Below are 121,896 nucleotides of genomic sequence, written 5' to 3'. Positions count from 1 at the left end.
GTCTAAATTGGGGGAATTGGAGAATTTGGAACCAAGGATCCTCCCCAACTTCTAGAAAAATGTTGAAAGACTTTGTCTTGGAGTGGGACCTAGACCCAGGCTGTGCGGGGTTTTCCAACTCTTTAGGAGAGGTACTTGTGGAGTGTAAAAGCCCCAATTCTGGAGTCAAATAGGCATGGTTTGAATCGTGATTCTGCACAAACTAGTTCTGTGATCTTCATTGAGTTACTTAAAATCTGTGGGCCAGTATCTTCTTTGTGTGCAAACCGTGATTGTGATGATATATGAATGTTTTATGTGAATATAAAGCTACTAGCAGCGTCTGATGTGCAGCAGTGCTCATAAGCAGTAGGTACCTTTTTTTTTTTTTTTTTAAGCAGAATTTCTGGGCTGATCTCAAGTTGCTTGAAAATCAGGCTGATAACGTTATGGAGGAAACAAGGGAGTAGGAGGACCCAGGCGCCCCCGTGTGCTGAGTGTGTTAACTGCAAGGACAGTGCCTCTATTCCAAACTCTGAGCCTAGTGAGGGTACGTGCTCAGTAAGTGCAGCTCTTCCTCACACTAGCTCTGTGGCCTTGGGCAAGTTCCCTCCATGATGATGGGACAAGACCGTTTGGACTAGGTAATCTCTGGGACCCCCTCATGGTCTCCAAAAGTGTCAGGCACCCAATCTAGGCAGCCTTTTCCCTAGTGGGTGGGGTTCAGTTTTCTTCCCGTTTCATTCGACTCTCCCAGAACAGTTATTGGAAATCTTACAGATACTAACATCCCCAAATCCTTAGCAACTGCTGTCCTGTAACCCCATTGTACTCTTATAGACTCCAGCCCCATACCCTCCTGTAAGGAATGGACTACCAGGGATTCCTCAGCCCTGTCCTTGTGTGGACAGCTAGATTTTAAGCTGCATTTGTGCCCCTGATTTCTCCAGGACCTTGACAGCTGCCCTGGGACTGTTCGACTGCTCGACTTTCATGGCTAAACAGGACTTAGTTGCCCCGTTAAGTTCTAGGCCACCCTAACTGGAGCTGACCTAGTCAGTTTGATCAACACAGACTGGTAGCACGGGACTAAACCAGAGCCCAAGAGCAGGAGTCTTCACCTGGGGATACGGAGGAGTTTTCAGAGTCCCAGTGGTGTGCAACATCTCAGGCTATGTGCACCTTTCTGGGACAGTGGGCACAGTCTTTGTTACATTTTTAAAGCGGTCTTGTGATCCCAAAAGTTAAAAAGCCATTGCCCCACATGACAGGAATGACTTACTCCAAGCATTCTCTGTACAGGATCCTGCAGGAAGCCTGGGAATTGTGTTCCAGTCCCATAACCCGCAGTCCCGCTCAAATCTCAGCACAGCTGGGCAGTGAGGGGAGACACCAAGGTCGTTGGGTGGATGTAGGAAAACACACCAGAACTAAAACATGCTGTCCCCTTCAGTGTGGCAGCCACAGAAGACCTGAAAATGTTTCCCATCACTTCTGCTTCCTTCGCTGGGACTAGCTTTCAGAGCCTACAGCGCATTCTTCAATAGCTCTTCACTGGTGGCAACTGTCTATACTTTGAAGGGGCATTTAGAATTAAGAACAGTGACAAAAAAATTGGTCAGGTGATGTCATTGTTTGGGATTCCAAACTAAATGTGGTTAAGAAGCCTAGGCCGATAGGAGCAGGTTCAGGACAGCGTCTACAGGGAGTCCCAGCATGCCTGAATATTGGAACGTGGTTTCCTAGGTGGCTACTTGGAGACACAGTGCTCATTTGGATGTGTAGCTTCCAAACCATTTTGAAGCCTCATTGCTCGGGTCACAATAAAGGTACTGTTTTCCACTCGGAGAACATCAATCTGGAGTCTCCGGGAGGAACATTTGGGGGCCCCAAGGTTTCATTTTTACCAACAAGAATGCATAAGACCCAGTGAGACCAGAGCCACTTTCTTCCAACTCATGATTTCAGAGCTGCTGGTGCAACGTCGGGGATGCCAGACCCAATTCAATGTGACCCTAATGAGGTAGAATGCTACATCTACATGGTTTACATCTAATTGTAATTCATTTCATATGAGCACATCCGTTTTCAAGAAGAGGCAGCACAAATGACTACAGCCATTGAAAGAGGAGCTTCCTAGTGTTTATTAGTATTGACTAACTAGAATGAATGTCTTGAAATCAGATTCACTGATTAGGAGTTGGTAACTGCCCAGTGATTAGTAAAAACCTCTTATAAACCCAGTCGGGGAGGGGGGGGGGGGCGGTCACGTGTTTATTTCTCGGGTGAAGCAGGGCCACCACACTGGAGGACTGAAGGCAATCACGAGAACAGGGGTGTGTGTGTGTGTGTGTGTGTGTGTTTCCTTCCCTCGAGAGGAAAACCTCCCTGCATAGGGGAACCTCCTGGGCCCAAGAGCGCCGGGTGCCTCGCAGGCTTTGTCTGATTCCTCTGTTCTTGGTCACCTTTCTACAAAACCACAGTCTCCCAGGCTTCAGTCAGAAGAGTGAACTAGCAATGCACAAACTCCAAGAAACCTGGACTTTGAAAGACTAGGTCTATTTTAATGTCACCTTCACTTGGGTTATTTCGTTCTCCTTGTTAGTGAACAGTCAGTCTTTTTGCAAATGCCCCTGCCACAGGCACGGGAGGGGAGACAAGAGTCACCCTAGACCCAGAGTGGTACAGAACAGCAGCACTCCCAGGAGGCTACGGGTCAGAAGCCAAAGCAAGGGTCCAGGGGCAGGGAGACCTGGAGGTCCTTACTTCCCAGGCTAAGCCTTGAAGCTTGAAGGCTGGTCCTTGGTCACGGGATGATGGCATTTTTGTGTTCTAGCTTCAAGCAGGGCAAGGATACAATCTGAAGAGTAGAGTTCCATGTCATAAAATGACTTAAATAAACAAAAACCAACCACTTCCACTCCAAAAGCAGCTTTCCAAATGGCTGCTTCTCATGCACTCAGTATCCTAGTCAGTATGTCACGTTCCAGGGACTCAGGGCTAGGGGTGGGGTCATCCAAACCCCTCCCCCCCTCAGCTCCATTTAGTGAATGTTCAGTCAATATAAACTTAACTTGCACGGCTGTCAACCTTAAGCCAAACATAATCACAGCTAAATCTGCTACTACTCACCCCCTAAAGGCATTCAAAAGTCAAATATGCAGGAGTAAGGCTCTCCAACTGTCACAATGACTTGATCTGTGCTTCAAAAGGTTTTCTCCTGGCCAGAGGTGAGACTAAGGGGATGTGAGGGATTTATCTGGACACATGCTCCCTGGCTGCGTCACACACCATATTAGGCCCCTCATTTATTCTAAAGATGCCAGGATTGCTAGCCGTCCCCCCTCCCTGCATCCCCCCACCCCTGTACCCTTCCCCCCAGCCACTTCCCAACCATCTGGGAACTGCGTCCTTTAGAATATCAAAATCGACCTCCTCTGAGGATACATTTCATCTGGGAAAGCAACCAAGTCTGGTGAGCTCGGAGGCTGAGACAAGCTGGATAGCCCCTCAGGAGTGGAGCCGTCATGACTATATAAGGTCTTCTGGTATTGTATATGACTTGGTTCTGGAAGCCATTCCTAAAGGGAAGTGGCAGAACGTTTTCAGCAAGGACTTCATCGCAAGGCCAACATAAATCCTGGGGGGGTTTATTTTTGGTTTTGAAGCTCTTTTTTCCTCGTAGTTGCTAGAGTTCTCCCTCTGGATGGTCCCTACATTCCATAGGTCTGGCTGTTCCTGAGCCTATTTAAAAGCTTTTCTGATTTGACATAACATGGTGGTTAAGAGTGTTGTGTTTGTTGTTTTTTTTCTAAGCTGCTCAAAAATAACAGGGGTGCTGTGAAAAGTCAATGCCCACGAGTTGCCCAGTGGGTTGGCATAAGCCAACTGCGAGGCAGGAAGCCACCGGAGACAGTACTGAGTCGGGGTGGATTTTTTGGTCTGGGTCCCTTCCACCACCCCCTTTCCCACCTCCTCACTTTTAAGATGAAGCAATTCAGCAATTCTGGAGCCTAAGAAGGCGAGGACAAATGGATAAAGGAGACATTTCTCTCCTCTCCCATTGGTGTGGAGCACCACTTGCCCCTCGAAGGGCTTGTCTGAATGGCACCATAAAGGAGAAGTGGAAGATGGAAGGGCACCTCAGGGTGACCCTCGGCACACACCTAACTCAGGTGGCTGGAGCGATCACTGCCCCTAAGCTTTGCCTCATGTTCCGGCCCTGTGATCCCTGAGGGGAGCTCTAAAAACGGCCACTGGGCATCAGCTGACGGACCACAGGAACCTTAGTTAACTGACAGTTGGCCCAACCCTCTCTCAGGAAACCAAAGCCTAGAGATGAGCTGTCAAGGTCACGGACTAGTCAGTGGCAGGGCCAGGATGAGTGTTCCTTTCAGCAGTGACCGCACATACAGAGGACCTGGCCAACTGCAGACAGAGGAGGAAGGAAATGATTTTAGGTGCCGCCTGTGAGCGGATCGACGAAGGGGCCGCTGTGACTCAAGATTGCCTTGCAAAGGGCATCATAAAACCTCCCAGGAAAGACATCTGAGGGAGGAGGAGGAGGGAAAGAGGAGTACAGATAAATTTATTAGTTAAATACTGATTTTACAGCCATTTCACCTTAAGACAATGTTAACGCGTTTGTGGGTTGGGGAAAGTATATGAGGGCGGCCTTCAGGAAAGAAAGCAATGTAAATGATGATTAAAGCAGAATCTTGGTTTAGAGATATTCTCTGCTACAGCCTGTAGGATTTGGGGGTGGGGGTGGGGGGCTGGGTGTTCAGGGTAGGACGCAGTAAGGCCACTGTCTGTGACAGCTCTGTGGATAAGGAGGACACGGAGGGAGGAGTCTGTGAGCTCCGGCATCACAGGCAGAAACAGCAACGTGGAGCTAAGAAAAAGGCCGATTCCAGTCCAGCACCGGAGAGCCCTCAAGGCCCAATTCAGTGTCTTCTCTTAGCCGCCGTCCTCTTTCTTTTCATGAGTTTTGTTGTGTTTGCTTTGAATTTATGTTCAAAATCGCTAGCTTTTCACCTCTTGGACAACAGATTTCTGCTGGAGAAGGATGCCAGGTGGGCACCCTGCACCCCTTGGGTGGACTCGCTGCCTGGCCCAGAGGCCCAGCTCCGCAGAACAGAAGTGGCGTCAGCAAGATCCAAGTGCAAGCGAGTCAGAATCCATGGAAAACCCTGCTCCCGATTCAGTGGATTCAGTGCCGGCCCAGCCCAGGGTGTCCAGACAGCCTCTCCAGAGGGAATTCAAGTCTTAGGTAAGTGTCGGTCAAACTCGCTTTAGCAGCAGAACCTTTTTTGTTCTCACTCAGAACTCCCTGTGCATGATGGGGCGGAGGAAGGATTTTGGGGGGCAGACTTGGGGGGCTGCTGTTCGGCTAAACTGCTGAGCTCTTGTTTTGCTGAGGGAGAGACACGGCCAAGCTGAAGGCAGGCTGAGTCGCACGGGGCAGTGGAAGGGATGTTTCTTTTCAGACGCCTTGGGGTGAAGAGGAGGAGCGAAGGGATGAGGCCCTGAGCCGGGAAAGGAACGTGGGGGAGGCGACATGGCCAAGTTGAGATTTTGCGAAGCCATACTGCATGGTGGGTGAGGCAGCCTCTCCTCCGTCTCCCCACAGAGCACCCAGTAACACGGGCGGTGCCCACCGTTCCTGGAGTCAGGATTCAGCACTGAGGGGTGCAGGGGGGTGCTGAGCCCGAAGGGGAGTGTTGGGCACGGGCAGGAGCTGCCTGGAGGGGCCTGTCACATTGAAAGGCTCAGGCTGGAGCAGGGTCCCAGCACCTGCCCCTCTCCCCACCCTCAGATCCCGGTGCCGGGATCACCAGAGGAAAACCACCGTCTCAGGCCACAGTGATGGAAGGGTAGAGAAGGACAGCTCATCTCTTGTCAGGGTGGAGTGGGCCAGAGAACGAGGAAGAAGTCTCCAGCTCCATGGAAGGGACTTGAGTGTGCTCCTCGTGCAGGGTGGGTGTGTCTGGATCAGAGTCTGGGCTCGTCCCAGCCCCTCATCTTGAAGAGGCATCTGATGAAATCCTACACCCACTCCCCTAACCAAATCATTGACTTCAAGTTTCTTCCCAGTTGTTCCGGAGTCATTCCCAGACAGAGCAGGGTGGCTGCTGGGAGCCGGTCCTCGCCTCTGTGGTTCTCTAAGTCCCAAGTCTGTGCAGGAATCTGAGGAGGGAGGGAGGAGACATTATGCAGTGATTATGTCCCCGTGACTGTCGGCCAAGGCCAGGCTGTTCCAAGGGTCCTGCTTGGAGCTGGCCTGCGGTGACTGGCTGACAGAAGCTGCGTAGCCCTGTGGGGAGAGCTTCAGGGACGAGAGGACCGGGTGGATGGAGGGCCCGTGGCCGGACATGGCGCTGACCGAGAACGTCTGCAAAGCAAAAAGGGCAAGGTGAGGTCAGCGGGGTCACTCCTGAGGGCCCAGGAGGGGGAGCCCCATTAGGTGATGTGCCCAGGCTGGCTCCCACGCCTAGGAGAGGTACCAGAGGAGCGGCCAACAGACAAGGGCAGGACCCGGGACCCAGCAACACTTCCGTTTCCTCCACCCTGTGCTGTGGGTGCAGAGGGTCTGTGTGATTCATCAGCTGCCCCTGTAGGTTGTGACTACTCTGGTTTCTCTGAAGGCTCTGATAGTTACCCGAGACATTTGCTGCAACCTCATCACCATCAGCGCCCCACTTTCAAACAGTAGCCGTCTTCCCATCTTCCCAGAAGGGGCTCCTGGCTCTGCTGGTTCTACAGAGCCAGCGGTTCTTCACCCCGACAGCAAAGAGCTAGTTAGACATGGCCTCCCACAAGTATGGGCGGGGAAGAGGTCAGAGTTAATAGGAGACTGTGACCAGGAACATCCGGATCCCAAATGAGGGGAGCCACAGAGGGAAGGGGGTTCAGGAGCAGGGATGCCATCATTTCCAAAAGAAGAGAATGAGGGGACTGCTGGTCCATCTTCTGGGCACACGAGAAAGATGGCCCTGCAGTTGGCCCTCATGAAAATGACATCCTGCCTGTGACCTCCTCACCACCCCCAACCCACCCACCTGGCCCTCCGCAGCTCCACACCTCTGCCCCGGCCCGGAGGGGCTTCCTCCTTCCCTTCCTCCTCCTAACATCTACGCATCCTTCAAGGCCAAGGTCAAATCACCCCTCCCTGAGGAGACAGAGGAGCTGCCAAACATTTGTCTCTCACAGGTGTGTCCAGATCATTGTGGCTTGATGGGATGTGCCGGCAGCCCCTAGCCTCAAGTGGGGCCCTGAGGGCAGCGGGCAGCGGGCAGCGGACAAGTCCCTCGGTCACGTGCTCCAGACCCCAGTGTCGGCCTGGCCACCTGGTACTCTGGAACCTACTTCCCCATGGGCAGTCCTGTTCCCCACCCAGGAGCGCACCTGGGACATGGAGCTGCTGTGGCCGTAATGGGACCCCAGCCCTGGCTCTGTCTTGATGGGGCGCATCTCTTCGCTGCTGCTGGTGGTCGCGGTGCTGGAGTTGCTGGAAACGCTGCTGGTGGGAGGGAGGCTCTCGCTGCCCGAGGGACCTGGAACAAGGCAGAGTCAGGACACCCGAGCAGAGCAGAAGCAAGGACAAAGGGGTGGCCGTCCTTTGAGACAGCCGGGGTAGGTCCATGCTAATGGCTTATTTATATTTGCTGGGGCGAGAAGCAGGGGTCCTTCATGGGTGGAGGCATCGGTTCCCAAAATGAGATTTTCAAGAGAACTTTTTTTTGAAATGACAGGGGCATCATCCCTTATTCCAACGCCCTTGAAGCCACAGGTGTTTCAGGATTCCACACTTTTTTTATTTTTATTTTTAAAAGGGCATATACTGTACATTAGGGGACAACTCCAGTGAGGTCTGGGATAACACCCACATTGAAATGCATGAATAGTTAGTTCTACAGCAAAACATGGGAATAGTCACAAGTGGGGCAAATAAAAGATACACAGCCTGTGTCTGTTCAGATTGGGTTTTGCTGCCAAATCTAGCCCCCTGGACTTGGAATTTCAGAAAGGGGATTGTCCACCTGAACCAAAAACCTGCTCTCTGGGGTGGGGCGGGGTTACTTATGAACAGTGCGGAACCAGGAGAAAGGAAGGGGACCACGGGGGAGAGACACTGGAAGGTCTAATGAGACGTGGCTGCCGGAGGGGTGAGCACTGCTCAATCTGGGAAAGGACAACTGTGGTTGTGTTCTCGGGAGTGGAAAGGGGAGATTATCTGACTCTGCAGGGCCAACTTCCCATTAGCTCAGCTGGTTTATTTTGCTGGGACTATGGCATTCCCAGTGAGATCTTTCCTTTGGTAGCAGCACTGGGAGGAAGGGCTCTGGGAGGGAACAGAAGTAGTCCTCAGCCTTCATCTAGAAATTGAGAGGGCAGGGTGGTGCCTTACACAGCATTTGGACCCTGATGTGTAAAAACGGGTCTAACTACCCATCCTCCGCTGTGTGATTCTGGTTACGCCGCTGCCCTCTCTGAGCCTCAGCTTCTTGTTCATAAAATGGAGATACCAAGTGGGACCTCATGGGGGTCTTTAAAGATCAACAAGAGAGTATTTGTGAAGAAACTTTCTAAAGTACAAAGTACTACGTGATGTTAATTATACACTGGCTGACAAACCAGTCCGTCGTGACCATGACTAGATCCCAAAGATGGGGGGACCGGGGAATGTTCCCTTGTCCTTCAGGCCCTCGACCAGTCCAGCTGGCCCACTGCGGCCTCTGCGCCTGGCACTGATCAGGCCACAGCTTGACTGGAGCCTGCTTCCAAAGCTCCAATATGTCCCAGGGTGACGTTACTTTTCTACTGGGTTCCTCACTGTGTCCTGAGAAGCTAGGGATGGATGATGCCAACGTTACACCTCGACTCCCCGGGCCGGCTCACCTGACCAAGCACACATTCCCACACACGCCCAGGACTTCAGACTTACTCATGTAATTACATGCGGCTCTTTCCTCACCTGCTGGTGTCTTCGACTTATTAAGGTTCTTGGGCTTCCGTTTTCTGGTTTGAATCCCCTCTTTCCGCATCGCAAGAGGCCTGGGAACCTGCGATTACAAGTCGATAGATGTGGCTTTCCATTTGTACATGATCAGCTACAATATTTCAATAGACACACTATGGGAAGACAACATCTAAGCAACTCCTCTGTAAACCCTGGCGCTGAGACTAAGGAAATCAGCCCCTGGAACTTCTGCCAAGAGAGAAATCAATTCTATTCTTTTAAAAAATGTATTGAGCACCTTTATGACATCCTGGGTATTATACTAGACCCTGAAGAAACAGACACTGGAGGGCACAGATCCTTCCCTCCAGAGGTTCACGTTTAGTGGGAAGGACAGACAACTAGAAAATAACCAGACTCATCGGTGATGGGGGAGAACTCTGTCCTGGGTTGGGGTGGGGAGGGAATGGCACAGGAGCACAGCAAGGAAGGCTTCCCGGAAGAGGTGACGTCTGAGTTGTCAGAGACTGTGGAGCAGACTGGGGCAGGTGTTTCGGGCAGCAGGCACAGTGGGTGCAAAGGCCTTTCATTTATCAGCCCCGTCAGGACACCGTGAGAGCGAAAGGGCGGTGCTCTTCTCAGTGAGGATGCCAAGGAAACAGGCATACACGGGGACAGTCCCAGGGAGTGAAGATGTAAAGACACTGCCTACAGCAGCTCCTCACTGCATTGAATCTGACCGCAGCCAACGGCGTTGTTTCCATGGAAGCAAGAGATTATGCTGGAGAGACGGACCTGTGACCAGGTGCTGAGATAAACTGTCCGCGGACAATACTTTTATCGCATCTGACTTCTCATAAACATGCAGTGACTGGCAGGTGTCACTCACAGAGGCCTACACCAGTGCCTGGGGAGCAAGCCTGCATCTTTCTAATGTTTTTCAATACTGTGCCTTCCCCACATCTGGTTTCTTTTAGGCCCGGCCCACAACAGCCTAGTCCCTGGTCTACGCTTGTCTCCCATATGGGATTAATAAAGGCCACACCTGCAAACACTGAAAGAAAAGCAATCACCACTTCAGAGATGTCAACACGGAACCGTTAAGAGAAGTGCACCAGCGTCCATGAACTTGAACTTGCCTTCTAGTCAACTGAGGGTCCGACGAGCTAGCACTCCCAACTTTGGGGGAAGTGTACTCAGGCCCTGGTAAAGCCCTTCCCAACTTCAGAGGAATCTTGCCCTCTTCTTTATCCCCACCCACCTCAGTACTTATTTTTTTTAATTGTGGTAAAATACAGGTAATGTCCCTGACCAATTTTCTCAGTGGTTAGAGAGCATCAGCCCGAAAACTGAAGGGTTGCAGGTTCCATTCCTGGTCAAGGGCATGTGCCTCAGTCACGGGTTTGACCCCTGGCCCTGGTTGGGGCACGTGCAGGAGGCAACCAGTCGATGTGTCTCTTTCACTCTTTCACATCGATGTCTCTCTCTCTCTCTCTCCCTCCCTCCCTCCCTCCCTTTTTCTCTCTGTCTCTCTCTCTATCCCTTCCACTCTCTCTAAAAATCAATGGAAGAAAAAATATCCTCAGGTGAGGATTAAAAAAAACAACAACAAATACACATAACATAAAATTTACCATCTTAACCATTTTTTTTTTATTGATTTCAGAGAGGAAGGGAGAGGGGGAGAGAGAGAGAAACATCAAAGATGACAGAGAGATTGGCTGCCTCCTACAGGCCCCACACTGGGGATCCAGCCCACAACCTGGGCATGTGCCCTGACGGGGAATTGAACCGTGAACTCCTGGTTCATAGGTTGATGCTCATCCACTGAGCCATACTGGTCGGGTACCATCTTAACCATTTTTAAGTATACAAGTCAGTGGTGCTAATAAGCACAGTCACAATGTTGTGCAACCATCACCACCATCATCTCCAGAACTCTTTCATCTTGCAAAACTGAAACTCTGTCCCCATTAAATAACTCCCCATTTCCCCTCTACCCTTGCCCCTGGCAACCACCATTCTACTTCCTGCCTCTGAATTTGACCTTTTGTGACTGACTTATTTCACTCAGCATAATGACTTCAAGGTTAATCCATGTTGTAGCATGTGTCAGAATTTTCTTCCTTTTAAAGGCTGAATAATATTCTATTGTATGTACATACCACATTTTGTTTATCCACCCACCTACCAATGGACATATGGGTTGCTTCCATCTTTGGGCTATTGTGAATAATGCTACCATGAACATGAGTATACATTGCTTTCAATTCTTTTTGGATATATACCCAGAGGTGGTGGTGGTCTGGCAGTTGGCACAGGAGAGGCCCACCCGGCGGGAAGCGGACTGCAATACATTGTGACTGTGCTTATGGTAATTGTACTTTTAATTTTTTAATACCCGCATAATATTCCTCTATAAGTCCCCCCCCCCCGCAATTGGAGAACAATTGTTTCTTAACCATCTTCCTCCTGGAGCTTTTTCTCCATTTTTACTATTACAGTGATTCAACAAACATCCTTGTATACACTCCTTGAAGAATACACAAGTGTATTATCTTATGAATGTTCTTAACTATATTTTAGCCACTTTTTGCTCATTAAGATGAAAACACGCATGAGATTAAGTTCATAACACCCCTCCCAGCCCACTACCATCAATCCTGTCCCCATGAGGCAACTGGAGAAATAGCCTATGTTCCTTACATTTTTAAAAATTCTCAAACTTGTATGCACTTATGCATATCTATACATGTATGTATGTGTGTACTCATCCATCTGTGTGTATGTCTAATGTATCTTCACCTCCATAGTATAGGGTCATACTATATATATATTTCTTTGCAATGTGTTTTTTCATTACTCTAGGTCAATACACATTCTTTTTTAATTTCTGTGCAAATTAGGATGTGCCATAATTTACTCAACCATTTCTTTATGAGGCTTGAAGATTTTATCTAGTTTTTGCCAATACAAACACTGCAGCAATAAATACTTCAAACATCATTACGTATTGATTCTTTTATTGTTTTATAGGCTAGTTTCTCAAAAGTAGAGCTGCTACATCAAAAGGTATGTGTGTTTTTAACCTTAGTTTAAGTACTGCCAGGTTAATTTCCTGAAAGAATATCTGTAATAACTGACATACAAATCAGCAATATACAGTATGAGAGTATTAGTTTTCCCAAATCCACACCACAGCTATATTATCACGCATTTTAATTTTTGCCAAACACATGGGCAACACAGGGAACCTCAAGGTTGTGTTAATTGACATTTCCCTGATTTTTAAAAATATATATTTTATTGACTTTTTTACAGAGAGGAAGGGAGAGGGATAGAGAGTTAGAAACATCGATCAGCTGCCTCCTGCACACTCCCTACTGGGGATGTGTCCGCAACCAAGGTACATGCCCTTGACCGGAATCGAACCTGGGACCCTTCAGTCTGCAGGCCGACGCTCTATCCACTGAACCAAACCGGTCAGGGCGCATTTCCCTGATTTTTAGTGAGGTCCAGCCTCTCTGCACATGTTCAGTGGCTAACCTGAGCGGCTTCTGTGAATTATATGTTTACTTCTTTTGCCCATTTGGGGGAAGATGGATTGTTATTTTCTTTAATATATTTTATTGATTTTTTACAGAGAGGAAGAGAGAGGGATAGAGAGTTAGAAACATCGATGAGAGAGAAACATCGATCAGCTGCCTCTTGCACACCCCCCACTGGGGATGTGCCCGCAACCAAGGTACGTGCCCTTGACCGGAATCAAACCTGGGACCTTTCAGTCCGCAGGCCGACGCTCTATCCACTGAGCCAAACCGGTTTCGGCTGGATTGTTATTTTCTTATTATTCTGTAGGATCTCTTTTTTTGTTTGTTTTGCTTGTGTTGTTTTAGTTTAACTTATATTTGAACAACTAAAAGTGACAAAGGGGGTACACAGTGAAAAAAGGGTCCCTCCAACTCTCCTATTACTTCTCATAGAGCAACCCATGCTACATGCTACCAGTTTCTTATGTATTCTTCCAGGTGTTCTCTGTGTAAATAAGCAGCGACATATAAATTACGTTCTTTCTCTTTCTTCATAAAAATGGTGCCATACTGTGTACAACATTCTACACTGACTTTTTAATAGCACTGTATAATGGAAGATAGTTGCAAATCAGAACATGAAGAGCTTTGTAAAGCTCCCTGTATTCTGGAAATATGAACCCTTTTTCTGATATGTGTATTGGTTTTTACTTTCCTGAGGTATCTTTTTTCTGTACACTAATATTAAATGTTCTAGAATCAAATATACCTGTCTTTTATCTTATGCCTTAAGAGTTCTGAAAACTTGTCTAACAAGTTCTCCTCTCACCCACAAGGTTATACAAATATCATCACCTACATTTTCTTCTAGTATTTTTATTGCCTCTATTTAAAGATATTTTACATTTCATATCTTTAATTCACCCAAGCTTATTTTTGGTTTTGGTAGGAGGTGGAGGTCAAGCTTTGCTTGTGTTTCCCAGATTTTATCAATACAATTATTCTTAAACTATCATTTATCCATTGAATTGTTACCTTCATTTTTTCATGCTAACCATATATAGAGACTACTCTGAGTCTCCTCATCTGTAAATGGGAATTAGACTTATATAATGTTAAAGATGAAGTGAGTGGCAATGTTTCTGCTATGGTATGAAATTCTGTGTCTCCCCAAAATTCATGTTAGAAACCCATCCCCGGAGGGTATGGTGTCAGGAGCTGAGGCCTTTGGGAGTTGATTAGGTCATGGGGGTGGAGCCCTCAAGAATGGGATTAATAGCCTCATAAAAGAGACTCCAGAGAGCTCCCTCATGCCCTGCGTGTGAGGAAAAGTCTGTGACCTAGAAGAGGACCCTCACTCCACTGTGCTGGTACCCTGATCTCCAACTCCCAGCCTCCACACTGAGAGAAATAAATTTCTATTTAGAAGTCCCCCGGTCTGTGGTATTCTGTTGGAACAGCCTGAACAGACTAATGTAGTCTGTATGGTTCCTTCCATATCTAAATATCTCTGTTAAGAAGGAAAACATAAATTATAGCCTGAAGGGAGAAAGGCACGTGAGGACTGAGTGATGGGTATGAAAGAGCATGGATGCTGGTCTAGGTGGTGGTCCTGCATGGGGGGTGGGACTACTTACGCCGTGGAGCTTCATGTACAGGCCGCAGGCGTTGCACACGGGCTCGCCCTCCGCGTTGCGGCGCCACAGCGTGGTGGTGGTGGTCTGGCAGTTGGCACAGGAGAGGCCCACTCGGCGGGAAGCGGACTGCAATACACGAGACAAACCCTTCAAGTCCAAGTAAAAGGCAGGCGCTGCTGCTTCTGCCTCAGGGAGGGAGTGCTGCAGGGCTGGGCCTCCCTATGCGGGTGGCGGGAGCAGGTGATCATAATCCTGTGTGAGCCTCTCAGGCCAGCCAGAGCGCCAGGGCCTCCCTTCACCCGAGCCGAGCCGCTCCTGGGGCGGGCGGGGTGGGGAAACTTCTTGCCCTGGGAGAAGAGTGAATGCTAGTCCTGAATGTGGCTTAGTGACGTTATTAGTCATTCATTGTAGATGGAAAGTCCAATGAGCACTGGGCACTGGAGGCAGAAAAGTAGAATGAATATGGTTTTCAAGTGATGGGTGAGGATTTATTGTGTCCAAGTGTCATCAGAGACTGGATGGGCCGTGGGACCTCAAGAAAGGGAAACATCAGGGTTGATCTCCTCTGTTCTTCCCTCCCTAATATGGCTGCCTACGACCAGGCCAGCAGGGGGGTTAGTGAGGGATGACCAAACAACTGAACAAGCAGGCTGCGTGGGGCGACCAGGCCGGCAGGGGGGTTAGTGAGGGACGACCAAATGACTGAACAAGCAGGTTGAATGGGGTGACCAGGCTGGCGGGGGAAGGGGGGGGGCCATGAGGGGCGACCAGGCCAGCAGGGGGGCGCAGTTAGGGGCGACTAGGCCGGCAGGGCGGGGCAGTTGGGGGTGACCAGGCCAGCAGGGGGGGCAGTTAGCGGCTACCAGGCCAGCAGAGGGGGACAGTAAGAGGCGACCAGGCCGGCGAGGGGGGTGCAGTTGGGGGTGACCAGGCCGGCAGGGGGGCAGTTGGGGGCGATTAGGCTGGCGGGGGGTGGGGGGGCAGTGAGGGGTGACTAGGTTGGCGGGGGGGCAGTTGTGGGCAACCAGGCAAGTAGGGGGGGGCAGTTGGGGGCGACCAGGCCGGCAGGCAGGTGAGCAGTTAGGAGCCAGTGGGCCAGGATTGTGAGAGGGATGTCTGACTGCTGGTTTAGGAATTGGCAGTCGGACATATCCCAAGGGGTCCCAGATTGGAGAGGGTGCAGGCTGGGCTGAGGGGACCCCCTCCCCATGCACAAGTTTAGTGCACCAGGCCTCTAGTAGTAAGAAAAGTCCACAAAACAAAGAACCAAAACTCAATTCAAACTTTTTCTCAGCCACAGGTCCAGTACACACTGTTTAACCTCTCTGGGATTTGGGTTGATCAATTGAAAAATGGGTAAGTAACAATGACTAAAGGAAGAGTTGACCTTCCTCATGGGGTTGATGGGAGCACAGGAGATGAACAAGAGAACACTGGACTGGGAACCAGGAAGTCTGGACTCATTCATATGTGACCCCAGGCAAGCCACTAGCTTTTCTGAGCCTCACTTTTCACTTCTGCATAATTAAGGGCTTGAATTAGATGTTGTAATCAAGATTAATAAATAGAAACTTCATTTAAATGCAAGTTGGGAGGGGCTGTCAGGGGAGTCTGATGTGGTACACTCATTATTACTCCAAACAAGAGACATATCTTCCATCTTCAACAGGAAGATGTTTTTCTACTCTACTATTCCAGCAGGTAGAAGGAGGGTCTTCTCCTTCCCCCACAACACTTACAGCTCAGCCAATGAAAAGCCACTATACTTCTAACTCCCAGTTTCCTCCAATGGACCCTTTGTTTACAACAGCTCCTCCTTCCTCTATGTAAGAATGCTCCCCTCCTTTGTCACCTGGACTTGGCATGGTTCACCAGTGGACCACATGCCCTGAATTACAAATCCTTGTTGTTGCAGAATAAACCCATTTTGCCAGATAAATATCTGGCTCTTTGCTCAAGGTCAAGTCTGGAAAACCTTGTAGCTCAAGCTAACTTAACTCTAAAGGTGTGAGAAATTACTCTGTAGCCTCCACCCACCGACCCAACCCCTCAAACTATACCTTCTTCTAAAGATGACTTGAAATCCAAAATTCAAAACCAGGAAATGTCCCACCAATGTAGGAGCCTTGAAGCCAGGTGCTGAGAAGAGCAAAATGTGCCCCACCCCGGCCCCAGGCTGTTGGACTTCTGTGGTCCGGGTATTTGCTTACCAGTCGGCGCTGGGGCTTGATGAGGGGCCGGTTGATGCCGTTCATCTTGTGGTAAAGGCCACAGGCGTTGCAGAGGTAGTGCCCTGTCCCATCCCGCCTCCAGAGTGGGGTAGACATGGCCCCACAGTTGACACACTCTCTGCCTTCCGAGAAGTCATCAAACATATCTACTGGGTGGGAAATAACACAGAGGATTAATTATTTGTTTATTCATATTAACCTCCTGTCAGAAAACCTAGAGACCAAAGAAATAATGCCCTTTCCTTGCAGGGAGTGCAGGATGGATAGCTTTGGGGCCTCACTTTGACCTTAACCCCTGGGGATCTATCTGCTCAAGGGACTGTCATGGGAAGTGGACATGTTTACTCTCGGACATCCCAGACACAGCAGGGCTCTCCCCAGTCAGGAGACAGGAAGAAAGTCTGGCAGCAACCACCAGCAGCCTGATTTTAGTCCCTCATCTCTTCTTCTGAGCCTGTAACCCTCAGGTTTTTATCTAATACTCAGGTCCACTCTGATCTTCTGTCTCTCCCTTTTTTCCTTTCAAAATTAAGATTCCTTTGAATAAAAATTATAAATATTTACTTCAGTAAAATTAGAAAACACTGAAATGTGTAAAGAAATATAAATTACACATAATCCCATAACGCGAAGATCACCAGTGTTATTAGCATTTTGTTCTATTATAGCCTTTGGAATACTTTATATATACTGACATACATTTTTGCCTGGTTGAGGTCAAGCTATATAATTTTGAGCCTGTCTTTTCACTTAATGCCAAAGCCTTTCCCACATTAGAAAATCTTCATAAAGCTCATCATAAGTGCAGTATAAGATCCCATCCTTTAATTACCATCATTGACCTTTATTTAATCATTACCCAGCTTTTCACTTTTATTTTGTAAACATGGCTCATTTTGTACACAAATGTTAGCATTTCTGGTTATTTCTTAGGATACTCCCCTAGAAGTAGAATTAATGAACCAAAAGGGACTACATTTTCTGAAAGTTTTTAAAATTTCCAAACTGCCCTGCCCCCCCCCCCAAAAAGCTGTAATTCATTTCCTCATTTCAATATACCTGTATGATATTCTGAATCACAATTGGACATATTTTCTTGCTTATTGTTACATAAAATAAAGGTACCTGTGATAGCAATGGTAACAGACTTGATCACACTTCTGCGGGAAAGTTGCCGTCATCTGTCAGTCCCCTGCCCTCCCCCAGCCCCATTTCCTTTACCTTCCACGTCTGTACAATTGTACAGTTGGTAAATTCCACTCATGTCCATGTCAGTTGCCCTGGTGAAATCGGCTGGGCCACTTTTGTTATCCCCTACGATCTATACAAAGCCTGGCTCAGAACTTCCAGAAGTCTCTCTGACTCCGCAAACATGGCTTCTTATTTTGAAAGATGTTTATATCTTTTCCAAATGTTCTCTGTCCCTAAATATAGCTACCGTGGTGTCCAGATTGTCCTTGTCCTACTATCAGGGGCAAGAGTGGATTCTTCTCTAGTAAGGGGGGAGGGGGGCGATATTTGGAGGGGAGGGTTTTTAAGAACTCTCTCTCCATCAGGACCCAGCCCTGGGGTGTAAGGCTGCACCTTCTGCTATTTCTGTGACCCCATGATACCTTCTCTAAGGAAACAGTGGGCTGAAGAAGAGGATGGCCCTCCCCTCAATTCTGGGTACACAAACAGTCATTCGCACCTGCAAACAAGTAGCTGTATGTCTACACCGAGTCAACAATGTGCAGGTGTGAGGGGCTGTTTGCTCAGGCCAGGGAGCTGAGCACACACTGGTCACAAGAGAGGCTATTTTTGTACCTGGGTCACACTGAGAACCCTGCAGCAAGGTCACCTGCCTGCACAGCCGCACATGAAAAGGAGACTCCAGTCCACAGCTTGCTTCCCAAGCCTGGGGGAGGCGTGGAGCGAGGAGCAACCTGCCACCACCCTCACCACCATCAAGGCCACCTCCACCTTCGCTTCCAGGCGGGCTGTACCTGCCCTTGCCTGGGGCTGTTAGCCCTGCTCCCTCAGCCCAGGCCTTCCCTGAGGGAACTGGAAAGGCCAGGAGAGTTCACAGAAGGGCCTTAGAAGACAGAGGGACCCTTGCAATGTCATCATTTTGTTGAGTGTTTGCAGTAAACGCTAGATGGCACTACAGCCTCAAAGTTGAACCAAGACACTGCCTTCCTGTATAAAATCAGGCTTGGGAAGGGAGGACCAGTCTCACCAGTCCCAACCTAGGACAGCCCTCTTATTCTTTTTATATTATTATGAAAAAATTTAAACATATTCAAAAGTGAACAGAATATAAACATAAACTCTTTTTAAAAAATTATGTTTTTATTGATTTCAGAGAGGAAGGGAGAGGGATAGAGAGATAGAAACATCAATCGGCTGTCTTGTGCACTCCCACCCACCGGGGATTGAGTATATGCCCTGACCAGGAATTGAACTGGCGACTCCTTGGTTCATAAGTCGATGCTCAATCACTGAGCCACACACCGGCTGGGCAAAATGAACTCTATTTAATCATTATTCAGCTCCCAACAATTGGTGCCCACTTTTGTCTCATATACCTCCCCCCATTTCCCCTGTCCTGTAGAACTGGAGAAAATCCCACACATTCTACCATTTCATTCACAAATACTTCAGTATGGAGTTCTCAAGGGTGATGATCATCTTCTTTTTAAAGATAAACAATCTGGCTTCTTTCCTGTGTTCCGGAGACAAAAATCGAGTAATCCGCTCCTCTTTCTTTCCCCTTCACACTTTCTGTTTTATAGTTGGGGCAGACTCCTCGAAGAGGCCGCCAACAACCGTCTGCTGGTTCCTGGCCTTTTGCTGCTTTGAGAAGCCAAGACAAAGGTTTGCCTTAGGAACGCCTCCAAGCTTGCCTCCCAGAATGGGTTACACAGCCAAGCAACTATCTCACTGGCCAGGGAAAGGCACTGGAGGCTGGTAAATACGTACAACGATTTACTGAGCACCTGCTATTTAAGCACTTGTACAGATGTCATAGGGGCTAAGGGGGAGTCTCACTCTCAGAATGCTAATGACCTAACTTGGGAAATTGAGCCAGAACACCAATTTCGAGTAACAGCGTTACTCAACTCATTTTCAGAACATACCTTAACCAAGCTGGGGCTTTGGGTGGCAGAAACTTCTTGTCTAGAGTGGAAAGTGCCGAAGTCTGACTCAGACTGAGAGGTCGGGGGTCACACCAGCAGCCAAAGGAAAGAACTGAATGGGAGGGCAAGGCCATCCTTCCTAAAGGCACTCCCCTCACCCCCCCACCCCCGTCAGACACATGTCTTCCCCACAACCCCCTACATCTTCAAATCTGCACAAGTGTCCATATTTTGTACCAGAAAATTGCCATCCAACTTACCCAATGAGCAGTTATATCATTTTAAGTGATTATTATAAAGATCATGTGACAATAGAGGAAAATGCTTATCCGACACATTAAATTAAAAAATGCAGAACATAAAATGCCATGTAAGGAACTTTTGTTAGGCTACTGAGATTGTATAAACTTATCTTTACAACAACAACAAAAACACCATTCTGTAATGTCATAATTGCCTGTTTGATAAAAAAATAAATAAAAATGAAACAAAAATAATTTTGATCAGATTGCCTCAAGCAACTCCCAGTCCACTATGGAGGAACTATTTTATTCTCTTACATTTGACACATATCTCTCCTGCACCCCCACCCCTTGGACCAGTGGTCGGCAAACTGGGATAGGGGCTTAATCACAAGGAACAACAACAGCCTGTAATTATTGGAATCGAGAGTCTAGGTCAGTGGTTGGCAAACTCATTAGTCAACAGAGCAGCAAACTTCGGCTCGCGAGCTGCATGTGGCTCGTGAGCCGCAGTTTGCCGACCACTGCCTTGGACTGAAGAACGGAGAGAAAGAAGTTCAAACCTTGCTGCTTAGCACCCACTCTGGGGGAAACGGGAGGGGACAGGCTGTGAGCCCCAAACCAGCACTGTCTGGAGGTGTGTACCCTGGTAACAACTACCTCTTATTCCTTCATTAGAAATGGGTAGGGTGGAACTTCCTGAGGGCAGTGGGCAGCAGCCTGAAGCCAATTTATAAGCCTGATTTCTAAGGCAGAAGGGCACAGCTATGGCCTTGACTTAGGAAAGCCCCACCCACCGGGTGCTGGGCACCATGGGAATTAGCCCTGCCACTTAGAAGGCAGGGGGAAGCCAGCTCTGGGAAGTGGGTCAGCATCACCCCACATCCAGAGGAAAGACTTGTAATAATAATTGTGAAGTACTTTGCAAATAAAAGGAAAAACTCACAACAATGGCTGTAAAGTGCTTTGCAAACACCAAATGAGATAACAATGATGGATTATTGTTAGGGTTGGAGGGGTTGAGAGGGAGCGGGGAAGACCAGGGACAAACTTGGGTGTGCTGCCTTATGGGGGGAGAGAGGGGACAAGCAAAAGAGCTAGATGAGGGGATCTGGCTTTTTCTCAAACCACTGGGGCCATGCTCAGAACTCTAGTGCTCTCACGCTCGTCCAAGTTTGAGACTGCAGGCAGGGAATGAACTGGCAGCAAGGTAGACAGCATATATGTAAGAGGTCTCACAGCTGCTGCTCATGGGAAATATTAATTCATGATTATTTCAGCAAACAAAAGCACAAAAAGAATTGAGCCCTAACCCCAAGAATGGGACTCTTAATGCCTCACTTCCATCCATGCCCCATTAAAGCAGATTTTTTTCAAAGAGGGAAACAAACTCAGCCTGATTTCTTAGGCCAGTGGTCAGCAAACTGCGGCTCGTGAGCCACATGCGGCTCTTTCCCCCTGGAGTGTGGCTCTTCCACAAAATACCACGTGCGGGTGCGCACGTACAGTGCAATTGAAACTTCGTGGCCCATGTGCAGAAGTCGGTTTTCGGCTCTCAAAAGAAATTTCAGTCGTTGTACTGTTGATATTTGGCTCTGTTGACTAATGAGTTTGCCGACCACTGTCTTAGGCATCCAATTTAGAATGAATCTTCCGGGGAATTAAGGCAAACCACTCTCACACAAGTGCCTGAAAGAAAAATGTGGGCCTGGAGGTAGAAGGATCCCACCCCTGACTTCCCTACAGAGAACTGACGCAATCAAGGCAAGGACTCCGACCTCTCCCCTGACCTGCCCCATCCATCTTGGGGAACCACCCACAGGCAGGGTAAGCCAGTAGGGCTGGAAGAAGGAAAGGTCAGGAAGAAGAGGGGGGGAAGTAGGAGGAAGACGAGAGAGAAATCAGAGGCCAGGGCCAGGGTTGGCAATAACCCACTGGGCACTGCCCGAAGGCTGGACTTGTCTCCCGACTGCTGGAGAGAAAGCTCAGGCTGAGATGCTGCCGTGTGTGCGCCTGCCCGCTGGGCCGGTGCCACAGAGCCTGGCTCTGCTCCGTGGCAGAGGTCCCCTCAAGCCCTCCCTCTTTTGAGGGGCTTCCTCTTGCTACCGGGAAAAGCTGGGTCTTGAGTCAGAGCCCATGGTGGAGCAACCTTCCTCTGTTCACCCTCAGAGGCTGGGGGTATCTGGTCTTAGGCCATCTACTGTTTCTGGGTGTGGGGCACTGAAGCCCAAACGTGTCTGCTCCGCTTGCCCCTGCGGAAGTGCTGGACATAGATATATATATTAGACAACCTTGGGGCAAAATCCCTGCCCAGCCCAGCGGGCGTGGCTCAGTGGTTGAGTGTCAACCTATGAACCAGGAGGTCACGGTTCGAGATATATATATTTAAATCCCTGCCCAGAGTTGTTTTGGTCTAGATGGGGATACACACCTCAAAACAAATAATTATATTCAATGTGACAAATTGCAATGGCGCCTGGGCTGTATCACTAGCCCCGCCCCAGCTGTCCTGGATCACTGTGCAATCTAGTTGGGGAGGCGAGATACCTAAACACAATGGAAAGTACCCATACCCAGGGCAGCTAGCTATTCAATGCTACAAAATAGAGGCCAGAGAGGATCCAAAGCCTGGGCAATGAGAGGGGAGGGGCCTGCTCAGAGACCTCCCCAGGAGCCAAAGGGGCTTCAGGAACAAAGTCTCTAGCCCCACCCAGATGTCCCTTGCTGAACCCTAGCTCCGAGTCCCATCCAAAGTTCACCAGAGATTGTGCATGGATTTCCTGACAGGCCCAGCTCTGTCCCCGGGGCTGGCGCCTGGGGCTGGGGCATGGAGAGCAAACAAATCCTGAGGTTTTTCTGGCAGCTCCGGAGCCTTTGGTCTTCTGGGCTTTGTCAGGCTTGGCCTGTGACAGGAGGCTGCCGAGGGGAGGGCAGACACAGCTCAAGCAGCGTCCAGGCTGGCGGGGATCAGAGCACCTATTTTGGAAGCTCCCACAGCCGCTGAACAGAAGCGGTTCTTGCCACAGGCTGGGCCAGGGCTGCCCTGTGGAGTTTGGGGCCTCTGTGTCTCAGCGCTAAAGAACACAATGCTGGCGGTTCATAGAGATTATCCCGTACAAGTCTGACTGCGTTGTCATGAGATGCAGAACATTTTTACAATTTTACAAACAAAACACAGAGAATAGTCTATATGAAATTTTTAGCACACTACATTTCTTTTTTTAAAATATATTTTTATTGGAGAGAGCGACAGAAACATCAATGACGAGAGAGACTCACTGATAGGCTGCCTCCTACATGTCCTCCACTGGGGACTGAGCCCACACCCTGTCCATGTGCCCTGACAGGGAATTGAACCGTGACTTCCTGGTTATAGGTCAACCACTCATCCATGCGGACTAGGCATAGCACACTACATTTCTTAATAGCCACTGGAAAATATGACACACACACACCACCACCACCACCACCTCCCCCTCCCCCCGCCCCCCCACAACACACACACTGATGCTGATCTAAGAGCCTGGGTTAGGACTTAAGGTAAGAGTTAAAGAATGTGACATTCAGGTTTTAAAAAAAAAAAAATCACAAAGAAGCAAGGACATTCTGAAAGGAAGAGAAAAAGCACCAAAAAACAGGGAGGGAGGGAGAGAAAAGAGGGACTACTCAATGACTGAATTGTCATAATTTCTATATTTAAAACTTTCCCTTGCGCTGGTATTTTGTCCTCGGTGTTTCTGCGAGCACTGTTTTGCCCAGCTGTCTCCTTGTCCTCTGTGGGCTTTCTCCCCGCCTCCCATCCACCACTGATCAGTGAAAGAGCTGCCTGGACCTCGGGAGGAGCTGGACAGGCTGCTGCGTCCAGAAGACACCTGTCCTGCTGCCCCCACCCTCCCAAACCTGGCCTCGCCAGCTTCCTCTTTTCTGCCACTCCTTGGTGCTGAGAAGGATGCCACACAACTCATCATCCAGAATGGGACACTTCTGAGGAAAAGGGGTTTATTACTAGCTAGAGGCCTGGTGCATGAATTCGTGCATGGGTGGGGTCTGGCCAGCCTGCCCTGATAGGGCGGATAGGGCTGGGCCTGCGGGAGGAGGGGACATGGGAGGTTGGCCAGCCGGCCCTGCCCCTGATAAAGGGTGGGGCAATAAGGGGTGGGGCCAGCCAGGGGGATGGGCTGTGGGCAGTTGGCCAGTGGTCCGCCCCCTGGTCAAACTCCTCGAGGGGACAGTTTGCATATTAGCCTTTTATTATGTAGGATTATTCTGGGACAAAAGGCTTAAAATACGGATGTGTGGCCACTCTCAGCAGCACTCAGGGTGTGAGGCCCACATCCCTGACATGCTTACTCCCTCTGTGTTTCCCTGCACACTGCTTTCTCCCCAACATCAACATCTGACTAAGAAGTGGGCTGAGTCACCACCTCCCAGACAAGGTGCATGCAGAATGCAAGGAAAGAGGTGCATGAAATGACTCTAAATGCCCATGCTTAGTTGGCCACTGACATCTCACAACCTCCTGGTTCAGCCTTAGCCTCTGCTTTAGTCATGGGATTCCTGGCTGAGCATCAGCAATTGAAAATGTTTGCCATTTCCTAGACTCTGGGTACTAAGTTTAAACTGTGCCCTCCTGTTCATTGGACCCTACTTTGTTCAGTGACTATGACCATCCGTTATCCCCTAATCACTGCTCCCCCAGGACTGGCTTATCTCAATTAAGACTTTAAGGCTCTTGGAGGGCAGGAAGCAAAATTGGAAGTGATGCCCTGGCCGGTGTTGCACAATGGTTAGAGAGTAGGCCAGCACACCAAAGGGTCTTGGGTTCGATTCTGGGTCAAGGGCACGAACTTGGGTTGCAGGTTTTATCCCAGACCCCAGAGGCAACCAATCAATATGTCTCTCACATCGATGTTTCTCTCCCCTCACACACACACCTTCCACTCACTCCAAAAATCAATGGAAAAATATCCTTGGGTGAGGATTAGCAAAACAACACAACCCTGGAAGTGATGTTTGGATGGTTCCATGAACATTCAGTGGAAGAAACCAAGGTTCAGAGAAGGAGAATGACTCAACCTACGCTTCTAGATAGTGATTTTCAATCTTTTTCATCTCGTGGCACACATAAACTAATTACTAAAATTTTGTGGCACACCAAAAAAAATATTTTTTGCCAATCTGACTGAAAAAAAGGTATAATTGTGACTCAGGTATTGCATGTTTTAAAATTTTTTCGGTACACCAGTTGAAAATCGCTATTTTAGAACATTCTGTAACCTGATCCTCACCACGCTTCTCTCAGGCTGGGCCACTCCTACAGTAGTCAGCACACACCAGAAACCCATGCCCATTGACCAATCAGATTTCAACAAAAGCCAGAGCCCTAAAGTGTCTAATGAAGCATCAATAATGCCAGCAGGATGGTGTACACCTAAGGCCTCTGCTCCCGGCACATTTGACTGCCTGGCCAATGAGATGCCATGTTCCCGGACACACATAATAATTCTTTTGAGAGAATTATTTACGCAGGCCCAGCGGTTTTCATATATACATAATGTGTGTGTATATAATTATATGTAACAGATGGATGGGTGGATACGGAAAAGTACTCCCTGATGCATTAAAAACCAGCCCACTCTTGCTAGTGATAAAACTGCCCTAATTATTCATGGGAATACATCAAAAGGATACACCCTCCCCCCCAAAAGAGGAAGACAGAAATGTTTATTTTTAAGATATTCATGGAAAAATACTGGAAACAATCCAAATATCTACTGATAGGGAATAAGAAAACTCAGTTGTAATAAAAAAATATATGAACATTTGTTTTTTTAAATGACAACTACAGGGACTATGTTAAGATTTTCTCTTCCTGTAACATGGTTTAAATTCATTAAAGAAGCAGTCAATGAAGTAGCATTTCTATATCTGGGGAAGAGTGCTGAAGGCAGAGGGTACAGCATTGCAAAGGCTCTGAGCTTCAGGGAAATGAACAGTTAATAATAACATCATGCAACATGGAAGAAGCCAGTCAGAAAAGATCACTGGATGTCTTTTGTCCAGAATGGGCAAATCCCTGGAGACAGAAAATCGATTTGTGGTTGCAAGGGGTGAAGGGAGAGGGAAATTGGAATGATTGTAAATGGGTACGAGATTCTTTTGGGAGTGGTAAAAGAAATTCTTCTAAAATTATGAGCTGGCCTGGCTGGCATGGCTCAGTGGTTGAATGTCGACCTATGAACCAGGAGGTCACAGTTCGATTCCTGGTCAAAGCACATGCCCGGGCTCTATCCCCAGTGTGGGGCATGCAGTAGGCAGCCAATCAACGATTCTCTCTCATCATTGATGTTTCTCTCTCTCTCTCTCTCTCTCTCTCTCTCTCCCCCCCCCTCTCTCTCTCCCCCTCTCTCTCCCTCTCTCTCTCTGAAATCAACAAAAATATATTTAAAAAATAAAATAGTGAGCTGGATACACAACTCTGGAATATACTAAAATCCACTAATTATACACACTTTACATGAGTGAACTTTATAGAATATAAATTACATATTAATGATGCTGTTACAAAACAACTAACAATAAATTAAGTTAAATTTTAAAAAGCATCTCTGCTTAGGAGTTGGAAGATTGGAGATATCTACTTTATTTCTTCAACTTCCTGGGATCCCCTCATTCCAAAACAAGCAACGTGCCTTCGCCACCTTGGACCCAGGTACCTCCCCTTCCACAGGAGTAGCCCTCGCTGGTTCAAGTGTCCTAGATAGCACTGACTACTCTTGCCATCCCACAGAAAGAAAGAGAAAGACCAGCAATATAGGATGTACATGATGAGCCAATCAAAAGCCACCTGTCAATCACAAAGTCCAGTGCTAGTCCTGGCTCCTCCAAGTCACGGGTGAGTCACGGTCCCTCTCCAGGCATCCTGCCAGCCTGACTCAGTCATCTCCGTGTGCCCTGGGAGTGGGGAATGTGGGGAAACAAGTGTTCTGGGCATTAATGGAGAGTGTGACATGGTATATCTGGGAGGGCCATGTGGCAATATCTTAACAAAAGTATATATAAATGCACGTGCCATTTGATCTAGAAATTCTGCTTCCTGGAATTTATCCTACAATGAATGCACTGGCACTTGTGTAAAATGATTGTTCATGTACAAGGATATTCACTGCCGTTATTTTTTGTGTGCCAAAGCAGAAGCCTGGAAAAACAACTTACATGTTTATCAATATGGAACTGGTGACCTCAATTAGAGTACACTATGTAGTCATAAAGAATGAAGATCTTCTATACACTAATAAAAAATTCTTTCCAAAATATGCTGTGAAATATTAGGAGCAAGGTACAGAACAGTATACCTGATGGTCTCCACAAAAAGAAGGGGAGAAGAGTCTATACACAGATTTGTTTGCATATGTTAAATATCTCTGGGAGGATAGAAAGGAAACTGATAATATTGATTGCTTCCAGGGAGACATGTGGTGACTCAGGGATGCTTTCACTGTAAGCGCTTGTGAACATCCTGATTACTCAACTATGCTAATTTATTACCTATTTTTGAGAAGTATATTTTTAATTGATTTCAGAGAGGAAGGAAGAGAGAGAGAGAGAGAAAAAAAAAACATCATCGATGAGAGAGAACCATTGATCAGCTACTCCTGTATGCCCCCCACTGGGGATTGAGCCCATAACCCGGGCATGTGCCCTGACCGGGAATCGAACCAGGACCTCCTAGTTCACAGGTTGACACTCAACCACTGAGCCTCACCAGCCAGGCAAGAAATAAATGTTCTATGTTAAATAAAGCAAATAAATATACATGAACTATCATTGCCACTGTTTCATATACAGTGGCATACACTGTTTCATATTATTTTAATTTACAGCAGGCTCCCTTTAGGACAGGTGCCATTTTCTGATTTCCCAAAGAGCATCTTATCTCCAACATTTTCTAAGCAGATTTTTAGCCTCACCCACCCACTGTCATCTCTCATAGTGCCCTAGTTCCTGTCCTGTCCCCAGGAGCCCCCAGCCCAGCCTTCACAGGCAGACTCCGTTCCCAGTGATTCTGGCATGGCTTCCAGTGCTCAGTTCTACACATGCACACGGCCTATTCAGACCTTGTTCCTTTTACTAATTAGGAAAACCGAGAGGGAGCTTTGGGCAGGCCCGCCCTCTATCAGCGCCAGTACAGGAGACTTAAACCAGGCCAGTCTGCACCCCCCTCTCCAGCTTGTTACAAGCTGGCAGGATGGAAAGGAAATTCTGAACAAATTGCCAGACCAGCTCCCTCAGGGACCAGGACAATGGGTCTGGAGGGAAAAGGCCTTTCCTTCCAGCCCGGCAGCCGTCAAGAGGAAACAACTTCCCTTTCACCTCCTGGAATGGCAGCAGCCAGCCAGCCAGCAGGGGAGATTTATGGAGATATAATGTGACCTCTTTATTGCCCTGAATGCTAAGGAGGCATTTCAGGGGAGATTTACGCCTTTTAGAAGGGGAGGGGAGCAAGGGTGTAGAAAAACACAAGCACTAAGCACGAGACTGTTTTCCCCTCTGAGGGTTTCTTGGGGATTACTTAATCAAATCAAGGTTAAGCTCAATCGCCAGCACTTTACATCTTCCCCTGCTAATCCACAGTTACCCTGCAAGCTTTTTGCACAAAATGTGGAGTCTAAGGAGAGCTGGGAGGGCTCTGTTTAGCTTTGAGTTCAGTTAACACAAAACAAAGCAAAAAGTAAAGATGAAGACTATATAAGGAGGGGCCAGGAGGCTTTGCCCCTCCTAGCAATGGACCTGGGCAGTTCACATTTGACTTGTCGATGCTCAGCATCTTCTTTGTAAAATGAGGGTGTCCGACCAGATGATCTAGGTCCTTCCTAGTTTGAAAATGACCCCCAGATTAATATCAGATCAAATGTATAAATTACCCTGCACCAATGTTTTTTTCTGAATCCTTTCTTCAAAGGAAATCTTATTTGAGGAAGCCTGACATACAAAGACAGAGAAGTGAAGCTGATTGGGTGAAAAGATAACCCAGGCCCTTTCCAAATCCCCTGGACATTATGTCCACATAGTGGTGTCCTTGAGCAAGGTCCTCCAACCGCTAGAGGGTGCAGGAGCGCAAATACAGGAATGTTACTTAGGACTCTACCAATACTATGAATGTGGCTCATTCACTGTTTCAATATCAAAGACTACATTTACCAGATTAAAGGCTGGGATTAATAAGATCCAATTCCAGAACTAATGAGGTGGAAATGTTCGCCAATGTTAATTTTACCTCTCTTGCTGTGGTCTCTACAAATCAAAAGTGAAGTATTTGAAGAATAAGATGATTTTGGAATCATCCAACTTGGCACTATACTGTAACTCTTCTCATTCACGTATCTAAAAAAGTTTCCCCCTAATTATGTTTAAACTGTGTAATTCATAATTGCTATAAATATTCAAACAGTACAGAAGGATATCAGATTTAAAAATTACTATTATCCCATGCCCTTAAGGAAAAAGTGACTAACAAGTTTTCTATTTTTCTAGACATTTCCTACTTTATTATAATTTTTATTTTTAGAAATTATAAAAAAGTATTAAGAGCAACAGAACAATCCCTTTTATTCCCTGTCATCATCTCTTATGCAGCTACTATTCTAAATTTGGTGTACAATCTTCCAATCCATTTTCCTACCTTTAGATACCTCTGAACACCATATGATTTTTGTGCTTTTAAAATTTACTTTAATGCCATCATACTATACATCACATTTACAAATTTACTTTTAAACTATGAAATGGTTCAGTAACTGAGAAAAAAAAAAGAATATAAAAACACTCTTGCCTGGCTGGCATGCCTCAGTGTTTGAGCATCGACCTATGAACCAGGAGGTCATGGTTCGATTCCCGGTCAGGGCATATGCCTGGCTTTCGGGCTCGATCCCCAGTGTGGGGCATGCAGGAAGCAGCCAATGAATGACACTTTCTCATCATTGATGTTTCTATCTCTCCCTCTCCTTTCCTCTCTGAAATCAATTTTCAAAAATAAAAACACTCTTGCACCCACCACCTAGTTTTGCCAGATCTGCATTTTGCTATATTTGCTTCAGATATTTCTAAAGAAATGAAAAATTACAGAAACAACTGATTCTTCTGTGTATCTTGTCATCCCACTCTCCTCCTTCCCTCTATCCTGAATGTGATGTTTGATTCAAATGTTTTTCCTCTTGCAATATGTGTATATTTTTTTCAAAAACAATACATATTTTTTGCACATTTTAAACTTCATAGAAATAACTATGTATGCTATATGTATGCTCTTTCAAGTTCTATTTTTTGAGCTTTAATTATGCTCGTACACGTGGAGCTACTTTGAGTTGCTTTATAGTTTTCTATTATATTGACATATATTTAATTTATTTCCTCATTGATGTATATTCAGGTTGTTTTTAATTTTTGCTATAATAAATGCTGCAACAGGCATCCTTGTACATATCTGTCTATACACATGAGAAAAGTTTTTCTAGGACACGTTATACATTATAGACGTGTTAAAAAATATATTCATAAAACAAATGTTTGGTTTTGGCGCTGTTTAGCAATGCCTCTGTCAGTTTTTGCTAGGTTACACTATAACAAACAATCCCCAAATCTCAGTGCCTTGCTATATTAAAGAGTTATTTTCTGCTCTTCATATTACACATCAGTTGCAAGTTGGTTGAAGTTGTTACATGTATGTGCTTCACTCTGGGACCCAGGTTGAAGGCGCCACCTCTATCTGAGTCATACCAGCCTCGTAGCAGGACATCAGAGAGTGATGTCAGACCACATTATGGCTCTGAAAGCCTGTGCTTGGCAGTTGCACAAGTGACTTCTACTCTCATGTCATTGATCAAAGCAAGTCTTACAGGCAAGCCCATGTTATCAGGTGAGGAGTAGAATCCTCCCCAGAGGAGGGGAAGAACAGTGCCATCTACCTTGAACACAACTGGGATCAGACCCTCTTCACTGCTTGGTTTCTTCATGGAAGCACATTTATTTGGACATTTTCCAGTATCTGTACAGATCTACCTCACTGTTTTAAGAAGATTTATTAGTTTTACAAGGTAAAGGTACATAACGTTTACATTCTTTTTTTTCTTTTTCTTTTCTTTTTTTCTGATTGCCGTCCATTCCCAGCTGCCAGCTCAGGGCGTATTTATTTATTTAAATGTATTTTTATTGATGTAAGAGAGAAAAGGGGAGAGAGAGAGAGAGAGAAACATCAATGATGAGAGAGAATCATTGATTGGCTGCCTCACTGGGGATTGAGCCTGCAACGCAGGTATGTGCCCTGATGGGAATCGAACTCGGGACCTTTTCGTCCGTAGGCCGAGGCTTCATCCACTGAGCCAAACCCACTAAGGCAGTGGTCGGCAAACTCATTAGTCAACAGAGCCAAATATCAACAGTACAATTGAAATTTCTTTTGAGAGCCAATTTTTTAAAACTTAAACTTATTCTAACGCCACTTCTTCAAAATAGACTCGCCCAGGCCGTGGTCTTTTGTGGAAGAGCCACACTTAAAGGGGCCAAAGAGCCGCAAGTGGCTTGCGAGCCGAAGTTTGCCGACCATGGGACTAGGGCAACATTTACATTCTATTCCATGATTCCCACAGTTGTATAGCTGCACTTTGATATTTGAAAGGATCCAATGCTCAAGTCTTCTTTCTAAAAATTACCTTGGCTATTTTTGCACAGTAACTCTTCCATGTAAATATTACTAGAGGCCCAGTAATATGTGGATTTACTCTCCTCTTACTAATAAGCTTTTGCATGGTTTCTCTATTTTCATTATGATCAATTGTGGAAAAATCCCCTTCTTCACAATACATGCATGGGTGGGGTTCGGCTGGATTAGGCCGGGCCGGCTGGGGAGAGGAGCCATGGGCGGTTGGCCAGCCAGCCCTGCCCCCTGGTCGAACTCTCAGTTGAGGGGACAATTTGCATATTTTATTATCGGATCATCAGCTTGACAAGTTGTATTTAAGAAATCCTTCTGGGATGTTTTCTGGGACTGCACTAAATTTATAGATCTGTTTGGGGTTATTTGGAAGAAAAGATACCGCTAAATTTTCCAATCTAAGAACACGGTCTTTTCCCATTTATTCATGTCTTCTTTTATGTCCTTCATTAACGTTTTATAGCTTTCTCCATAGAGATCAGACATATTTGTTTACCAAAGTTAACCATTCTTTCACCTGCAAATAATGAAACATTGCTTCTTCCTTTCTAATCTCATTTATTTTATTACCAGGAAATTTACACCTGGCTGGAGATCTGACAGGTATAGGTCAGCTCTCAAAAGTTTTCCCTTCAATATGGTCTGAATTTCTATTACATTTCACAGTATTTCTGTAATTGGGGTATGATTTGTTTCCCACTTCCACTGATGATGAAAATTTTACCTTATAATGGGGGTCCTTCTCATCCGACTTGGTGTTCAGGAAGGAAGGCGAAAAAACCTACCTTTGCTATGCTATCTCTCACAGGAAGCCTCCACCCCTTCTTCACAATACATACATCCCCTCAAAACCTATCGCCTATTCTTTCTCGTCCTATCACTAGCCTGCCCAGACTACCCTAAATTTTCCATGGGTTTATTAGACAATTAATCTCATCGGTCTTGAATTACCTATTTTATCCTTGTCTTTTAGTATCATTTAGATCTTTGGGTGTTATTTCATCCTTTTCTCCCAAACCATATTTTCGTCTGAAGCCAAATTTTAAGCACAAACGAGATCAGGGTATATTTTATACCTTGTTTATGGGGTTAGTTTTACTTTCTTTCTCTTCTTTTCATTCTAGCCTCAGAACTCTGTAGCCAAGCAGATATTTACAAATTATACACACACAGAAGTGGAGCTACTGGGGACCACAGAGAGCCCAGCTCTCAGCCTCTTCCTCCCCCCAAAGCACCACAGCGGAACCCAGGGCCCCTGGAGCATATTTGATGGCAAAGGTCTCATAGTTCCATCCATCCTTTTACACACAGTACATCCTTTCCCGTCTTAGGAAAAGTTTGAGCTGCTACAGCAATCTGATAGGACAAATTCAGGCAGAATTAGTACTACCAACTCTCAATTTAATAGGGCTCATCACAGCTTTGGGGAGGAAAACAATGTGGTGTCAGGATGGAGGATTTTTGCAGTTTACTTTCTTCTTACCAATAAGCTTTTGCATGGTTTCTCTATTTTCATTACTATCAATTGTGGAAAAATCCACATAACATGAAATTACCATTTAACCATTTTTATGTGTACAATTCAGTAGTGTTAAGTATATTCATATTGTTGTGCAATCCACCCCAGAATTCTTTTCATCTTGTTAAACTGAAACTCTGTACCCTCCTCCCCAAACCCCTGGCAACCACCATTCTACTTCCTGCCTATGAATTTGACTGCTCTAGGTACCTCAGAGAAGTGGAATCCTACAGAAATTGTCTCTTTGTGTCTGGCTTATGTCACTTAGCATGATGTCCTCAGGGTTCATCCATGTTGTACATGTGTCAGAATTTCCTCCTTTTTAAGGCTGAATAAATATTCCACTGTATATATTAAACCACATTCTGTTTATCCATTCATCTTTCTGTGGACACTTGGGTTGTGTATGTAAATGTACCCCCTACATAGAAGGAAATATAGACATTAAATAAGATATTGGGTCGATGTCCCTAAATGTAGATTAACATTGTAAAAGAAGGTGAATTTTAACTAATACAAAGCCTTTTGGCTACTGTGGTGCTCTCTTTTTCATCAACAATGTATTCATCTTTACAAAAAAATAAAAAAGCAGGAACAAATGCGAGGCTGTGCACTGAACAGCAAAATCAATCAATCAGACCTTGACCACTATGGCTCCCATTTGCTGACTGGGCTGGGGAGACTGCACAGGGCAGGGTCCTCATTAGACTCGATCTCCTAGAAAGAGGCTCAGAGGTGACGGTAGCTGCAGAAAAGCCAGCACAAAGGGGAAATCACTGGCAGCAAGACTCTGAGGGAAAGAAGAAGCCCCAGTAGCCCAGCTCGCACAGAGCTGTTTATGCACATGTGTGGTGGCCTCAGCCTCCATAGTTCCCTGAAACGGGAGGGTGTGTGCCATCAGTGCAGCTGGCATTAGGGAATGGGAAGGGCACCTACCCAGGGGGTTAGGCTGACCTGAGTCCTGCCAGCCTCAGCCCCCTGTGGCCCTGAGCACCCTGTAACCTCAGTTTCTTCATCTTCCAATGGATATTGCAACTCCTGCGCGCAGGACAGTGGTTGGAATCAATAAAACATTTCAGAGGAGAGTGTTTGCTGGGCTTTGATGCCACCACCAATTGTCACAACTTTCTTCTGAACTGCTCACCAGCTAGGCGGGCTGGATGTGGCTGTGGGTGGGGTCCCAGGCTTCATGCTCTTGGCTGCCTGTACTACCTCTGCCCAATACTGTCCTCAGAACCTACTGAGGGGCCAGGCAAAGGCCCCTGCTCCTGAAGGTAACAGCACAAGTACTCATCCCTCGCTTGTTCCTGTTTTTCAGCTGGTCAGAGCTGGAAGGGCACACAGATACCACAGGTGTCTGCTGCCAATTTATTCATTTTTATAAAGGAATCGGAAGCCTGGGAAAGCTCCTGTGGACCATGCAGTTTCCATCAACACTCCTTAAAAGACAGCCCGATCGCTTCCTCTGGGACAGACACCAAGTCCACATCACTCCTGAAGTAGAGAGAGAGGCACAAAGAAACCTGGATCCTGGTTGTATCCCATAAAACCACTCAGAGAGGAATGCACAGGGAGGTGCATAGACTGGGTTAGTGTAAAAGCCAACAACTAATAAACAACTCCTCCATTTCTTCACACCCATCTCCAAATCCACTGAGAATCCAGCAGCCACCATGGGTTAGATGCATTTCCTGGTAGAAATCCACAAGGCAGTTGATTTGCCCCCTGCTTTTCAATAAACACAATTTAGCACCATGATAATGCTAACCACAGCAATGTGTGATTCAGACCCTAGGAAAGACGGGACTCTACTGAAGCCATTCAAGGGGAAAGGGGGTCTCACTTGTTCTCAGAGTCCCAGAGGCAGACCTGCCAGGGCTTCCTCCACAGCTGCCCCACACAATCCTTCCTTTCTGAATGCCACCAAGTGGTTTCTTCATTTTTTCCTTTTGTTCAGATCTCGCTGGAGGTAGACAACTGGTTCCAACTGCCCTAGGAGGATTTTTAAACATTCTAAAGCTATGACAAATGTCACTTCTTAGGTACCTACAACCCTAATTAGCCTCTGCTTATGTAAATGTGCCCCCCGCCCCCCATGTAGAAGGAATTATAAACATTAAGTTGGATATGGGATCTATGTTTCTAAATGTAGGTTAATACTAAGAAAGAAGGTGAATTCTAACTAATAAAAAAATAAAACCACACCCTCCTTTCACTCAACTTGGCAGCCTCCTGTGCAACCTAACCCTTTATTAGTGGAACTGAAAAGATTCCATTTGAAATAATATATTCTTTAATGGTAATAGCCAAGGTGAACATTTATAAATAGGTGTCTAATGGCTAACATTGAAAGGTGTTTACTGCATGTCAAGAACTATGCTTCATGAACATCATTTCCTATTACTCGAAACAACCCTATGAAGTAGCTGCTATTCAATTTTATGAACGTGAAAGCTGGGGAACATTGTAAGGGGACGAGCTGGAATTTGAATTCAGGTGTCTGACTTCAACCCGCTCCCTTAATTACAAGACTCTCCTGCTTCTCTTTTATCAGCTGCCAAATAGTAAAATGTTGGAGGTCCCAACAAGGAATATAAGCAAAAGTTCTGAAAATGATGGAAAAAAGTCTGGCTAATGGGCTCTGCCTTCACCATGTCAACTGGTTAGATGGTCCATTTGGCCAGCTCTCCCCTCCCCAGCATCCGTCCTCTTCGTCCTTCTCTCCCCCACTGCCCCTTCTGCTTTGTCCTGGGAAAAGGGTCCCCTTTATTAATGCCATTCCTGGGGATGTGTTTACACAGGGCAGGAAACTTAATATCAACATTCCCTGAAGGAGAGTGTCCTGTCACTTCTGTGAAGCACTTCAGGCCGGCAGAGTCCAGCCTCCCAAATCAACAGGCACTTACGCCCTTTAAACAGAATCTGATGGGAGAGTTTGTTTCTACAGAGAATCTTTGAGTTCCTGAGCCCGTTTGTTATGATGAGTTGAGAGGTGGTTGCGGTTGTGCATGCCCCAAACTCCCTCTGGTGCCTCAAGAGGCTCTCTAAGAAGGATCTCAGGGAATCTCTGCAAGGTGGGAAGGAGGGAAAACAGTGGACTTAGGCACTCAACGGGTGGGAAAGGACAAACCTGATGAGTGAATTCTGCAAGTCTCTATAAACTGGCAGAGGATGACTGCAATGGATCTGGCTCCAGGTTCATTACACTGATAGGATGTGAAAACTTTGGGGCCTTAGAATCCCAAGGGGCACACACCATCAGAGCCCAGCAGAACAGCACAGGATCAAGGAATAAGTCCAGGTGGCTTTTACAAGGTAAAACACGAGGGCACCCAATTACCCATTTTCTCAGCTTCCTTGCTTGGCTCCTCATATCCAGCATCTGTTACCCTGCCCTGCACCACTCTCCCCCCCACTTTCATCAGAGGCAGCTCTCAGAGCTCCCTGCCCCACGTCACTCTCTACCCTGGAGGCTCTGTCCTGTTTTCAAGTGATGGCTTCAAACAGAGTGGTGAGCCTCCTGGACATCTCACTTGCATGTCCCTCCTCCATGCTTCAGACCCACCATATCCAAAATGTTGGTCCCACCTCTAAGTGCCCTGTTTCTTTGTTGTTACCTTTGAGAATACCATTGGAGTTTTCTATGCTCCTTTCTCTTCTCCTGGCCTTCTAGGCTCTAGCTGCCTCTGCATGATTCTTACAACTCCTCAACCTCCTCACTACCCACCCCTGCACCAGAGCCCTACTAGGTCCCCTCTCTCTGTAAACCTGATCTTGGGTGGAGACTTGCCTAAACCTGACCTCTGCCTCTCAGGTCAGTCTCAACAGTGCCAGACTGCAGTATGAATATGGAGCCAAAGGGGTTGTACATCTTAGGGTGAATTCCAGACTTCACCTTTTCTGAAAATGAACATTTATTTTGTATTTAGCAGGCAATCGTATCACAGACCCCAAAATGAATGAGGTATACTTCTTTTTGCATATATATATATATATATATATATATATATATATTCTGAAATATGTATGAAATGAGGAAGTGAGAGGAAGAGAGAGAGAGAAACTTCAATGATGAGAGAGAATCATTGATCTGTTGCCTCCTGCATGCCCCCTACTGGGGATCGAGCCCACAACCTGGGCATGTGTCCTTATGGTGGACACTCAACTACTGAGCCACACTGGCCGGGCAATGAGGTATAATTCTTGCCCTGGAAACACTTCCAGTCTAGTGGAACTATAATCCAACTACAAGGATAGCACCATAAGTTACAGTGGAAACACTGGCCATGTCTGATTCTTGGGAATTCTGCCTGGAGCCCTGTCAGAGGCTGCAGATGCCCACAGAGAGATCCCCATGAGAGATCCCACCCAGCTTTCATGTAATTCACAACAAGAGCCAACTCCGCTCCCTCTCTGCCATCAAGAGGCAGTGTGATCTGTTTTCTCTGATTCTTCCTTGTTTGCTTCTAGTTATCCCAAAGTCAGGTGAGTCAGAACAGGAGACAAAAGTTGTCTGTGTATAAAGCATTATGGAATTATTAGGGTAGAGAGAAAAAATCAGGTACCAGATGGATTGCCAAGGTGCTGAGCCATGATGGCTAACATTGTGCAGCACTTCCAGTTGCCAGAGCTCCAGCATCCCGGCTGTTCACCACCATGATGACGGAGAGAAAGTCTCTCTAGTCAACAGCTAGACTCAGATCTAATTACCCTGGCCGTCCCATCAGAGAGCAAGACTCACCAAGCCTAAGTGGTAAAACGCAAGGGACTCCAGAAATGCAGTAGAAGGTGCTCCCCTCTCCATAGAAAGAAGTCAAATAAGAGCCTCCCAGTTCCTGCACGGTTCCTCCCTAGAAGTGCCACTTATTTCCCAGGCTGTCCAGCAATCAGTGGCTGCCAGGCAGAAGGGGAAAGTGATTAATCAGATTCCCCAGCCCTTGGACAATGGGGGAGGCTTAAAAGGAAATGTGGGGTGAGAAATTCTACTCAACAATTGACTCAACTTTCTATTCAAAAGTTCCTCCAGACTTTTTCAATCTAGCAAATTAAGGTGGGTGGTGGTGGTGGTAGGGTACGAATTCCTGATGGGAAAGTGGAATCCCACAGAAGTGAAGAAATGTTATTGGCCCGGTCCACATGACTGGTCAGTGATATGAGGCATCAAATCCGGGATTCCTGCCTTGATCCAGTGTCTCATTTGCTACCAACTGTTCCCCCTTTTCCTCATCTCTACCCCTACAAGGAAATTATCAACTAAGCAGGAGGGCCACACAGTCTAAGGAGAGATTCTCCATGACAACACGGAAGAAGAGCTTAGAATCCAAAAGAAATGATGTAAACTCGAATGCCAGCTCTGGGTGGGCAACTTCAGAATGACCCGCTCCCCAGGCCATGGAAATGGGGGGATGAGAGTGCATGGAAGTTGTCTTACATGTAACTTCCCACAGCTCTTTCTCTTCACACTGTGGCTGTAGGGGCTCAATAGAAAGATAATGACCACTAATGACCACTGTCTTCTCCCACGCCCTTCCTTGGCCAGTTTGGCCTGGTGATTTCCTCTTGACTTTTCTTCCATGTCCTCTGCCATCACTCACTCATTGTCCAGGCTAAAGAATGCTGCTGACAGCCTCTCTCTGAGTCACCTGCCGTCTGTCTCCATGCCAGCCATATCTCCTCTCTCTCTCTCCCTATCTCCATCCCTCTCTCCCTCTCTCCCTCTCTCTCTCTCTCTCTCACACACACACAGTGTATATGTATATGTATATGTATATGTATATGTATATGTATATGTATATGTATATGTATATGTATATTCCCAATCTACTGATTCAATCACGTTTGCCCTTTATGCATAAAGTCCCCAAACACCTCAGCCTGATTTTCAAGGCCCTTCATATCTGGTCCCAACTGTGTCAACCTTGCCAGTCCCTCCAGGGGAACCAAGCTGCTGGAATGCTGGGAAAAGGCCCGACATAGGTGGCCATCTGGGGTGGAGCACTTCATGGAGAGGTGAGAAGTAGAGAGAGTCCACTGTGAGCAACCCTGCATGTGTACCAGGAGTTCAAAGCTAAGAGCTAGAAACACTGGTGGTAAATCCAAAGTCAAAGGCAAGGAATGACTAAAATAAATAAAACTGGTTCCAATAATCGACTGTTAGTGAAAGTGCTGATATTGTTTTTGATGAGACTATAAATGCTATGGCATAAAGTGAGTGAGGAATTATGTGGTGTTGTTGAGAATGGATTTTTGGTGTGGATGAAAGATTTATAGATGTAAAGAAGCATAAAAGATATAAAATGGAGAAACTGCCATTGAAAATAGTATTGTAGTTTCTCAGAACCTCACAGAATTACCATACAATCCAGCAATTCCACTTCTGGGTAAATACCCAAAAGAATGAAAGCAGAGAAAAGAATTCAACAGAGATTTGTACACCCACGAGAAACAACATGTGGACAGAAAAAGAGGTTGTACAGGAAGTAATGTCACAGGATGATCTGTCATAAACTGGGCAGGTCATAGTGGGTAGTCATGCTCCAGGCATACAACTTCTTTAGTAAAAGGTTTATTTTTGCCTTAAGCAAGTTCTGTCCATTGTGTCTGTGCATCTAGGCTAACACATCTTTGAAACACCTCCTTTTGGACACCTCAAAAGGGAAGCCAACCTGAAGAGAGCAAGCACTGAGTCTTATTAACCATCCTGTAATTCAATTCCTGCCTTGCTTCCTCCCACCTTCATGTAATCTGCCTATGTTCCCTCCCTAATTCCAAATGCATAAAATAAACTGCCAAATATCATTTTGGGAGGCATTTTTTTTTCTTCTCAGATTCTTGAGATCTTGCTTCTAGGCACATCCTCTGTTTGACTCAAGTTTTTATAAAAATGTTCTACGGGTTTTAATGTTCTTACCTCAACAAGCATTATTCACAATAACTAAAAGGCAGAAGCACCCCAGATGAATAGACAGACAAAATGTGGTAGATACATACAATGGGATATTTTCAGCCTTTAAAAGGAAGAAAATCTGGACGGAGGGTACAACATGTATGAATCTGGAGAATATTAGGCTAAGTGAAATAATCCAGACACAAGAGGACAAATTTATTATTTAAAAAAAATATATATATTTATTGATTTCAGAGAGGAAGGAAGGAGAGATAGACACATCAATGGTGAGAGAGAATCATTGCTCAGCTGCCTCTTGCCTGCCCCCTACTGGGGAATCAAGCCCAAAACAGGGGCATGTGCCCTGACTGAGAATCAAACCGTGACCTCCTGGTTCATAGGTTGATGCTCAGCCACTGAGCCATGCCAGCTGGGCAGGACAACGCCTTCATGATTCCACTTATATGGGATATTCAGAGTAGTCAAACTCATAGAGATAGAGGGAGAAGGGTGTTTTTCAGAGGCTGGGGAAGCGGGGATAGAAACAGAGTCTCTGTTTGGGAAGATGAAAAAGTTCTGGATATGGATGGCAGTGATGGTTGCGCAACAATGCGGACACTTAAAACCACTGAACTGTACACTTAAAAATGGTTAAAATGGTCAATTTTATGTTGTGTATATTTTATCAGGTGGTTTTTTTTTAAATTCATAATGGGAAGTAAAACCCTTTTAGACCTAAATTTGAATTGAAAGTATTGGTATCAACACATGATAAATCCTACCTTATCTTTGGGTGGGGTGGGGAAGTACTTCCTCGCCTCTATACTGAATGACTAACCCAATATCTAAAAGCTCACTAGCAGAGCGAGCTCTAAGAGTGGTGTCCAAATACTATTCCTCATAAAAAGGAGCCAGGGCTTCTGGCAAAGTGGCCAAATCCAGGTCTTGGAGGAGAAAATGCGTAAGAGCCAGGAACATTGTGTAGTATGGAAAGCAGGAAAAGGTCAAACTAAGATTTTGTAAAAAATAAAAATAAAAATAATTCAGGAACCAATTTGAACAAACTCCCACTGGCAAAGGTGAAACAATCTGAGCATCAATTAGCATAATAACTACATGGATTAAGAGACAAAAAAATTCATTTCATTGGTAATTTTTGAAGGATGCTAAGGGAAGTTATTATTTTAAATGCTGAAAAGTAAAGCAAAAGAAGTAAGCATTTCTCCTGCTTTTCATTACAAACTGTATCTCAGAGTTACCAAATATATATTATAAATATTATATATATTATATACATTATATATTATATATATTATATATATGCTATTGATTTTACAGTAAGGAAGGGAGAGGGATAGAGAGTTAGAAACATCAGAGAGAAACATTGACTAGCTGCCTCCTGCACGCCCCCTACTGGGGATTGAGCCCCACAACCAAGGTACATGCCTTTGACAGGAATTGAACCCAGGACCCGGTGCTCTATCCACTGAACAAAACAGGTTAGGGAAAATATTTCATAAACTAAGGTGTGTTTTTTTTTATTGTTATAGATGTATTCCAGATAATAAATGAGAAAGGAATGAGAGCATTAGAATGTCACCATTTGTAACCCCCTAATGAAATAATGGATCTAGACAGTGATCATCAAAGGCTGCTGAATGTGATCAGGTCTATTATTCCAGTCACAGATTTATGAGATTAAGGGACAGAGAAACATTAAATGTCACAAAGAAAACAATCAACAAAATCCAGGCTATAGGAAACTCTACAGGAAAAACCTAGTATCTTTAACAAATATAAAGAAAGAAAAAGAAGAAAGAATGAAAGGGAAACCAATAGCTTAAAAGAAACTTAAGAGGCAACATATAGACCTTATTTATTATTTACATCCTGATTTGAACAAACGTTAAAGAAAACTAGACAAATGGGAAATTTGAACACTGACTGTATATTTAATGATATTAATGAGTGATAGCTAATTTGTATCAGAGTGATACTTGCACTGGGGCTATATTTGTAATACATGCCCTTATATCTTTTAGAGATACTAGTATAAATATTTATAGATAAAACAGTAAGTTGTCTGGAATGCCCTTCAGAATACCATCATTTGGTGGGGGTGGGGGGGGGGCGGGAATGTAGATGAAATACAGCTGGTAATGAGTTGATATTTGTTTAAAGCTGAGGGATGAAGAGTTACTCTCTACATCTGCATATATTTGAAATTTAACATATTTAAAATTTGTTTAAAAGGCAAGAATTGGACTTAAAATCTTCATCTTCACCTCTATACCTCTTGGTGCTCTGGCTAATCCATCCTAAGGTGTCTAGTAGTGCTTACCTGCATAAACAGTACTTTCCCCAGTAATTATCAATGTTCTATTCAAGGCCACTCCCATCACTTACCTCACTATGATCACAAAAGAAGGTGGGATGCCCTAACCGGTTTGGCTCAGTGGATAGAGCGTCGGCCTGTGGACTGAAGGGTCCCAGGTTCGATTCCAGTCAAGGGCATGTACTTTTATTGATTTTTTACAGAGAGGAAGGGAGAGGGCTAGAGTTAGAAAAATTAAAGGTGGGATTACAAGAGGGTGGGACCAAGCCTCTGAGATCAGATTAGCCACGCCCCTCTTCCTTCCCAGGACAGGGAAGGTAGGATCTGGTTTGGGAACTAGGATCAACCTCAATTTTTGCCCCTTCTTCCCATCTCAGCATGGACACAAACCACACACTGCGCGGGTCCTACTGCTGAAGCACATACACTTGAACTCCTCCAAACATCCTTGTAGCATGCCACTTTCTTTCCATCAGAGCTCTTTCCCTAATTGGGGACGAGTGCAGAAATGCAGAGGAAAGGCGGTCATGGCCTTGCAAGAGTGAGGCAAGAACAAAACAAAATGGAAGGCCACTACTTTTTGCCTGTCTACACTCTAACCAAAGTCATATCCGGAATGCTACTCCAGTCCTGCCATCCCACTGTTCTCCTGTCATGTCTTCTCTCCCGGAGGCCAAGTCCAAAGTCTTTGGATGCCTCTGCTTCCTTTCCAGCCTGATGCCCTCCCACCCTACACCGTGGACTAGCCAGACTCGAGACATCCTCACCCAGGAACATCCTCCCCTCCATGCAGCAAACTCCTGATCATCATTTAGGACTCAACACAGGAATCCCTTCCTCCAGGAAACCTGGTCTGAACTTCCGGTTCCCAGGCCAGTTTAAGAATCCTAGGGGCTCCCGTGGAACCCAGATTGACCCTGTTACAGCTCTCCATACACTGAGACTGCACATTCACTTTTATCCCCCCACCAGACAGCGAGCTGCTGGCATGCAGAGACCATCTTATTCATTTCTGATCTCCGAAGTCTAACAAGTGCCCTGCTCACAGGAAGCAGGCAGAACTACTAGTATTTGCTGGCTGGTTGTTGGATGGAGCAAATGCGTCTGGTACTGGTGTGTGTAACAGAGCTCTACCCTCTGTGGAGCTCTACTGCCTCCCAGGAGCTCAGACACGGAATGGGTTTAGTTATAACCAAAAAGCAAAGGAACAATAAACTGAGACCAACTCTGAGGTCACTTAACCCATGGCTTCCTAAAGTTATTTTTACATTTCAGTAGCTACGAATTCATGCAGGGCGGGGAGGGAGGGACGGGACTGTGGGAGATTGGCCTGCAGGCCTGGATCGGGCTATCGGGGGCCAGTGGGGAGGGGCTGTGGGAGCTCACTGACCACCAGGGGGCAGCTCCTGCGTTGAGCATCTGCCCCCTGGTGGTCAGTGCGCATCATAGCAACCGGTTGTTTGGTGGTTCATTCATTTGGTCCTAATGGTGGCTTAGGTTTTTATATATATAGATCAGGCGTCCTCAAACTACGGCCCGTGGGCCACATGTGGGTGTTTTAGCCATTTTGTTTTTTACTTCAAAATAAGATATGTGCAGTGTGCATAGGAATTTGTTCGTAGTTTTTTTTTAAACTATAGTCTGGCCGTTTCGTTTTTTTACTTCAAAATAAGATATGTGCAGTGTGCATAGGAATTTGTTCATAGTTTTTTTTAAACTATAGTCTAGCCCTCCAACGGTCTGAGGGACAGTGAACTGGCCCCCTGTTTAAAAAGTTTGAGGACCCCTGATATAGATTATAAAAAAAAATAGCCTTAGCTGATTTGGCTCAGTGGACAGAGTGTCGGCCTGCAGACTGAAGGGTCCCAGGTTCGATTCCAGTCAAAGGCACATGCCAGGGTTGCAGGTTCGATCCCCAGTGAGGGACGTGCAGGAGGCAGCAAATCAATGATTCTCTCTCCTCATTGATGTTTCTATCTCTTTCTCCCTCCTCCTTCCTTTCTGAAATCAATAAAAATATATTAAAAACAAACAAAAAAATTAAAAAGAAAACTGGGCCATCAAACCCAAAATTTCAGATACTGTCGCTTAAAATGAGGCAGGTTGCCTTGGAAACCTGCTTTACACAGACTGCATGAATTTGAGTTTGATGCAAGCTCATAAAGGTTATGTGTTACTATGGTAGCTTTGGTATGGGGAAGGATAGCCCACATCAGCTATTATCATGGGGATGCCATAAGACCCTGGATTTTTAATCTCCCAAAGGGCCCTGGAGCAGCCCTTTTTAGCATTTCTGCTCCTAGCTGGTTTCTTAACCTTATAAATGCAGACACTCAAGCTAAGAGAGGCATATAAGTGGTCCAGAGTCATCCAGCACGAAAATGAGAGCACAGGACATGATTCTCGGGGCCTTTGGTGCCAGACCCTTGTGGTTTCACCTCAATGATCTCCTCTAAAAAATGGATTGGGAGCCACTGCTCACATTTCCCAGCAAAGCAGAGCTTCACAAATCACTTCAAGGGGGCAACTGTTGAGAACTTACAAATATGCTCAAGCTTTAAACTGGCTCTATATAATATACTGTAATATTTAAAAAAAAAACATGTTTTCACACATAACTCTCCCATTTGATTGGCTATTTATTATTGGCAGTTCTTTCAATCAATTCCCATTTTTTGCTCTATTTAAGGCAGGGGTGGGGAAATCTTTTTTCTGCCAAGGGCCATTTGCGTATTTATAACATCATTCGAGGGCTATACAAAATTATCAACTTAAAAATTAGCCTGGCCCTCACAGGCACTGGGGCAGTGGGGGCTTGCCTGGGGTGGGAATGGCTGGGGGTGAGAGGGTGGGGGGGGTCAATTGGGGAAAAAGAAGACATATGTAAAACTTTAGACAATAATAAATAAATACCTCAAAAAAAAAATTAGCCTGGCCCTAGCTGGTTTGGCTCAGTGGATAGAGCGTTGACCTGCAGACTGAAGGGTCCCTGGTTTGATTCTGGTTGCAGGCTCAGTCCCTAGTAGGGGGCGTGCAGGAGGCAGCCGATCAATGATTCTCTCTCATCATTGATGTTCCTCTCTCTCCCTTCTTCTCTGAAATCAATAAAAAAATATTTTTAAAAAGTTAACCTCCTATATTTAGTTAAACATTTAATTAACTTACCCCTAATGCGTTGGCAGGGCCAGACCAAATGATTTCTCAGGCCTTATACAGCCCGTAGGCTGGCCGTTCCCATCCCTGATTTAAGGGATCATCTTCAGGAGCCAGACTTGGTCACTAATCTTATTAAAACTTTCTTCAATGATGAAATAACTAAACAGTAACTTTTATGGTTGTTTAAACATATATGTATACACATGCCTGCATATGTATGGTAACTAAAAAGTCAAAAGATTAATGCTTAACAGTGGTTATCTTTGGATGGTAAGATTATCAAATATTTGTGCATTGGTTTATATGAGTTTTTCATTTTTCCATATTAAACATAGATCGAGTTTAATAAAAGAAGAATTAATTTTTTCTGATACCATTGGAAAAATATGTTTCTTACTGAAGGCATCTTTGACCTGGAAAACATTTTCTTTTTTCAAATAAGTAGTTTTTTCCTATTAAGTGTGCACTCTGTGAGAAACACATTCCTTCTTTAGGGTCAAGTTAAGTTCTCTCCATATGCCAGGGAAAGGTTTTATTTGTTGTTTGTTTTCCCCACCTACTCAATTTTGAGGGTAACCTGTATTATTGCCTCTCTTTACCTGGTTTGATTTATGGTCTTGGAAGTCAGGTTATTCTTTGCTAGGTCAAAGAAAAAAGAAAAAAAAAAAGGTTTCCCCACCTAATACCTGATAAAATATCTGAAAAGGTCATTGCAGACCTTGACAGAAACACATACAATTTCAAGCCAATCTGATAAAACAGCAACTAGAAAACTTTTATCAGAAGAAAATGTAACTTGCCATTTCCCAGCTCAATTGACTGAACTTTTTTATCTGAAATGACAGACATCATAAGATAGGAAAAGCTGCAGATAAGAAGCCAATCTGTGTTGTCTTGAATCAGATCCGATTGTCTGCCCCCGGTTCAAACTCCCACACCTGCTTGAATGGGTCAATGAGCGTCTCTTGGCCTGGTCCCGGAGGGGTTTGGAAACATCGCGAAAGGGGTGAACTTTGAGACTTCAGCGTTTATTCTGTGATTATAATTAACCTGCTCACCAGTTGCTGTCAATCGATTCTGAATGGAGGTGATAAAGTTTGACTGGATTGCTAGAAGTAGAAACGAAGATTGGAACCGGGAAGGAAAAAAGGAAGATTAAGAAAATAATTTTAAGGACTGAATTCAATTTTAAGAAGCCAAGCTGGGTCCTGTGATTGGTTTACTAATCCTCAAAAACTTCCCACCAAATTCTGGTAGTGACTCCTTGATTTACTGTCCTCCAAAATAAAGTATATCTGTGATGATTCGACACAGAGCGAAAGACAGCCTGGCATTCCACACCTGCAGAGGCCTCTCAATGACTTTAAACATATGGAATGACTTACCTGCCTGGATTATATTCCTCCTTTGGGGAAAAAAGAAGATATTTAAAGAAATGAAGTCAATTTGGGAGATTCTGCAAAATGCTGAAGGCCAGAAAAGCAAATTCCCTTCGTTCAGATAAGAGGCTTGAATATCCCAGTTCAATTCTGATTACAAAGCAGTAATAGATAAAACCATAGGCCCCCTGCCAGAAACGAGAAAGCGTCCGCCGATGGCTTCTGTGTTCAGCTCAGAGCAATGCCACGTGGGTTCTTCAGGTTGGGGTTTTATTCCCTTTCTTGATCCATGCCCCTACTCCCACCTTCATTAAAAACATAATTACTGTGCCCCCCCCCCCACTTTCTCTGTTCCTCCCACAAACACATTTGAATCTACAGAAAAGATGGCTTTCATTTTCGTTCAGGAAAGGGATTTGAGAGCCATATGGTTTTGCTCTTATGTAGCCAATACTCGCCCCCCTCGCCCCCGTCTCCCCTCAGTGAGAACCCTCTAGTGTGGAGGGTTTGAATTCTGGGAAATCTCTCTGTAATTCTCGGCACACCAGAATCAGGAGGCTGAAAAGGAAGTTTGTGCAAGGCAGGGATTCCTAACATTGCAAGTTCTGCAGTATCAGAATGAGATGGACAGTCACTCGGGAAGACATTGAACTGGAGAGACATTGGGGGAAGCAGGAAAACACAGAAGAGAAACTACATTGGGGAGAGGGTAGCCAAGTAATAGAAAAGCCTAAGGTTTGAGTCCTTCCACCAACACGCACCGTCTGTTTCTGCAGGGGTAAGTGCTAATGTAATGAAAAGTGTAGTAAATGGGGGAAAACACGGTCCTGGAAGTTGGATTTATGTGGGTTCCAAACCAGAGCTGCCGTGTTTTACCAGTGGGAGCCGGGGCAGATTACTTAATCTTTCTTCGCATCAGTTTCCTACCCAGCAAAATGGAAATAATATCTACCTCTCAGAAAGGACTTAAAAGTCCTTGACAACTTCCTCATTGACCCTTAATAAAGGATCCAACTTCCTATATAGAAATTGCACATATATAATGCACACGATATAGGCCATTATCCCTAAAAAGTTATTAGCTAGCCCGGCCGGTGTGGCTCAGTGTTGTGTGTTGCCTATGAACCAGGAGGTCACGGTTGATTCCTGGTAAAGGCATATGCCCAGTTGTGGGCTTGATCCCCAGTGTGGGGCATGCAGGAGGCAGCCAATCAATGATTCTCATCATTGATGTTTCTATCTCTCTCTCCCTCCCCCTTCCTCTCAGAAGTCAATAACAAAATTTATTTTAAAAAAGTTATTAGTTTCCAAACATTAATGTACCCAGCCTTGCACTTTTATTTCATACAACTTAAAGCAGACCAGCCTGCTCATATTCTCTTTCCTACCTTCTTTCTTTAGAAGGAGACAAGGGAGTAGCTCTATAGGTAGCCAATAAAATGTTTAAATAATTCTTCATGGAGTGAGTTACATGAGGTCAATACAACAGAGACACTCATTCCCAAACCATGAGAGAGCATTATTACCCCTTATTTAGAATCTGCAGGCCAAAAAGGCACCAGCAGACAAACACTTTTAGATGTCAAAAAGTCCCCTTCAAGTTCTTGAAGCAGCAGCAGCATCCCGGGTCTTCAAGAATTGCCCTCTTCTGGAGCAAAGCAATGATAAAACCAGTGATCCTGCCTCTTTCTTATGCGGACAAAAGCAGCAACATTTGCAACTCGCTTCAGCTCTAAATTGCATACAACTCAATTGTCTTAAAAGAACAGGCTGAAAGGAATTGGCTAAAAGATTTACCTTGCCCTGGAAAATGGTAATGTGTTTTCTAATACAATCCCATCACTGCCCTAGGTTAGTAGTTTGGGGAAATCTAGCCTCGATATAACCCGAGGGAGGGAGAAGTGCTCACACCTGTGAATGTGCCCATGAGGGGAGCCATGTCAGTGTGGGGGCGGGGCAATCAACAATTGCTGCCTAAGATCTGCTACCCCATAGATATTGAGAGTAGGAAAAGGGTTTTTGTCCCTTCAGTAAAGCAATCTGTTGGATAGCAAAAATCAAAAGCCAAATTCAATAAACATTTGTTTTGAAGTACTTTTCCTATGCATCCATAAACTAAATATAGAACCCCGTTAAAAAAAAATGGGGAGAGACTTTCAGGAAGCTAATTCATAACTACTGTATGTCCCTTTAAAAACTTAATTGGTTTGACCCTAGTCAGTTTGGCTCAGTGGATAGAGCCTCAGCCTGCAGACCAAAGGGTCCCGGGTTCGATTCTGATCAAAGGCATGTACCTCAGTTGCAGGCTCCTCCTGGCCAGGGCCCTGGTTGCCTGCTTGCAGAAAGCAACCAATCGATGTGTTTCTCTCACATGGATATTTCTCTCTGTCTTACCCTCTTTCTTCCACTCTTTCTAAAAAAATCAATGGAAAAATATCCTCTGGTGAGGATCTAGATAGATAGATAGATAGATAGATAGATAGATAGATAGACAGACAGAAGAGTGTGGTCTTTATTTTTATTTATTTATTTTTAATATTTTTATTGATTTCAGAGAGGAAGGGAGAGGGAGAGAGAGATAGAAACATCAATGATGAGAGGGAATCATTGATCAGCTGCCCCCTGCACGCCCCCTACTGGGGATCGAGCCGGTAACGCGGGCATGTGCCCTTGACCAGAATTGAACCAGGTTCAATCCACTCTATTCACTGAGCCAAACCAGGTGGGGTGAGGTGATCTTTAAAAACAAAAACTTTATTGGTTTAACTTTTTAAATTGGTAATATACTCACATGGTTCAAAATTGAAAAGGTTGCATTTGCACATTCATGTTCACAGCAGCATTATTCACAAGTCAAGAGGTGGAAACAACTCAAGTGTCCAAGATGGATGAATGAATGCACAAAATACATACAATGGACTATTATTTGGTGTTCAAAAGGAAGGAAACTCTGACATGCTAAAACAGAGATGAACATTGAGGACAGTATGCTCAGGGAAATAAGCCAGTCACAAAAGGACAAATAGTGTACAATTCCACTTATATGAGATACTTAGACTAGTGAAATTCATAGCGACAGAAAGTAGACTGCTGGTTGCCAATTCCTAAGAGACTGGGAAATGAGCAGATGTTTAATGGGCACAGTTTCGGTTTTGCAAGAGGAAAAACTTCTGAAAATCTGTTTCACAACAATGTGAATATACTTAATTAACACTGCTGACCTACACGAAATGCTTAAGGGGGTAAAATAAAATAAAACTTAACTTTAACCTCCCTGTATTCTAAATGTATTTTCTTGTTATTTAAGGAATTAAAAATGAAGCACAAAGTTACTACTAAAAATGGTTAAGAAGTTTTAAAAATTCAAAAAGTTCCAAGGTATAGATGGTGAAAATTAATTTCCACCCTTATGCTTCACCGGCCTTGCTATCCCCACCCCTCCACCCCCACCCTGAGCAATCAAGGTTACAAATTCCTTGTGCATACTATTTCCAGAGATAAATTAGATCTTTTCAAAGACATATAACCTTTTCTTTTTTTGTTGTGTTTTACACAAATATCGCGCCACACACACATCCTGCACTTATAATGTACAGAGGATTCCGTACGTGAACATAATGAACTTCTGAATGTTCATGCTTTCATGATATCCTACTGTTTGCCTGTGCCATATGTATACAAACAGCCCCTTAATGCACACGTAGGTTATTTCCAATTTTTTTTTTTTTTACAACAACGAGTGCTGCAACTAATATGTACCAGTTTATTTCTAGAATAAATTCCTAGAAGTTGAATTTCTGGGTCAATAGTAACCTACTTTGTAATTTGTTGGCTATCACCAAGGGCTCTCATAATGGTTGGACCAATTTACACTCCCACCCACAGGTATCCGAGTTCCTGTTTCCTCGCACCTCAGCATATGTTTGTTTTCTTAGGGAATTTAAGTTAAAAAAAAAAAATGGGGAGGGATACAGAAGAAAGTGTTATCGAAAACTGTCTCCTGTGCATGCATCATTCCACCCGAGTGCTTAGAAAGTGCCTAGCAAATGTGGCCTGACCTTTTGATGAGACACAATTGGGCAGGTGACAGGTCCCCACACACCTTTCCCATTTAATTGGTTCTCAGCTGAGCCCCACAGACCAGCCCAAGGCTGACTGACCTGCTCAGGGTGGTAACCGGAAAGTTAAACAACTTTGGTTTTCTCAAAGACTGGCAAATCATTCTCTAGCCAAACACATTACTTTTAAGAGTGGGAAAAAAAAAAAAAGTTGATCTTATACAGTTTCTTATATAAATGAACCGGCTCTGAAAGCAACTGGCCTCATTGATAAGCAGTCCCCAAAAGATCAAGAGAACACCTCAGAATTTTTTCTCCGACCTACACCATAAACTCAGAATACAGTGAATGAGGCAAAGCTTTTAAAGAAATCATCTGGGTAACACAGAGTCATATACATGCATTTCGCTGTGTTGTTAATTTTTTTTAACCTACCCCTTTAAATGATTCAAAAATTTTGAGACCCTTTGAAAATATTATAACTGATTGTTTCTCCATGACACAAAAGAAGTGTCATTCTATAATGAAATATATTTTAATAGTGTTTCCAGTAACGGCTACCAAAATGCCATTTCCTTCAAGGCATATTTACATATAATTTCCATTGTTCCTTTTTCAGCCTTAAGTATTTATAAGCATTAATTGGTACAAAAACCAACTGTGTTGTAATGTACATGCAACAAAATACTCCTGTTTTAATAGTACCTTTCCACCAGTTTTGACAAATTGCTCTACCTGTGTAACCACTGTGATTGGTTTCTTTAAAAGAAGACAGATACATTACCCTGCTATAGCTATTTCACATGAACACAAACACAGACCTGCAACCATACAATGCAAGAATTCCTGGCACAGCTCCACTGGCCAATGGCAACGCAGTCTCTCCTTAAGCACGTTCAGTGCGCAGGGGTTTATTATGAAGACAAACCATGTCCCCTATGCCATTTCAACAACTACAATCAAGTGTGAGAAAGTGTTCTCAAACTTAATACCGGCTCACCTGGAGCAGCACAGGTTAGAAGGCCACAGACGTTTGCCTTTTAGATATCTGTGTACACAGTCACTCTCACCCTCACTTATCCACCCCGTGACTTCTGCAATCTCAACAGTTCCAGTGGTTTCCCAAAGTTTCCAGAACCTTCTCCCACACTGCTCACTCTTTTCTGAGGCTCCCCAGTTGGCCTCCTAAGTGGCCATTGTGTGCAGTTTGACCTGGGCAGGGGACTGAGGCAATTGCCTCCTAGATCTCTTCTCAAATATTTGCTAAGTGCCCAGCATGTGCCAGGCACTTAAATATGAGTAAGACTCTGTACCTGCCCTCACTAAGATCACATAATTCCATTAATGCAGCCTAATTAACGATTTCAACTGTTGTTTTAGGGTCAAGGCTCATATTGAACTTGGAATGAATTAAGTTCATATACACTGCAGTCAAGGTAGAACAATTCCTTCCAACCTAAGTGCAGGGCTTTACAGAGGCCCCTATTAGCTTTTATTACTTTGATTTTTGCCTTATTAAAAATCCAACATAACTATTCTGGCAAGATATTGTTAATACTAAGGTGATTAATATTATAGAAAAATAAAGATGTGTTCTTATTTCTCCTCATTAAAATTATGAACAGTTTTGGAGTGAAGGGTGAGTTAGTCTGTGTGGTTTTATCTATGGTGATAAATACCAAGCTATGTTGTATCATTCATGGTACTACAGTGTGATAGCAAATGGGCATAACTTTTTTTCTTTTTATTCTTCTTTTTTTTTTTTAATCCTCACCCAAGGATATTTTTCCATTGTTTTGTTTTTTTTAGAGAGGGTGGAAGTAGAGGGAGGGAGAGAGGGAAGGGAAAAAAACCACATCGATGTGAGAGAGACATATGATTGTTTGCCTCCTGCACTTGCCCAACTGGGGCCAGGGATAGAACCTGCAACCCAGGTACGTGCCCTTGACCGGAATGAAATCGGTGACCCTTCAGTGTGCGGGTCAACACTCTAACCACTCAGACACACCGGCCAGGGCTTCTTTTTTCTTTTCAAATTGCGGGTACTTTTCCTGGCAAACTCCTACTCAACCTTCAAGGCCAAATGGAGATGGCACCACTTAGGTGAAGGCTTCCAGATTCCTAGACAAAGGGAAGAACAACCTCTTTCTTCTCTCCTTTGCTCTGAGCTCATTACTGTAGCATTTACCCATTTTCATGTCTGTTTAGGGTGACCAACCATCCTCATTTATTAGGGACTGTCCTAGTTTTAACATTAAAATTCCCAAGTCCTAGAAAACCCCTCAGTCCTGAGCAAATCAGGAAAATTGGTCATGCTACATGAGAGTGTGAGACTGTTTAATGAAATAGCCATCGTTTATGAGGGGCCAAGTACTTCACAAACATTACCTCATTTTTCTTATTTAAGAGAACAATAAAAGTAGTTACATTATCCTTTTCTAAAGAAAAAGAGAGGAGACAGAGAGAGGTAAGTAACTTGCCCAACCCAGATCCAGGGACACCTGAAATTGAATCTAGGTTTGCCTGAGTCACACCGCCACACTATATGGCCATCTTAGGGCCTGGTAGCAACTCTACACAGCAAACTCTCAGCAAACACTGTGGAATCAGTACTTCCTGATCATCATTCTTCTATCAGTCACTGCCAGCTAATGTGCCAGGATTGGTTCTTGAGAAAGCTACCAGGCCTTTTCAGTAGGACCCATGTGATAAGAGGAACATATAAAAACCCATTTAGCCCTGACCGGTTTAGCTCAGTGGATAGAGTGTTGGCCTGTGGACCGAAGTGTCCCAGGTTCGATTTCGGTCAAGGGCATGTACCTTGGTTGCGGGCACATCCCCAGTAGCCGGTGTGCAGGAGGCAGCTGATCAATGTTTCTCTCTCATCGATGTTTCTAACTCTCTATCCCTCTCCCTTCCTCTCTGTAAAAAATCAATAAAATGTATTTTTTTTTAAAAAAAAACAACACCATTTACCCATGCCCTAGCTGGTTTGGCTCAGTGGATAGAGCGTCAGCCATGGACTGAAGGGTCCTGGGTTCAATTCTGATCAAGGGCACATGCCCAGGTTGCAGGCTCCACTCCTGGTGGGGGGAGGGAGGGGGGCGTGCAGGAGGCAGCCTATCAATGATTCTCTCTCATATTGATGTTTCTATCTCTCTCCCTTTCCCTTCCTCTCTGAAATCAATATATATATATATATATATATATATATATATATATATATATATATATATATTTTTTTTTTTTTTTTTTTTAAAACACCCATTTACCCTAACTTGCTTATATCTAAGTGCCACCTGAAGATGTGAATGCCAACAAATTCAACCTGCCTCGTGTTCCCTCACAACGATAACACGGAATCCTTCATGACTGGCCCATTTAAAACACTTGGCTATGTGCAGAAGAGACAATCCAGCTGTTAGACCAGACCCAAGGGCTGTCTTCAGGTGGGACTTCCTGAGCTACTGGGACAGAGCAGAGTGCTGGGAAGACAGCCGCACTTCTTGGCAAGAGCGCACTCCTTGGAGGTCAGCTTGCCATCCATTGACACTGGAATTTGGGAAACATTACTTCTCCAGCACCCTCCTGCATGGTACGGGTTGCATTTTAGGATCTAAATACTCACTGCCTGCACTCACACCGTTTTTGTTTTGTTTTCTACATGGTTGCAGTTGTAATTCTGATGACCAGAAAGTACCCTCCATTTTTGGCTTTTGACCTTCTCTTTTTTCCCCTAACCAAACACCAAGTTCTCGCTCCAGGATTATAAGGGTTAGGAATCAACTTCCCCACCCCACCTCCAAGTTAAACGAAGTGGAACTATGGGACCCCTTTTATTTGTTTATTTTTATTTAGCTGAGAAAGAGAGAAGCATTGGTTTGTTGTTCCACTTATTTATGCATTCATTCATTGATTCTTGTAGGTGCCCTAACTGGGGATGGAACCGACAACCTTGGCATTTCAGGACGATGCCCTAACCAACCGAGCCACCCAGCCAGGGACCTCTTCTAAAACAGAGGTTCTAGAGAGAAAGCACGAGTTCTAAGAATGCAGGGCGAAGTGCCCCACCCCACCCACCACACAACCACCGCAGCGGGGCCATTGTATGGAGATGTGGGGCGCTATCTCTCTCCGGTCCTCCCAAAGGCTCCGGAGGTCCCCCTCCTCCCCTGGGGTGTGCCGTCTGGCTCCCCCGCGAGGGGGAGGGGGAAACTAGGAGCCACAGACCCAGCTCCGGCGCCACTTCCACGGTTAATCAGTTTACCTGAGATGTGTATTTGGCTGGATTCCCCCTGGGGACCTCCCCTGGCCACCCAGGGTCAGAGAATCATTTAAAAGCTCTTCAAAGCACGGGTCCTTCCCCGAGCCAGCCCAAGACTGGAAACCTGGGAGGGACAGGCTTTACTCTTCAAAGTGAGGACAAATGTGAAAGGATTTAGCACTTAGTAGGTAGTCAATAAATGTTAACTTTGTTTCTCCAGTCTGGGCTTCCCCTCCCCCACAAGAGCCAACGCCACCCACACCCTATCGAGGCCCAGCGGTCGTTTGCATTTTTAACTAGAAGCTGCCACTTCCCTTCCCCAACCGGCCCAAAGCGCCCCCGAGACCCTTTCCCCGATTTCGTTCTGTTCGTCTATACATCAGGGCAGGGGGGCGCGCGTCTGGCGTCTTTCCCAGGTGTGACACTCAAATGAAATATTAAGTTGTGCCCGTCACGGTTATTCGTTCTAACCGCAGCCCGTGGATCCTGAGGCTGTCTCTGTTCAAGGCGGGTATGACTGAAGAAACCTCTCTGAGTTTCCCTTGTTCCCGGACACTGACCAGCCTGCCTTTCAGATGCACCCCTGGGCACATCTGTCCCGGCAATGCGACAGGACGCTCTGGCCCCGGGGCCCCCACAAGAAGCCGGCCCCGGTTCCACCCATCCTCACCGCTCCGGCCCCGCCTTTGTTCCGGGTGTGAAAGCCCCGGCAGGAGAGTCATCTGCCACCCGAGGGATCCTCCAACTGGGCCGCCAAATGGCCCAGAAGATCTTGGCTGCCAAGCCCGACGCAATCAGTTCCCTGCGGAGGGCCGAGCGAGGGCCGGGAGGAGACGGGGCAGAAACCCAGCGACCGCCCGCGCGGTCCTCCGGGGGGGCTCCCGGCGGCTCCTCTCCCGGAGCCCGTCCGCCTCCCGCGGGCACAGGGACGGGCGCTGCCCGGGCGCACGGCGGCCAGCCAGACCCGACGGCTGCGCTGCTCGGGGGACTCCTTCAGACTCTGACACCTGCAGTCTTCTCTCAGGGCAAGCCTGCCCTCGCTTCACAGAATTGGGGTTCCTTGGGACTGAGACCTTCACCCCCACCATCGCCCCACGCCACCAGCTTCTAACTTTCGGGTTTGCTCTGCTTAGAAATTCACGCGTAATACCCACCCCCACGCCCCCTCCCCACCCCGCCACCCTGTGAACATTAAATGTCCCAAACTGGGCCCCGGGCCCCACCTGGCTCCGGTATTCGCGCTCAGTACTCACCAAGATTGGGGTGTCGAGCGGCGGGGTTGGCGCGGCCGGGCAGGCTGTGCAGGACCGGGCTGTCGAAGGGACCCGCGGAGGCGGCGGCGGCCGCGGCCCAGGACGCCCCCACGTCGGCCATGTAGGCGGGGTACGGGCTGGAGTAGGAGCCCGCGAAGCCGGCGCGTCCGTACTGCTCGCGGCCGGCCAGGCCCGCGCCCGCCGCCCCGCCGCCGGTGCTGTAGGCGGCGGCCTCCCGGGCCGCGGCGGCGGCGGCGGCGGCGGCCAGGGACCCGGTGGTGCCCGGGAAGGAGAAGCGCGGCGACACGGGCGGCGGGGTGTAGGCGGCTCCCTCGGCTCCCGCCTGGCTCCAAACGGGGCTGCCCTGCTGGGTCCCCGGCCCCGCGCCCGACGGGGCCGCACCCGTGCTGCCGCCGGAGGTGGCTCCGGCCGCGGCGCCCCCGCCGCCGCCCTGGAGGTAGGACAGGCCGAGCACGGAGGAGGGCACCCGCGGCGTGGGCACGTAGACGGGCGAGGACGCGGCGCCCGCGCTGTGCATGAAGGCCCCGGGGCCGCCCGCCTCGTACGCCCCAGGAGGGGGGCCGTGGTTGGCGGCCATGGCCAGGCTCTGGTACATCCTCCCTGCGAGCGAGCTCTCGGCTTCTGCGTCCTCTCACTCGCGGGTCGAGGAGCAAGGAGCGGAAAGAAAAATAATAATCACAAAAAAATAATAATAATAATGTACAGGTGAGGGTGGGACTGTCACAAAAAAATGAAGATCGAAAACCAAATGCTTCTTAAAATCCTTCAAAAATATATACGCATTAAATCCATCATTGAGCAAAAAAGGCTTGTTTAACTCGAGAAAACCCCAAATTAAATGTTTGGTTCTTCCCGGAGATGGTGGAGGAGGGGCCGAATCCGCCCCAGGGCCCGGAGGTGAGGAGCGCCTAGGGGTGGCAGATGCCAGGCAGGGGGTCTGGGCTGGGGTGTGGGGGACGGGCCTTCGGGTCACGCCAGAGCCGTCGCTGCTCAGTCTTCAGGTCGCCGCGGCCTGGGGCGCAGGGCTCAGGCTGGGTCCGTTCCTCCTCACCGCAGGCGCTGTCCTAGAGGAAAGACGAAGGGGAGAGGCGTTCATCCTGAGCGTCCAGGGCCCACTCTCCCCAGGCTTAGCTGCTTCCCCCACACTGCAAACGCAGTCGCCACGCTTGGGCCCAGCTTTGGAAGCCACGCGGTTCCAAGGAAGCCGCAGCCTTTGTTTTTCGGAGGCCATGGGGGATCTGACCGAGTCCTGGGGAGGGGTCCCTTGGAAACGTGGGCTTCCCGGTTGTTGGACATGGAATTATTGGGTTGTGATCTAGGCCAACTTTTTTGTATTGATTGTCCGGAAGGATTTTATTTTACCCTATTTTTAACCATATCATTGTCCCGATACATATTTTATATATCTAAGAGTTGGAGGTTTCCCTGGAGTGCCTGGGACCCAGGGAATTTCACTTATCTTCTCTGTCCCCCTACCTATTCCTACGTTCACCTGGCCACGAAAGAACTTTACGTTGCCCACGCAAGACGAAGACAAGCTTTATTAAAACCCAGCAACCTGAGACATTTTTGTTTGTGATTTTCGACTAGAGGTAGGATCTAATTTCAATAAACGACCAGTGTCTGTCACATCTCAGTGAAAAGGATTGTGAAATCTCACACTATATACCACGTAGACATCAAATCAGACAGGATATATGTTTCTTGCCAAGAGTTACATATTTTAGAGATATTGCAGATTGGATACATAAATTGTCACTTTACAGAACTAATCACTGGACCATTCCAATTTCATTGAATGGATTTTTCGTGTCATTGGTCCACCCATGTCTGGAATCAGAACACCAAAGAGCAGCAAAGAACAGTCCATAGGACTTGATTATATTCTTACATCCTGTGTTTTGATTTTATCAGGCACTTTTTCTGATAACATCAGAGCTCCTCGTTCTGAAGCACCTGTTCTGTTTAGGTCCCTTTCTCCACAACTCCACTAAGTAAAAGTGTCTCTCCTCATTTTACAAAAGAGGGAACTGAAGCCTCGGAAAGTTTTGAAACCTGTGGAAGATCAAAGTACAGGGAACGGGGGTGGGGGAAGGGGATCTGTAGGGCTCCAGTGGTTTGAGGCTCTCCACTACACTCCTTTTCTCCTTAAGAGGAGGCAGCTACCTCTAACAGTGGTTTCTTCTTCATTGCAATAGTAAACTTACAAAGATATTAACTGAACTATCTACTAAATCTAGGCTTTACCACTGACTGAATGAATGACTTCAAACACGTTACTTAACTTCTTTCTCAGAGCCTCCGTTTCTTCATTTGCAAAACTGCAAATATTTAAGGTATCTGTCTTTAGAGTCATGGTAAGAATTAAAAATCAATAGATGTAAAGCCACTTATACCAGGTCTATTAAAAAACTGTTACAACAAGCACAAGAAAGTTCTACATAATTGTTGGCTATTATTATTACCACAGATTTCTAATGTACCATAAGAAAGTGCCTCAGATCTAATGATAAAGATAAATGGTTATCTTTATTATTATGAAAAATTTTGAAGGTGAAATCTTCTAAGTGCTTTTAACCATTTTTTGCAACATCACGAATAATATTAATGAAAATAGCACTGTATTATATAGTCACTTATTGACTCCTAAATATTTGCTTTCTAAACTGTACAATAAATTATTGGTTTGGTGGACATTTATTTATAATAAGAAGTTTGGTTAGAGAGCGGATACAAAAATTTTGACCTGAGATCACCAATTTTCCCCTTTGAAAATGAAGGCAAAAAAAACCAACAACCTCAAAACCTAATACCTCATAGAAATTTCTGGGTTTGAGTAAGTAAATATATAGGTTTATCTTAATAAAATGCCCACTATTTAATTTTTAGGTCGAGTAGCTGACCTGTTTCATTATATTTTCTGTAATACTCCATTTCTGCAGTTCTGAAACATAACATCGTGAGTTTTTTCTCACATAACTGCAGGAAAGGAAGGTTTACAATTTTTGTGGTCCAACTTTCAATAGATGCTAATTTACAAGTTTTAAAGTGTAAACGCTAAAAATGCCATAAATCTGACATTTTTCTTCCATTCTCTGTCTTTTTATATGGCCCATGCATTGCCTCAGAGTTGGATTACTGGACAATAGAAAGTGGAGACAATAACTCTCTATAGCTTCCTGAAAAAAACCACACACAATAAATGAACTATTTCCTTAAAACGACTCCTGCTTTTTTCAGTAATTGAGCCCTGGTCCAGGCATCCGTCCAGCCCGCGGAGGGAGCCTCGGGAGCCCCTGAGAATAGCAGAGATCTGGCCTCGCGGTGGGGGCCAGGCCTATGTCCCAGTTTTCCCTCTACTTCTGATCACTCATCCCAGTTCACCCCAAATTCACAGGCCAGACCGGAAATGCGATCTACCTGGGCGAGAGTAACCCACAGCCCTTCTCCGATCTATTTCTGAGAGCTGGAGGGATCCGGAGAGCCAGAATGTTCGCGTCCATTTACAGGTCACTCCTGCTCTTTGGGCTCAGCTCGCACCTTCGCTCTGGGCCTGCTGCGCTGAAAACTGTCACACGCGAACGCATTCAGAAGTGTGGGGGCATCACCTCGTCCCCCTCAATAAAACCTTCCCGTCTTCAACAGCCCAAAACCTGCTCCTGGCTGCCAATTCCTTCCCTGAGAAACGCAGGAAAGACTTCCCCTGGCGCTTCCCCAACCTGCCCCGCAGCGGCCGCCTTGCTGCCCGATTCTCCCCAGGCCTTGGGGTCCCTCACCACCCTATTCTCCCAATTGAGAGGTCCTTCATTCCCTCAACGCGGCGGCAGTTCACCCCTGGGGCAACCTCCTCTCCCCTGGGTGACCCTGCACCCCCCACGCCTGCCCAAAGCCCAGAGACAGAAGGTCCTGGATCCTCTCAGCAAACCGTGGCCAGCAGGACATCACTGCTCTCCGCCCAGGTCCGGGCCCTCCGCTAGTGTCACCCAGAAACGCTGTGGGTGCGTAGGGTTGGTTGCTTTGTGGGGGCGTTTAGCTCCCGGTCGGAAAGGCGAGGACGCTGGTCAGAAGGGCACAGAAAGTCTGGGCGTTCAGCAGTCGTTTTTCGACTTCAGAGCGCCTCCCCGGGGCCTCTGTCTCCCACAGCCACTGCGCGTCCCGGGAGCGCCAACCCTGGTCGGAGCCCCTCGGCGTTCAAGCTGCCTTGTGCCTGCCCCGGGGTCAGTGGGTCAGGGTGATTTCTCACGGCCATCACCACCACCCGGGCCCTGGCCTGCGAGGTGCAAACCAGGGCTGGAGAAACTGCACGCGGGAGCGGGATTAAAGCCGCTCAAGTTCATACCAAAAGAACCCAAAAGCAGCTTCAAAGCGCTCTCTCTCTGCTTCCCCCCCCCCCCCCCCAAATCTTACTTTGTTTTAAAGAAGCTGCTAAACCAAAGGCAGAGCAGGCTTTGGCTAATTTGGGGGAGAAGAGTGACCAACATCTCCTTTCCACCTACTAATTACCTCTCTGTTCCCAGGCACACCGACGCGGGGAGCTCGGAGTGTCGCGATCGGCGCGAAAGGGCAAGACCAGGAACGAAAAAGGCCGTACCTGCGGGGGCTGGAGCTTCCCGGAGGGCTGCGAGCGATCTCCCGGGCCCAGAAGCTCTGGCCGCGGCGGTTCTCGCAGCCACAGTGCCGGCAGCCTCCGAGTCCCTAGCTCGCCGCCTGGGTCCCCTCGCCCCTGCGCTCCGGCGTGCCGCTGCTGACTGGCCTGTGGGAGTCACGTGCAAGGGCGGGGGGCGGGGGTGAGGCAAGCCTGCAGTACCTCCCCTGGGCGTCCGGCTGCAGGGCTGTTCTAAAAACTCCCCCAGCAGGCAAAGTCCAGGCGCAGAGATCTCCTTGCCAAAGTGCTGCCGCCAGGGCGCGTGGCTGCACCCACCGCCCTGGGGGAGGTCGTTTGGGTTTGCAATTTTGCCCAGGGTTAGCATTATTAATGAACCCCTCTCGCCCCCTCCCCCGCCCTGCCTCCGGGTGACCCGGATCCGTCTTGGCCCTGTACTCTGGGCCCTAGACTCGGTGGGCAAGGGGCGGGACTGACAGAAGGGGAAGGTGACCCCCAAGCGGGTATAGGGCACTGGGTCACCAGGAGTGCCCAGCCGGCTATAGGTCTCCAGGGGGTAGTGGATGGTGGGGAATCGGCCAGGCCCGGGATTCTGGATAGTTGTTAGAAACACCAAACCTGGGATTGGCCCCTCAGATCTGAGTTCGGAGACGGGAAGCCTCCATTCCCCCTGCTCAGCAGCTTCCCAGGTTGCAAGGCGCTGGCTCCAGCCCTCGATTTTATGTATTTATGCAAAATGTGCACCCCAGCCTGGCGAAGCTTCCCATCTCCTGCGGACTCCCCTTTCAGATCTTTCTGTTTTCAGAGCAGCCTGCGGCGCCGCTACACTAATCCCAAGGACGTGGCGGGGGCGAGGGGGGGGGGGGGGCGGGCTGGGGAGCTCCACAGTCCAGCAGGACTTCTCAGCCGAGAGGGCTCTCCCTACAGCCTCAGCCTCCTCCCTCAAGCGGGGGAGGGGAAGGTGGCTGGCCCAGGTTCGGAGTCAGCGTCGGTGCCTGGAGGCCCTAGCGCAGCGGGGCTGTGAGCGGAGAGTCCCTCAGACAGGTCTAAAGGTTAATAGAGCAATCACAGGGCCCTATTACTGCTTAAAAATAACCCATCGATTACCGCAGCCTTCAGCTCCAGATAACAGCCGGCCGGTGGCTCTCACGCTTTCTGTTAAACCCGCCTCCCCCCCTGCCCTGGCCGCGTTTCTCTGCCTAGCGCAGACTTCTCATACCAGATTAGAGGGGTCGTGAGGGGGTCGGGATGCCACCCTGCGTGAAACCTGTGCGGCTCCGAAGGAAGGGTAGGAGTGACACCCGCTTCCGCAGTTGGTGATCGGATTGCCTGCCCGCGCGAGAGTAACCCCAGCGCTGAGGAAGAGGCTAGGACACGGGGGCTGATTGAAGGAAACCCCCAAAGGAATCGTAGCCAACTCATGGGGATTCTTAGGAAAATCCCAGAGGAAGGACTGAGCGCGGCTGCGCAGGGAATTCTCTTTCCTGAGCTCAAGGTGCGGAGGTCCAGAGGGGCCTGAGAGCAAGCTCCCTCTTGCTGGGGCTCCGGGCGGAGCGGCAGAAGGTCTGCGCGCCCGGGGACGCACGCACCGACGCCCACCGCAGCCCAAGCCGCTGCCCGGGAAGCTAAGGGCGGCGGGCTTGGGGTCCCTTCTCCAGCTCCCCCAACTCCTCGCCAGCGCCTCTGCAAAATCTGGCGCTGCAGATCCCAGGCCTGAGGGGATCTTGGGGAAAGGCAGATTCGCCAGGACACTCAGACCTGCACACTTTCAGACGCAGCGGAGGAGAAGGTACTCGCTCCCTGCGCTGTTTGAAAAGGGCCCCTTCATCCTCGTCGGGCGAGCGAGAGAGGCTCGAAGCCAAAGCCCTGCGTCTGGGGCCTACAAAGGCTTTCTGGAGAGTTGAAACTCTGTCCTTGGAAGAGCGGGTAGCTGCCCCGGCCCCTCTCTCTTCTCCGTGGAGATGTGTGGCTCCGGTGATGCCCAAGGTCTCAGAGCTGCGACTCTCAGAGGGCGAAAGGGGCTGACCCTGGGAACTAGGCAGTGAATTTTTCTTTCTTTCTTTTTTTTTTTTTTTTTTAGCCACAAGCCAGGAGCTTGGGGCAGAGCATCTGTAGGAGCGGCCATCTGAGCGTCCTCACCTAAGCCAAGGACAAAGGCCGCTGCCAGGAGATCTTCCAGTAGTGCTGCGTGGACCAAGGACCTAGAGCGCGGGTGCTGAGCTTGGCATTAGCTGCGGAGAGCCTCCCTTCACTCTCCCCCTCCCCCTCCAGCCGCTCGGAATTTCAGTCTCCTCCTCTGTACAGTGATGGGGGCAATACCAGGCCCTCCTCTACGTGGCCTGGCTGTGAGAATCCTGAAGAACGGAGCTTGCTTTTCCTAAGCTAGTGCTTGTGAGGAACCCCGTATTCACAGCACGCACCCCTACTCCTGGCCAGGCCCTTGACAGGGCTTTCCCCACACCTCCCGCTGGCGCTCTCCCGGTGGGCTGCAGCCTGGGGGCCTTGAAAGATTCGTTGGTTCGAGGAAGGCGCCCTTAGACAGAGAAAGTTCTATCTGTTTCCTGTGGGGGTTTTCGCTGGTTCCAGCGCCCCGATTTTCTCCCCAAAGGGCTCAGCTCAAGGACAGTCCAGAGGGTGTTTGGCGAGCAGCCGGCTCTTGGGGGTGTTTCATTTTCCCTCGCTCCCTCCCGCCTTCCTCCATGGTCTCCTCCCTCCCTTGGGGAGGCAGGAGTCTCCTTGGCCGCCGCGCGTTGCCAGGAGCGGGGAGCATTTCAAGGCCTCGCTGGCCCGCCGGCCTGAAGGAGGTTTATCGGTAGGTTCCCAGGCTTCTCCCTTGTTCAGGAGGCCGCTGGGAGGGGGAGGGGATGCTCTGAGGTCCCAAGTCTTAGGCTATTTTTAAGGAGGATGTTCCTCGGCTGCTGGGCTGGGATGTGGCCCAACCCCGCTCACGTTCTTTCTGCTTTTCTTTCCCATGGCCCACCGGGAAATTTTAATATTGTCAAAATCTTGGACCTCCTTTTACTAAGGGCCTGGGTCTAGTGAAGAGGCAAGTCGTGAGATTTTTAGGCAAATAAGAATTACTTAGATGTACTGTAAGCTTTAAAAAAAAATTCTCTCCAGGACACAAGAATAAGTTGTGTTTCCTTATTCCGTTAAGGCCCTCGGGACTTGAGCCAGTCCACAGCCTCGGAGAGGCGCAGTTGCAGGCTGGACATGGTGTACAGAGGAATCTGTACCCTAATTTCCTGGAGGGGGGATTAATAAACATGGAATTTACAGGGACACCAGCGAGGGTGTCCCTCACAGTATTCCCCAGATTTCCTGATGGGACCTGGGCGGCGTGCTTTAAGTGCCACGTCAGGTGCCACAGCCTCAAGTTCCGGCTGGTGAGGTCGTTGGGCACCCTGCGGAAATCAGCCTTGGCTCCCCCCCCTACCCGAAAACCAACGTTGCCTTAAAAACACGGCCCCCAGAGTGTCATAATCGGGAACAAGAAGCCCAGGCCGAGCACCACAGAGGGGGCTACAGAAGTCACCTCCCTTCCTGTGTAACGAATTCCTTCGGAGATGTAGATGCTTCTTAGCGGGCTCGTGCGCAAGGACTCAAGTTCAGACAAGCCAAGTGACCCGCGTTGAACGTATGCGCGCTCCTGTCTCCGACCCTACGAACTTCGAATCCTCGAACCACGCAGGGGCACCACTGGCCCCATTCCTCCTCCCTCTGCGACACCCTCGCGCGCGTGGCCCGCCCTGCGCTCCGTTCAACTCCCCCCAGGCGGAGCAGAGAGAGCCGAAGTGCGGAGCGAGGCCCGCCCGGCTGGTGGAAAAACAGAGAACGAAATGAGCTGCCGCGGACACCGGGGATTCTTTGTGGGGGCGGGGAGGCTTAGAGACCCTCGCCTCTTCCTCTTCGCCCCGGGAACCTAGCTCAGCATCCCTAGAAGCGCCCACCAGCCCTCCCCGTCCCGGCCGGCTATCAGGAGGAGAGAAGGCAGCAACGCTTTTTTAATTGTCTAGCTTTTAAAAAACGCTAATCTGCGTTGCAAAGTGAAGCCAGGCTCTTACTCACAGACCTCCGCAAATGCTTCCCGCTGTTTCCGGCCCGGAGGACCAGAGTTTTTGGCACGGCACACCTCTTCATATTTATAGTCACTTCCAGATTACAGAACACGCTCAGATTCCATTTTCTCGAGGAAACAACAACATCGCTAGAGGGAGAGAGAGGAGGTGTTACCGTCCTCATACAAACGGAACTCCAACTCGGAGCCCCAGAGAGGGTAAGACTCTTGCCCAGGTGACAACGCTGGGGCGCTTGACAATACGTCTGGAATCTAGATTCCTGAGTCTTAGTTCTTTTTTCCATTCTATTTAATATCGAGTTTCTATAATGAAACACTTTTTAAATCCTCGTTTGCCTTTCAGATATTCCTAAAGTTTCTTTAAGGAGTACGCCTGGCATTTAAACATTAAAATCAATTTAAAAATAAAACAGGTTGTTCTCATAATCTATGAGCTCGTGGGAAAGAAAAGCAAAAAGGAGTTTCCACATTTTCATTAAGTTCGGGAAGGATGCCAGAGGCTTTTAAATGGGGCGGGCAAGCCAAGCGCCTCAGGTTCCCAGGTTCCGAGGCACCAGAGGCCAGAACAGAAACCTAGTCCCGCACCCGCAAGTCCGGGAATTCAGAGCGTCCCTGGCCCCTGGCCCTGCTGCCCCGCTGACTGCAGCTCATATGCCCCTCTTACTCCTCCCAGCTTGGCTCCCTCTCCCTCTCCTCATCCAAGGGCCTCGAACAAACAGCAACCGGCAGCTTCCAGCACCCACTGCCCACTGTCCATCTGGGGCATACACTCCGGGGACTGAAGCTGCCAACTCGGGAATCATCTTAGTGGTGTGGGCCCCAATTATCTCACTTGGGGGTTCTCCCTTCCACATCGTCCCCCGGTTGCAATGCTAAAGGTGTCTAGTCCTGAGAACGAGCATGATAAATGTTCTTGGAATATATAAAATGTTAATTTGCACCCGAGCTAGTTTTGCCCACTGGATAGAGCATCAGCCTATGGAGTGAAGGGTCCTGGGTTCGATTTCGGTCAAGGGCATGTACCTCGGTTGCAGGCTCCCTGCCCTGGTCCGGGTCATGCAGGAGGCAACCAATCGATGTGTCTCTCTCACATTAGTGTTTCTCTCTGTCTCTCCCTCTCCCTTCCACTCTCTCTAAAAATCAATGGAAAAAAATATCCCATTTAAAATGTTAATTTGCTTTATTCATAGGCCTTAAGTTCTTTGGCTGGTTATACACATTTATCTGTGGTTGGTTATACACATCTCCTCCCCCACACCCTCCCCTCCCCAGAAGGTAAGCTCTATGAGGTCAGCCACCAAGCTGGCACATAGTAGATGCTCAATAAATGTATGCTGAGTGGTTGACATGTTCAGTGAATAGCATCTGTCAGGGTTGGAGAGAGTTGGAGAATGGAACATCCCCTCAACAGGAAATCTGTTCCCGGGTGCACAGTAGATGCCTAGCATCACCACCATTTCTCAAAGTAGGATGCTGGGGCCCAGGACAGATACGAGAAAGTGTCCTAGTCTGTGTCAGTTCAGCCACTTGGCCAGCTTGCAAATCTCCCATGGTTTCCTTTTGGCTGTCCCTAAGGAAAACCATGGAGCCCTGGGCTCTGGGGTCTATAGGAAGAAGGATATTTTCTCCACTGCTTTTCAGAGAGAGTGAAAGGGAGAGGGGAGGAGGAGAGAGAAACATGGATTTGAGGGAGACACCTGAATTGGATGCCTCCTGCAGGTGTCCCCACCAGGGGACAGAGCAAACCCGAAACCCAGGCATGTGCCCTTCAGTGAGCAGTCCGATGCTCTAACCACTGAACATCATCATCCAGGGCCCAGTGTGCAGGGTTTTGGAAATCATGTTCAGTGAATCCGGCTTGGCACCCAGGCAGTGGCAATCAGCGAGGGAGGCCGAAGGGCTCCTTGGGGACAAAGATGGACAAAAGCCGCCCGGTGCACAGTCTCCCCTGGCATGGAGGGCCCAGACCCATAAATCCTGAAAAGATGGAGAGACCCAGTCAGACATCAGGACCCAAAACACTAAGGGGATGGCAACAGAAAGAGACAGAAAGGAGATAAAAGGGAAGAGACCGAGGAAGACAGGCAGAGAGGAGGCCAGAGAAAATACCTGGGAGCAACGGAGAGTGAGACAGACCTGAGACTACCAGAGAGGGACAGGACTCACTCATTTGCTTATTCATTCATCCTATATTTATTGAACACGTACGCTGAGATTCAGCAAGGAGGAAAAAGAGAAAAGGCTGCCGCGGGCAGCTTATATTCTATAAGAGGAAGATGAATGGGAAAGAATTCAAATACATAGTGGTAAATGGTGGAGTGTTATAGAAAACAAAAACAAAAACAAAAAAACATCAGGCATGGACAGGCAGAGCGGGCAGAGAGGAACCTCAGGCCCAGAGAGAGAAGACGGGATAGGAGTCAAGAGACCCGGAGTCGGAAATAGAGAATCTAGACCCCGAGAGAGCGGAGAGCAAGCGAGAGAAATGGGAAGTACAGGGCCTGGGCCCGATGGGAGTAGAGGGCACCGGACAAGGGCGTGGTCAGCCCGGAGTCGAGGGCTCCCCCGCCGGGCTCCGGGGGAGGGCAGGGATCGCGGTGGGGACACTGGCAGTTGGAGCTCTGCCAGTCTCCGGACTCCACGTGCATATTGTGTATGGGGGGAGGGGGGCCTTGTGGGGCCACCAGAGACGTGGCGTTCCCAGCGCCTACTCGGCCGCTTCCGCACCCGCCGCCACCCCCCCCCCCCCTCCCCGGCCTCGGCACCCTGCCCCTGGCCGCGGAGCCGAGGTGACCTGGCGTTGGAGAAGCCGCCCAGGCAGGCGCCGAGACTTGACGCAGCCAAGTGGGAGACAGGAAAATGTCACGGAAGCGCGAAGCCCAAGTGCGAAAACAGCGTCTCTCGCTGAAAGCCTCGCCCGCAGGGAGGGCGGGGGACTGGGGGGAGCAGCGGAAAGACAAGGACTACGGGCGGGAGGAGGCTGCTGGAGGCGGCGGGAGCTGCGGCCCTTCAAGGCAGTGAGCGCCCACTCCAGACGGGCCTGGGCTTCCCAGGAATGGACAGTAACATCGCCTCACATGCCCCCCCTCCCCACCCCAGATACAGCAGGGGCCCTAGAGAGTGGACTGCCTTTTCCCTAACACCCATCGTGCTTGAAGGTAGTTATTGTTTGGAAATAATTAGTTCTTGCAACAGTAGAGGGAGGAGGAAGGAGGCACGATGCTCCCCATGGCTAAGCCTACCTATTGGAGTGAATAAAAAGACTGGAAGATCCCTGGCATTACATTTCTTTTGAGCTCTTTTCAACTTTTAAAAAATATGTTTTTTATTGATTTCAGAGAGGAAGGGAGAGGGAGAGAGATAGAAACATCAATGATGAGAGAGAATCATTGATCGGCTGCCTCCTGCACGCCCCATACTGGGGATCGCCTGCAACCCAGGCATGTGCCCTGACCGGGAATCAAACAGTGACCTCCTGGTTCACAGGTCCACGACCACTCAGCCGGGCCTCTATTCAACTTTTCTCCTCAATCACCGTGTATGCGTGTGTTTGGTTGAAAGACGATGGCATGCTACCTTTAAAATCTGCTTTCTTCCGCAGCCCCAGTCCCTCTTCAGCTAAATGCTAATGAACAGCAAATTGTCAAAGGGCAAGAACTGCAGGAGAAAAGCTCAGAAGCAAAGGATCTGAGGAGATGGAATAATCAGCACCTAGATGACGGGGAGCTGGCAGGATTTCCCTTATGGCGGTGCAGAGCTAGCCCCAGGGGTGTGGGCTAACCTTGTTCTGTCCTTCCTCCCCCATCTCCTACCCCCTCAGCTCAGGGGCTGGCCTTTCCCCCGTGAGAGGCAGAATCTCCCCTCACCCACGAAGTCTCTGCAGTGCCCAGTTCCAGTAGCCCAGAGTGGGCTCTCGAGGGAGGGGTGGAGAGCTCAGAGAAAAGAGTATAAGACAACGCCTTATCAGTGAAGAGTGATCATTTTTTCAATCACCAAGTGAGAAATGTGTCTGCTCCACTTCAAAAGCCCTGAATTCTCATCTCTCTCCCCCCTTTTTTCTCCTCTCTCTCTCTCTCTCTCTCTCTCTCTCTCTCTCTCTCTCTTCCACATAGGATTTTTTCTCAGGTTATCTTTAAAATCTGCAGTTTTATTCATAATGGCCCCAAACTGCGAACCACACATATGATCCTCAACAGGAAAATGGAAAACGATATGAGGTACATCCATACAGGGGAACACTAATCAGGAACGAAAAAGAAAGAACTACAAATACACCCAACAACATGAATGAATCTCAAATATACTACGCTGCCTGCAAGAGGCCAGACTCAAAATTCTAAAGGAACCAGGTATATGACATTCTCATGTAGGGACAGAAAACAGATCAGTGGTTGCTGGTGCAAAGGGTTAGGGACAAGGCAACTGAACAGAGGGAGGAGGAAATTTTGTGCAATATTGGAACTATTCCATGTCTTGCTTGTGGTGGTGGTCACACCATTTGTGTATTTGTCAAAACTCATAGAACTGTACACTAAAAAGGGTGAATTTACTGTATGTAAATTTCACCTCCATAAATCAGACTTCTGAAAAAGCAGGGGTGAAAGAAAGTATGGCTGGGGCAAGATAAGAGCCTCAGTCAGTTCTCTTCCTTTCTCTCTCTCTCTCTACACACACACACACACACACACACACACACACGTGCCCATCCCCAGTCTTTAGGGAGACTCCACATCCCTGGTACATGTTTGACTCCCACCTAAAATACTTCAGAAGAATGATTTATCTACAAAAGAAATCTTTGCATCACTTTAAAAAGGATCCAGCTCAGCCAGCGTGGCTCAGTGGTTGAACATCGACCTATGAACCAGAAGGTCATGGCTTTTGATCCCTGGCCAGGGCACATGCCCAGGCTGCAGGCTTGATCCCCAGTGTGGGACTTGCAGGAGGCAGCTGATCAATGATTCTCTCTCATCATTGATGTTTCTATCCCTCTCTCCCTCTCCCTCTCTGAAATCAATAAAAAATATTAAAAAAAACAAATAATAAATAAAAAGGATCCAGTTTCCAAGACTGGTCTTCTACATGGTCTGCAGGAATGGTTGCAGCAGACAACCCTGGATATAGCTCAGTGTAAATTTGATACACACACATTCATATTTCACAGTGGGCTGTAGGTAGGGAACGTGGCATCTGAGGGAGGATTTTTCTGTTTCTCCTCCTGAGAGTCCTGAAGCCAGGCAGCAGGCTCTAGGGATTGCTAAGTCACTTTCTTTATTTTTTAAAATATTTTTATTGATTTCAGAGAGGAAGGAAGAGGGAGAGAGAGATAGAAACATCAATGATGAGAGAGAATCACTGCCTCCTACATGCCCCACACTGGGGAGGGAGCCACACAACCCCGGGCATGTGCCCTGACCTGGAATCAAACCATGACCTTCTGGTTCATAGGTCGATGTTCAACCACTGAGCCATGCGGGCCAGCCAGCCAGGCATTGCTAAGTCACTTTCAACAATGCTGCCACTCACTAAGCAATCTGCTGGAGGAGGATGGAGAATGGGAGACCCAGCTGGCCAGAACCCAGTCAGTCAGGGGAGACTGGGTTTTGTCTAGCTGGTCCCATGAGGCAAGAGTAAGCCAATGGCTGACTCTGAAGGAATGAGTTTGCCCCTGAGAGTAGGATTGTATATCTGAATGGACTAAGGAAGTGGTCGGCAAACTCATTAGTCAACAGAGCCAAATATCAACAGCACAACGATTGAAATTTCTTTTGAGAGCCAATTTTTTTAAACTTAAACTTCTTCTAACGCCACTTCTTCAAAATAGACTCGCCCAGGCCGTGGTATTTTGTGGAAGAGCCACACTCAAGGGGCCAAAGAGCCACATGTGGCTCGAGAGCCGCAGTTTGCCGACCACGGGATTAAGGGAAAAGCATTTGGTGAAACATTGCCTTTCCTGTATGAGGTCTTATTCAATCCTCACAACAGTTCTGCAGAAGTTGTTCTTTAGCTCTGATTTTTACATCAATTTTCATATTACCCAGCTGTAGCTTGTGATGTGCACATGGCTACCATGTAGGTGAATGGTAACTGGAAGGAAGTGTGCGCTGTGCCAGATAAAATCACACTTCATACCTTTCATACCTGCATTTACAAAAATCATAACCTAGTAGAGATCACAGGGAGCCCGAAAGCCATTGACTCTTGGGCTACAGGATGGCTTTGCTACCTTCCTCTTCTGCTCAATAAAAATGGTGTGTGTGTGTGTGTGTGTGTGTGTGTGTGTGTGTGTGTGTGAGAGAGAGAGAGAGAGAGAGAGAGAGAGAGAGAGAGAGAGATTGTGTGTGTGATCATTTCTACTCCTGCCCAGAGTTGTTGATATCACTGTTTCTAACTCCAGTCAAACCACTGTGGTAATAGAGAAATTAATGTTAACAGACACCCAATGGTCAGCAGTTTTTCTCTCACGTTCTTCACTTGGATTAAAAAAAAAATCCACACTAATAAAACATCACCACCAACAAAAAAAAGAACCCCCACGAAATATTGTGTTTCCTGTTAGGAACAAAGCAAAGTTTGGTTTTGTCAATTTCCCTAATACTCTCATGCCCTGCTAGGAGAGCTTGCTAATGAAGCAGTGGAAGAACCAAAAGGTGGGAAGGGAAGGGAAGAAGTGAATCCACACTGGAGCGCTTGGTGGAACGGGAACGTTAGGGGTGGGGGTGGAAAACGCTGGGGGCCACCATAGATCTGACCTTACCCCCTGGGTGGCTTTGGGTAAATCAAAGCCAGAGAGGCCGGCCAGTCTCCTTCTTTTGAAATGAAATGAAATCGGATACCATGCTCTGGGAGTTCTTCCAGCCTCAATGTCCTCTGGACCTGAATGATTTGAATTCCCTGCTAAGTGTTGCAATTCATATAGTAAACATTTATTGAATGCTCACTACGTGCCAGGCACCACGCAAACTTTGGAGATACAAGGATGAACACACGCTTCTGCCTTTAAACTGTTCGGACCAATGAGGAAGAGTCCTGACAACAAGTGCTGGAGCAGATTAAGTGCACGAAGAGAAATCATGTTAATTCCTTGGATGGCATCCGAGGGAGGATGCCACCCCCCCCCCCCCACACACACACACACTTTTGCCGCATTTACTATTCTTTTTTCTGGACCTCATCGCCCGCACGCGCGCACACACACATACCTACACACACACACACTCGCGGTGACCAGACTTGGGGCAGGAAATGTAGAGTTCATGCACTGACAGGCACACCCGCAACCTACAACATGGACACACGCGTATGGGTCCTGGGTCCCGCAGAGTGCCAGTGTGGCCGCGCTCGGCTGGGAGTCGGAGGTGTGGGCTCCAGCTTCCATCTCCACCTGGTCCAGTGACCTCAGGCATGTCCAGCCTCCCACTCTGCCTCCCAGTTTCCCCATCTGTGAAATGTTCGGGTGGTGCTCTGTCGGTTCTAAGCTCCCTTGCAGATCTTTAATAACAAACGAACGGATCCTTAAAAGACACTAGATTCAGAGGTGGGAGAAAGTCAAATCTTTGTTGATAGAAAAATGCTGTCTGGGGAGCCACACGGGTCTATCCGGGGCTTACAGACAGTCGGCCCGGCCGCCTGGTGCACACGGGCGTCTCCCCGGGGCTGGCTCTCCCGCGGAGGCCACCGGCTCCCGAGCCCCGCGCGCCCGCCCCCGCGCGCCCTGCCCCGCGCCGCCGCCCGCCGGCGTGATGGATGGCCGCGGAGCCGGCGGCCTGTCAGGCCTTATTGATGAGGTGCGCGCTGACGGCCGCCGCGTAACCCGAGGCGGCAGGAGGCGAGCGCGGGGAGGCGGGCGGGCGCAGACTCGGCGGCGCTCGGGGTCAGCCCCGGCCGGCCGCCCCCGCCCCTGCGGCGCGCCCCGGCCGGGCTCCGCGGAGGGGGCGGCGGGCGCGGAAGCGCGTCCGGGGCCAGGCGCCCGTGCGCGGCCCCGCTTCCTCTCCGCGGGCGCCTCGCTCCCCGCCCCCGGCGCCCCTGCCCTGGCGGCCGCAGCCTCGTCCCGGAGCCGTCCCGCCCTCGCGGAGCCCCCTCTCCCGCTCGCCCGCGCCCGCAACTCCGCTCTTACCGGGGCGCCAGGGCCGTGCCAGCGTCCAGGCCGCGGCGGCCGCCCGCGCTCCCCCGGGAGACAGAGCCACCCCCGCGGGTCGGGGCGCGCCCTTGAGGCGGGACTCCGCAGCCGCTAACGCAGCCGAGGCGGCGCAGTTTAGAGGGAGGACGGCCGGTTTCACGGAATCAGTCCCGCGAGACATGCGAGGAGAAAAATCAGGACGCAGGTGAATACCCCACTTGAGCTCATTAGAATTTTAAAATAGCAATCGGTAAGCTAAGTAGGTCAATAAAAGTAAATACACCCACAAGTAAAGACGGTAAGTTTCCAGCGTGTCCCTCCCCTCCCATTGTGTACAGTTTTAGTTTTCGAACTGAGCGAGAATTCTTTCATAATAGCGAAGACACTTGCTCTGTTCGAAAATATAGGATCGCGCTTAGCTCATTCTACACCTGCCCTCTGACTTTCTCCAGTTCGCCTCCCTCCATCTTGTGTTTGCCTCGTTTTTCCTTCCCATGGCCTCCTTCCCACTGCCCTTCCAGCTGGAGAAGAAAGGCTGCCACGCCAGGATCTCCGCGCCTGACCGGCTGCAGGACGAGGGCAGGTTGCCGTAGCTCCTCTGTCTGCCTTTCTCGTGAAAGCCCCCACGGCCACCTTCTCTGCTGGCGACAAGAATGTCAGGATCACGAACCTATTACCTGCAAAGCACTCTCAGCTCATGAAGAGTCAAGGTGTTAAGTCATCTTAATTCAGACCTTTAAGGGGCTCACGTTTTGGGTCCCTCCCCTACTTTGAGTCCAGGCCTAGCCGGACAGGTAAAGGGCCCCAAATCTACATTAGATGTGACCTAAGGACTGGAGGACAGGGTAGTCTTTTCTCTGGAGCAGAGTAGAGAGAGGGCAGGGAAAGATCCCAGGTTGGTGTGTCCAGGATACTCACTGTATAAGGAGGGTCAGGGTCTAGGCAGCAGGTGAGGATGATGCAAGCGCATGGATCTGGGAATCAGCAGTCCTGGGTTCTAATCCTGACACTGCCACCACAGGCAAATCACGTAACTTCTTCTTTTTTTTTAAAATATATTTTATTGATATTTTACAGAGAGGAAAGGAGAGGGATAGAGAGTTAGAAACATCGATGAGAGAGAAACATCGATCAGCTGCCTCCTGTACACCCCCTACTGGGGATGTGCCCGCAACCAAGGACCCTTCATTCCGCAGGCCGACGCTCTATCCACTGATCCAAACCAGTTACGGCTAAATCACGTAACTTCTTAAGCTTTAGTTCCTGCCTGTGTGATGAAGAGACTGGATCCCTTCCTACATCAACATTTTGTGACTTTAAGGTTTCCCAAATGGATATCACCAAATCCTGCCAGTCTATGCCTCAGATGATCCTATACCAAGGGGTTTCTTCCTGGTCCTGTACAGTGGAAGCCCAGGAATGCCAGGCCTCTAAGTCTGAACCAAATCACAGCCCTAGTGAGGAACCAAAAATGCCAGGCCAGTCTGAATGTGTATGCTAAAAGCTTAGGCTGCAGATAACAATTTCAATCCATTTTCTAGGCAAACAGTTATTAACAGGTAACCCTGGGCACTTATGATATGCCAGACATGCTGACAAGTGCGTAGCATGGATTATCTTATTTATCTACACAATTACTCTATGTCCCCCACTTTACAGATGAAGAAACTGAGGCACAAAACTATTAAATAATTTGCCCCATTTTCTAAGTGGCAGAGTCAAGATTTACACGTAGTTTGATTCCAGAACCCAAATACTGCCACTACAAGCAAGGCACTGGTACTGTGAGGAATATAAGAGGGGAAAACAAGGACTTACTTCTTACATATCCGCCCGAGCGTGTGTGTGTGTGTGTGTGTGTGTGTGTGTGTGTGTGTATACACGCGCGCGCGCTTTGTTAATCTTCACCCAAGGATATTTTTCCATTGATTTTTAGGGAAAGTGGAAGAAAGAGGGAAATACAGAAAGAAACATCAATGTGAGAGAAACACATCGATCATTGCCTCTTACAACCCTTGACCAGAATTGACCCTGGGACCTGTTGGTCCGCAGGCTGATGCTCTATCCACTGAGCCAAACTGGCTAAGGCACATATCCTCCTTTTTAAAAGATCCTTTTTATTTTTTAAACTTCCATTCCCACAATCAATCCCTTTTCCCACTCTGATTCCATAGCCTCTAACACCTTGTATTTAAGTATATTATCCACATGTCTGCCCGTCTACATACCCCTCTCTCCCAAATTTCAATCCTCTTAAGTGAACAAATCCTATGTTTGGTATATTTGTGTTTTCCATAGTTTCTAACATGTAGTAGATGTTTTTAAAAGTTTGTTGAACTCAGAAAATTGGAGTTTCCAACTTGTCCTTATACAATGTAAATCTGTCCTTTATGACTGAAGATGTAGTACCAGGGATGTGGCTGAAACACACGTGCCATGGCCCTTGTCCACTGTGTGCAAACAGAGAGGCTCACGTGCAGAAGATGCCATGTGATGTCTCGCCAGCACCTTAGCTTGTGTGCCTCAGTTGGTGGGGTGACCATAACCCCAGGTACCTTTGGCCCACATCTCAGTCACAGGAGAGCCTCCCTCTGACAATGACACCCCGAAAGGGCTACAGATTTACCTGGAGTCACACAGCTATTCAATGGCAGGGCTAGGAGTAGGTGTCCTGGGACCCTGGTTGTACCCTGCTCTTCCATGTCAACATGCTGCTATAGGAACCGATATCGCCCGTCTATAAATCTGCATCCCAAGGCCAAGCTTCCCTCACCCTGATGCAATCACCAGGGGCAGAGGATTAGCGATAAGGCAGAGGTGAACTCTGAGGTAGTCTGGGAACCTGGTTACCGCTGCTGCCCCCACCCCCTGCAGGAAGATGGAAACAGTGACCCTGGCTCAACCCTGGGGTGGGGGTGGGTGGCAGCATGAGGATGCGGTAATGAGGTCCAAGGAGTCATAGACATTCAAAACTGTCATTCCACGCCCCTCATAGACCATCTAAAAGGGGCACTCAGTACATATTACATTTCTAGACTCTTCCAACCTTTCTGAGGACTCATAAATAGCTAGCCTTCAAAATAAAATAAGGCAACAAAGTGTGTGTGTGGAGGGGTGCATAATGGGCAGGGTTCTGAACTTGGCCCTTGTTCTGACTCATTGTTTCCTAGGGTGATCCTATGTCCACTTTATGCCTGCTGTCCTGTGTCCTGTGTGAGTATGAGTACACACATTCACTCATAGTTTCACATAAGTTAAATGGTCATTCTTTGTCACTTGAACTCTCTGAGCCTTGGTTTCCTCATCTTTAAAGGAAAGGGTTTTGAGTAAATATCTTGCAAGTTTTCTTTTCACTGGAAAATGCTTCAATTTTATGAATGTGGGACTCATGGAGAAACTTCTTTTCTCTGAGCAGCTGAGAGCAAAGTCATTTATGGTTTTGTGACTGCTCTGTTATTGACATTGAACTTTGGGCCTCAGCTTTGATTAAAATAATAATAACAACAACAATAAAATAAACCAGCTCTTCTGAATAACACAAGAGAATTTATTAGAGCTCATCTCCCAAATCAGCAAATCATCTGTTAATTTTGTTCATTTTTGGCATATGTTACAAATAGTATAACTCCTATTGGCATCCTAATACTCCCCTTCTCATCTCCCCACCAGTTTGCTTGTATTTAACATCTAAATGAGGGATTGGGTTCTTAATTAGGGCCAGTAATTCACTGTCCAGTCCCCCCCCCTTCTGCCTGTGACGTTTTTTAACCCCATTCACAAGATAAAGAAATGTTGTTGGGGACAAGGTTGTGGCAAGGCCACCTCCTCAGTGAGCTTCTTGTTGTGGCTACCGCAGGAGTCAGGCAAGTCTCCCCTTTCCTACTATTCCCAAGCACACATTCCCTTTACACTGGGTGACTATGCCAGGTTCCAGTGTGTGTGTGTGTGTGTGTGTGTGTGTGTGTGTGTGTGTGTGTGTACTCTATTCTGTCACTTTGTTAAGCTTAAAAAAATCCTGGCTGGCTAGAATGGTATCTAATAATTCTCCATATTCCCCACAATACCCTGCACATAGTAGGTGCTCAATACATACTCAAAAGAATGAATTAATAAATCTGGAGGCCAAATATGGAATTCTGTGTAAGAAATGTACCTATTTGTAAAATGCAAATAGTTTTCCTGAATATCTTTCTTTTTTTTCACGTTTCAGAAGATCTCAGGCACAGCCACATTCTAAATGTATGCCTTGTAGGCCACTTGGCTTTCACTGTTTTGATCTCATGGCGGGGGGGGGGGGGGGGAGTCTGGGGGGAGGGCTCTTAAACTGCTATTTGCGTCCCTTTATAACTTGCACCTTGGAGAGGCTGGATGATAAATGAGAGATGAATAATTCCTTATTGCTACTTATCTGCTGAATCTATAAACTAGTGTCAGCATTTACTCAGTTGGGTTTAAAGCTGTGCCTGGTATACTTATTAACCTGCTTAAAATAAGCCATAAAAATGGGCTTGGTAGGCAGTTGTTTTAACTAATTTTTAAAAATGACACTGGTCATTTCCCACTAACTCACGGGGTGACCTTTGGCAAATCACTTAACCTTCCTGAGCCTCACCTGCAAAATGAAAGGGGGCGGGGCTAGATCAGCTTTAAGGGGCTCATGGCCCTGTCATTCTTTAATTCCATGATTTTCAGATGACTGAAATAAAGGATCCTAATAATACCTATTAAAGCAATGATAAATCAGTTGGTATAGATGATCTCACGAGTCCCTGGAGGGTGAGGGGAGCAGTGTGTGGTAGTCAGAGCAGGGCTTTGAATTTTATTCTGTTACTTGTGGGGTGACCTTTGGCAAGAGGACATCTCTGAGTCTCAGTTTCCTCATCTATAAAATGGACATAATACTCTAATACTCAATGATTACCCCAGAGACCAATCAAATGTGGGGATCAGAGGTGATATATCTGGAAAAGCACTTTGAGAAATGCTTTTCATTGTCCTCAATTTACAGATGAGGGCATTGATTGAAGTACTCTTTGGTTAATCAATTTGTAGCAGGCTTGTTTGACTTCTCTGATTCTATCTTGATTATATGTGGAAATCATTTAAAAACTATATAAAGATGAAGCACTTAAGATGCTTCTCTGAGGTCTATGGGTGTTCAAGAAAAACCTGTGCCTGATGAGACATTTCTGGCACGCTAAATGGCACAGTGATAAGAAAATTAGTCAATATCTTACTGGCCCACAGACCTAGGAACTCCTAGCTAGATAGAAAACAAAGCATTTTTTGAAGGCATTGGAAATGCATACCCTTCCCAGCTCCAGCTTTCCTCACTTCTCATACTCCTTGTTTTGGGATGCATCTTGGCCATGTCAAGGGTACCTATGGTCTGCTCAAGGCTTTGGGTTTGATTTCCTTCAGAGACATGCTCAGAGAAACCAGTTGTTGCAAGGGATTTTTGTTGTAGAGAATTCAATCAGCAATGTGTCTGGAACATGCCCCTGTGAAAATCATTCTTCAGAATAGTACTTACCCCCATGCCTGTACAGTGTAGGGGGCTGGCAGATGTGGCTCAAAGATCAATATGACAATATGACGCCTGACTGGACCCTGCTTGCAGAGATGAGCTGACTCAGGTCTACAAAAAACTAAGATTTTGCAGTTCTATCCAAATTCTATTCATATCTCTTTACCAACAACCAACCAACCAAACAAACAAAGGCTGACCTTGACCTTAAAAAAAAAGTTTAGAGCTAAGAGAGAGATAAAAGTGGGATTTTAAGTCCATATCCCTTACTGTACTCAGATTACAGTTTTTTAATTGCTAAATGTTTATTTCCTAATTAATTACAATGAAACTGACATCGATGTTATTTTTATCTTTTGTTGACGAAATGTGTTACATTAAATTAAAAATCTCAGTGCAAGATCTTTTGAAGTTGCCCTAAATTTATGGTGGGATTTTGTTTCTATTTCTTTTTGTTACCACTCTCCCCCCAACCCCATTCCACACTGTTTATAAAGTGGGAGGAAGGCACTCTTTTTTATTTTTATAAACAGCTGCTTATTTCTCAAGAAATTAAAAAACTATTCCAGTTTCAAAAATAGCACCAGGCTTTCATTAATACTTGCAATTCATCTGGTCATTGGTTGAATTCTTAGGAGTTGACTTTCTTGCTTTTACAATGGTCTTCTCTTCTGAACACTCTCTACAGCTTTTTGGCCACCACTAAAGGACTGTCTTCCCTCCCCTGCCCAAGCTCCCTCCTCTTCTCCTGGGGTCCGGATAATCAGCTTTTAGTTGCAGCTGGACCAGCACCTGGCCTTACATTCCACCACATCCTTCTGCCAGAAAAGGGAGTTTTGAGGAGAGAAAAAGGTTACAAGAACTTGACTATTGTTTTCAATTTCGGAAACATTCAAGGCTGCAAGTGAAATTCTGAGACAATCTGGATGGTTGTGGAAACATTTTCTACAGGGGGCGGGAGACCTCTGTAGAAAAATCACTCCCACCACTTCTAAATGTTTCTAGCTAGCAATCAACAGTCCAAAACTATTCTTGGAGTTTGATTCCATTGAGTTTTGAGAATTCTAAAGCTGACTTCTCTAAAATGGTTGTTTGTCATAAGCATGATAGTCATGAAATCTTAGGAAGTAAGACATATCTTCAATCTAATCAATCCTCCCCTCCCTCTCAAAATATTTCTTTTTTCTAATTTCTAATAGACAAGAACTCATTGTAGTTCATTTGGAAAACAGAGGAAAGTATAACAAGATAAACAAAATCCATCTAACCATAGAGAATATTAATGTTCTCTCTCTCTTTCTCTGCCCACCACCAGTTTCACACTGTAGAGTATTTTGCTATCTTTTTGTTTAAAAAAACCCCACACACATATATCCAAATTATATTCATATCTCTTTACCAACAACCAACCAACCAAACAGACAAAGGCTGACTTTGACCTTAAAAAATATATATATATATATATATATATATATATATATATATATATATAATGAGATGTTTCTATTTCATTAAACATTTTAAGGAAACAGTTTGATGCTACATTATGGATTTTTGCATAGTTTATGTAAATAAGCATTTATTGTTCAGAGTATATGTTATTTTCTATTTTTCATTACAATAAATGATGTTTGTCTCTGGCTGGGTAGCTCAGTTGGTTAGGACATCGTCCCAATATGGCTAGGTTGTGGGTTCAATCTCTAGTCAGGGCACATACAAGAAGTGACCAATGAATGCATAAATAAGTGGAACAGGGAATCAGTGTTTCTCTCTGTCTTCCTCTCTCTCTAACATCAATAAATAAAAATTATTTTTAAAATGTTTGAGGTGTACTTGACAAATTCACATACAAGTATAGTATCTTGTAAACCTCTACTTATTTCTTCAGGGTCAATTTCTACTACTGGAAAAAGTGGATCAGAGAATATGAACACTTGTAGGGTTTGGGGTACACATTGTCAAAGTGTCTTCTAGAAAGGTTGCATCCAAAATTCCCACTACCAGCAACACTCAATTTTGGGTAAGATCATTTAAATATATATTTATAAATATGTCAGGTCAATTTCTACTTCTTATTAAATAAATCTAATTTCTGAAGTGTTTTAAAGCCACAGGTAAAAAACTAAACAAAGCCAAATAAAACCAAAAGGTACATTGATGCCCAGCTGGAAGAATGACATGATGGAGATTATTTCAGAGGACTCTGTCCTCTGAGGTTTGTGAGGATTTCAAAATATAAGAAACTGAAGCACAGAAATGCTAATAATGTGCCCAAGACATAGACATTACGTTGTGGAGATAGAGTCAAATCACATTATTGGAGCACTGGAGTCTAAACTCTTATACTGACCTAGGGACAAGGCCCACTTAGTATCTCATCAATTCTAAGGTTTCCAGAATGTTCTTTGTGATGAGCTTATTGTCCAGAAGTTGGCTTTTATAGCTTTTAAGGTTTTAACTGTCAAATGAGAATAATCTCAGATTAGTGCTGAGGGGAAATTTAATCTTTGAAAAGGTGACATTCTTGCCCTAACTGGCTTGGCTGAGTGGATGGAGCATTGATTGGCCTGTGGACTGAAGGGTCCCAGGTTCTCTTCCAGTCAAGAGCATGTACCTTGGTTGTGGGCACATCCCTAGTAGGGGGTGTGCTGGAGGCAGCCGATCAATGTTTCTCTCTCTCTCTCTCTCTCTCTCTCTCTCTCTCTCTCTCTTTTGCTGCAAAAAGCTTTATTGTTTCATTTGGTCTGATGCAGGGGATGATCAATGTTTCTCTGTCATGTTTCTAACTCTCTATCCCTCTCCCTTCCTCTCTGTAAAAAAAAAAGTCAATAAAATATATTTAAAAAAGAAAAGAAAGAAAAGGTGACATCCTTAGCTATTGAGAAACACATTCCTACATCTTATTTGCAGAATGTGCCAGAAGTAGAAGTGAAATAACTTGTTGGAGGTCACCCAGCTTGCAGGTGGGACTAGAATCCAGGCTCTGGTGATTTAGGCTACTACCTATACAGCCTTGCCTCTGACCAGCCACAAATATCCCCGAGGGGCAGGGGAGGAAGGCCAGCTTGACTAAAGCCTATGCACCTTAACGTTTCATGGGGATCAGTGTCTAGCACCTGGGGATGGAGATCTGAATGAGAAGTGGCGCAGCCAGGTTAGTGGGGCACCTGGGGGGGGGGGGGGAACGGCAGCATGAGGGGCTTAGCACACTGAACATAGGGGTGGTCAGGGGAGACTGTCTTCTCCCAGGGAAAGACCTTCCATTTCACCAGCCACTTTCAATTGGGAAGCCCATGAGTAGAGGGTAGAGGCTGGGGCCTCTCATTGCCCGCCTTCTGGGAGGGGATTCCTGCATTGAATGGAAGGCTGGACCAGATAACCTCTGGGGCCCTTCCAACTCCCAACATCTCTGATTTGTATGTCCTGGGGGAAAGAAGTGAGCGGTCATGGGACTGGAATCGTTGATTTAGGGGCCCGCCCCAGTCGTCAGCCTAGTCCTCATCTTGGGCAAATAATTTAAGCTGTCAGTACAAGGCACAATGCCGGTGCAGAGTAAAGCTTTGTAAATGTTTGCTGAATGAATGAATGAATGAATGAATGAGTGGGTAGGTGGATTTAAGACTCCCCTGTTCCCAGGAATACTGGTGAAAATTGGAATCTTACAGAGAGCCTTTTGGTTGGTATGGAGTTTGAGTGAGACGATGTAAAGTATATTGAACTTAAAAGAAAATGGGATTCCCCCAAACCCAAAAAGGTCCTAATTCACCCTGACATCGACAATGGGTAGAATTATAATTTACCAGCATCAGTAAGCATTCCAATAGTGGTGAATTTTGAGTCCGCACAAAACTATTTCCTTAATCCCTCCGCCGCCGATGGGGCAGATCTGTGCCACCCAGGGCCGGGTGGGGCACTCCAGCCCCCGTCCCCGCCCCTCCCCCCTCCCCCCGGAGAAATACCGAGGTCTAATGGATTGTTCATGCTGCTGTCCAGATTAGATAGCGAGCCCCTCCGTTATCTCGGCCGGAGCAAACCCGAGCGGCCACCACGCTGAGAGCTTTCTAAGGCTGCCCGGCGCGAAGCCTGGCGAGTCTAGAAGGCAGGAGAGAGCAGAGAGCTGCTGACAAGTCCCGCTCCCCGCCCCAGGCTGTTTCCAGGGAGCCCCTCTTCCTTCTCAGAACTGGTCGCTAACCCCAAATCCTACCCCCACTCCCACAGCATTTAACCCGGCATCCGCGTGATCGGCGGCTGTTATCTGCTGAATTCTGGGGAGTGGTTCTAAGACAGGAACTCCTTGGATCTGCACGTTAACCTTCCAAAAGCTAGGAACGCGTTGAGAACACCCCCTTCCCTCCCTCCCCAGTACGAGAGAGATGCTTTTGCACCAACAGGGACGTCCACACCCGACCTGTAGGGCATTACTTTCCTGATGTTTGCTGTTCTAGAATCATCGCAGAAGAAAGCATAGCTGACTTTCTGACCTCCTTCTGAATCCCCCATGGTTAAGGGTCTGCCTGTTAGAGATCCTGTTTCTCAAAGGCAAGTTTCTTTAAAGTTTTACTTCCGTTTCTTAAAGAAATAAAACCGCAGCACGTTTTATTTTTCTCTTATGGGGTATTTCTGTCTCCAGCAGTTTTCTGAAAGCAAAAAAGGACCTACTATCTCCCAGCACCATAACAGAGAATAAAAGGTTCACGCATGCTCTAACCAATGCTACGTAAAATAAATAACAAGTGCCCCAAATCATTATTTATCTACAAGGAGAGACTAATCGTTCTGTTATTACTAGGAATGATAGAACTGCAGTGATAGAACAGAAAGCAAATAGAACCTGAGCTAGTGAACAAGGAAAAGCTATCTATTTACAGTATACTGTATCATTTCCTTTGGAGTTAGTGGGAAGCTATAACGAATGGTGTGACAGGACAAGTCATCTGGCTCAGTAGTAAACGTTTCCACAATATTAAAAATAACCTGCACCATGCTTTTGAGTGAATCAATCTCCATAGACACCCCACCTAGCCCTTGGGAAATGATTTTGTAGTGCGCTATTCATTTAGAGGTGGAAATGGAAGAAATTCCTTAAGGGTGAACAAACCAGCTAGTATGCAGTTTAATATTCAGGAATTCGGTAAAAAGAAGGCTTCTGATTCACCCAACAAGACATCATCGCCCAGTAACTTCTGCACGCAAGCGGTACACCCGAATCAATACAAACGAATTTATTGTGTGGGGTAAGAGGCTTGAGTTGGGATGGGAAAATTTTAAAGGTGAAGCATATGTCTGAGAGTATCCCCCAGTCACTGAGACCAACCCGGGCTGCAGCCGGCCAAGAACTGGGGTAAAACAGAAAGGCACAGGGAGAAAAGAAGAGCAAATGACATAGCTCAAGAGCAAAGGGAGGGGTTTTGATTTAGCAAGAAAGGGCGACCCTGGAAACGAATTAGAAGAAAGGGGGAGGGGAGACACAAAGGAAAAGAGGAAACAAGAAAATTTAATGCTAAAGGAATAAAGAAAATCCTTAAGAACGGGCGGCGGGTACGGTGCACGAGGGCAAAACAACACGTCTCGGTATCTGGTATCTAAAAAAAAAAAAAGCAGCAGCCCACCGGCCTCTCAGGACCACCGATCCCCACGAACACCGCCCGAGGCGCCTGGCCATCGGCCCCCTGGTGTGGGCATGAGCGCGGGGGGAGGGAGGGGGATTGTAGCTACCGCTCCGGGCTTTTAGCCACAAGTGGTATTGGAAGGGTCTGCCAGGATTTTTTCTAAGATCAGGAGGAGGCAGGCTGGGGAATTGGCGAATTTGGGGCGCGCGGGCTGGGCAGTAGTTAACAATGAATGCCCTTTATAGCAGAGCCTCTGGGTGCCCAGGCCTGGAATCTGAATGGGGTTGCCCCTCCACAAGCCCCAAGTCCAGAAGCTTCGGGAAATCTCTACCTCCAGCTCCGGCTCCAGCCGGTGACAGTGCCAGAAATATTAAGGCTCTGCAAACCGAGCTGAGGGAGACTCCCTGAACCAGGCGTCTGTGGCCACAAAGCCCTCGAGCCTGGGGTGCCTGCCATCCATGCCCCTCAATAACCCTCTAAATCCGGCCCAAGAAAGGACTGATCCACGGCTCTTCCCATAGAGCCTGGGGTTCGCTAGATGGTGGGTGAGGGGTGTCTCTCCGCAAGGGAAAACGGAGAGCAGAACAGCCTAACTCGGGGTGGTGTGTGTGTGTGTGTGTGTGTGTGTGTGTGTGTGTGTGTAAGAATAACCGTTTTGATGTACAGCGGGCGTTGGGGCAAGCAGGTCCAGGTTCGGGCTACAGCCCTGCACCCGGAGAGGGGCGCACAACAGCCGGCGGAGCTCTGCCCACCTTCTCCTCCGAGCCCTGGCCTTGGGCTTCCCCACAGGGATCTCCCGTGCAGAGGGCGACCCGGGCCGCTTTTTGAGCAGCGCCAGGCCCAGGCCCAGGCCCAAGCCCGAGGTCACACGACGGACCCGAGGCCCAGACCCTAATGCCTGCGGCCCGGCTTTCCCGCCCATCAGCCCGGCGCTCGGGATGCTGGGTCTCGCCGGGTTCCAGAGGCCAGAGACGCAGCGCGCCACACGCGCCCGAGGTGACCGGACACGCGTGGCGCCATAAGGGCTGAAATGCATTCAAACCAACCCGGCCTCGGTCTCGCCAGAAATAGAAACGACGAGAGGAGCTCCGCGCGTTCGTGGGCCGAGTGCGGGGAAAGCACCAAAGGACTCGAGGGATCTGCTGGTTTATTTGCTAAGATCCGTGGTCGCGCGCGTCGGCGGCGGGGGTCCTCCCGACCCGCAGTTTGCTGAGGGAGCCCTCGACTACCACTGCCTCCTCCTCCAGCGGGCCACCAGGCTTTGCACTGACGGCTATGCGGGGTGAGCGGGACGGCAGCGGGCAGGACAGGAGATTCGGGACGCTAACTGGCCCCCTAGCACACAGCCCGTTAGGGACAGCCCGCTCTTTCGGGCTCCCTTTGGCCAGCGCTGCGCGCGGGCTGCGCACTCCTCCTTGGGGCTCCATCCTGGGAAGCTCTTCTCCGCGGACCTGTGGTGCGGCCTCCGGTTCCAGCCCGTTGGCGGCGGACCTCGGCGATGTCATTCTGGGCAGAGTAACTTCTCCCGATCTTTGATTCTCCCCGTCACGCGAGGAGTGTGAGAAACAACACCTCAACATTAAACGAATTCACAAACTTTTAATCGCGATACACACGGGATTAAAGTGGATTATTAATGATCGGAACTGTTATCCTCATTCTAAGTTTTCTTATTTTGGGGCAAATGTCTGCCTCTTTGACGGGTCTCTGAAGCTTTATTGAATGCTCCCATGATTTGAGTCTCCATTCTTATCAACTCTGTTCCTTAAAAATAAAAAAAGGTTACTTTTCGTTCCCTTTGCTGAACTTCAGCGGGGTGAGGACTGTTCACCAGGACCCGGCCCTTTGGGGGAACCCGGGATATTTTTAAGTTCGCTGTTGGGTGGCCCCGCGGGGAGCCCACCCCGCTGGCGGCCGGCTCCCTCTCCGTGGCCGTGGGCGCACGGGTCCTTGGGCGCCAAGGTCCTCGGTCACTTTCTTTCCGCCGACGCCCCGAAGACTGCTCCCTTCCTTCCCGCCCTAGTCCTCTCGGACCCTCCGCCGGAGCCAGACGCCGCCAGGTTTATTGACCTTAGGTCGGCTTTGGGGCTTTATCAGACCCGGCGGGGGCGTCCCGCGGCGCACCGCCCCCTCTCTCCGCGGGCGCGGGGCGGGAGACCCTTTTAAGTTTTCCTGGAAACCTCTCCTTCCTGCCCCATCCCCGACTCCCTTCAAAGAACTTTCAGAAAAATCGCCCGAATTCGGGTGCTCGAATTCGCGCGATCGCGGAGTCAGCGGAGGCGGGGCCTCCCGGGCCGCGGACATTTCCCGGTGGTGCTGCCTCTTCATTATCTAGGCAATGCGGGTGAAAGTGCCTCCCGCCCCCCAGTTATCCGGATAATTGTCTCGACTCTCCACCTGGGGCTGTGTTTAGACAGGTGGAGATGGATCGCTTGAATTTCTTCAGTCTCGGCGCTGCCCCAACCCCAAACCCCCTCCCCTCAGCTGTCCCAGCCCTAAAACATCTCTGGACTTGCATGGGCAAACTGTAATTTTTCCGTCCTGTAAATCACTTGGCAAATATAACAAAGCATTAGAAAGTCATTTGAAATGGGTATTGTATTGGGCTCGGGAAATAGAAAAGTGATAAAGAACAACGTATTAACATTTCGTCAATACCCATCACGCAAAACTGTCCCCCCTCCAATCGAACTCGAGAATGAAAATCACTGTCAGCGACAAAGTTTTTTTTTTTTTTTTTTAGAAGAAAGAGGACATGTCTATGTGGCTAAAAATGAATTCTAATAAACTCCGTAAAAAAAAAAGTTGCCTCAAATGAGCTTTTCAATATCCTTTTACTCAAGGCTGATTTATCCAAATAAGACTAGCAGAAACAAAACACGACTGCTCCTAGTAAAACGAAACCAATTTTGTGATGATAAATCGTGGACGTCTATAGAAGCCTTCTACAGTGAAGTCTCCCCGCAAATCAGAGCAGCACTTCCCCGATTTTGCCCAGCGAAAAACCTTTCAATTTCCCTCAATTTTGTCTCCAAAGTGCAGGGGGGTGAGAATATCAGTCCTGGGGGGAAATGAGGAGGGGGCCGGAAACCAGCGCCGGGCAGGGGAAAGATAAGTGAAGCAGATGAGTGCACGTTTTGAGAAAACTTTTCGAATTCACCCGGCAGCAGCGCTTCGGGGGAGGGAAACGGACCAGAAGGAATGATTTTCCATTCCCTGCTTTGCAAAGCTAATATTTGTAGTAAACGCACAGACATTGAGACGCGTTGCAGTAAATTCTACACGGTTCCAGAAGGGCACTTGCTTAGTCCTCCTAAGGTTACAGAGTTAAGACATGCCTTTGCCTGTTTTCCACCTTTGGGTAAGGGAGGAAGCTCAGACAACCTGGTTGGTTTCAACCCTCCCGAAGCCTTAGTTAAGCTCGGTTTCACTCTGAACTCAGGTCTGCTCCTTCTCCACCCCAAAGCTTCCCCCCTGTCTTCCCCTTTGTTCCTCTTTTTCTTTGGGTTCAGCTCTTTTTTCAACTACAAAAAAGAGTCAATGCTCATTTGCTCAAACTCTGGATTGGTAGGTAGCAGAGGTACTTCTCATTTATATGCAAAAGCAGATGCAACGACGCTCTTCAAAGCACAAGTGGGCTGGGGAAGAAACTCACAACCACCTCCACCAGTCCCTCCCATCACGCCTCACCCCCGAATAAACGAAAAAATTAAGCCCTACACCAAGCCTGGCTGACCCTTGGCCTGTGACTAGGCAAAGGAAAGTATCAGATCCCGAAGGCCTTCAGGCCTACTCACTACCTCACCAATGAAGCCAACAGGAAAGCCAGCGAGACTTTCTGCCCTGAAAGCGCCCTGGGCAGGTCTGGCACAGATGAGGCACGGATCTCCTAAGCTTTCCAAGGGGTTCTCAAGACGGAGCCTCAGAAGCCGGGACCCTAGGGGAAAACCATGTGACCTGGGTGTGCAGGAGGGAGAAAGGGCACAGGGTCCAGGGCCCCTGCTCACATCTATTTGATTTTTGTGTGTGAGATATATTTATTTTTTCTGGAGACACTGACCATCCCCATTGATTTCGGATTGTTGGAGCAGGACGCTAAACCAGGAAACAAAAATGCTGCCCCATCGTAAGAAAGAGAAACCAGCTAGAGAGACTGGGAAAGGAAGCTTTGCCTCTGTGGCTAGGCCTGTGGAGAATCGCATCCTTTCTTCCTGTCCCCCAAGGTCCCTTGCAGGTCTTCAGTCACACACTGCCTAGTCCCTTCCCTCTCCTCTTCCCCCCACCTCCCTCTCCTCACAGTCTGATATTCAGCAAGCTCCCCACCGACTTCTGCTCCTCCAGCCCCGCGGCTCCTGGCCCTCCCTCCGGGAGCCTCCGGGCCTTCCTCCCGGCTCCCTGGGTGCATCTCCCCCTCTGCCTTGATGGAGAGGACACCGGGAGGGTCTGGAGGGGACTCACCCACGATGGGAGTGGTGTCCCTGCAGCTCCGGCTCCTCTCAGCTTGGCGCAAGGCAGGATTTCTGGGACTGTCTAGGTCCTTTGGTCAGGGATTCCAGGCTGTTGTCAGCGGGGTGGGAGGGAGGCGGTGTGAGCCACCTCTCCCAGCTCCCTCTGAGCTCCCAGCTTTCCTTTCAGAATTAGATAAGAAGGAAAATAGATAACAGAAGTGGTTAATTAATTCAGCAAGCTTTTTTTTTGGTATGTGTATGTAGAAGTGGAAGTAACCCTGTTAGGGAATGAAGCCCTGGCTGGAGATATATATATATATATATATATATATATATATATATATATATATATATATATATATATATATGTCAATGTTCACAGGGTTCCAGAGATGCTTCTGGAAGGTCACTCAGAAGGACTCAAGATTGACAGGAAACAAACCTAAGGAATCAGCATTTGTAGGGGAGAAATGCTGACTTCACAGCTTGTGGCTTCTCCACCCCAAGTGTGTCTCAGACACCAGTCCTGCCTTTCTGACCAGTGGGGAGGGCTGCTTTGTGGTATTTGCTTAGGTCATGCAATCGTCCTCTGAAAGCAGAGATAATAATAACAGCAGTCCTGCTCTTCCTGGTATGGCAATAAAACGTGACAGATTTCAAAGCACTTGCTTGTGGTCTTCTCTGGGCTCCTCACAACAGGAATGGGCAGGCAGATTATATAATAATAAGAGATAGTTGAGACAATTGAACTCAGAGAAGTCAGTAATGTGCCCATGGAGGACACAGCAAAGAAGAGCTCCCCTATTGGATTCCAGGTCAATTGATTCCTAATCTATCTATATAATAAAAGCCCAGCAACCATTATAGCCTAACGACCCGGATGACCAGAACCACCGGTCGCTATGATGCGCACTGACCACCAGGGGACAGACGCTCAACGCAGGAGCTGTCCCCTGATGGTCAGTATGCTCCCACAGCGGGACTGCCACTCAGCTAGAAGCCGGGCTCATGGCTGGCGAGCACAGCGGTGGTGGTGGGAGCCTCTCCCGCCTCCACTGCAGCGCTAAGGAGTGGTGAGCCAAGCAGTAAGGAGCCAGCAGGTGGGAGGTTAGGAGCAAGGGGACAGAATTGCGAGAGGAGGGCATGGGCCTGGCTGAGGGATGCCCCCCATGCATGAATTTCGTGCATCGGGCCTCTAGTCTAGTAATAAAGAAATCAATGGGTTCTTAGAATGGAAGAGACCTCAGAATTCCAATCTCCTGCCGAAACCGGTTTGGCTCAGTGGATAGAGCATCAGCCTGCGGACTCAAGGGTCCCAGGTTCGATTCCGGTCAAGGGCATGTACCTTGGCTGCGGGCACATCCCCAGTAGGGGGTGTGCAAGAGGCAGCTGATCAATGTTTCTCTCATCGATGTTTCTAACTCTCTATCCTTCTCTCTTCCTCTCTGTAAAAAATCAATAAAATATATTAAAAAAAAAGAAAGAATTCCAATCTCCTACTCAAAGCAGGAATCCCCTGAGATGTGATTATCTGTACTCTATTTGAATACTCCCGGTGACGGGCAGCTCATTGCTCTACATTGCATGAATGTTCAGTTCTACTGGTCATCCCACTTCTCTGCTCCCGCCCCCCCGCCAAATGACCTAGGATTTGGGGACTGTGCCAGGCACACAGAATAAAACAGAGTGGCAGCTGGGGTGTGACTTGAGGAACCAGGCAATCCAGATTTCTCTTGACAGGGCTGCTGCGGAATTGTCTCCTCTCATGCCTGGCATTATTTAGGGTAAGACTGCCTGTGGAGTCAGTGTTTTCTAAAGGCAGTTCTTTTTTTAATATATATTTTTATTGATGTCAGAGAGGAAGGGAGAAGGAAAGAGAGATAGAAACATCCTGCACGCACCCTACTGGGGATCAAGCCCGCAGCCTGGGCATGTGCTCTTGACCAGAATTGAATCCAGGACCTTTCAGTCCACAGACTGATGCTCTATCCACTGAGCCAAACCGGCTGGGGCTAAAGGCAGTTCTTAATAATAATAAGAATAAATACAACGCCTTTATATTTTAATATATTTCCCATTTCCTAGAATCTTTTTTTTTTAAAATGATTGGTTTTAGAGAGAGAGAAACATCCATCTGTTATCTCCCATATATGCCCAAACCAGGGATTGAACCTGAAACCTGGGTATGTGCCCTGACTGGGAAGCAAATTGTAACCCTTGGGCCCATGGGATGATGCTACAACCAAATGAGCCACACTGGCCAGGGCTCCTGGAATCTTTACAACAATCTCTGTAAGGTAAGGAGAGAATATACAAATTATTTCCATTTCCAATTGTAGACAAGAAAAGGAACCAGAGAGATGAAGGCCTGGGGAAAAAAGGGAAAACACTCATTTTCCCTTCCAACAATTTTTAGTTATGAATATTTTTGCAAGTGATGAATAAGATGTCTATTATAGTTATCTGCCTTTACGCTCTTTCCCTGCCAAATAACTTGTAGAAACTATGCCACAGGAAGATTTTAGTGTAAAACTCCTTGTAGTGTCAGATCATTAAAATTCCTCAAGAGTGAGCTGAACGGTATAAGACATAAATGCAGAAGCTTGGGCCACTCCTTTCTCTTGGGGGGTCTGTTATTTTCACCAGGGGTCAGCCTTGTTCCCATGTCTTTTCCCATTATGGAGTTAAAAAAATTATGATGATTGCCCTAGCCGGTTTGGCTCAGTGGATAGAGCATTGGCCTGTGTACTGAAGGGTCCCAGGTTCAATTGCAGTCAGGGGCACATACCTCAGTTGCAGGCTCAATCCCTAGCCCTTGTCGGGGCCCATGTGGGAGGCAACCAATTGGTCTCTCTCACATCAATGTTTCTCTGTCTCTCCCCCCTCTCTTCCACTCTCTCTAAAAATCAATGGGAAAAAATTATGATGGTAAAATATCCTATATATATAACAACTTAATAAAAAAAATCCTATATAATAAAGATGTAATATGCAAATTGACCATCACTCCAACACACAAGATGGCCACCCCCATGTGGTCAAAGATGGCTGCCCCCATGTGGACACAAGACTGCTGCCACAAGATGGCCAGCAGGGGAGGGCAGTTGAGAGGGACCAGGCCTGCAAGGGAGGGCAGTTGGGGGTGATCAGGCCTAAGGAGGAGGGCAGTTGGGGGTGACCAGGCCAGCAGGGGTGGGCAGTTGGGGGCGACCAGACAGGCAGGGGAGGGCAGTTAGGGGCAATCGGGCCAGCAGGGGGCAGTTAGGCATCGATCAGGCTGGCAGGGGAGTGGTTAGGGGGTGATCAGGATGGCAGGCAGAAGCAGTTAGGGGCAATCAGGCAGGCAGGCAGGCAAGTGGTTGGGAGCCAGCAGTCCTGGATTGGGAGAGGGATGTCTGACTGACTGTTTAGCCCCGATCCCACTGGGATCGGGCCGAAATGGGCAGTCGGACATTCCTCGAGGGGTCCCAGTTTGGAGAGGGTGCAGGCTGGGCTGAGGGACCCCCCCCCCCATGTACGAATTTCGTGCACCAGGCCTCTAGTATATAATGTTACATTTACCATCTTAACTATTTGAAGTGTACAGTTCAGTGGCACTAAGTACATTCAAATCATTCTGCAGCCATCACCACCATCCATCTCCCATCTCCAGAACTTTTTTTATCTTCCCAAACTGAAACTCTGTCTCATTAAACACTAGCTCTCCATTCCATCCTCCCCTCCCCCTAGCAACCACCATTATACTTTCTGTCTCTGAATTTGACTACTATAAGTGGAAGCCCACAGTATTTGTCCTCTTATGACTGGTTTATTTCACTTAGCATAATATCTTCAAGGTTCATTCACACTGTAGCATGTGTCAGAGTTTACTTCCTTTTTAAGTCTGAATAATATTTCATTGTATGGATATACCAGCTTTGTCTACCCATTCATCCATGGATGTCCACTTTGGCAATTGTGAATAATGCTGTTATGAACACGAGTATGCAAACATCTGTTCTATTTCCTGCTTTCAGTTCTTTTGGATATATACCCAGAAGTGAAATTGCTGGATTATATGGATCAGTCTATGTTTAATTTTCTGAGGAGCTGTCATACTGTTTTCTATCCCTTATGGAGTTCTGATCTACATTTTCAAGAGGAGGTATCTCCATCCTCCTAAGTAGCAAAGAACTGGGAGCACCAATATCCACTTATCCTATTGGGGTTCTATCCAAGGGAAGATTGCTCTGCCTGCTCAGATTTTGCAAAAGGGAAGAAGGTGGAAAATGAGGTTCTCTTGAGCAGAAAGAACACACACTTCTTTACCAAAAGATTAAAGGGAATAACTTCTAGATGAAAGTGCATTTAAAAAGCACCTGTATTTGAATCTCAGCTCTGAATGCTTTTTGCCTCAGTCTTCCGCATATGACTAAAAGAACCTGGGGGCCTCAGCATCATTATCAGGACCAGCAATGTCAAGGAATGAAACAAGTCACAGGTAGGACATATTTGTGTTCATATATTAGAAAAATAAAAATAATCATGGAGTGTTAATGAGACTTTACTATTGTCATTTCTCCCTACATTTCTGATTTATTTTGTGAGGTGGAGGGAAACCCATTTTGCCCCTGTGATTTCAAACTTTCCATAGGTTTTATATATTTTAGGGAACCTGATACTTCAGTTCTGAGGGTTTGGTTTGAGGCTCTATTAATCCAGCAAGGCCTGTGCAAGCCTTTCTTGGGCATAATAATAATTATTATTATTTAATAGTGTCCTGTGAAGGTTAAATGAGATGACAATATGAGAATCACTTAGTGTGATGCCTGGTTATATATGTATACTAGAGGCCCAGTGCATGAAATTCATGCACGGGTAGGGTCCCTAGCAGCTGCCAGCCAGGGCCTTCCTTCATTCCACGCTGCCCCCCAGTGGTCAAGCGCACATCATAGCGAGTGATGGAACCCCGGTCAGTCAAACTCCCAAGGAGACACTTTGCATATTAGGCTTTTATATATATATATACTAGGGACCCGATGCATGAAGATTCATGCAAGAATGGGCCTTCCTTCCCCTGGCTGCTGGCACCGCCTTTGCTCCAGCCTGGAGCTGCCCTTCCGCCTTCCCATGCTGCCCAGAGCCCAGAGCGGCTGGGGGCAGTGTGGAACGCCTGCATTGTCACCATGGCGATGACATAAGCGTCCCGCCCCGCCCCTGACCGCTCAGTGCCTGTGTATGCAAATTAACCTGCCATCTTTGTTGGATTAATTTGCATACTCACACCTGATTGGCTGGTGGGCATCGTGAAGGTACAGTCAATTTGCATCTTACTCGTTTATTAGTGTAGATAGATAGATAATTAGCTGTGGGCATAAGAGGCTTGTATCCAGCCCAGTGACCCTGAATCAGAGAATTGAATCTTCTTTCTTCTTATGGAAGAAGGTACAATCATTGTTCTCATGCCTGTCATCCATATTTCGTTAAAATGTGAGGAAAAGATTCTCATCACAGCCCAAATGCTTTCTTTACAGTCTTTACTCAGGAAGATGCTAAGACAGTACAGAGATCATCCATGAACTCTTTGCCCAGTTTCTCTCAATGATTGCATCTTACATAATTAGAGTGCAGCATCAAAACCAGGAAATTAACATGGTACAGTGTGTGTACAGTTCTATGCCATTTTACCACAAGTAGGTTCATGTAACCATCACTTCAATCAAGATACAGAACTATTCTATCACCAGAAAGAACCCCTTGTGGTACTCCTTCATAGTCACACCCACCCCCTCCCCCAAAACATCCCTAATCCCTGGCAACCACCAGTTTTCTCCATGTCTGTAATTGAGTTATTTTGAAAATGTTATATAAATAAAATCATGCAGTGTGTGACCTTGTAAGATTGGCTTTTTAAAAATCAGCACAATGTCCTTGAGATCCATCCAAGTTGTAGCATGTATCATTAGTTCATTTCTTTTCATTGCTGAGTAGAATCCCAGGGTATGAGTGCACTGTTTGTTTAACCATTAACCTATTGAGGGATATTTTGATTGTTTTCAGTTTTGGGCCATTACAAATGAAGCTGCTAAAAGTAATTGTGCCCAGGTTTTTGGGTGGATATACACTTTCATTTCTCTGGGACAAATGCCCAGGAGTATGATTGCTGGGTCATATGGTAAATGCATGTTTAGTTTTTTAAAAATACATATTTTTATTGATTTCAGAGAGGAAGGGAGAGGGAGAGGGAGATAGAAACATCAATGATGAGAGAGAATCATTGCTCGGCCGCCTCCTGCACACCCCCAACTGGGCACTGAGCCCGCATCCTGGGCATTTGTTCTGACTGGGAATTGAACTGTGACCTCCTGGTTCTTAGGTCGATGCTCAACCACTGAGCTCCACCAGCTGGGCAGTGTGGACATTTTAATGATGTTAATTCTTTCCATGAACACAGTACATGCTTCTATTGATTTGCATCTTCTTCAATTTCTTCAGTGACTTACAGTTTTCTTAGTACAGGTCTTCTAACTCCTTGATTAAATTTATTCCTATGTATATTTTTGGGAGCAATTGTAAATTGGATTATTTTCTTAGTTTCCCTTCCTGATAGTTCATTATTGGTATAAAAAATGTCAACTGATTTCTGAATATTATTATTGCATCATGCTCCTTTACTGAATACATTTATCAGTTCTGGGAGTTTTTTTTTTTTTTTTTGGAGTCCTTAGAGTTTTCTATATATACTATCATATTACCTGCAAATAACGGGAGTTTTACTTCATTATTTCTAATTTGGATGCCTTTTATTTCTTCCTCTTCTCTGATAGCTGTGGTTAGAACTTCCAAAACTATATTGAATAAAAGTGGTAAAAATGGACACCCGTCTTGTTACTGATCTTTAGGGAAACACTTTTTTTGTTGTTGTTGTTAATCCTTACCTGAGGATATTTTTCCATTGATGTTTAGAGAGAATGGAAGGGAGAGAGAGGGACAGAGACAGAGACAAACATGGACGTGAGAGAATCATATCGATTGGATGCCTCCTTCCTGCATCCCAACCAGGGCTGCGGAAACTGCAACCAAGTTACTTGCCCTTGACCGGAATTGAACCTAGGACCCTTCAATCCATGGGCCAACACTCTATCTACTGAGCCAAATCAGCTAGGGTGACTTTTTTTTTTTTTTTAAACAAAAGGATCATGCCTAGCTAGTTCATGCCATTTGCAAATAGGCCTAATTATAGTTCTTTGTGATCTGTAGTTCTTTTATTTCCTTTACATGCCTTAATGTTCTGGCCAGAACTTCTAGAACTATGTTGATCAGATGTGGTGGGAGTGGAAATCCTTGTCTTATTCTCAACCTTAGGGAGAAAGCATTTAGTGTTTTGTCATTAAGTATAACATTAGCCATATGTCTTTAGTAACTGCTCTTTATCAAGTTGAGAAACTTTTCTATTTCAGATTTTCAGAGAGTTTTCATCATGAATGCAAGTCAAGTTTTGTCAAAAGCTTTTTTCTGTACTGACTAATATTATCATATGATTAATCTTCTTTTGCCTATTGATGTGGTAGATTACCCTGATTTTCAAGTATTGTCCTAGCTTTGCATCCTGAGAGTAAATCTCACTAGTCATAGTATATAATTCTCTTTATATATTGCTGTATTCTATTTGTTAATACTGTATTTTGTTAAGGATTTTAATCTATGTAAATGAGGAATATTGGTCTGTAGTGTTCTCTTTGTGTATTTATTAGTTTTATTTTGGTATTAGGGTAATACTAGCATCATAAAATGTATTGGTAAATGGACCCTTCATTTCTATTTTCTGGAAAAGATTGTGTAGAACTGTTATTTTTTCATATTTATAGCATCTGGTATAATTCTCCAATAAAATCCTGGATATTTTTTTTGGGGGGAATTTAAATTACAAATTCAATTTTCTTAAGAGTTATAGAGTTATTAAAATGTTCTATATCATGTTAAGTAAATTGTGATAGTTTGTACTTGTTGATGAATTGGTCCATTTCCTCTAAGTTGTCAAACTTATGTGTGTAGAATTGATTCCTTTATTATCATTTGATGTCTGTAGGTCTGAAATGATATACCTTGTTTCATTCCTGATAGTGGTAATTGGTGCTTTCTCTTTAAAAAAATTTTTTTTAAGTTTTTCTGGAGTTTTGTTAATTTTATTGATCTTTAAAAAAAACCCCAAGCTTTTTGTTTCATTTCTTTTTCTCTTTTTTTTTTTTTTTCAATTTCATTGATAAAGCTCTTGTTTTTATTATTTCCTCTACTTCTTTTGGATTTTTCTAACTTATTGAGGGGGGAGCTTAAATTATTAATTTGAGCCTATCCCTCTTTTCTCATGTAAACATTTAATGTTATAAATTTTCTTCTCAGCACTGCTTTAGCTATGTCCCCAGGTGAAATAAATGGTGAAACAGACTGTTCTTAGATTAGAAAACTCAATATTGAATAATACATGGATATTTTTTAGAAATTTACAAAAGTATCCTAAAAATTATTTGAAACAATAAATGGATGAAAATAGTCATATATTTTGTGGTTTTCTCTGAGACTTCGTCTTTGAGCCATGGAATATTTGGAGTATATTACTTAGTTTCCAAGTATATAGAGATTTTCCAGTTATTTTCCTGCTATTGATTTCCTGTTTGATTTCCCTGTGTCATCTTGGTTGATTGTGTGTGTGTGTGTGTGTGTGTGTTTAAATCAAGTTGAGTTTTTTCTGATTCTTGATATAATGAGTGATTTTCAATTGAAACCCGGCCATTTTGCATATTATATTACAGCACTGGATTTTATTTCAATCACCTGTTATAGGTCTCTGACACCACTGGGAATTCAGCTTCCCACTAACCCTCTACTGGGGCAACCCTGTCTGGGGTCATCAGAGGTGTCTTGTTGCTGGTCCCCATGTGGCCTCCACTCACACAAGAAGAGGAGTGGCCTTGTTATCAGTGTGCGGTGGTGAAAGTCCTGACGCCATTAAGCTTCCTCTGACACCATGCCGGCAGAAAGTGTGGTTGTCTCATTACTGCTGGGCGGGGTTGTGAGTCTGGGCTTCCTGTGTGGTCTTCATGGCCAATGCAGAGTGGGGGCCTCATAAAATTTTAAAAATTCTATTAAGGGAGAAAAAAGAGTGGAATAAATGGTGAAACATACTGTTCTTAGATTGAAAAGACTCAATATTGAAAGATACATTGATATTTTTTAGAAGTTCACAAATTTACCCTAAAAATTATTTGAAACAATAAATGGATGAAAATAGCCATGAAAAAAGAGTAATCATAGGGGACTTGACCACCAAAAATTAAAATGCATTACAAAGCTAAAAGCTATAATGAGAGCAATGTGGCATCGACTTAATAATATGTAGATAGAGCAATGGAATAGTAATAGGTAGTCTAGAAATATATGTCTCCTCTCTAATAAAGAGGGAATATGCTAATTGACTGCCCTGCCCTCAAAGATGGAGACGCCCACAGCCACAAGATGGTAGCGCCCAGTCCCTTCAGCCCTGCTGGGGCGGCAGGCGTGCACGGCATGGCCAGGCCCGCCCCCAGGTGGGTCAGGCCGCTCTGCGCGCTGCCTCTGGAGTCCCCCAGTCCTCTCAGTCCCCCAGCCGCCCAGGGCCAGCCCGAGGCACAGGCAAGCCTTGGATGGCAGCTGCCCAGCCTCCCAGGGCCGCCCGAGGCTCAGGTAACCAGGGACGGCTGAGGGCCGCCCGAGGCTCAGGTAACCAGTGGCAGCAGCAGAGGTGTGATGGGGGAGTCGCCTTCCCCCATAGCCAGGTTGCCTCCGGCCCCTGAGGGCTCCTGGACTGTGAGAGGGGGCAGGCCAGGCTGAGGGACCCCCTCCCCTCCCCAGTGCATAAATTTTCATGCACCAGGCCTCTAGTATATATATAATTTCAGAAAGAACAGATTATTTAACAAATGGTGTTTGGACAATTGGCTACCTATTTGTAAACAAAGTATAGTGACTAATGTTACCTCATATTGTATACATAAATAAATTTTAATTGGATCAAATATATAATCTAAAAAATTTAACCATAAAAGTTGTAGAAAAATGTATACTGAACATTTATATAATTTTAGGATAGGAAAAATCATTCTATGCATGGCTTCAAAGGTAGAAACTATAAAGAAAAATATTTATAGATTCATTTAGATAAAAAATTTAAACTCTTTATGGCAAAAAGCTATTATGAGACACAGGAAGAAACTGTTTGCAACTTACATATCAACCAAGGGTCAACATTTAAATATATAAAAAGCTCTTACAAACAAATAAGAATAAGACAAGACTCCAATAGAAGGATATGAATTGACATTTCATACACACACAAAAAGAAATAAAAATTGCCAATTAACATGTAAAAAAGTTAAATTTCACTAATATTTTATATAAGTGCAAATTAAAACATAAATGAGATACTATGTTTGTTAATTGGATTAACAAAGATGAAAGATGGTCAATGTGGCTAAAAAGTAGTGTAAGGTGGGAGGGAATTGGGTCACAATGAGCCAGGAGAGAGTACTGGGCCAGTTCATGGGTATGTAAGCCACGGTGAGGATTTTTTTTTTCTCCCAGGTTCATAATTTATTGTACACATCGAGTATCACATGATGAGTTGACATTAGCTTCTCCAGGCATGGGAAATTAACAGATGAGGTACAGTTTATAATCTTTTCATGTTGCTTTCACAGCTGGAGATTTTTGGACTTTAACTTGAAGTATAAAACCAGCAAAGCAGTGCTTCCATATGTGGCTATTACACAATTCCTTCTACCTGTGATGGTATAAGAGTTGAAATATTTTTTGATACCAGTGAACTGGAATTGGGCATCAGCTTCTGGACCTGCCATGATTTCAATCTTGCTAAAAAGCACGAATTCCGCAGGCTGTGTCCTTCAATGTACGAAGCTACCCCTCGGCCCCCATGGTAAGGATTTGGGATTTTATCTCTAGAAAAATAAAAAGTCTTTGAAAGAGTTTTAATCAAGAGAATCACATGATCAGATATTTTGAAAAGCTCACTTTAGCTAAGGTGTGGTAAATATAGACTAAGCAGGAAGATCAAATATATATATGTGTGTGTATATATATATATATATATATGTGTGTGTGTGTGTGTGTGTGTGTGTGTGTGTGTAATAAAAGAGGAATATGCTATATAATAAAAGAGGAATATGCTAATTATCCATTACGCCCTGAGGCGTAACGACCGGATCAAGGATCAGCAGGAGGGTGGGGCGAGTTACAAGCAGGGGGCGGAGAGCTATAGGAGGGGGCAGGGCAGTAAGCTATGAGGGGGGGGTGCGGGGGGGGGAGCTCCAGGAGGGCAGGGCAGCGAGCTATGAGCAGTGGAGAGCTACCAGGGGCGGTGGGCTGGTGGCTAGCTGAGGCAAGTGGCAGCAAGCTACTCACACATGGATTCGTGCGCAGGGCTACTAGTATATATACAATATGTATAATTGACCTCACACACATATATGTATGTAGATACCCATGTTATCTATTCATGTTGGAAAATGTCTGGAAATTGATACAGTTAATTCTAACATATTAACAGTGGTTGTTTTGAGTGATGACATATTTGGTGATTTATAAATTTTTCTTTTTCCTAATCCATACTTTCTGATTTTTCTGCACAGATTGTGGATTACTAACCTACTTTTTATTTTAAATCAGGGATGTGTGGAGATGCAAAGGCACAGCATTTACAATCAAAAGACCCTGGTTAAGACCTGGTTTTCTTACTTACTCGCTGTGCTACTGCTGAATAAGATACACAGTTCCTCTGAGCCCCTCCTGTTAGGCAAAGTATCCCTGTGAATAAAAATAAAAATAAACTAACTAAGTTTTCTCACTTAAAAATGGTGATGATAATAAATGCTTGCCTTATAAGATTCTTATATTCCATTGCACAACACAACTAGAAAGTTTTTTATAAACTACAAACTATATACATATATATTAGTTACAATGATGATGCCTAGTATTATCCACAGTTATACAACACATGGTTGAGATATTTAAACAGAGATACGTGGTAAGATATCCGTGCCATTTATTTCAAGGACTAAATGAGGTACCACTGCATCTTCCTGACTAACTGTGCAAGGAATTATTTTGAGTTTGTACATTTTGACGGGGATTTTTTGGATGCTTTCGGAGAAGCTGGGTAGTATTAAGATTATGACAAATTTTGGAGGTTTCAGAAGAGATCATTTGTTATTTGTAGTAAATATTCCTAAGGAAGCTTCTATTTCTGGGTTGGTGGCACCCATTCTTCAGGCTATGCTTTTATAAACAAATAAAATTATCAGATAAAATGATGATGTAATATAGCATTTGGATAGAGTTGCCAGATAAAATTCAGGAAACCCAATGGAATTTGAATTTCAGATAAACAACAAATCATATTTTAGTCTAAGTATATTCTAAGTATTAAATGAAACATTTAGGATTTATTGTTTATCTGAAATGCAAACTTAACTGGATAGCCTATGGTTTTATTTGCTAAATCTGGCAAATCTAAATATGAAGAACCTGCTATAAGTGTAAGAGTTTGGGCTGATGGATGGTGGTGTGTGTTGATGGAAATGATGTGTAAATAGGAACTGCTCATACGTGGGGTGGTACTTGGGCACCATACCATGAAAGTACCCTGTTCAAAGTTTGGATCAGTACCTTATAAAAACCCAGAGTTGAGAATAAATGAATATTTTATAAAGATGGTGTTTGGATTGAGTCATGAAGGATGGTGGGTTTTCCTAGGAATAGTTTTCATTCATATAACAACAATATGTTGGACATCATGCCTGCCTGCTCCACCTTCTATCCCCATAATTCTAGTTTTATGATTTTGTTTCTCAAGTCACTCATGTACACTGACTCACCGATGTCCCAGGGCCTCCCCCCATCAAGCTGGCCTCTGACTAAACCAGTGATGGCCGAGTCCACAGGCCAACACACTTGATACCTTCGGGCAGAAAGGCTGTGCCATGAGGAGCCAGGCTGAGTCAGTGTTTTTCTGGGAGTAAAGTCTCCCCTTCGCAAGGTGAATGAACTCTGTTCTCACCCCACTCCACAAGTCACATTTTCGGGGCTCCTGATGGAGCGTGCACCCACCTTCAATGGCTTGTCACAGAATGATTTGTTCCTAGTTGTTGAATACTGATACCTTAGAGTCACCACCCCACCCCCTCTCCAATGAAAAACACACACACATAGATACAAACATTCAGGTTTAGGTTTGTGTCTAAGAAAGGTTATCATAAGAGAATGGGATTAGGAGATTGGGGAGTGAGAGTGTGGGAGGCACTTATATTTTTTGCACTTTATGCACTTCTGTGTTGCTTTCAGGGGGAGTGGATCCTTGCAAAGAAAACGTAACAATTTTTTATTAAACCAGTAACAAAGCAGTAACACTGGAGACCCAATTTTAAACTAAAACCCACTCCCAAACAAAACTGTTTTCATTCATTTTGAAATATTGCTTTTCCCATGCACACATATAGCATAGTTGCAGTCACAAGATGTGTACTACTTTGTGTTCTGCTAACATTTAAAAAAATATATTTTATTGATTTTTTTTTACAGAGAAGAAGGGAAAGGGATAGAGAGTCAGAAACATCGATGAGAGAGAAACATCGATCAGCTGCCTCCTGCACACCTCCTACTGGGGATGTGCCTGCAACCAAGGTACATGCCCTTGACCAGAATCGAACCTGGGACCCCTCAGTCCGCAGGCCAATGCTCTATCCACTGAGCCAAACCAGCCAGGCCGGCATTTTTTTGTTTTTCTTGAAGTTAAAATAATTTAACTTTAAAATCTAATTTAATTAATTAATTTTTTTATTAATTCTTGTCTAAGGATATGTGTTTTGTGTGTGTGTGTGTGTGTGTGTGTGTGTGTGTGTGTGTGTGTTTTACTGATTTTAGAGAGAGCGGAAGGAAGAGAGAGAGGGAGAGAGAGAAACATTGATGCATGAAACATCATCGATTAGTTGCCTCCCAAACTCAGTAAGCGCCCCCACCAGGGATCGAACCTGCAACCTTTCAGTGCACAGGATGAAGCTCCAACCAACTGAGCCACACTAGACAAGGCCTAATTTTCATTTTACATTCAATGTTATTTTGTATTGGTTTCAGGCATATAGCATAGTGGTTAGACAGTAAGAGGCTTTACAAAGTGTTCCTCCCGTATTCCCAGTACTGCTACGTTCCTTAACGCTTTATCACCATTACTTCTCTGCATTGCTGAAAATTCTAAGCATCACTTTTCAGGGCTAGAAGGGTGGACGTGGAGTGACCAGTGACTTGCAGCCTGAACTTGTATTCCCTGGGTACTGACTTGACAGCTGAGTTGGAGAGGGGGGAGGTTCCTTGTTATTTTTTAAAATTTGGAATATGAGGCACTGGAAGTATGTTCTCTCTGGAGTCCCTTCCACGTATCATCTATTAGCTTCATGAAGCACATCATAAATAACGATCATTTGGACATAATTTTTTGTAAATCTTTATTTAATCCACCAGCCTTCCTGTTTTAAGATCAGTTGGCGTAATGCAGCTCATTTATCCTCATGATAGCTCCATGGTGGTGGATATAACTTTTCCTTTCATAGAAGGAGAAACTGAGGCTGGAGGTGTGGGATAATTTATTGCATCGCTGGCCTCTTATCAGGGCAGCCCTGGGTTTTGGCTGCCCCGTGTTATGGCTGATGGATAGCAGACCAGATCTCCAAGAGCAGACAATTGGAGGCGGCTTTGGTATGATTATTAAATAGATCCATCATTTTCCTGCCACCTCCCTTTTTTACTCTTTGGATTCCAAGTCACTACTTCTCTGAGGCATTTGGGACATATTCATGAATGGACCCTTGAAACCAGCCAACACACACACACACACACACACACACACACACACACACACACACACCACACACACACACACACACACACACACACACACACACGACAATTTGGTCACACCTATGAGGCAGATAAACTGGAGGGAGCCTGCAAAAGGATCTGTAGATAAAAAGTCCAGTATCTGGGCAGGTAACACCTAATTACAACAGAGCAGTGTTGACTTACACTTTTCCTTATCGGGGGATCAGGTATTCGTGTAAATCAGAAAAGGGTTTGATGGATGCTACTTCACTGGAGTTTCTAGACGAAGGACAAGTTTGGTTAAACAAAATATATATTCTCCTTATCTACAGTGGCAACTATCATGCAATTCCCCGTCTTCCCTTCCACTCCCCAAGCCCTATAAAAACGAGAGCCTTATCTGGAGTTTGTAAGAGCCTAATGCCTAGCAGGGTCTGTGCTAAAATCACTCTGACAACGCCACAACTCAGGCCCAGCCCAAGCCATTTGGGCAGACAGATGATCTTTCCTTATCTCCAATTGTCTTGGCAATAAATGTCTATTTCTTAAGATGCGTGTTTAGACTGCCCCAGGGGGAAAGAACAGGTACCATCTCGCTTGGTGGGAGAAGTCTTTAGGATTTGGATGGAGACTTAAGAACTGGTCCACTTGCTACGTGAGTTTCAAGGGCCATGGTGGGAAAGAATGCAGACTTGAAGGAGGAGGCTGTTAGGGCACATGGGCAGCGAACTTGTTCAGAAAAGAGAAAGCCTGTATGTAACAATCCTGGGAGATGGGGAGTCTTTTTTTTTTTTAATAAATCTTTATTGTTCAGATGATTATTACAGGTGTTCCTCTTCCCCGCCCCCGCCCCCCCTCCCCCCGAGATGGGGAGTCTTGGGCAGAGCTGGAAGTCTGAGTTTTGGGGGGAAAAAAGAAATTAGGATGGGGACTGCCACAGAGAAGTGAAGGGGGTCGAAGGAGGGAGACATGAGGTTGTTAGACATGAGGAAGTTGCTGAGATGTTGGTGCCGCTTCCCAGAAATGATGGTGGCCTCCCAGGATTGTTGGTGTCTGGGGGACAGCTGGGGATGGTGAGAGGACGCAGTGTGGTGGAGTCAGAGACCTCTGCCTCTAACCTGCTGGGAGGCCTTGAACCAGGCCCTCTCCATCTCAGGACTTTAGAGCTGGTCTATAGAGAGTGTGCTCCATGGTGCCTCGTGGCCACAGGTGCGGGGGGTCCCGTACTCAAGGTGCGTGGTCTGGAACTCACACGGGGTGAGTGGGGAGTTGCGTGAACACTAACTTGCCCTGAGCCTTTTCCACGCACCGAACACGTATTTGCCTTTCCTCTCACTCCTAGTGCACTTGGTTTTAGGCCCAAGTAACGAGCTGGTGAGAGTGACATTTCTGGGGGTGGCCTCCAGGTCACCCAGTTCAGCATCCTGTGAGAACTTGCACGTCATCTCCAGCTTCCCTGCTTGAAGGCGTGTCTGATTACACCCTAATGAAGCAGAGGCCTCCTCTTCCTGGGTGCTCTGCTTCAGTATTGCACGGGCCTGTCCACGTCTTCCCTTCAGCTACGTAGCCTAAATATCTTTTTGTTCCTTAGTTTTGTTATTTTTAAAAAATATATTTTTATTGATTTCAGAGAGGGAGAGAGAGATAGAAACATCAATGATGAGAAGAAGTCATTGATCGGCTGCCTCCTGCATGCCCTTGACCGGAATAGAATCCGAGACCCTACAGTCCGCAGGCAGATGCTCTATCCCCTGAGCCAAACTAGCTAGGGCAGTTTTGTTATTTTTAAAAAATATTTTTATTGATTTCAGAGAGGAAGGGAAAGGGAGAGAGTCAAACATCAATGATGAGAGAGAATCATTGGTCAGCTGCCTCCTACAGGCCACACACTGGGAATTGAACTTGCAACCTGGGCATGTACCCTGATGGGGAATCAAACCATGACCTCCTGGTTTATAGGTCAACACCCAACCACTGAGACACACTGGCTCGGCTCATTCCTTAGTTTAAAAAATATTTTTTTATATATAGTTGGTACAAAATCTTATATTGGTTATATTACCTCTCTTCTTTGGTTTTGTTTAGTATTTTCCTAATGATTAGTGATGTTGAACATCTTTTCATGAGCTTGTTGGCCCTTTGTATATCTTCTTTGGAAAACGATCTGTTCAAGTCCTTTGCCTGTTTCCTAATGGGGTTACTTTTTGTTGTTGTTGAGTGGTAGGAATTCTTGATATATTCTGGATATGAACCCCTTGTCAGATATTGGACTTGTAAATATTTTCTCCCATTCTGTGAGATGCCTTTTCACTCTGCTGACTCTGTCTTGGGATGCACAGAAGTTTTTAAGTTTGCTGTAGTCCAATTTATCTATTTTTTATTTTTATTTTGTTGCTGGTGCTTTCAGTGTTATCTTTCTTAGTTTTAACCCATTCTTTTTGGTCCGGAAGGCAACCAGGGCTTGGGACCTTAGCCCAGCTTGGAAAGAGAGGCCTCCTGTCACGTGTCTTTGTGACATTTACTGCCCTGCACTGTACATGGAGGGACCAGATGGCAACAACCTTGAAGTCAGGTTGTTCTCTCTTAGCAGCCATGGGCAAGATGTGAGATTCATTCTTGGTGTTTATTTCCTTTCTGCTTAGCCAGCCCAGTTTTATTGCAATGATGCGCTGTCATTTTTCTTCCCAGGGCCACAATTTTCCACATTGTGTGACCTCTTGCTTTCCCAAGAGGCACACATGCAGAGACCACACTTGTGGACAGCTTCAGGGTCCTTATGGTGTCACCTGGACAGACTGTGAGATGTGGGCTGGTCTTGGAGAGCCGGGGACATTGGGGGACATTGGACTTCCATGAACAAGGGACCCAGGCAGTGTGAAGCGCACACCATTACAGCCTTGTTCTCTCCCTGGTCATATATATATATATATGGAGAGAGAGAGAGAGAGAGAGAGAGAGAGAGAGAGAGAGAGAGAACGTGAAAGAACTACTTAGTCTCTTCCCCCATGGAAGAGGCAAAACTTTCTGTTTATATCTGGGTTAGAATCTGTCTTTTCCCCTTCAAGGTTGACTCTAAGGTGGCCACATCTTGCTCTACTTCAGATACCAGCGTGTTATCTATTTGATTTTTTGTTATACAAAATTCTATTTTAACTTTGAAATTAATTCACACACTTTGAACAAATTTTGGAAAATATAAACATACAAAGAAAAAAATAGTAACCACCCATAAAACCTTTGTTCAGACATAGCCTCACATTTATTCTGATGTATTTCTCTCCAGGCTTGGTAGAGGGAGAGGAAGGTTGGTACGCAGATAGAGAGTTAGACAAGCAATGTAGGTACATATTTTCATAGTTGATATCATCCTATATTTCATTCCTTCTTTCCCCCCAGATCTCCAGCAACTCCTCTTTTCTCACAGCTTCTTCTTACATTGAGAATACAGAAGCCATCCATGTGCTCCCACCCCTGCGTTTGCCCACCTATCTCTCTCTGGGCTTGTCTACCCCCTTCCCACCATGCACAGCTGTACTGTCCTTGATCTTACAAAAGCCCATTCCCTCCTCTCCATGTATACAGGACCCCATTCCTTCCTGATGCTCAGGATGTGGCTCCAACAATCCTCCCCTCTCTCCTTCGACTCATCCACTCATTCTCTCCTGGATCATTCCCACCACCATCAAATACAGCATCATGGCTCTTCCTTCTTTAAAAAAATGAAATTCTCCCTTATTTAATCCCCCATTCCCATGAGAGAAGGATAGAGACCATGCACATTCTACAAAGGACAGGGGCATTAGGCTGTCGTGTAAGGTACTTGTATTGAGGTTGTGGGAGGCGATTCTGGAAGGGGAGGCTGGGCTCAGAGTGCCCAGGGCTTCAAGTGCCTGATTCTATAGACGATATGGGATCACTCAGGGTTTTTGAGGAAGGAGGCTTCCAGTGTTGTCTTGCAGAGTTGCTTTTTTGGCAGCAGCAGGGGTGGGTGGTCCATGGTGCCACCTGGTGCTTGGGAGGAAGTAGGGAGGAGGCTTATTAGGAAGTCCTTAGTTTTATTCTCCTTCACTTACACATAAGTTGAAAGCCCCATAGAGGAGATTTCTTGGGGAAGCAGGGAGAGGGTTCTGGTGAAGGGAGAACTTCACCAGTCTGGGGTTCCGGGAAGGAAAATGGGGGTGTTGGTGAAGGGTTCGGTGGGGACTAGTGACAGCTCTGGACAGTTGCAGGCGACAAGGCAGCCAGGAGTGAGAAAGTGGGGGTGGGATGGAAGATGGGACGAGATGGGTGCTGTAGAGGAGTCCTGACGAATTTGCAGCGGGAGGAAGTTCTTTAGGAATCAGACAAGACAGGGCTCAGAGGGGAGCTGTTGAGCTCAGCAAGGCCTCTTGGGTTCCTTTCCTTATTTAGGTGAAAGGTGATATTTTCACTTCTGAACTTGGAAAGTAGGACCCCTCCCAACCTCTCCCCTGGAAAGGGAGCGCCAACGGCCAATTGCTTATTTATTTCTTTCCAATCCTGTAGTTTTATGGGGCCGTAAATGAGGACAGCAGGGAATTAATGAAAAAGGTGTAGCCAAGACAAACAGCAGAGTCCTTGCCCATGTGGCACTTGCAGTCTAAAGGTGTGCATGATGCAATCCCGTGGCTGCGTGTTCCCAGGAGGGCAGAGAGGAGCTGCCCTTGGCAGCCTGGGGCAGCCAGGAGGTGGTTGGGAGGGACAGTTGGCCTTGACCCCCAAGGAATGACTGACGGAGGTCTTCTGCCACAGCAGTGAGGGGACAAACAGCACATTGATGCAGGTGGGCACAGGCAGGCTGGTGGAGTGGGTGGAGGGAAGCAAGGCAGGGAGAGGCTCAGAGGGCATCTTTATTTCACAGAAGTAAAGAGAGGGGTTAGAGGTTGAGTGGAGGGAGCAAATGAGCAGAAGATAGGATAAGGCCAGCCCTAGCCAGTGCCCAGGTTGATGGCAGAAGCTACCAAGAGCCCCAGATTCGGGAAGCAGCTGCTAAATCCAATGCCTTCCCCGAGGGAACCACCCCGGGAGGTTGGGGTGTGTTTAATCCTGATAAGATCCAGGGGCCTGTGCAGCTCTCACCAGGCAACATCTCCCAAAATAAACAAGTGAAAAGTCACCCGGACATGTAGGGACTTTAGTAAGGTCTGGAAATGGGTAGAAATGAAGAGGAAGACTATTCCCTAGCCTGACTTTATTGGAGGTGTGTTCCCCAGGGGGAGAGGCAGGGTGGGTTTTCGGGTGGATATCTAACCCAGGGTAGTTGGCATTTGATCCCTAAGGAGAGATGGGTGAGTCACTAGGACACAATACTTTGTGCAAGAGTCTCAAAAATCCCTAAATTCAACCTAGGAGACATTATACTCAGTGAAAAAAGCCATGCACAACTACTACAATTCCACTTACATGAGGTACCTAGAGAAGACAAACTCATAGAGACAGTCTGCATGAGCAGAGGGAATGGTGGGAAGGCATGCAATATGAATACAGGTACCTCTGCAAAAGGACACAGGAGACTTAGTGGTCACACACACACACACACACACACACACGTCAGTCTATCAAATTGCACACTTAAGTGAAGTTTAATGTATATTGTATATGGGTTATATTTCCATAAATCTGTTAAAAAGAGTATAGCCACTTATAAAAATGTTAATTCTTCAGTACAAAATGAATATAGGAGCACCAGAGGAATTTAGATATTCATGAAAGCTAAAAAGAAAGTAAATCATACATTGTCCTTTTTTTTTTTTTGGTGTAGGGATCATTATTACCAAACCAAAAAGATGTACCTGGGCTCACCAGTGAGCGAGGCTCCTGTCCAAGCACCAGCGGGCCGAGATGCTTAGTCATACTGAGTGGAGAGTCACTTTGGGGCTTGTGTCCTGCAAATGCCTAACTGCCCCGCCCCCCATCCCCGGGATTCTGGTCCACTAAGTCTAAGAGGGAGACCCAGAGTCTGAATTTAAAGTGAGCCTCCCAGAATGCTCTGATCCAGGTGGTCCACAGTGTACTTTCTGAGAAGTGCTAAACTAGAGAACGAATCACAAAGCCCTGGTGGTCCTTGCTCTTTTCTTCTTTGGCCCCAACCATGCTAATAATAACCCAGATATGGTGATGGGCTCCCAGCTGTGTGGTGAGGCAGACCTGGCTGAATCCAATCTTGGGAAGCCTGTGACAGTAGCAGCAGCTGCAGCAGTAATATTACTGGTAGCAACAGTAGTAGTAATAGTAATGATAATGGTAGAATGGCAGTAATAACAGCAATAATACTACTGGCAATAATAGTAATGGTAACATTAATGGTAATAATAGTGATATTAATGGTAGTAATAGTAGCAATATTAATGGCAGTAATAGTAGTAGTAAACAGTAGTAGTAATATTAATGGCAGTAACAGCTAACACTTATTGAACAGTTAATCCATTTGAGGTGCTGTTTCAAGAGCTTTACACTTGTTACTCAGCGCTAGTGGTTAAGAGCAAGTTCAGGAAGTTACATGTTTGGGTGTGAACTTCACCCTGCCACCATTAACTCCATAGCCTTGGGCAAGTTACTTAAAAGTCCTAAGTTTCACATTTTTCCCAAGAAGACATACAAGTGGCCAACAAGCATGTGAAAAGATGCTCCACATCACTAATCAACAGGGAAATGCAAATTGAAACCATAATGACATACCATCTCACACTCGGTAGGATGGTTACTATCAGAAAAACAGAAAATCAATGTTGGTGAGGATGTGGGCACCACTAGCGGGAATGGTGCAGCCATTGTAGAAAACAGTATGAGCTTCCTCCAAATAATTAAACAGAAAATTACCATTTGATCCAGCAATCCCACTTCTGGGTGTATACACAAAACAACTGAAAGCAGAAACTCAAACAGATGTTTGCATACTTATGTTTATAGCAACACTAGAGGCCCAGTGCACGAAATTCGTGCACTGGTAGGGTCCCTAGTGGCTGCTGGCTGGGTACTCCATCCCTTTCCCCGGCCACCTGCCGCTGCCGGGGCTTCCCTTCCTTCCCCGGTCGCCTGTCACTGCTGGGGCTTCCCTGCTGCTGCCACTGCTGGCCAGGGCCTCCCTCCATTTCCCTGGATGGCCCCGCCCCCTGGTCGAACTCCAGGTTGAGGGGACAATTTGCATACTATGCTTTTATTATATAGGATTATTCACAATAGCCGAAAGGTGGAAACAACCCAAGTATCAATGGATTAATGAATAAACAAAATGTATAATATGTACAGTGGGATATTATTCAGCCTTAGAAAGGAAGGATATTCTGACACCTGCTACATCATGGATGAACCTTAAGGACATTATGCTAAGTGATGTAAGCCGGTCATTGAAGGACAAATACTGTGTGATTTCACCTCTATGCGGTACCCAGAGGTGTCAAATTCATAGAGACAGAAAGTAAAATGGTGGTTGTCGGGGGCTGGGAGGAGAGAGGATGGAGGGAGGTGGTCAGTGTTTAATGGGTATAGAGTTTCAGTTTAGGGAGACGAATAAGTTCTGAAATGGATGGAAGTGATGGTTGTACAACAATATACTTACTGTCACCAAACTGTACATTGAAAAATGGTTAGTTAAGATGGTAAGTTTTATGTTGTATTTTACCACAATTAAAAAGAGAGAGAGAGAAAAGTGCTAAGTTTGAGTTTCTCTTTTCTAGAATTGGGCAAAAGCCTCACCCACTTCTGAGGTTGTGAGGGCTGAGCATGTGAACACACAAACAGCTGAGAAAAGTGACCAGCCCGGGGCAAGCTGTCAGTGAAGATGACAATTATGATGGTTGTTGATGTCAATCGGCCAGCTAGCGCTCAGGGGCAGCCCTTTTCTGGGTGGCCTTGTGCACATCCCTGTACCTTTCTGGGCCTCAGTTTCCTCACACAGAAAAGAGGGCTGGCCACTGCCAGGTGCCTCTCCTCCCCTGACTGTGACGCTCCTGTGGGCTGCCCATCAGAATCACCCTCCTAGAACCTGGAACCAAAATCTCGGGGCCCGGCCTGACCCTTCTGTTCTGATGGCAGCGAGGGCTGGGCAGGCCCTGCTGAGATGGTCAGTGCTGGGTCACGTGGGGTAAACCAGGCTTTGTGACTCATGTGTCCCCACCTGGAGAACCTTAACCGTGGCATTTTCTGGGCCTTTTTCCTATGGCCTATGACAAATGGTCCCGGTGTCTGCGTGAGTGTGCAGGCGTGTGCCTGACTGTGTGTGTGCATCTATGTGCGAGCATGTTCTGTCTCTAGGGGGCATGGCTGGAGAAGGAGATATGGAGGGGAGGGGTACTGTGCTGCATGTCACACTCCGCAGGGACAGGGACAATAGAGTCTTTACGACATTTGGAGATAGCAGTGTTTTTCAACCTTGGCTGCACACCGGGGAGTGTTATAGAATACTGGTGCCTGAGTCCCACCTCTGAGACTCTGATTGCATTGGCCTGGGTGGCCTGGGTCCCAGGATTTTCAAAGCTCCCTTGGGAGAGGGGTGTTACTGTGCAGCCAGGTTGGGAGCCGCTGCTCCCTGAATCTGAAGAGAGGAGGCCCCAGCCCGGACTTGCTGAGGAAGCCTGTGTGGTGTGTGTGAGAGGCTACCTGTAAGCTGTTTATTGCCTGCTTGAATTACTGGGTAAATATTGACCCGAGGCTCCGGTGTCCCAGGAGCTACCTGTTGTTTCCACGGGCACATCTCAGGCCCGGTGTGGGCACATGTGTCTGATTTGGGCTCTGCCAGACAAGAGATGGGCAACGCAGGCAAAGTGTCCCCCCAAGGGACACTGTGCCAGGTCCTTCAGTGGCGACTGGGCTTTGCAGGCAGCCACATTGATGGTCAGGAAAAGGCTGGGCAGAGGTCAGGCTAATTTTTGCTCATGTGAATTATGAGAACTTTAGCAAGTGTTTTCAACTCTCTGAACCTCAATCTTCTAATCAGTACAGTAAGGATAGCAGTAGCTGCCTGCAGGGTTGCGGTGAGAATGAAAGGCATGCTTCATGCAATGCACTTTTCACACAGTAGTTGCTCAATAACCCCCCCCCCCTCCCGCCCCACTTTAAACTAGAGAACTGCCTGGTCTGCGGGGAGTTGCTTCAGTCTTCCTGCCATCAAGTCTGTGTGTATTAACAGTGAGAATCTGATGGCTCCTGGGCAATGGGTGGAAGGGACAGAGCTCATTCTTCTCTTGTCATAGGCTGAATTGTGGGCCCCATCCTCAAATTCCTGTGTTGAAGTCCTAACTCCCAGGACCTCAGAATGTGACTGTGTTTGAAGACAGGGTCTTTAAAGAGGCAATTAAATTAAAATGAGGTGATTGGAATGGGTCCTCATCCAATATGATGAATGTCTTTACAAGAAGGCGAGATTAGGGCACAGACAGGCACAGAGGGAAGGCCAGGGGAGGAATCGGAGAAGATGGCCACCTACCAGCCGAGGAGAAAGGCCTTAGAAGAAACCGACCCTCCTGACACCTTGATCTCAGACTATCAGCCTCCAAAACTACAAGAAAGTAAATTTCTTTTTTTAAGCCTCCAAAAATCACTTTGGTCCCGAAGTTTTCTTAACTCCCCCAGTAACACCAGTGAGTGCCCTCCAAGCACTTTGTGTGGCCTCATTTTATTGGATTTATCCATCAAGCACCTGGGCATTGCCAGCTGCATCTCTGCATCCATCTCTATCTCTTTCATGCCCACGTGTTGGCTCGAGGAAGTACATGTCCCCTTCCCAGTTGATCTCAACCTGGTCTGGTGGCCTCTTTCTTGGTGTTTAACTGGGGCACGTTCTATAATCTCTGGACACTCAGCTTCCTCTTTTGCAACAATGAGGTCATAATATCTACCTCACTGGAATGTGAAGTGGTCACCATTCAATGATGTCAGCTCTTTTTTTTTTTCTTTTTTGATTAAGGTATTACATATGTGTCCTTATTCCCCCATTACAACCCCCCCCCACCACCACTCATGCCCTCACCCCCCTGTTGTCTGTATCCATTGGTTAAGCTTATATGCATGCATACAAGTCCCTTTGGTTGATTTCTCCCCCTTACCCCCACCCTCCCCTACCTTCCCTCTGAGGTTTGATGGTCTGATAGATGCTTCTCTGTCTCTGGATCTGTTTTTGCTCATCAGTTTATGTTGCTCATTATATTCCATAAATGAGTGAGATCATGTGATATTTATCTTTCTCTGACTGGTTTATTTCACTTAGCATAATGCTCTCCAGTTCCATTCATGTTGTTACAAATAGTAGGAGTTCCTTCTCTTTTACAGTAGCGTAGTATTCCATTGTGTAGATGCACCACAGATTTTTAATCCACTCATCTGCTGATGGGCACTTAGGCTGTTTCCAAATCTTAGCTATTGAAATTGTGCTGTTATGAACGCAGGGGTGCATATATCCTTTCTGATTCGTGTTTCTAGTTTCTTGGTATACAGTCCTAGAAGTGGGATCACTGGGTCAAATGGAAGTTCCATTTTGAATTTTTTGAGGAAACTCCATACTGTTCTCCACAGTGGCTGTACCAATCTGCATTCCCAACAGCAGTATATGAAGGTTCCTTTTTTTCCACATCCTCGCCAGCACTTGTCGTTTGTTGATTTGTTGAAGATAGCCATTCTGACAGGTGTGAGATCGTACCTCTTTGTCATTTTGATTTGCATCTCTGGATGGTTAGTGACTTTGAGCATGTTTTCATAGGTCTCTTGGTCTTCCTTATGTCTTTTTTTGAAAAATATCTATTTAGGTCCGTTGCTCATTTTTTGATTGGATTGTTTATCTTCCTTTTGTTAAGTTGTATGAGTAATGATGTCAGCTCTTACCAGTTTTACAGGCCAAGGCACAAGCTTTCTTATTTAGCAACAAGGTAAAAGATAGCTGGAGATGCTGACCTTTCTGATACAAAGCAATTTCTTGGAAAGGAAGGCCGTTTACCTGGCAAACTAGTATGGGCTCCCAGATCTCCCCTTCTAACCACATCACTGTCCATTCTTATCCCTGTTAAAAATTGAATTTCCCTGAAAGAGTGGCATGTTGGGTCTTACCAGTAGGGTTGCAAGATAAAATACTGAATTTACTTTGAATTTCAGATAAACAACAGATAACTTTCAGCATGAGTATGTTCTAAATACTGCACGGGACATATGTATGGTAAAAATTACTCATTGTTCATCAGAAATTCAAATTTAACTGGGGGTTCTGTATTTTTACATGCTAAATCTGACAACCCTACTGCCTAGCTGTTGACATCTTGGGTAAATCCATTTGTTAGATGCTTTTCAGAAAGCTGGTTTGGGCAGGAAGAGAATGTGAATGCCATGGAATGACTCTTGGTGGTAACCAGTGACAAAGACTCTTGGTTTGACCAACCTTTAGTCAGCTCCTGAAACTTCTCTTAGGCCCATCTGTGCACTTCCTTGTAAAATCTAGTTTTAGCAAAAACCTTGCTAAGTCAGTTTAATTAGAACATTCCCTCTACCCCACATCTGATCACCCTTGATATTCGATCAGGTTCCTCATCCTCCACCATCCCCCAGTTGGTGTCTCTTCACCCTGGCCTATCTTGAGCAAGAATCTTATTAGGTCTGTTTAGCTGAGACCCCTCTCAACCTTGATGTTTCCTCTGAGTAATTTCCCATCCACTGATCCCCTGCCCCAGTCTCCTTGGCTGTAAGCTCCCACTTGCCCCTGCTGTACTCAGAGCTGAGCCCAATCTTCCCCCCCCCCAACCCCACTATAAAATCCCATTGTATGACCTTGCACCTATCCTCATGGTCCTGAATAAGGTCTGCCTTACCATCTTTAACAAGTGTCATTGATTATTTTTCTTTAACACCAGTACGGTAGCCTAGCTGGGTCATTTTATATGGATGGATTGGTTCACCAGCTGAGTTTTATCTGACATGAAACAGCTTAAAAAAATAAGGAAGCCTAGTTCCCACTAATCCTGAGACTTTTACATGAGACATGAATGTAAGGCTTCTGTGTTGGCGCCCTTTCTCAAAAAATTTGGCAAAGATGACCAAAAAAATAGCTTCTGTGGAAATTATTTATTTAATATTAATGGGGTATCATTAGATCTTGGCCAGACATTTCAAGTAAACAGGATCACTCCACATGGAGTTGTTTGAAACCAGAGATTTCCTGTGACCTCCCCCACCCCCAGTTCTAACAAGAGCCAGAGAAGTTATATTTATAGAAACCCCGTTAATTTTACCTCCATCCCCACATTTAATCCCAAATACAACAAACCCTGGAATGTCTGCAGACAGTGGCCTGTTTGATGGATGAGGCCGGGAGGCTACCCTTGATGCAACTGTACTGATAAATGGGGAGCTGGGTTGAGGTTGTTACAGTGGGGCTGGGGGGTGCCAGTGGGTATACAATATTTTTGAGAAGCTGCAAACATGATCAATTAATAAAAACATTAACCCCCAGCACACAGTGTCTTTTGGTCAAGTTCCTTGGAGGGCTTTGCAACTTGCTCCTGACCTCAACAGTTTTAAAGAGTTTCCAGGCAGAGTTGAAAGCACTTGTGGCTTTGTCATATTCCTTCTCGAGCCATCCATCGTCTCTGCCTACATCTTAAACATTTGCTCACCCACTTTGTGGAAGTCGACTTGGGTGGAAGTCCCTGTTCGAGGGGCTGTCAGTTGGACAGACTGCTGTACAGTGACTATTGGAAATTCCTCCTACTCAGGAGCCTTCCTAGTCCAGACAGAGCTTGAGAACGAGAAGAGATTTCTAAGGGTACAGAGAGAGGACTGAGAGTTCCCAGAATTGGAGAATTCCTCCAATCCTAAAGAGGATCATAAAAATGCTGGGGTGGGGCTGAGGGAGGGCTGTGATAGAAAGAGTATCAGAAGACCCAGGCCTTAGTCCTGACCACAGGTGACCTTGGGCAAGTCACTTAGGTGGTCTGATCTTTACTTTTTCCCATCTGTTAAACAAGGGAATAACAATACCTGTTCTGTTAGGTTATTCCTAGTGAGATACTACTTGTAAGTGAAGTATGAATCACTGTTATTGTAGTCAGAGGCTGTATGGGCATCTGAGTTGAGGCATGTCTGTTGGACCTAGTGCAGTGGGATGACCCACGGAGGCTATGGGGACCTCTTCGGGTCATCATTCCAATCTTCTCAGAAAGGCTTTACGATGACTTCCAGCCACACCTGAGAGTACAGCGGCTCTGGTGACCTGCTATTTCTTTAGGTCACCACAGTCTTCCCTTGAACCAGTGTTTGTTTGATGACAAGCAGCATTTCTTTTCAATGAGCGAGAAAAGAAAAGACAGGAAGACAAAATAGTGGAATGCATTGCACATAGTCAGGGTGAGTATCAGTTTGTGGAACGTTTGTTTCAAATATTTTATACACATACATGGCAAACTGCAATAAAGGAGATATTGCTTCCCTTGTTTTAAAAAAATCAGAAGTGCCCTTTTAGCAAAGACAAATATGATTTCATCACTTGCACAGTTTTGAGTCGAAAACCCAGCCAAGGCGGTGAGTGCTGACAGAATCCCCGAGGCGGGGAGCCCGGAAGCGCCTTCTTGATTTGAGTCACAGGACTGGTGTCATGACACCCATGATGTGCCATCAGACGGGTTCTAATCCCAGCTCTTCACTTAGTAGCTAGCTCTAAGCCTCGCTGAGCCCTTTCCTAGCCCTCCACACAGCGGGCTGGCTTCCCTGAGCTCCAAGGCCTTTCTAGGGCTAATGTTCTGGGGTTCATTACCTCTCTGTTCTTTTAAAAATATATATATATATATTGCCCTAACTGGTTTGGCTCAGTGGATAGAGCGTCGGCCTGAGGACTGAAAGGTCCCAGGTTCAATTCGGGTCAAGGGCATGTACCTTGGTTGCAGGCACATCCCCAGTAGGAGGTGTGCAGGAGGCAGCTGATCGATGTTTCTCTCTCATCGATATTTCTAACTCTATTTCTCTCTCTTCCTCTCTGTAAAAAATCAATAAAATATATTTAAAAAAATATATATTTTAATTGATTTCAGAGAGGAAAGGAGAGGGAGAGGGAGATAGAAACATCCATGATGAGAAAGAATCATTGATCAGCTGCCTCCTGCACGCTCCACACTGCGAATCGAGCCCGCAATCTGGGCATGTGCCCTGACCGGGAATGGAACCAGGACTTCCTTCCTGGTTCATAGGTTGAAGCTCAACCACTGAGCCACGCCGGTTGGGCTACCTCTCTGTTCTTAGGAACCATTTGCGCTTCCTCGGTGTGGGAAGGAGCTGAACCTGAATTTTCTCATACTTTAGGGCCCCTGGTCTGGGAAAGACCACCTCCCACATCACCACTTTCCACTCCTTCCCTTATGGGGCTCCCAAACGGTGCCTCTGACATCCTCCCAGTGCACGGAGCTAGAGATGTTTTCCAGATATTTCCCTCTGCTTCTCAAAAAAATAAAATTCTTGCTCTATGCTGATAGTTTTCATCCCTTCAAATAATGTGGGGGACATTTTGGACAGTTCTGTCTGGGACTTCCGTCAGCGACAGAATTGGCAAACCCAGATGTCTCTGACTTTGTCCTCCAAAGGGGCTCCCCAGCCACAACGTCAGTGGTCCTTCCATGGCCCAGGTGCAAGAGCTGAGTGGAGGCCCTTCTCTTCTCCCCTTCTCTGTCTTCATCTCTCACTTCCCTTCCTGCTATTCCCTCTACTTCCCATCTAGTCATGCTGTTTGAAGCAGCTTCCTACTTTGTAAACAGACTTAGCTGGTACATTTTTATTATGGAGAAAACATTTGCAGAGACATAAATAAAATCTGTAAGACGGTATTGCTTTAATAATTGCATGCTGTAAGTATTATGTAATTGTTGAAATAGAGGTGGCATCACTCTGATGTTCTTACACTGTGCTTTTTGACTCCTTATGATCAATCAGATCCCTAAATATGGGGTTCATTCATCTGGAATCATTTCTCACTTCTTTTGAGGTGGGGATGGGGGTGGGCTGATGATAATTTCTTTAGTAATTGTCTAACAAACCATTTAAAGACATAGCCACCAAATAATACAAAAGTATAACCACCTCAACTGGTAGTAACCAGAAATCAATCGCTTGGTGGCTTTTTTCTAGAGTGAATTACTTTACCATCCTTTCTTATAATCCCAGGAAGGAGTGTATTCCTGAAATTTTATGCTTTTATCTATTAACAAAATGGTATTAAAATATCTCCCTCTCCAAGGCCTGTTTCATCCTGCCCCATCCGTTTCTTCTCTATTGGGTGGGTGATGGCATCTCAGAGGTAGCATCTGAGAGAAGGCATTCATGAGACAGAACAGGCCATGCCAGAGCCACCTGGGTTAGCTCCATCCTCTGTGATTCATAAATAAATAAATAAACAAATAAATAGGATGAATGCCTGTGGGAGAGAAAACAGGAGGGAGCCAGGAAAGCTGGGAGAGATGTCAGTGTGCAAAGCAAATCTAAATGGGGTGAAGGAGAGAGGGAGAGAAGTGGGTTGGGGATTTCTAGACCAATTTGCAGTCATAGGCAAGTTTGGGAAAGCTCACACTGGTCATCAGAGGGGTCCCAGGGGCCCCAGCAATACGGCCCTGCGTCCTGCTCCACTCTGACATTGGCTGGGAGCAGCCCCTGGGAGTGGGGATCCGGACCTTCCTGGAAACATTGCCATAGATTTCAGAGCACAGTAGGTTTCCTCCCTGCCGTCCCCTCCCCCACTCCCCCCCCCCCCCCAATCACTTAAGCCCTCTGAAGTGGCAGGTCTGCAAGGTGCATTCTCATGGCCACACTGCCTGATCTGACTCTTTTTGTATCTACCTGATAGGTAATCTTCTGCCCTCTTCACAGCCTCTCTTCTTTTTTTTTTTTTCTTTATTGATTAAGGTGTCACATATTTGTCCTGATCCCCCCATTCCCATCCCCCACCCCCACCCCCTGTTGTCCTTAACCATTGGTTAGGCTTGTATGTATGCACACAAGTCCTTTGGTTGATCTCTCCCCCCTACCCCCACCCTCCCCTACCCTCCCTCTGAGGCCCGACAGTCTGATCGATGCCTCCTTGTTTCTGGGTCTGTTCTTGTTCATCAGTCTATGTTGTTCATCATTTCCCCTAGATGAGTGAGATCATGTGTTACTAGAAATATACTTATAAGAACCGAATGTGAGACGAGCAATAATAGTTATGCTGACAGGCAAATGAATCAGTCTGTAGTAAGTTTCTTTCTGGACCAACAGTTCTTTTGAGACCCAATTTCAATGTCCACCAGTTCCTTATGTATACATGTCGGCACTGACTTTTCAGCTCTGGGTGGTGGACCAATGGTGGTAATGCAGGTCCGACTCCCTCTGGTTTGGTCTCGCCCGGACCCAGGGGCAAGGCTTCACCTGGACTCAGGGGCGCGCGGCCTCACCCGGACCCGGGATCCAGCTTCACCCGGACCCAGGGGCGTGCGGCCTCGCTCGGACCCAGACCCGGGACCCAGCCTCACCCGGATCCAGGGGCGCATGGCCTCACCCGGACCCGGGATTCAGCTACACCCGGACCCAGGGGCGCGTGGCCTCACCCGGACTCAGGGGCGCGCGGCCTCACCCGGACCCGGGATCCAGCTTCACCCCACAGCCTCTCTTCTTAAGGATACTTCTGCAGTGGGAATGGTCTTTCTGTTTTATTAGTTACTAACTGCGGACAACCCACAGATCAGCTGTGTTGCTCCCACCTAGCAAATAGACCTCCTCCAGGTTTGGTTAGCAGGTTCTGATAGCTGGAGAAAGGAAATAGCATGGGGAGGGCTGTGTGTGACCAAGGTATTATTGGGTTCCAATGGGTGACTTTCCTGGTGCCCCATTTATCATCAGCTTGGGCTGCATGTTCTCAAGGGAGCAGATCAGGGGTCACCTCCCTTGCAAAGAAGTAACGTGTTGTGTTCCATGGTGCCTGAGACGGTGACCCAGCACTGAGGACCTCTCTGCTCCTTGGTGATTTAGGTGACGTTGGCTCCGATCCTGTTCCCAGTCTGGGTAAGCCCCGTGACCTCCTGATATTTCTGTGAATGGCCAGCCTCACTTCCTTATGGCCCTTGTCTCTGCCCCTGCTTCCAGGTGTGCCAGCTCCATGCAGCCTCCTGCCAGCCAGTACTTCTTCACTTTATAAATGAGAAATCTAATCACACATATTTCATAAGTTAGTGAATTTACTAAAGCTTTAGGTTTTATGGGGAGTGGTCACCACATGGTGATCCTTCTGCCACCTTGCTTCTCCCTCCCTCCTCACTCCATGTTCTTTCCAAAAACCTGTGTCCTCTAGACGATTGTCTGGGTCTCTTGGCTCACACTCAGGACCTTCGGGGAAGGGGTCCTCTGCTCTGAGTATTCCTTTTCCCCCACCCTCCCTTCTCTAGAGCTGCCTTCCCCAGGCCCTGGAATTCTGGGAGGAAGACTCTCCATCTCCTTATGATCATTTTTGTAGTTATATTTTTCTTTAATAAATATATTTTTATTGATTTCAGAGAGTAAGGGAGAGGAAGAGAGAGATAGAGACATCAATGATGAGAGAGAATCATTGATTGGCTGTCTCCTGCATGCCCCACATTGGGGATCAAGCTTGCAACCCAGCATGTATCCTGACAGGGAATGGAACTATTATCTCCTGGTTCATAGGTCAACGCTCAACCACTGAGCCATGCCAGTGGGACATAGATCTGTTTTTCAAAGTGATCTCAAACTTATAAAAGAGGTGTAAAAATTGTACAAAGAATTCCCACATACACAGATTCCCCAAATGTCAACATCTTACAGAACCACAGAACAGTGATCAAAACGAAGAAACTGCCATTGATTCGCTTTATCCTCTAATTGGCAGGTGTCATTTTGCCAATTGTTTCACTATTGCCCTTTTTCTGGCCCAGGATCTAATTCAAGACAAACTCATAGGTTGTATTTAGTGTCCATGTCTCCTTAATCTCTTTTAGTCCGGATTCTAGGTCAAGGGTCAGCTAACTTTTTCTGTAAAGGACCAGATAGTAAATATTTTAGGCTTTGTAGGCTGGGCCTCCTCTCTTACAATTATTTTTACTTGTTCTAAATGGATAGCTCCCAATGTAGGCCAATGGATTCTGTAGATGAAATAAATGGTCCTCCAAATGGCATTTCCTCATTCAAAGTACCTGACAACCATCTGTATTTATTCAGTGTATTTTAAGCAAATTTTTCTGGTGAATGACCAACCAAGACATGTCCTGGGGCTATGGCTGAGTGCTCTCCATCCTTGTTTTGAGCCAGGAGGAGTAAGTGTTTTCTGCTCCCAGCCATCCTTTAGATCTGAGGCTGCTCAGG

The 121,896-nt window shown here is 46.5% G+C and overlaps 2 protein-coding genes across 4 annotated transcripts; both read right to left on the bottom strand.

Annotated features, from left to right (window-relative positions):
- Positions 1 to 4,630: 4,630 nt before the first annotated feature.
- GATA4 (GATA binding protein 4) lies at positions 4,631 to 73,155 on the bottom strand. Of its 3 annotated transcripts, none has more exons than XM_079772372.1 (7): positions 73,079 to 73,155; positions 56,261 to 57,345; positions 16,319 to 16,488; positions 14,109 to 14,234; positions 8,957 to 9,044; positions 7,387 to 7,535; positions 4,631 to 6,373 (listed from the first exon to the last, which is right to left on the bottom strand). In XM_079772372.1, exons 2-7 carry the CDS (start codon positions 56,874 to 56,876, stop codon positions 6,191 to 6,193), a joined length of 1,332 nt encoding a protein of 443 aa, XP_079628498.1. In that variant the 5' UTR covers positions 56,877 to 57,345; positions 73,079 to 73,155; the 3' UTR covers positions 4,631 to 6,190. The 3 variants fall into 3 exon arrangements, with proteins under 3 accessions (XP_079628498.1, XP_079628497.1, XP_079628499.1); XM_079772371.1 differs by lacking the exon at positions 73,079 to 73,155 and adding an exon at positions 60,873 to 61,011; XM_079772373.1 differs by lacking the exon at positions 73,079 to 73,155 and adding an exon at positions 60,873 to 61,011 and having other exon boundaries at positions 16,319 to 16,485.
- Positions 73,156 to 99,263: 26,108 nt separating this feature from the next.
- LOC307099772 (ATP synthase membrane subunit K, mitochondrial-like) lies at positions 99,264 to 99,600 on the bottom strand. Its single transcript, XM_079771693.1, has one exon. It carries the CDS (start codon positions 99,534 to 99,536, stop codon positions 99,372 to 99,374), a length of 165 nt encoding a protein of 54 aa, XP_079627819.1. The 5' UTR covers positions 99,537 to 99,600; the 3' UTR covers positions 99,264 to 99,371.
- Between the last annotated feature and the right edge of the window lie 22,296 nt (positions 99,601 to 121,896).

The sequence above is a fragment of the Cnephaeus nilssonii genome (genome assembly GCF_951640355.1).
Source record: "Cnephaeus nilssonii genome assembly, chromosome: 5".
Classification (NCBI taxonomy): Eukaryota; Metazoa; Chordata; class Mammalia; order Chiroptera; family Vespertilionidae; genus Cnephaeus; species Cnephaeus nilssonii.
This window is presented reverse-complemented; position numbering and strand designations above follow the sequence as displayed.

Bases quoted from the DNA above. Each gene is read 5' to 3' on its own strand.
- GATA4 (XM_079772372.1), bottom strand. From the start codon at position 56,876: ATGTACCAGAGCCTGGCCATGGCCGCCAACCACGGCCCCCCTCCTGGG. The intron at 16,489-56,260 runs GTGAGTACTGAG...TTTCCCACCCAG, and splicing joins CGCTCGACACCCCAATCTTG to TAGATATGTTTGATGACTTC. The intron at 14,235-16,318 runs GTAAGCAAATAC...CGTGTATTGCAG, and splicing joins TCAAGCCCCAGCGCCGACTG to TCCGCTTCCCGCCGAGTGGG.
- LOC307099772 (XM_079771693.1), bottom strand. From the start codon at position 99,536: ATGGCAGGTCCAGAAGCTGATGCCCAATTCCAGTTCACTGGTATCAAA.